This window comes from Pan troglodytes, chromosome 12 (genome assembly GCF_028858775.2).
Source record: "Pan troglodytes isolate AG18354 chromosome 12, NHGRI_mPanTro3-v2.0_pri, whole genome shotgun sequence".
Lineage (NCBI taxonomy): Eukaryota > Metazoa > Chordata > Mammalia > Primates > Hominidae > Pan > Pan troglodytes.
Genome location: NC_072410.2, coordinates 35,893,269 through 36,036,189, shown reverse-complemented (window position 1 = coordinate 36,036,189; position 142,921 = coordinate 35,893,269). Strand labels below are relative to the sequence as shown.

General features: G+C 43.9%; 3 protein-coding genes across 12 annotated transcripts in view; 1 reads left to right on the top strand and 2 right to left on the bottom strand.

Annotated features, from left to right (window-relative positions):
- The window catches only part of RMND5A (required for meiotic nuclear division 5 homolog A), a 57,881-nt gene extending 452 nt beyond the window's left edge, over positions 1-57,429 (top strand). The window contains exons 1-9 of the mRNA XM_016948908.4: positions 1-147; positions 20,266-20,408; positions 31,232-31,366; positions 32,794-32,894; positions 44,420-44,586; positions 45,253-45,418; positions 49,415-49,517; positions 50,947-51,101; positions 52,737-57,429. The exon at positions 1-147 is cut by the window's left edge and continues 452 nt beyond it. Of these exons, the coding sequence (XP_016804397.1) occupies positions 6-147; positions 20,266-20,408; positions 31,232-31,366; positions 32,794-32,894; positions 44,420-44,586; positions 45,253-45,418; positions 49,415-49,517; positions 50,947-51,101; positions 52,737-52,800 (1,176 nt within the window). The 5' untranslated portion in view covers positions 1-5 and the 3' untranslated portion in view covers positions 52,801-57,429. The remainder of the gene's footprint in view (positions 148-20,265; positions 20,409-31,231; positions 31,367-32,793; positions 32,895-44,419; positions 44,587-45,252; positions 45,419-49,414; positions 49,518-50,946; positions 51,102-52,736) is intronic.
- Positions 57,430-64,007: 6,578 nt separating this feature from the next.
- Positions 64,008-86,975, bottom strand: CD8A (CD8 subunit alpha). Of its 5 annotated transcripts, XM_054677990.2 has the most exons (8): positions 86,834-86,975; positions 80,887-81,033; positions 70,160-70,478; positions 69,704-70,057; positions 69,011-69,121; positions 68,694-68,804; positions 67,897-67,927; positions 64,008-65,351 (listed from the first exon to the last, which is right to left on the bottom strand). In XM_054677990.2, the coding sequence occupies exons 3-8, from the start codon at positions 70,329-70,331 to the stop codon at positions 65,300-65,302; spliced, it is 831 nt and encodes a 276-aa protein (XP_054533965.1). In that variant the 5' UTR covers positions 70,332-70,478; positions 80,887-81,033; positions 86,834-86,975; the 3' UTR covers positions 64,008-65,299. The 5 variants fall into 5 exon arrangements, with proteins under 5 accessions (XP_054533965.1, XP_054533967.1, XP_063645057.1 ...); XM_054677992.2 differs by lacking the exon at positions 68,694-68,804; XM_063788987.1 differs by lacking the exons at positions 80,887-81,033; positions 86,834-86,975 and adding an exon at positions 70,893-72,145.
- Positions 86,976-94,723: 7,748 nt separating this feature from the next.
- On the bottom strand, positions 94,724-141,243 carry CD8B (CD8 subunit beta). Of its 6 annotated transcripts, none has more exons than XM_009442805.4 (6): positions 141,115-141,243; positions 137,346-137,705; positions 132,308-132,397; positions 126,022-126,111; positions 124,260-124,296; positions 94,726-95,093 (listed from the first exon to the last, which is right to left on the bottom strand). In XM_009442805.4, exons 1-6 carry the CDS (start codon positions 141,155-141,157, stop codon positions 94,961-94,963), a joined length of 753 nt encoding a protein of 250 aa, XP_009441080.2. In that variant the 5' UTR covers positions 141,158-141,243; the 3' UTR covers positions 94,726-94,960. The 6 variants fall into 6 exon arrangements, with proteins under 6 accessions (XP_009441083.1, XP_009441080.2, XP_003949884.2 ...); XM_003949835.5 differs by lacking the exon at positions 94,726-95,093 and adding an exon at positions 120,920-121,715 and having other exon boundaries at positions 141,115-141,241; XM_001139428.7 differs by lacking the exon at positions 94,726-95,093 and adding an exon at positions 120,920-121,657 and having other exon boundaries at positions 141,115-141,238.
- Between the last annotated feature and the right edge of the window lie 1,678 nt (positions 141,244-142,921).

The following is a 142,921-nucleotide window of genomic DNA, read 5'->3' as shown; positions in this document are numbered from 1 at the left end:
CCGGCATGGATCAGTGCGTGACGGTGGAGCGCGAGCTGGAGAAGGTGCTGCACAAGTTCTCGGGCTACGGGCAGCTGTGCGAGCGCGGCCTGGAGGAGCTCATCGACTACACCGGCGGCCTCAAGCACGAGATCCTGCAGAGCCACGGTAGGGCGGCCCGCGTGGGCGCGCGGGGCAGGGCCCACTGCCCGAGCCCCGGTCCCGGCCCTGCGGCGGGAATCCCTCACCCACCCTCGCGCCTCTGGCCCGGCCCTTGCCTCCCCTGAGGCGCGGAGGCCCCCAGACCCCTGAGACTTTTTCTCCTCTTCGTCCGATTTTACCTCGAACCTGCCGCGACCTCGCTGCCAATTCAGAAGGAGCGCGAACCACCCGGAAACCCAGCCGGGAGCCGCGGGCTCCAGTCCGGATAAACGTGGGTGAGGGGGCCGCCCACCGCACCTGCAAACTGCCGACCCCCGAGTGGGCGCCCCTCGTCCCCCGCCCCCAGCCGGCCCCGGGAGTCTCACGTGGTGCCCGCGGCGCTGTTCTGCGGGCGGTGAGTGAATCGCCTGGGACCCCAGGCTCTGAGTGATGAGGGCAGTGCAGGAAGCTCCCTTTCCCCTCTGTGCCGCCCCGAATCCTTGGCCAGGGGACTTCGTTTCTTCGTTTTATTTTGGAAAGTCGAGCGTTATTCTTAGCTGTGGGTTAACAACAGCCGCTCCTGCAACTTCATGATTTGGCTGCTGTGTGGACGCAGCTCTTAACTCCGTAGCGGCTCTGACATGGTTCCTTGGAAACCAGCTCAATTCAACCCTTCTGTTCTCCTAGTGTACCTTCTGATGACACCGAGGAGGAACGGGCGACATTTGCCCAAGTAAATTGTGCACATGTTGCTAGTTACTTGCTTTGCCTGGTTAAGTTCTTTCAAAAAAAATAAATTTTCCTATAGAAGGTGTTTCACCTAGATTTTTTTTTTTTATTGCCCGAAGCCCTGAGGACAGGTACTTTTAAAGGTTTGGTTTTCTTACACTTTAAAAGTCACAGCGATGATTCCTTTTGATCAAGAAGTAAAGGACTTATTTAATGGGTCTTTAATAAGAGGCTGAGGAGGTTTTTCAGCTTGTGGGCTGAACAGAAATTTATGTGAAGGACGGTTTGGTAGCTGGGGGAAGATGCAGATTATTTGTGGCAGGTGAGATGAGGGCAGTGGCGTTAGCTGAGTGTCTCTCTCCTTCTCCTTCATTTTTTCACACTTTCCCAGACTGCATTTCAGTTGAGGATGGGTGCTGGTCCATGGGAAAGGAGTCTTACAGCAGCTTCTCATTCTGGACACTGCAGTCATTTTTGAACTCTAGGAAGGAAGCAAACCTGGAGTCATAGTGGATGAGATATTAATATGGAAAAACCGTATTCTCATAGGAGTTGCAATACTAGTATGGAAAAACGAGCAGACCTTGGTGGCTGCCTGTGAAGGGAAATTTGACTGACGTGGCGATGATGATATAGTTGGTAGATACAGGGAAGTGAAGGTGGAATGGGACAGGAATCCTGGGAAGACTTTGAATTTGGTTTTGGACATGTGAAGTAAAGTTGAAGGGCTTAATGAAGATAGAATCGAGGGCTCTCATATTTACTGGTGGCTGGAGATGCATAGGTCTAAGATTGTTTTCTGATGTCATTTCTAGGAGGACAGTGGAGGGGATCACTTAGATTGCACAGAAGAAAGACTAGAGTCTAACCACAGTCTTGAATTTTCCTTGGCGAGTGGAGAGCCAAGGCTAGATAGAGCCAGCAGAAATCGAAAAGGGCGAGGACTTAGAAAAGGAGAGATTGGTCAGCTTTTATTTGGCTATTGGGAGTCAGTAACCCTCTGTGCTTGCAGTTTCATAGAATTGCTAAGACAAGCCAGATTACTGGGGGTTAAGAAGAAAAATTCGATGTGAACCGAGGTGTGGGCAATCCAGTACAGCGGTGGGAGATATTCCCTCTGTGCTCCCGGCCCTGCCAAGGAACCAGTGGAGGAAGAGAATGAAGGGCCTAGACTTGGAGAGGTGGAAGGAACATTTCGTTTTTAGGGACCAGGTCATAGGCAGAGTTTGAGAGGAAAATGATGGAACAGAAAGTACCTTTCTTCCATGAGAGAGGATGTAAGTTGAAGGGGGATGTGATTGTGAGCTTTGTTTTAGAAAATTTAGGGCCAGGCTCAGATGGATAAAATGATGGTGAGAAATTGCTGAGGCAGGAATTTGTTTTTGACTCTTCACTGGGTACTAGGGAACTTTTCTCAGAATTTATGGTTTGAGGGGTATTGGCCACACAGTATGCTATGCTGTTAAAAACAGTCTTGAGTTGGTGAGTTTGTGTGTTCCTTTTTCAGCCTCCTAATTTTTTCCCTCTTGTCTACCAAATTGCTAGTCTTATATTGGTATCTCTTTGATTTCCTTTAATTCTTCAATAATAGGATTAAGTGACTAAAGGTAGTTATAAAACATGAAAGAAAATAAATACCACAAGTGCCAGGTCTAGTTTCCCAAATAAAATCTTTCTTCTTTTGGTGTTTTTTTGTGTAAAGATAAACATCATGCTTTGGCATCTGGGCTATGGTATTTTTGAAAACAGATGATTTCTAAATTAAAGTTCTCGGCAGGTGATGTGGTAGATATTACATTGAAACTTAAATATGCCCTTCTCAAAGGTATTTTACTGAAAACTGAGTTTGGAACTCTATTTTCAAGTTTAAAGGGAAGATTTTTGGGCTTCTGAATATACCTGTCTGGGCAAATGATTCTGATAACCTGAGAGGCTCTAATTGGGACCCCTCTGTCAGGACTTTGGACCTCATTCTCTGAGATTACTTGTGGTAATACTTGCAAGAATCTGGTATGAATAAAACAGAATTTTTGAGGACTATATAGAACACATCATTGCATCATACTGGTGAATGACTGTTGCAGAAGCATCCTTTAGCCAACCTAAAGGGATTGGTTCAGTTTCTGAGGATGAATGTTTTATGTTAAAATTTTTTTTTCATCTCTAAAGTTGTGAGCACACAGCTATATACTAAATGAGCTGTTAGGATAGTTTGTGATGGAAACTGATCATACATAAATAAGAGTTTAGTTAGTAAGCCCATTGACAACCCTTTTCTAGTCTCAGCACCCTTAGTTCCAGATTGTAAATACTGCCTGATTGCTGGCTGGGAGATAGTCCTGCAGTGAGCCCTAAAATTTCTCAGGTGGTCTAAATCACCTTTAAGTAGCTTGAAATTCTTTTACATAAAATTTCTCTCGTTAATCTTTTTTAAAATGCAAGTTTCTTAATGCAGATACACTTGGGGAAATGAGGATAGTATGGGCTGGTCTCTCATACCTGGTGAATTGGTTTGTGCTCTGCCATTTAATCCACCTCTGGCCAAATCCATCAGCCTGAGAACAGGAATATCTTTTTTTTTTTTTCTTTTGAATGGGGTTGGACTGGTATCAGGCCTGCAGCAGAGAACAGTAATGGAATATAAGGCTCTGAGAGGGAAGTGCAGGCTTCGACTTGGTGCCATAGACAGTTAGGGAATATTGGTGGTTCAGGGACAACATAGGTGTAATAGAAATATGAAGAGGCAATAAGAACCAGGGAGAATACTGAAGAGCTCTGCCGAGGCCAAGACATTCCTCTCCCTGGAGACTGACTCTAGACTTCTCTTCATGCCTTTGGAATTAGAAACCTTAGGGTGGTAGATAGGAGGGTGGGGAGTGATCCAGAGCCTGCAGTGAGGTGTCCAAGATAAGGGGAATAGAGATCACAGCTTCTGTCATTTAGTTGTGCCAGCCTTTCAGTGAGAGTTTCCCTGTGAGCACGAAGTTTGGTCTAAGTTCATTGTGGTTAATGTAGGCTGGTGGTCATTCCCATTGTGCCTCGATCTAATTTGTATAGTGCACTGGTGCTTCTAAAACTTCACTCATACACATGTGCACTCTTATTTTTCAGATGGATTCACGACTTTACTTAAGTAGATTTATCTTAGGCAGTGATATTTGTGTAGTTCTACATGTGGTATGTAGGTATTAGGTATAATAAACTACATGTTAAAATAAATTCATAACAATTAAAATATTAGTTTACATACTAGCTAAAATTACCATTCGCGTCAGTGGTATGGGAGCGGTGCTTTGGATAACCCTGGCTTAACAGGGTTAACTACTGTATGGTTAACTTTTAGTGATTTGATTTGTGAGTATATGCCTTTTAGCATTTTTTTCCTATTGGCAAATTTATATTGTTTCCCATTAGCACCTCTGTGGTGGAAGGGAAAAACAGAAAAGAACTATTTATCATGTTTTGCTGGTATTCTGCACTCATACTTTGTGAAAGAAAATTAGGCAGAAACAGTTGGTAATGGTTTCAGGACACATTTAAAAGTATACTTGGGAAAATTGCAGTTTTTGTAAGAGTAAAGGACATGCAGTATTCTTTTCTGATTATTTTTAGACTAACGGAGTTCTAATGTGGTTTCTGAAAGTGACTTTCAAGGAATTTTCTAAATTTAAAATTTATTTATTAATTTTTAGTAGGTCATACATTCAAATGGTATCCATTCAAACAATGAAAAAGATAACCCAGTGAATAGTACATTCAAATGGTATAAACTCAAATGATAAAAAAGGACACCCATTGAAAAATCTTTCTACTCTTGTTCCTGGACCACCTGGTTGCCCACTTCACAGACATAAATGCCAGTCTCCAGAAAAAAAATTTTTTTGTTGTTTTTTGAGACAGCCTCCCTCTGTCACCCAGGCTGGAGTGCAGTGGTGCGATCTTAGCTCACTGCAACCTCCGCCTCCTGGCTTCAGGCAATTCTCCTGCCTCAGCCTCCTGAGTAGCTGGGATTACAGGCACCACCTGCCACCACGCCTGGCTAATTTTTGTATTTTTAGTAGAGACGGGGTTTCAACATGTGGGTCAGGCTGGTCTTGAACACCTGACCTCAAGCAGTCCACGCGCCTCGGCCTCCCAAACTGCAGGGATTACAGGCGTGAGCCACTGCGCCCGACCTCCAGAAAAAATTTTAAAAGAATCCAGTGAAATGATGATTTGTCACTTTTCCTTTTTTCTTTAACGCATCGGATATGTATTTCCATTTACTATGATTAAGGCTTAGTGTTATCTCACTTTGCAAGTTGGTAAAGATGTCTTCATCTGTGGGAGTGATCAACATATACTGTATTAGCACCTAAAACTCCTTTGGTGTGTGTGTATGTTGTGACTTCTAGTAGTAAAACTCATGTAAACCATAACTCCTACCCTTATCTCTTTGGTGAATCAAAGAAACTGTTGAAACTTTGGTTACCAGTTGGAGAACTGCTTTCTTTTTAAAAATGTGAAGGTAACAAATGAGAAGGTAAGTAGGCAAGTAAAACATGAAAAACAAAAAAAGAAACTTGTGGAGGTCACATTTTTAACTCATTGCTGTGGTATGATATTGCATCAGTACACAGAAACCAGAGGTTGAGGGTCGCATGTTAGGTATAATCTTCCAATCTAGAATTTGGGTTGTGTATATTAAACACATGTGTTGAAAAGTATGCTTATTTGTATATATGAATGATCTGTGCTTTTTCAGAGCCGACCAGTGTTGAATATATTGTTTTGAATGAAAGTAAATGTATTATATCGGGGCTTGGTAGACTAGTAGCTTGTTTACCTTTTTAGCCTTATTCTTTGGTGTGCATGGAGTAGGCCACATAGCCAGGTTGCCCATTTGTTATCCAGACTTTTGCTAAATACTAACAAGACACTCTTGAGAGAATAGTGACTTTGTTTTGAATACAATTTGATATCTGTTTTTAACATCTAGTCTGGAAAATAGTATATCAGTAGGTCATAAATAAAAGTTTGGGTGGACATTGTTCAAACATTCTAAGAGAAGAACAGACTGGTTCTCAAGTTATTTAGGCCATTTTAGGTGGTAAGAATAAAAAGTCAGTATATTGGTGTTTCCAGTTGGGTTTAGAAGTAGATTTAACTTTGTTAGCCATTTTTTTTCCAGACGTACTCTGGAGATAATTAATTCTTTTTTATTTGGCACCGTATTCATTTAGACTGGCAGGTGACATAATAGTTTTCATTAAAATGGAATTTGTTGATGTATAAATAGGCTGAGGTTAGGGCTAGGCTGGCTCCAGGGGCACCAGGGATGTCATCAGGACTGATCTTGTTCTCTTCTGTCAACTGTTGGCTTCATTTTCAGGGTAGTTTTCTTCACATGGGGTAGAGATGACCAATGGAGCTCAAAAGACAGGAACATGGCCATTTTGTTGGAGATACTCCAGGGAGTACCTTTATTATTCCGTTATGGATCCTTTCCCTGAATCAGTAACTGGGACCAGGGAGTGAGGTCTTCTGGCCACCTTGAGCTGTGCTCACCCCCTCAGGAGGTATATGGCCTTATAATACACTGTTCATCAGGTAAAGAGACAGTTCTAGAAAGGAACACTTAAACCCAGACAGAGTAATATATGTCTATTACAGTGCAACAGCTACATGTTATATCAGTAACATTCTCTGAGATGTTTTCCTGACTAGCCTCGCCTTCTCAGCTTTTGCCTGGCCTCCTAACTATAATGCTCATATAATTCAAGTAGTGAGTTGTTAGTATGACTTAATCTATAGACTAGAGAATACAACTTGGTTCATGTTCCTCTTGAACTTTTTTGAAATTACTTTAATGCTTGACATAGTAAAGTAATTTTCCTAAAGTTATTTTATTTCTAAAGTAGTTTCTAACTCTGGATAATAACATTGGTAAGGAGAAACTTGCCAACACTTCTGTGATACTGTCATACTAGAGCTAATAGAGAAGTTTCTGTTGTTTTCATGTCTTAGTCTCTTAGTCTTTAGGATGATGAAAATGGTGTTTTAGCAAACTGTTCACTTGGAATATTAAAACTAACTTATTTTTATTTAGGGCCCTGCTTCTTCATCTGTAAGGCTTCCAAAGTCTTTAAAAATGATCCAAAAATGCAGTTTAGGGAGAAAATTGTGGAGGGCCCTGGCTCTGAGCTATGTGTACTTGGAGACCCGTGGTACTTCCAGGAGATGATGCTCTCTAACTGGCCGTTTCCTTGAAAGCTCTAAGAGTAGCAGACACTTCTGGCCATTCTGTTTAGATTAGATGTTAACTCAACCCTTCAAAGAACAAAGACTAGACTGTCTGGCAGGACTCGAGGATTTTGAGAAATGCAGTATGCTTTCACCTTATATGGGTGTGGTGATTGTGTGGCTGAGCTCAAAATGGTTGTTTGGGAATGTCGCTTGGAGAGGCCATAGGCTTATATTACCAAGTCTTTCTCCACTTAAGATGGAGGCCTGGATGGTGATTTCGTCTGTTATGGGGGCACAATGTAGTGTCAGGCTGTGTGTTATTTATGATGAGTTTGTTGTATCTGCAGAATTCATATAGGTTTAATTCATCTTATTGATACATGAAGACATTTGGGAGGAGATGAGGAGAGAATCTTTTAAAAGAAACATTATTCATGGCCCTGGTCCTCCAGGAACTTGGAGGCTAATTGAGAAGATGAATCTGTATTTGTGGAATAGTACCTAAAATTTTGACCCTGGGCCCAGGAGGTCTGGGTTTGAATCCTTGCACTGCCAATTTACTGGTTCTACAATCTTTTTTTTTTTTGGAGACAGAGTCTCACTCTGTCACCTAGGCTGGAGTGCAGTGGTGTGTGATCTCAGCTCACTGCAACCTCTGCCTCCAGGGTTCAAGCGATTCTTGTGCTCCCAAGTAGCTGGGATTACAGGTGTGCACAATGCATGGCTAATTTTTGTATTTTTAGTAGTGACGGAGTTTCACTATGTTGGCTAGGCTGATCTTGAACTCCTGGGCTCAAGTAATCCACCCATCTCAGCCTCCCAAAGTGCTGGGATTACAGGCATGAGCCACCACGCCCAGCCTGATCCTACAATCTTGCTTAGCCAGTTTTTCCTTCAGTAAACTGACATCACAGAGTTATGAGAGTGAAATAAATAATAGACGTGAACTGGCTTTGAAATTTGTAAAACAGGGTAGACGTGTTATTTATAAAGTCTGTGCCTTAAGTAGTGTTAAGCTTTTTTTTTTTTTGAGGCTGAGTCTCGCTCTGTCACCCAGGCTGGAGTGCAGTGGCATGATCTTGGCTCACTGCAACCTCTGCCTCCCAAGTTCAAGCGATTCCCCTGCCTCAGCCCCCCGAGTAGCTGCGATTACAGGCGCATGCCACTAGGCCTGACTATTTTTTTTTTTTTTTGTATTTTAGTAGAGACGAGATTTTACCATGTTGGCCAGGATGGTCTCGATCTCTTGACCTCGTGATCTGCCCGCCTTGGCCTCCCAAAGTGCTGGGATTATAGGCGTGAGCCACCACGCCGGGCCCAAGCACTGTTTAATTGAGACATTTTGGGTAATATTTAGGTGTCTTTATTACTGGTTTATGTTAAATACCATTCTGTGTCCAGTGGTCTGCTTAACATTGTAAAGAATGCTTAAAAGGTATAAGAAAGAGTCTTTAAGGAACTTAGAAGTTAGTTGGAGAGACCAGACTCATATTTGAAAGGGGAAAAAAACAAGACCATGGCACACAGTGTATAACAGTGCTGCTGGTTAGTACAGACACCAGTGAAGAGAGAGAGCCCTTAGAAAGAACTGCATGGGAGTAGATGGGCATTATTTCAACTGAACTTTAGATCACCTCATCAGTAGTTATTAATCACCATTTATAGGTAGAACTAAGCAAAATCTTCTAGGAGTTACAAAGAACAAGCATTTTCATCCTCTAAGAACTTTGTTTCCAGTTAGGGAGATGAGACTGGCATTTTTTAACAAACACACAAACAAAAGCAGTGCCCTGTAATGCACGGTTATGTATCTAGGCTAGATGCTACATGAGTGGTGTGGACAAAAAGGGGTAGGATTTGAGACAAGGAGAGACTCCTTTTACCTATGGGAAGTTTTAGTAGCAGAGATTGAATATGGATAGCAGAAAGAGCAGATGGAGTGCCTGGAGGGGAGGATGGCAAGAACAAAGGTGTAGAGGAGTGAGAGGTGAAGGACCAGATTGCAGGGGAAAGGCGATAAGAGCATTAAAATTAAATTGGAATCAGGTTTTGTAAAGTCATGGATACCAGGGAAAGTAGTAGACTGGGAAGATACTGAATTACTTTGGGGTGGGGTGGGGACATTTTGAATAGGGAGGGGACAGGGACACGATCAGAGACCAGTTGTCAGCAGTATTTAGGTTGGTTTGGAGTTGGGAGTGAGGTTTGACTAGAGGCAAGAAGGTTAGCTAAGGCTAAGTGTCAACCTAGATTTGATGAAATAGGGACCTGTCTTTGGGTACTGGTGGTAGAAATTTAAAGGGACACATGAAAGGGATTTCTGAGGGAAGGAATGACCAGGAGTTGGTGCACAGATGGAGTCTGGCAGAGTAGGAGAAAAGGGCAGGAAAAACCAAGGGTTAATCCAAGGTTTTAAACATGAATGATGGGTAGATCATTATGGAACCAGGTAGAAAATAGGAAGTTTAGGAGAGGGGAAGGTGGAAATCTGAGTTTGATTTTTTTTTTGTTTTTGTTTTTGTTTTTTGGGGGGGTGGGGGAGGGGGGGTCTCATTCTGTTGCCCAGACTGGATTGCAGTGTCTCGGCTTACCACAATCTCTGCCTCCTGGGTTCAAGTGTTTCTTCTGCCTCAGCCTCCTGAATAGCTGGGATTACAGGCATGTGCCACTACCGCCTGGCTAATTTTTGTAGTTTTAGTAGAGATGGGGTTTCACCATGTTGGCCAGGCTGGTCTTGAACTCCTGAACTCAAATGATCCACCCGCCTCGGCCTCCCAGAGTGCTGGGATTATAGGCGTGAGCCACTGCACCTGGCCTGAGTTTGATTTTTAAATATGAAATCCAGATTCCAATGCTACGGGAAACCTAATGTGGTTCCACCATTCATTTCAGAGATAAATGAGATGCCTAGAGATTAAGTCTTTATATTTGGAATTTGAAGGGAGTGAATAGGTTCTCTAAAATGTGACTGTCACAGACATATGTTTAAAATCTTGTGCCTGTATCTTTTTTCTTCTCTCTGCAATTCTTGCCTCATATACTTTGAAGCCTTTCCTGTCTTCTCTATGATAGTCATTGATACTGTTCTTTGCTCCAGGAGCACTATTAGTCTGTACCATGTAATTTCACTCTAAATATTAACTTTATTTCTTTTTTTCCCCCTCATGTTTGGTTTGCAGCACACTGTGCCTCTAATTTGATGCACAGTCTTTAATAATCTCTCTGGATCAGAACACGTGTCTGTCAGTCTACTGTTCTCTGAAAGGTCAGGAGTTGAACACCAAATGCCATACTTTCTTTTACTTTGCAGATTTACCAGCTACTAATATACTGGAAAAATTTTGTTTTCAGTGTTTACCTCCTCCAGAAAAAAATGAATGTGTTCTATTTGTGCCTTTTCTCTTTCCTCTAAGCAGCCGCTGTGTCCTAGGTGCTGAAGTAGCTCACAAGAATCCCAAATTTCAATGGGCCGCAGTTTATTTTACTACAGACAAAATGAAATAGTCCCTTATTTTTAAAAAATTCCAACATTACCTTTTCAAGTTTCAAGTTTTTCTATTCTAGTACTTCGCAAGGATATCCATGGTCACCTTGTCAGTGACTTCTAGAGTCAGTCTTAGATCTTTTTATCCTTTATCTACTTTATTCCCATTCTAAATTTCTTAAATCTGTGTAGAAATTGATAACATGGGAAAAGTATCTTGAACATTGCTGACACAGGCCTTCAGCACTCAATAAATGTTAATTGACTCTAAATGTCATAGTTCTCCCTTTTACATTTTTTTCTGTTTTTTCTTGGTTTCATTTTGTATTTTAAGGCATCAAGGCTTTTATAAGAGTGGTATATCATAGATTTCCCCCCCCCACCAGCCTTCTTAGTGATGCCTAATACTCTTTTAGCTTTCTGATTTTAGTGTTTTTATTTAAATAGCTAATCTAGAATGAATTCTGGAGTATATCTCTATGAGGTCTGAGTTTTCATTTAGGTACAGTTAGGTTTGTTTCCTAAATGGATTTCTTTGTATTTATCTGCATCAAAACTTGTGTTCCATTTTGCTTTCCACTTAATTCTAAATTTAAGATCTCTGTCCATCTTATGAAAGTGGAGTTAACTTTTCATAACTCAGAAGAGCTCAAATGCAATGCATGTAATATTTATAAACTTGGATATTTTAAATTTTTCCTGCCTACAGGATATTCATTAAAATGTCAAGCCAGGTCTTAGTGATTTCTGCGGAATCTTATTTCTGTGGAAATATTCCAGTCTTAGGTGGTGATACTTTCAACCTTCTTGAAAATCATCACCATAACAATACTTTTTTATATTGTGCCTCCCTATTTTTTTATAGAGTGCTCTCAAGTATGGTGGGTCTCATCTCTCATGTGTTTGACTCGTGGGCAGCATGTATTTCATGGTGTAATTGACACCTTTAAACTGCCTTTTATAGACCAAATTAGAACTTTTTATTATCTCCTGATGGCAGACATTTCAGGCTGCAACATGGTGTGCTGCCTACCAACCAGCTGTTTAGTTTTAGCAATGCTATCTTTAACAGTGTGTTTGTGCAGTTGAACCCCCTCCCCCCATATCATAAAAATAAGTGGCAGACGGAAAATTAAAAGTGCAAATACTGAGTAGGGATGAGAAATGTACTTGTCAATATTAATGATATATTTGTCTAGATTGTATTAAGGTGAGCCAAAATAGTGGGTAAATCTTGTCACGGAGCTGGACATGAGACGTGCTTTTTTTTGAGCCTTGTGATCAGTAGGGAAGAAAGTAAAACAAATGTATGTACAGAATGCTAAAAGTGTATTGAAGGTATTAGTAGGGATTTTATAGTTTTTAGCTTTGTGCAAACCAGTCACCCTTTTAATGTGTACGTTTGTTATACCTTCCTATATTCTGACTTAGAATATACTTTTATAGGGTCACATTATATATTAGAGATGTTTCATTGCATCTTTGACAAATGTGGAAATAGTTTTGTGAAAAAGAAACGGTCTTAAAAGTGACTTGAGTCAGAGCACAAGCCCATTAATTCCTGGGGTTGGTGGGAGAGGTCATTATTTGGAAGAGAGAAGGAACTTATAACTGATGCCAGGGGACTCTTTTGTGAATGTGTCTTATTTGAAAATATGCGTGCATATGTGTGTTTGTATGTTTGTGTTGGTCTTGGGTACTGTGACCTTGTTGAACTCTCATCTATTCTTGGATTGTGTTTGTGTGTAGATTCTTTGGGATTTTCTACTTAGGCAATAATGTTATTGACAGACAGGAACAGTATTATTTCCTAACTTACTTGGTATTTGCAGAACTTAGGCTGCAGTGTTACTGTGTAGCAGATGCTAAACATTCTGTGAGAGAGTGAGGGGTCAGTGAACTGCTGAGTGAAACTGCTGGCAATTTCAGAGGGTGTTGGTAGTACCAGACAGTCTTCAATGCTGGGTTTGAAATTGAGATTATGTAATACATAATTAATTATTTTCATATTTATTCTTTTAGTAACTAGTTACTGAACGTGTAGTATTTGCCAGTTACTATACTAAATGTTGGGGATTGGTCATATTTCCTACTAAAGTTAATTTTGTGGGAGTAAGGGACAAATAACTATTTACAACAAAGTGTGAAACTCTGATAGGGAAGTATAGGATGCTATGGAAACAAACATTTTTCTTATTTATTATTTCTGTGAAACTAGTGGGCATACATCCTAAAATGGCAAAGCAGTGAGGCTCAAGGGCAGAACTTGAAAATTTTGAGTGTCGTGCTTAAAATCTGTTTATATGATAAAAGGTGCTGTTCTATTTTATTGAAAATTTTAACTTAATAAAGCAACACACGTAGATGGTCTACATATGTTCGTTCTTTGCTTATATTGAACATGCTAATTCTTACACTTGTTTAATCATAAAACTGACTTTAAAAAGTACTTGTGACCCTCCAGTGATGAGTGAGCATTGCGTCAGAGTTGTTTCTTTCAGGCTCATGTATTGGGCCTGGGTTCCCTGGGTTTACTACATTGGAAGACACAGTTAGTGCAGGACTTTCTTCTGGGTGACAAGTGACCACCGCAGTGGCCAACCTGGATGTAGTTATGGTGGAGATGGCTGTCATAGTAATTCCCCAGCTTTTCTTCTAGGAACTGAATCCAGTTTTCACATAAAGGTTCTCCTAGAAGCAGGTTGTGTTTTCATACAGAGAAATCAAAAGAACATTAGAACTCTCCCAGTAGGACTTATAGAAGTTTGGTTGACTGTCAGTCTGGTCATTATAGCAATTTTCAAACCTGTTTTAAACCTTTGGCTGCTTTCCACTGAATCCATTTGAAAATGCATTAGTGAACTCTTTCTCTCTTAACAGGGCTTTCCCAGGGTTCTCTTTCAGATTATTCCATTCTGCTTTTCTTGAGTTTCCAAATACCTTACAGAAATTATTTTTCCTTGGAGCATTCTGAGAACTCTCAGTATTAATTAATGGGCCATAAACTGCTTGTATCTGTCATTCATAAAATTGAAAACCAAAAATTAGAGGAATTTGTAGATGGTAAAGGAAGAAAAGGAGGTAACAAATAGCACCAAACTCCAGATATGTAAGTTACTACGATTTGAAAATATCAGTGGATTTCAAGGTTGGTGCGTGGAAGTTCAGTGGTAAATTCTAGGTGACCTCTTTCCTCCAGCTTGGCTTCATCCTTTTTTATTTTTTTTATTATTGTTTTCGAGACTGAGTCTCGCTCTGTCACCGAGGCTGCAGTGCAGTGGCGCAATCTCGGCTTACTGCAGCCTCTGCCTCCAGGGTTCAAGCTATTCTCTTGCCTCAGCCTCCTTAGTAGCTGGGATTGCAGGCGCTCACCACCACGCCCAGCTAATTTTTGTATTTTTAGTAGAGACGGGATTTCACCATATTGGCCAGGCTGGTCTCAGACTCCTGACCTCAAGTGATCCGCCTGCCTCGGCCTTCCTTAGTGCTGGAATTACAGGCGTGAGCCATCGTACCTGGCACCCTTTTTATTTTTTGTATTTTTCCTACCTTGTTGTCTGCTGGTTGTAGAAATAAATGTGTCTGGATGGATAGGAGGTATGACTTCTTTTTAAAAACATTTTCTTTATTTCTGAAAGAAATCCAGTACTCATTAACAGTCACTCTCCATTCCCACCCTGTCTCCTCCCACTCCAAATACCATTAATCTATGTCTGTCTCTATAGATTTGTCTATTCTGTACCTTTCATGCAAATGAAATGACACAATATGTGGCCTTTTGTGTCTGGCTGATTGAATACTTAATGTAATATTTTCAAGGTTCATCTATGTCATAGTATGTATCAGTACCTCATTTCCTTTAATGACTGGATAATCCATTGTTTATCCATTCATTCTTTGGAGGTTTGGTTTGTTACCAGTTTTTGTCTTATGAATAATGCTACTGTGAACATTCTGATTCAGGTTTTTGTGTGGACATGTTGTTCTTTTGGGTATATAACTAGGATATAACTAGGAGTGGAATTTCTGGGTCATATGGTAACTGTTTAACGTTCTGAGGAACTGCCAAATTGTTTTCTATGGTGTCTGCACCATTTTATATTCCACTAGCAATGGATAAGGCTTTGAATTTCTCCACATCCTTTCCAACAGTTATTATTGTGTTTTCCTGATAGCCAATCTTGTGGGCATGAAGTAGTATCTCATTGTAGTTTTGATTTTCATCTCATAATGACCAATAATATTGAGCATCTTTTTGTGTGCCTGTTGGCTATTTGTATATCTTCTTTTGAAAAATGTCTATTCAAATCCTTGACCTTTTTTTTTGAGTTAGGATCTTGTTTTTCATCCAGGCTGGAATGCAGTGGTGCAATCATAGCTCACTGCAGCCTCAGCCTCCTGGGCTCAAGGGATCCACTTGCCTCGGCCTCCCTAGTTGCTAGGACTACTGGCATGAGCCACTGTGCCCAGCCACATTTTTGTATTTTTTTTGTAGAGACAGAGTCTCGCCTTGTTGTCCAGGCTAGTCTCAAACTCCTGGGCTCAAGTGGTTCACCTGCCTTGGCCTCCCAGAGTGCTGGGATTAAAGGCGTGAACTGTGCCTTGTGCTTTGCCCATTTTTAAATTGCATTGTTTGTCTTGTTATTGTTGAGCTTTAAGAGTTCTTTATATTATTCTGGATACTAAACCCTTATCAGAATGTGATTTGCAAATATTTGCTCCCCTTCTATGAATTGTCTTTTCACTTTATTGATAGTGTTTGCAACACAAGTTTTTAATTTTGATGAAGTCCATTTTAATTATTTTTTCTTTGGTTGCTTGTGCTTGTGGTGTCATAGCTGAAAAACCATTGCCTAATTCAAGGTCAGAAATGCATCTGTTTTCTTTTAAGAATTTGATAGTTTCAGCTCTTACATTTAGGTCTTTATTCCATTTGAGTTAATTTTTATTTTTGATTTTATTTTTTTGAGACAGGGTCTCACTCTGTTGCCCAGGCTGGAGTGTAGTGACATGCTTACGGTTCACTGCAGCCTCTACCTTCTGGGCTCAAGCAGTCCTCCCACCTCAGCCTCCCTAGAAGCTTGGACTATGGGCGTGCACCACCACCCCCTGAATAATTTTTGTATTCTTTGTAGGGTGGAGTTCTGCCATGTTGCCCAAGTTAGTCTCAAACTCCTGGGCTCAAGCAATGCACCCACCTCGGGCTCCCAAAGTGCTTGTATTACAGGCTTGAGCCACTGCATTTGGCTCATTTGAATTAGTTTTTATATATTATGTGATTCTTTTGCATGTGGATATCTTGCTGTCTCAGCACCATTTGTTGAATATGGCTCTAACAAAAGCAAAAACAAAAACTATTTTTTCCTCACTTTATTTACCATCAATTCAGATACTTACATGTCTTGCACATTTGCAGGCACTATTAATATAAAACTGGAGTATACAATTTATAATAAGGACTTGGTCTTCCCTTGGGGGCTTATGTTTAGTAGAGACTGATGACGGTATATATACATGAAATTGTTAAAATGGGTTATAATTAAGTGCTGGGGGAGTAGAGGAGAGATCAGAAGTTACCAGGAATTCAGAAGAGGGAGTAAGTCTGTGGTCAGATGGGTTCATAGAGAAGATGAGGCTGTTGAGGTTAGGTGTGCTTTAGGTACAGAAAGATCAGAAATGGCCAGAACAGAGCTGCTGAAGCAATTAGATGCTTTTGGTCCAAGAAATCTATGGAACACCTTTTAAACAGATTTTGAAATTTTCTTGAAGTACCAAGTCTTGTCTTAGCCTAAATTATGTTATTAGAAGTTGGAAGCCTAATTGTGTTATTGGAAGTTGGAAACACTTGATAGAAACTTTGTGCAACTGTATTTAGAGATAAGGAAAGCTTTTTTCTTATCTTTTCATTTATCTCAGTAGTTATCATTGAACCAGACTTAATATAGTCCCTCTTCACAGTTCCCTGTAACCTTTTAGGATTTCTTTTCATAGAATTTTAGAGAAACTATTCTTGTCATCGTCACTGATTACTTCCACATTGTAAATCCAGTGGCCAATTCTCAGTCCACATCTTACTTGACCTAGTAGCACATCAACACAGCTGGTTACTGCTCCTTCCTTGACACATTTTCTTCTCTTGGTTTCCCCAACATTATACTTTTCTTGAGTTTCCTCCTCCATCACAGTTAGTGCTTCAGTAGTCTTTGTTAGCCTCCTTTTCCAGTTCTATTTCTTCCCAGCCTCATAAACTTGGAGTTCTCAAGACTCAGTTCTTTTATCACTTCTCTGTGTCTGTACTGACTCCCCTGGTGATTTCATATAGTCCCATGCATTAAGTATCATATATATATGTATATATATATATATATGTCAGTGACTCATAAATTTGTATCTCCAGCACTAACACTGCTGTTGAACTCCAGGTTTGTATATCTCACCAACTCCTCCACTTATGCACTGCGGTGCCTACTCAATGTCTCAAACTTAACAAGCCCCAAACTGAACTTTCTCTCTCTCCTCACCCCTCATACCTGCTTAGCCTTTATTCTTTTTTGGCAGGATGGGGAGTTGAGGTCTCGCTCTGTCACTCAGGCTGGAGTGCAGTGCTGTAGCTCCCTGCAGCCGAGACGTCCCAGGCTGAAGTGATCCTCACACCTCAGCTTCCCAAGTAGCTGGGACCACAGTCGTGTGCCACCGTGCCCAGCTAATTTTTGTATGTTTTGTAGAGACAGGGTCTGACTCTGTTGCCCAAGGTTGGTTTCAAACTCCTGTGCTCAAGTGATCCTCCTGCCTTGGCCTCCTGAAGTGCTGAGATTGTTTTTGTTTTAACTGAAGACAACTCCATCTTTCTAGTTGACCCAGGCTAGAAATCTTGGAGACATCTGTGAGTCCTTTTCTTCACTCATGTCCAGTCATGAAATCCTGGACTGAGCCAGTGTCATTTCTCATCTGGATTGCTGCCACAGCCTCTTATTTTCCTGCTCAGTTCTGGTACTCCTGTTGCCAGTTAGACTGACCATATTGAAATGTTTTATCGGCCAGGCATGGTGGCTCACGCCTGTAATCCGAGTACTTTGGGAGGCCGAGGCAGGAGGATTGCTTCAGCACAGAAGTTTGAGACCAGCCTGGGCAACATAATGAAGCCCTGTCTCTGCAAAAAATACAAAAATTATCCGGTGTGGCGGTGGGCGCCTGTCATCCAAGCTACTTGGGAGGCTGAGGTAGGAGGATTGCTTAAGCACGGGAAGCAGAGGTTGCAGTGAGCCCAGATTGTGCCACTGCACTCCAGTGTGGGCAACAGAGCGAGACCCTGTCTCAAAAAAAAAAAAAAAAAAGTTTTTTGTGGGTTTTTTTTTTTAATTAGTTTACATGCCTTCTCTGCTCAAAACCTTGCAGTGGTCCCTTTCAGTCAAAGTAAAAGCATAAGTCTTTACAATGCCAAAGAGATCCTACCAAACCAGGACCATTATCTCTTGGACCTCTTCTTCCATTTTCCTTGGCCAGAAATCCACTTTTGACACGCTGACCTCTTTGTTGTTTGAATAGTCTAGGTGTATTTTTGCAGTAGGGCTTTTCTCCCCTCAGCCTGGCATGCTTTCCCCAAAGTAGCCAGCCACATGGTAATTCCTTCACTTTTTTCAAGTCTTGGCTCCAGTGTCATCTACTCAGTGAAGCCTACCATGCCAGCACTGTTTTGAAGTTGCGGTTGCTCCACCCACACACACTCCCCATCTCTCTTACCCTGCTTTTCTTCCCCAGGTAGCATGTATCATCTTTTGTCGTAGTATATAATTTGCTTGTTTTGTGTGTTACGTCTCTTGCCAGAAGTTAAGTTGTTGGGAAGGGATTTTTGGTTATTTTGTTTCACTGCTGTACCTGTCATATATAGTGAGTGCTCAATAAATATTGGTTAAATGAGCGGGCATCCTAGGGCTGTTGTACTCTTGGGCTCCTTGTTTAAATTCTCAGGTTCCGTCCCGGACCTATTGAATGAGAAACTCTGGGGATGGGGTCCAGCTACTTTGTTTTAACTTAAGTGATTCTGATGTAAATTAAAATTCAAGAACCTCTTCTATATAATAATGTTGGTTAGGATTTCAGAAACCAGGCCTGTTGCTTACAGGTGGGAATACGTAGATAGAGAGGGAAATGACAAATACCATAACTGGGTTTGTTTTATCTGTCTCTTTTTCTCCCTTCTCCTCCTTTTTTTCCTGCTATAGGAACAAAATTTGGAGGGAGGTAGCTCAGGGAAAGGATGTAAACTGTAGTAACTTTTGGTTGATCTCATGTGTGTCAGGGGTCTTCAAAACCACCTTTAGGTTCCAGTGATTCATTAAAAGGAGTCACACAGTTCAGCATATAATCATACTCTTAGCTAAAATTTATTACAGCAAAAGGGTGTAAAGCAAAATCACCAAAGGGAAAAGACTCATGGGGCAGAAGTCCAAAGTCCAAAGTTAGGCAGTCCAGAGTTAGGAGTGGGTGCCCTGGTGACCAGCCCCCAATAAAAACCCTGGGCACTGAGCTTCTAATGAGCTTCCCTGGTAGGCAACACTTAACACTTCTCACAAACCATGGCTGCAGGAATTAAACATATTCCATGTGACTTCACTGGGAGAGGACTATTGGAAGCTTTCTCCAAGCCAGGAGAAAGCCAGGTACTCACTGCCTAGCATGTATCAAAATTCTAGATTCCCAGAAGGAAAGCAGATGTTCACCATAAATCACACTGTACAACAGTTTAGGCACAATGAGCCATCCTTTTCAGCTAGGGCAGGGGTCTCCAAACCCCCGGGTATGGACCAGTACCCCTCTGTGGCCTGTTAGGAACCAGGCCGTGCACAGCAGGAGGCAAGCGGCGGTGAACGAGCATTGCCGCCTGAGCTCCACCCACTGTCAGATCAGCGGCAGCATTAGATTCTCATAGGGGCATGAACCCTTTTGTGAACTGCACATTCGAGGGATCTGGCTCACGTGCTCCTTATGAGAATCTAACTAACGCCTGATCTGAGGTGGAACAGTTTCATCCTGAAACCATTCCCCCCAGCCCTCGTCCGTGGAAGAAATGTCGTCCATGAAACTGGTCCCTAGTGCCAAAAAGGTTGGGGAACACTGAGTTAGGGAGTGATGGGAACACTCCCAAACTCCCGGGTTTCTATATGCCAGCCAAGAGGTGACTTTGTAAGCAGGACTTTCTAAGGGTAGTAGTCTATGACCTGCTGTGTTAACTCCTTTCTGCACATCGTGGTACCCAGGGAAGTTTGTTTTCTTCTACCTCTTTATATGGAATATGAAGCATTTGCACTAAATCATCTCTCTTGAGGAAATTTAGTAACAACCAGAACGTTTTGAGAATGACTTGAAGAGTGTAACTGGGTTTAATAAGTGAGTTTATTCACTTAGACATATTTTCTCAAAAATAATACTGCCTTGACAGTATTATTCACAGCCTGTGCTGGTTTTTGTAATGATAAAAATGATTCCTTTCACAGTAAAATTTTCTTATTTCCAAAAATAAAAAAATTATATCTTTCTGAGTATCCATTTGAAAAATCACATCTATGAATGTGACCATCAGCTTCAAAGCAGATACTGGTTTTTCTTCACTTTTCTTCCATCTTTCATGGTCCAAAAGGCCCATTAGAAACTTGCCATCTTTGGGTTTGCTTCAGTGAGTAACCAATCCTTCCTTTGTTTTTTTATAGGCCAAGATGCTGAATTATCAGGGACACTTTCACTTGTTTTGACACAGTGCTGTAAAAGAATAAAGGATACTGTTCAAAAATTGGCCTCAGACCACAAAGACATCCACAGCAGTGTTTCTCGGGTTGGAAAAGCCATTGATAAGGTATAGTATTGAAAGAAGTGTTTTGTATTTTTTAGCATCATTCTTTTTCTTCTGTCAGTGCTTTGATAATACTAGCTTTCACAAATTACTTTATGCTATTCCTGTCATGTTTGCTTTTGATGACTTTTACAGGTCTAGTTTTACTATGTTATTCTTCCTAAAGTTCCTTGTTGCTATTATTTAAAAAATAAAAGCAAAATTAAAACCCTCTGCTTTTATAGCTTTGTTGTTTATCCATTTGCATATATGACTAGAGCTCCTAGGGTCATGATAAATAAAGTTCCAAAGAAATTTTAACCCAGTATGTGGGAGTTTGTTTACCAGAAGTAACTTCTCCTAATTCCTGAATAATTCCCTAGCTGTGACTCTGTCTCTGTTATGGGATGATTAGAATAACAGCCTTGTATCAGTCTCCCCTGCATCATCCTAACTGTTTTCTTCCTATGGGCGTCCCAGCTACCTTTCAATTTTGCCTTCTGTGTGAATGAGTGAGTGGGTTGGTTGCTAGGCAGTGAGGCTGGTCACTTTTATTTGATGTTTTTTTTCTTGTGACATTTTTTGAGTAAGCCATCTTTGACCTGGTGGTTGACTTATAAGCAGTTACCATTTTTAGTACCAGCTGATTTTATTCATGGAGTTCATAGTCCTATTGGCGCCTAAGAGAAGTAGTTCAAGGTTACTGTGTGATACCTCTGACTACTTCAGACATTGGGGAGATTGTGACTGGTTGGGGCATTTCTCTTCACACATCGTAAATTTCTGGGAGGGTAGGAAGAACTTTCGAGGAGTGCCCTTTGTAGCAAAGGCATCTTCTAAACAGTCTTATGAGTTAACTTAGTCTGTACTCACAAGAGTGATAGTTGTAACAGAGGTAATAGAAGCTCATTGAATCTGGAGAGTGGTTCGTGTAACTCATGGGTAGACCCAACTGTTAGAAATTATCCTGTGAAAAGGCTAGGCTTGATGCTGCTTGAGTCAGAACTATATGCTTATAAGGCAATACTGTTCACTGGTAGGTGCGGTATGACAAGACTGTGAGTGGCATGGGCTCAGAGGACTTGTTTTGGTAGTTGTGGCTTACAGAAGTGTTAGTGGCCTTTCAGAGAGTTCTCACTACTCCCATAGTGGTGTGAGGGGTTTGACTTGGCCAGAGAGTTGGAGGGTGGTTTTGGCAGCAGCAGGGTTCCAGCCACGTTGTTATGTCAGTGATGGCAGTCACCAGCAAAGTCTGGGAAGGCAGACTTTGGGGAGATTGTGACTGGGGAGATTGTGGGGAGGTTGAGACTTTGGGGAGATTGTGAAATGGCTTTGAGGTTGTGAAGCCTGTTTGGTAACTCCAAGAGAGTGAACACAGTTTTAGAAGTGGGTTTGGCATCAACCCTCTCTGGTACTATGATATTTGAAGTCTTCAGTTGGTTCCTGGAGTGGTTGTTGGTGTGTATGAGCTTAAGAACTGTGGGAGTGGTGGTGGGACACTTTATTTTCTTCCAGCAGCTGTATCCTTCTAGAATGTGATGGGGCACTTTAGAGATGGTCTTCATTTGTGGGTGAAGAACCCTCAGTTCCTCTAGAGGTACAGTAACTACTGGTGGTGTCTAAGAAGATTCACATTTTGATGTTGACAGTGACCAAGGCATCCTGGTGATTCTAAATGGCTCAAAGTTCAGACAGAACCCCAGGAAGTTCTTGGGGACATCTGCGTGACCACCAGGCTGCCTGCAGTTATAACAGAAGGTCAGCATTTGGACAGTAGAACCAAAGGTGGTATGACAGTGAGAAGAGCTAAAGCTTCCAAGGCAGCCAATCAGAGATTCTTGGAATAAGGGGGGATGGGCTCAGCAACTATAATTCTAGTGTGTGGGCTACTGACCAGGATCCGGAGCAGTTGGGCAAATAATTCACCAATTATGCTTTCTGCAGCTGGTAGGGTGACCATATATGCCATGTATGTCCCTGTTTCCTAGTTTATGTTTGTTGTCCTGTCATGATGATCAGAACCTTCTTTTGCTCTTGTCCTGCTTGCTACTGGTGCCTGGCTGAGCATCTCTTACTCCAGACCTAGCAGGTCTTTATAGATATTCATAAGGGTTGTCAGATATTTTGACTAATCTTTAAGGCAAAACATTATCTGGATGTACTTGGTGCCAAAATTGGAAGTATCTTTTTGGAAGTGGATATCAAGGGAACACATTTATAATGAATAATCTACATTCTGGCTTATTTGGGCAGGGGGATGTGTTCATGGTAAAGGTTCCTAATCACATATTTTAATTTACTCATTGCTTTTTTGAGGACTTTTTTTTTTTTCATGCCCTTGGAAGTTATAAGGACTTTTTCAAGTAATTCTTATACAGTTTCTTTCAAAAAAATTGGGGTGTTTTTGGTTTTTGTTTCTGTTTTTGTTTTGAGAAGGACTCTCACTCTTTTGCCCAAGCTGGAGTGCAGTGGCACCATCTCAGCTCACTGCAAACTCTGCCTCCCAGGTTCAAGCGATTCTCCTGCCTCAGCCTCCTGAGTAGTGCCCAGCCCAAAAAATTGTTTCATGTTCCTGTGAAAGTAGTTTTGGTTCTAGGTGACCTGGATTCTGGATTCTTCTCATTCGTCATATGAAACTATATTATTTAGTCTGCTGGGCGTGGTGGCTCACACTTGTAATCCCAGCACTTTGGGAGGCTGAGGCAGGCGGATCACCTGAGGTCAGGAGTTCGAGACTAGCTTGGCCAACATGGCAAACTCCCATCTCTACTAAAAATACAAAAAAAAATTAGGCACATTCCTCTAATCCCAGTTACTTGGGAGGCTGAGGGAGGAGAATCGCTTGAACCTGGGAGGCGGAGGTTGCAGTGAGTCGAGATTGCACCACTGCACTTCAGTCTGGGCAACAGAGCGAGACTCCATCTCAAAAAAAAAAAAAAATACGTACATACATGCTATATTATTTAGCTGACACTGAATAGTGTTTGTGGTACTGTAGTCTGCCACCACAGAGGAAAGCCTGGATCTTTTAGCTCAGTTCCCTAATATCTTTCAGTACACACTCTCTCCCCGTATTTTTGGCATCTACTTGGCCTCAGCTGAAGAGGAAGCTGTTTCCTCAATAGAAGTACCTAGACGTTGTGAATGGGCTTCTCACATACATCAGGAATTCCGTGTAGGCTGTTTCACATAAGACTCCATTGACTTGTTAAGTCCTCCAGGAGCTCTTTTAATTTGAACCCGGTAGTTGTGTAAGCTCTGGGCAGCCTGTTGTAAAGGCTGGGTGGACCTGATTGGTGGTGACCAAACAGGATAAAGCTGAATCCAGTGTGGCATAAGGCTTTTAAAGGACCACGCCAAACAGACCTGAGTAATAAACTGGAATGTCCATCAGCCTGTGAGTACCACTTTATGGACACATGCTCCCACCCTCACAGGATGAGGACAAAGAAGCCAGTGGCTCTTGTATGAGCCGGCTGGTTTTGAGTGAGAAACATTAGTAAATTTTAGTCATGCTCAGTGGTATTTTTCCTTTTATATTTTAATACTTATGTTTTAAAGTTCCCTACCTATCATGTCTCTGAAAATATAAGCAGAATAGAAGTTTCTGGTGGTGGTAGCCAAGATATTGTTTGGCTTTTAATTATTATGAACAGAGTCTCGCTCTGTTGCCTAGGCTGGAGTGCAGTGACACCATCACAGCTCACTACAGCCTTGACCTCCCTGGGCTCAAGTGGTCCTCCCACCTCAGCATCCAAGTCCCAGACAAGTAGCTGGGCCTACATGCGCTTGCTACCATGCCCAGTTAATTTTTTTCATTTTTGCGTAGAGATGTGGTCTTGCAGTGTTGCCCAGGATAGTCTTGAACTCCTGGCCTCCCATTGTTGGGATTATTGGTGTGAGCCACTGTGCCTGGCCCATTATTTATTTAAAATAAATAATATTTGTTCTGTGACAATTTTTTTTTTTTTTAGTAAAAATAATGTATTTGGGCTGTTCTTGATTTCCTCTCCCATTTTTAGATAATCTAGAATTCAGTCCAGTTTAGGGTATTTTATTCAGTCAATTGACTTTTAAAGTTTACTTCCTAAGAAAAGTCAATAAAAATGATTATTGCTTTAGACTTCTAGGTATGTGTGCATATGTGTTAAATAGTACTAAAGATTTTGATATCTCAAATCTGATGTGGTATAATTAAAAGCTGACCACATACTACATGTCCTTTATAAGATTGCTGTTTTGTATATGTAAAATAACTGGAAAAATTCTGAGGCTACATGAAAGAAGTTTGCATGGAATAGACACTGCTTATTATAAAGTAAAGGTAGTTGCTATCTTAAATTTGACTTGGAAGAATGGGTAAGATTTAGAGCAGCAGAACAGTGAGATGAGATTTTTCCTTGAGGCTCGGAAAGGGCAAAACAGCAACTGAGAATATGCCTGACTCATGTTTAAGATACTTCAAGATTGACTTGATTAGAGTGACTGCTCCTGTTGGGAATAGGGAAAGGTAAATGATGGAAGGCCTGAGAGTGTGGATTTGATCAGATGATGAAAGCAGTTGAGGATTTACTTGACCTCATTAAGTAGGATGAAAACAGACTAAATAGTAGTCATAGGTAGGAGGATAATAGCTATCACATATTGAGTGTTGACCATGTTCCAGATAGTGAGCTAAGTGCTTTACATACATTTATATCTATCCCATGATGCAGGGACATTATTCCCATTTTAGATATGAGAAGACTGAGACTCAATACCCAGGTATATAATTTGGAAGTAGTGGATCAAGGTTTGGAAAAAGCTTTTACTCAAGAATCTGTTCTTAAACACTGTGCTGTACTAGGAAATCACTGAGGCCATTGCAGAGCTGGTAATGTTGAAGGGGAACAATAATAGTTAAAAAAAATTGTAAACCTCATTATCTAAACAGATCTTTTGCCACTGGGTGGAGTATCTACATTGGTGAGGCAAAATGCTGACTGTATTAAGGAGTGAATGGAGTAATGGTATAAAAAAATGACATATAGAATATTTTAAGATAGTTCTGGGTGAGCAGTCCAGAACTGCCTTTTATATTGGTGTGTGATAAACAAGGTCTGTGTGTTGGGTAGAGAGGGACAAAAGGACTTAATATCCATTAAACTGTGCTAGCTAATCCAGTCTGCAATTGCATTTAAGTGCTTTTAAATTAATGAATATTAATATCTCTGCATGCTTTTGTGTATTTGTTTTTGTTTATATTTTCTAATAAGGATTCTTTTAAATACAGAAGCAGAAGGTTTGGTGGCAACCTGGCCCTCAGATTCAGGTTTGGTTAGGTTTGGCCTGGCTCTCACATTCAGCTACTGTGTATTAAAGGTTTACTGATGGATGGATACTCATAGAGGTTTTCATGTACATTATTTACCTTAATCTTCACCAAACACTTGTAAAGTCGAGATTATTGTCTCTAGATACAGATGTGAAAACTTAGAATTGTAAGTAACCTGCCTGAAGTCACAGAGTTGGGATTAAAACCCAGATTTTAAGACTTGGAGGAACCTTTCTCAACTGGAGTTCCTTGAGAGAATTCATCTCTAGTGCCCTGAGGGCACCCACTCTACATATGAATTTCTCCCCTTTCCATAGAATGGTAAGAGATACATATCATCCTTGGAAGAATTAATAAAATAGCCACAGAAAGGCAGATAACTAATAGTGGAGGGATAGGGATGCAAATGTGACAGAAAGGCCTGGCAGAGTGGTTTGGCATGTTACTCCCTCACTTTTTTAAATAAAGCAATAACATAACAGTGTGAATCTACCTTTCTCTTAATGTTGATAACCAAAGAAGAGGTATAAATACCGTAAGGAGAATATGGAATGTCTACATCAAAAAATGCATCTACAAAATGCTGATTATGACACACTACCAAGTTTATTTTCCAGCCCTTGGTTTGTAAAGCACTGCTATCTGGTATATGCCTAAATATGGATTATTTCGTCGTAGGACAGGTGCCTCATTATCAGCTTTACTAGGTATTGTAACATTTTCCCCTGAAGGGTTTATACCAATTTACAGCCCTACCAAACACCTATAACACTTCCTGCTTCCTCATTTCTCACCTATACCTGGTATTATCAGACTTTAAATGTTTAAAGATTAATCAGATGGGTGTGAAGTAGTATCTAGTTGTACTAATTTTGCCTTTCTTTGACCGTCTTGAAGGTGGGGCATCTTCTCATGTTTAACATTAGGAATTTCCCATTTGTGCATTTCATGTTCTGTCCATTTTTTCTGTTAAGTTATCTTTCTTATTGAGAGGTGTGTGTTTGTTTCAAACTCTTCTGAATACTAATCTTGTGTGGTTTGTATGCGAAGTAGCTATCGTCTGTTAGTCTGAGGAGAACCAGAATCCAGGTCTTCTTACTCTTTTAAGTATCCTTTGCTGTCTGCCTCTCACTGCTAAACCAGATTAACTGGATGCTTAAAAGGGAAATTAATTCCTGGTAGGTGCAACAATAGCACATTTTGTTGGTTCATACACTAATTTTTCTTCAAAGTAGGTGGAGAAGTTTCAAAATACATGTTAATACTATTAGGGAATTGGTACTTAGGAATTAAATACTGAGTTTTATATATATTGTGACCACTGTATGCTCAGTCATTATAATTTTATAAAATATATTTGAGAAACGGATGGGTTTTTGATGGTAAACAGTGAAAGCCATTTCCGACTGATTTGTGTGTTCATGATACGGCATGATACGGCCTGTTTAGATCGCACACTTTCATAATGATGTTGTATCAAAGTTATTTACTCCTCTTCTGCCTCAGCTTCTAGATTTAGTGTGTCCTGGATTTCTCCTTCCAAGTCAGAACATCCTCTCCGGATGGACACACCCTTGGATGTGTGCTTTTTTGCTTTTGGTTCTTGTTTGGATCCTTTCTTCCCAATTAAGAACAGGATGCCAAAGCTTTTCTTTGCTTAAAAAATATGAAAAGAAAAAGTATAGTAAGACAGAAGATGTTAATTATAGATGGTATTTCTCTTCATTAGCCACCTCTTGGCTGGTTTGCAGTGCTGTGGATTTTCTGGACAGCCATGCAAATGAGCTTGGTTACCTAGCAACAGAAGCTGGAACTAATGCTAGCTCTGATGCAACAGTGAGTAAGAACCTGCAGTTATAACAAAAGGAGTTTGACAGTGTATTGCATTTCCTCAACCTCTATATATTTTATAATCTCTTAGCTTTAATTTTTAATGCATGTGACCAGAAAATAAGCTATGGAAGTTTACTTATCTACCTCAGTAGTTTATACTGGAAAATCAGAATGGTAGAAGGGAGCTCAGAAGTGTCCAGAAAACAATCGAATGCATTGCTCATTCATGCTTCTTTTCCAAGAGCAGCAAATAAGTTACGAGCTTGAATGTAGTTAGATTTTGAGTGTAAGGGTGTTTGACTTTTCTTACCTATGTAGTAGTGACCATAGTAAGCCTTAAGAAAATAGAGATACACATAGGGCATTGTTGTAAAACTTTGTAGCAAACCCAAAGAAAATTGTTTAAATATTAGACTCTTTTTGTAATTTTCTAGTTGATGAATATTTACTTTTAATATGTATATTAAAGAAAGAATTCAAGGGATTATTTTGTTTGATCTGAGCAAGTACTGTCAGATGGAAGCTTATTAAAATTCTGACCTAATATATGTATTACCAGATAAAATTGTTTCAACATGATCTGTGCTTTGAGCTGACCAGCGTGTCTTCCAGCGTTGTTTTATTTTTCCCTAAGGAATAGGTACTAATAAATTTGTTGTTTGGGGGAAAATCATTAAATGAATAAGTAGAAACCTGAAGGTTGTGTTTGGATTTAATGCAGTTGATAAGTTAGTGAGAGAACTTTCTTAATTCATCTCTCTATTCTTTGCTTATAGTGTGCATTTAGACATTTAGAGAGTTATGGGCAGGTTCCTGAGTTTGTAATAAACTCATCTTCAGATCTTTAGAAACCCATCCCTTTATGCATTTGAATGGCCCTTTGGGAAGTGGAATTTGGGAGAGAATAGCATTGATCAGCCTCTGAGCTCTACTCCAGAAGAGACAGACTGCAGTACCATCTCCGGTGTTGTAGTTGTCATAGACAGCATAAAGATAAAATAATTTACTTAAAAATACTGATGAACTGTTATAAAATTAGCTCTCAACAGGCAGAATCTGATAAATAGAAATTAAACATGATAATCTTATACAAGCAGTTGTGGTTCTTCAGTGCTAGTTAACAGTTTTTTCATTATATGCATGGATGCTCTTGCTTTAGCATCTAGGTACTTTGCATTCTTTCTTTTTCTTTCTTTTTTTTTTTGAGATGGAGTCTTGCTCTGTCTCTCAGGCTGGAGTGCAATGGCGTGATCTCGGCTCACTGCAACCTCCGCCTCCCTGGGTTCAAGCGATTCTCCTTCCTCAGCCTCCCAAGTAGATGGGATCACAGGCACCCACCACCACGCCCAGCTAATTTTGTATTTTTAGTAGAGACGAGGTTTCACCATGTTGGCCAGGTTAGTCTTGAACTCCTGACTTCAGGTGATCCTCCCACCTCGGCCTCCCAAAGTGCTGGGATTACAGGAATGAGCCATCATGCCCACCCCGTTATTTCTATTCTTTAGGTTAAATACTTGGCTAAGAAAAATGTCTGTGAAAAGAAAATGAATAAAAATTAAGACTGACAATACTCTTGGTTTTTTGTGTTTGTTTTGTCTTGAGTGATTCCAAACCTTAATGTATGTATTAATCAGTTTTAGGCTACTGTTTTCACATCTAGAGATAGGGTAGATAGCTCTTTATAGGGAGAAAAATGTGCTTAATTTTGGAGAAAAGCACTCCTGCATTGTGATTGTAAATAGTGGGTTGTTTGCAGTTGCTGTTGCTGGTTACTTACTGCCTGTTCTTGTACATCACGTAAAATAATCCCATATTGGTTGGACTGTATATTTAAGCAGTGGTTGACTAGGATTGCAATTTTAGTGAAATCTAAATGGCCTTGTCTAGTTAAGTTTATATATTTTTAAAAAGAAATGCAAAATATTTATTAGGGAGCAATGCCTATGAAAGATAAAGGGTGCTGAAGTGGAATTAGGCTGGGAAAGCTTTCACACTGTGATGTACGTTTGCTCTTCTTTCACTCTTGATGTTTCATGTTCTTTCTGGTGTCATTTTCTTCTGTCTGAAGACTTTAGCAATGCTTTTAGAGCAAGTCTGATGGCAGTAAATTCAGTTTCCCTCCGTCTGAGAATGTCTTTATTTCATCTTCATTCCTGAAGGATATTTTCACTGGATATAGAATTCTAGGATGACAGTTATTTTCTTTCAGTACTTGACAAATGTCATGCCACTTCTTTCTGGCCTCCATAGTTTCTGTTGAGAAATCTGTAGTCATTTGAATCCTGGTTCCCCTGTAAGTAACATGTCACTTTTCTCTGGCTGCCTGCAAGATTTTTTGCTTTATCTTTAGTTTTAACAGTTTGAATGTGAGATGTTTGGGTCAGATTTCTTTGAATTTGTCCATGTTGGAGTTCACTGACCTTCTAGAATCTGAGATTTATGTCTTTTGCTAAACTTGGGAAATACTCTTCAACTATTTTTTTCTGTACCATACTGTTTCTCTTCTCCTAGTATTCCGATGACACACACGTTAGATCTTTTGTAATTTTCCCACAGGTCCCTGAGGCTCTGTTTTTTTTTTTTTTTTTTTTTAACTGGTGTTCAGATTGGATGAATTCTGTTGATTTTCACTGACTTTTTGCACTGCCACTTTCCTTCTGCTGTTGAAAAATTCATCCAATGAATTTTTTATTTTGGTTACTGTATCAGCTTTTTCCTTGCTAAGTCTCTCCCTTTGTTTCAAGATTGTTTGTATTTTTATAATAACTGCTCTAAAGTTTTGGATGGTTCCAGCATCTCTGTCATGTTGGCATTGGTGTCTGTTGATCATGTTTTTCCATGTGAGTTGAGATTTTCTTGGTTGTTTGTATGCCAAGTAATTTTGCAGTATCTTGAACATTTTGAATATGTATTATAGTACTCTGGGTCTTGTTTAAGTTCTGTGGAGAATGTTGGTATTTTTGTTTTAGCAGGCAATCAACCTTGTTGGATTCAGGCCACAAGTTCTAACCAGTCTTTTCTGGGTTGTAGTTTCAGTGTTAGTTTTGTTTCTAAAGCCATTACAGTTATTTAGATTTGTCCTGTGTGTGTACCACCTGGTAGCCAATATGGGACCTAGGAATTAGGTCTATTCCCTAGTTCAGTTTTCAAAATCTGTAGTATGCTCTTTAGAGTCAGGGCCATGCATGTATAGCTCAAAGGCAAACCCAGAGGTGTAGATAAACCACTCTCTTAACTACTTGGCCATGCCCCCACAACCACTTTCAGCCTCAATACTGCAGTTGTTGGGATGTGCCATGGATTATTATGTTGATAGGCATATGTGTTTTCTCCTTTTTTCCCCTCCCATTATAGACAGTGCTGCAGTGGGCATGCTTTTACAGGTCATCATTGCATTCCTCTAAAAAATATTGCTGCATATAATGCCTAGAAATCAGTTCATTCGCTTGATTTTATTTTATTCATGGATACCATTATTAAATCTACTTTAAAAAAACATTATCTAAAAATATACCTATTTACTCTTCTAGCATGACAAGTTTTAGAAAGGAGCAGTGGAAAAATTCCTTCCTATGGGACGCTGTAAATTGCAGTTGGGTACTTATTGGGGTATCTCAGACTGAAACAAAGACCATTTTTTTCCTGTTAAGTGGGGTGAAAATAATCTATTTATGATTCCCTTTCTCTTTCTTTTCCCCAGAATTTTGATTCTGACATCAGCAGTGTGGGAATAGATGGCTGCTGGCAGGCAGACAGCCAAAGGCTTCTCAATGAGGTGATGGTGGAGCACTTCTTTCGACAAGGAATGCTGGATGTGGCTGAGGAGCTCTGTCAGGTAACAGTGTGCCAACTGGGAGGATATGAAAAAGAAACAAGGGAACTCCTTGGAGTTTACAGTATTTGCAGGGTGGGGTTTTGAGTCTTCCTCTAGCTATAGATAGATTTTTAATATTTAAATTATCAGAGATGACCTCATTTTACTAGGAGTATTTTGGGGAATATTTTAAGTGGCAAAAATTATAGTTCTAGAACTTGTTATCGAGATCATTTTTTTCTTGTTCCTGTCCCAGAAGGTTAGTCCCAGTTCATGAATCAAAGGGCGCAAAAGCGATATTCTTTCTTCATTTCCATTTTTGATATAGAAGGTTAGTATAGCAGACAAGAGGAAAGGGACGAAAACATTGATGTTTGTTCTTCTGTTCTAGCCCAGCTTAAACGATTTTATCAAATGAATTTCCAACTAAAATTTTTTACTTCGCATTAGCAGCATTTGTCTTTTATTTCTATCACACATGAGTTAGAACTCTACAACAGTTTACCAATACCATGTAGTCATAATAGTAGCAGCTGCCATATATTGAGTGCTTACCTTAAGCCAAGCCCTGCCTTTATTCCTTGCTGCAATCCCATGAAGTAAAAATTATTGTTTCCATTCTACAGATGAAAAATCTAAGGTCTGGAGAAGTAAGTTGCCCGAGGCCTTAACAGGTTCTTTGTGAAAGAACTGGGATTCAGTCCCTGATTCGTATGTCTTCACACTTCGTTCTAAGCCACCATGTGCTGTTGCATTTTTGTTTAGAAACATGAAGGACCGAAAGAATTAGTTTAAAATCAGTCTGTAAACCAAACCTCTAATCTAAGTCTTTTCTATTTTAAACAATTCAGATAAATGATAACTCGGTTTTTCTCTGTACCTTACAGGGATTTTGTGTATGTGTCCATGTAATTTCCTGCAGTAAACTGTCATTGAGGATTGTTTGCTTTTAAGTAACAAAAGACCCACAATTACAGTGGCTTAAGCAAAAGTGAAATTTTTTTCTTGCACAGAAATCGGTAGTAAGACGTCCACAGCATGTTTGGTAGCTCTGCATTGTGAAACTCTTAGGGACTTAGCACCTTGTACCTCTGTTATTCCCAGGGTGTCTCCTGTTTTCAGAGTCCAGGATAGCAGCCAAAGCTCCAGCCATACCTTTGTATCCCAGAAAGGGGCAGAGTGCATATTTATGTTTCATTGGTCAGAACTTAACGTCTTACAAAGCCATACCCAGCTTTATTCCATTTGCTTATGTACCCTGCTGAAATTTGGGGATTCTACTATGGAAAAGAGGGGAAGAATGTACTAGGGGGCAGTCATCAGTCTCTACTATAGGGAATTATCATTAATGGCTTGCCCCATATTTTACAATCTAGAATATACTTTTACCACTAGCTCCTTACCCTGATGACTGCTAACAAAAGTTCTTTCTTTCTTTCTTTTTCCAGGAATCTGGTCTTTCTGTAGACCCAAGTCAGAAGGAACCATTTGTGGAGTTAAATAGAATATTAGAGGCATTAAAGGTCAGAGTTCTGAGACCTGCTCTGGAGTGAGTATTGAGTTTGCTTTCTTTTGAGTACTTTGAGAACTCTCTGTAAGAAAACTCAATCAGAAAACACATTAGAGATTTTTAGATATATTTCTCTTACCTGTGGTAGACTTCAGAGAAATCAAAGGAGAATTATTTTATTTATTTTGGCTAAGTGAAATATGGGGGGTGTGCAATATGAGAAAATGGTTGGAGCTTATTTCACTTATCAGTTGGTCTGAATTCCCATGAGAGAAAAGGGTTTTCTGTTTCCAGGCTACACCACCACTTTGTGTGGGCTGACATTACAACAAGCACTATTGTTCAGCCAGTGCAAGTTTGATATTTAAGCTTCCTTCATGTGCTGGGTTTTGCTGGGTTTTCTGCTAGCATTCTAAGAAATTATTGGTTATTGGAACTAGGTGGTGTGGATGAAGAGAACAAATATTTTTATAAAGCTACTCTATTCTTAATTACTGTGGATTTTGGTAATTGACCATGAACCTCTCATTGATAAGAATTGTCTGAAATTACTCAGTAAGCTATAATAAATATTATTCTAGAGCAGGGTCAGCAAGCTTTTCCATAAAGGACCAAGTAGGAAATATTTTAGGCTTTTCAGTTCACATAAGGTCTCTGTCGCATATTCTCCATTTTATTTTACAACCCTTTAAAAATCCATTCTTGGCCATCTGCTATACAAAACAGGCAGCAAGCTGTATGTGGCCTGTGCCATAGTTTGCTGGCCCCAGTCCTAAAATTTTTTACTGTGAGGATTACCAGGTTATTTGTAATAAATAGCTCGTAAAATAAAGGGAAGAAACTGGATTATAGAAGCAGTGATTTGTTGTGAGCTTATAGCTTTGGAATCCTGGTATTTTAAAACCAGAAAAATTAACCATCAGTGTTACAGGGTTAGTTGGGAAGTTGACTTTTATAAAATGTACACTTTTTCCCTTAAAATTTAGTTCCACTAACCCATTTAATTCTTCATAGCTTAGTTTTTTCTTTCTGATCATTTCTCAGTTCTTTTTCCTTTTTGAGACAGGGTCTCACTGTCACCCAGGCTAGAGTGCAGTGGCATAATCATGGCTCACTACAGCCCCAACCCCCCAACCTCCCGCCTTAGCCTCCCGCGTAGTTGGGACTACAGGACTGTGCCGTTATGCCCAGCTAATTAAAAAAAATTTTTTTTTGTAGAGACAGGATCTCACTATGTTACCCAGGCTGGTTTCGAACTCCTGAGCTCAAGTGATTCTCCCACCTCGGCTTCCCAAAGTGCTGGAATTACAGACTTGAGCCTCTGTACTTGGCCATTTCTCAGTTCTCAGAAAATTTTGTGTAGTTCTAAAACCAGCCCAGATGACTAGATAGAAATTCCTGTATAAATTTATATAAAATTCTTGTATAAATTATAATAGATCTCACTTAAGAACTGTACCTCTGTGTAAGATGCATATTACCTTTGTAGAATTTGTTTAAGCAAATTTCAGATTGTGACACATTTGGGAGATAAATTCAACCAAATACCTCTAACACCTCTTAAACAAAATATGGCAACAACTACTTTTTTTTTTTTTTTTCCCCCAAAGAGACAGAGTCTTGCTCTGTGGCCCAGGCTGGAGTGCAGTGGGATGATCATAGCTCACTGCACCCTCTCAAACTCCTGGGCTTAAGTAATCTTCCTGCCCCGGCCTCCTGAGTAGCTAAGACTACAGGTGCACACCACCACACCTGGCTAATTTTTAAATATTTTATAGAGACAGGATTTCTCTGTGTCGCTCAGGCTGGTCTCAAACTTCTGGCCTCAAGTGATCCTCCTGGAGCGTCAGCTGCCCGAAGTACTGGGATTATAGGCATGGGCAATGTGCCCGAGAAAGCCTACATACATATATGAACATGTAATGGGTTTCCCAGTTGTTTTATAGTGATTAGCAAATAATATTTGGGTTGTTATTCAAGGTAATATTCACTTATCTATGCGTTTCTTAGGTTTTTTCATTAAACTTTGTTCATATGTGCTAGTCATGTACGTACTATGACTATATCTGTAGTCACTGGCACATAGTATTTGCTACCTTAGCCTTCAGAGTACTCCAGACTTTTCTCCTAAGAGCCTTTTTAACTTTGTGCGTATATAAGATATGTTTCTTATTGATAAGTATGTTATGTATATTGATTATTTCTGTAAATTTTGTCTATTATTTGTTGCCTTAAAACAATTCCTCTCAGGCAGAGAGAGGACTTGTTCCATAAGTAAAAATTTTCTCATTTCATGTTTCTGGGAGTAGTGTTTAATATCAGCATGAGGGAATGTAGTGGTAATCATAGTTAACTCTGCTTGAGTGGTTATTGTATGCCTAGCATCGTTCTAAGCATTTTACATGTCTTAACCTATTCAACCCTCATATTAACCTATGAGGTAAGTCATCTTACCCAGAAGCAATTAGGGCCTAGAAGATCCTCTGTGAAAAAAAGTCAAAAGATTATGAGAAATGCTTTACATAGTAGTCCCCCAGTATTCTCATTTGAGGTTCATTTTAACTTATTAAATGTATCATCAAGCCAGGTGCAGTGGCTCACACCTGTAAGCCCAGCACTTTGGGAAGCTGAGGTGGGCAGATCGCTTGAGCCCAGGAGTTCGAGACCAGCCTGGGCAACATAGCAAAACCCTATCTCTACAAAAAAATAGAAAAATTAGCTGGGCATGGTGGTGTACGCCTGTAGTCTGAACTACTCAGGAGGCTGAAATGGGAGGATCACTTGAGCCCAGGAGGCGGAGTCTGCAGTGAACCAAGACCACACCACCACTCCAGAGCTGAATCCTGTCTCAAAAAAATAAGAAAATAAATAGAAGTAAAAACGTACCATCAGTAATCCTACGGTAAAGAAACTCATTTAACTTGGTATATAGCCCAGTGTTTTCTCTGTGTATTTGACCAATCTTGTTTTCCCTCCAGATAACACATTTAAAACCCATAAAATTGGAGTTATACAAAACATAAGATTTAATAGAAATTGTCATTACAACAACTCAGATTTTTCCAATTCTTGCCTATTGTGGGTGCAGAGCAGATACTGACTAAGCATCTTTCATGAGCTAGGTACAGAAAATTCCCTTTACTCAACTTACAGCAAAAGTTGAATGATATGGGACACCAATTTGGGGAATTCTAGTTAAGGTACAAGGCGGGAGATATCTGCCAGTTATGCAGCATCCCATTTGTTCCTGCTGGGAAGGATATCATGGAGCTCACAAGGGAAAAGAGGAAGGAGAGGATGCAGCAATTCCTCCAGACTGCCTACGCGGTGAGAAGGCAGAAGCCAGCCAAAAATTTGAGGTGGCTAGGCCGGGCACGGTAGCTCATGCCTGTAATCCCAACACTTTGGGAGGCCGAGGCGGGCGAATCATCTGAGGTCAGGAGTTCAAGACGAGTCTGACCAACATGGGGAAACCCCATCTCTAGTAAAAATACAAAATTAGCCAGGTATGGTGGCGCATGCCTGTAATCCCAGCTACTCAGGAAGGCTGAGGCAGGAGAATCGCTTGAACCCGGGAGGTGGAGGTTGCGGTGAGCCAAGATCGCGCCACTGCACTCCAGCCTGGGCAACAAGAGTGAAACTCAGTCTCAAAAAAAAAAAAAAAAAAAAGTGGAGGTGGCTAAAGGCCATTGAGGGCCTAGGAGAATGGTGATATTGTGGAGAGAAGTGGCAGAACAACATCTGATTACATAGATCTAATCAGGACCTTGCCTGCTCCTGTGTTCCGTGCCCTTGTACCTCTGAGTTTGTACAGATTTTCCCCCTCATCCAGATTTCTTTTATGCTCACCCAGATTGTTTTATTTGCTTTTTGAATTTCTCTTGGCACCTAGAGTAGTGCTGACCTCATAGTAGGCCCTCAATGAATAACAGTAATCTGCAGGAGGATTTAGAGCAAACTTGTCATCCTCTTCCATGGTGGCAGATAGAAAGCCAAAAATAGTGTTAACGAGAGAATAGTAACTTAATACAACGAGGTGGGGGAAATATTAGAAAAAATAGGAACTGTCCTTGTAGCTATGCCATTATTAACATACATATTGACAGAAAGCACTATCTTTAGGGGAAGCTACTTGGTTGCCTTCCTAAACGTGTCTCAAAGAATAATACTACCTTGCTGGATTTGCCACAGTCTAGTATCTTTCAGCCTTGCAGACTTGGAAACTTGTTTTTGGTGTCCTTATTTTGTTTTGTTTTCACTAAGAACAGGCCTTTAAAAATGGTAAAAACCTGAATTGCTAAGCTGCGTATATAGTTTGGATTATTAGGGGCTGTGAAACAAGCTTGTGGTAGGCAGGTCCATGTGGAAGGCACATGAGCTTGCAAAGCCTGGAGTTGGAACAAGAGGAGATTGTTCTAGAAAATGTTCAAAGTTCTCAGGCTAAAATGTCCTGATGCCATTATGTCCGCCATGGAGGTTGTGTTGCAGAGCCGTTGGGCAGTTCAGACTTCATTCACTGACTCCTTTTCTCAAAATTGTCCTTGGCTTGCCTTGGTCGAGTTTTGAGTCAGCATTAAGTATCTCAATAGGTAATAAATAAGAGTACAAAATCAAAAGGCACAACAAGATAAAAATACAGTGAAAAGTAAATTTCCCCACCTTTGCCTTCTAATCACAGTTACTCTCCAAACAGGCAGCCACCATTAACTGTATTATGTATACGTACATTTTTATGCACAAGTGGTTGCATACTATACACAGTGTTCTGCTTTTTACTTGAAAAATTTTGAAGTATTTGCCTATATCAGAGCATATAGAACTATTTTTTTTTTTTTGGTGGCTGCTTAGTGTTCTCTTTTAGGGATTATACCTTAATTTTATTTAGCCAGTTCCTATGGATGGACGTTTGTAGTTTCCGATATTTTGCTTTATAAGTGATGCAGCATTGAATATCTGTTGCACATTATTTTGAGCATGCCTGCTAGATATGTTGTCCAATATGGTGACCACTCCTATGTGTAGCTCTTACTAATCTCTGCATTACTGAGAACCTCATGTAAAAGGGTGTGTGTGTGTGTGTCTTAAATAGAGTCAGATATGCAATACCATAGTTTGTGTGGTTTCTTAAATAGCATGTGAAAAGGACGGAGACTCACACCAACTCTGAGATGAGTTTAATGGTAGTAGTTCCAGCAGTGGACTCAGCCCATAGCTGAAAAATTACCATTTGAAAATATCTAAGAAATGAAACACTGATTGTTCTTTTCAGTCTCTAAAGCAAAGTTATAGAGTTCCTCACTTTTTTGACTGAACTTTTTGTCAGGTTTGCCATTCTCTGAATTTTTTTAAGCATTTGATTCATGTTACTAAGGACATTTCACCAGGTCCACACCTGTGGAGTAAAAATAAATGTCATTCATTCCCCTGAACTTCAGCTTTTACCCCCAAGAGGACAGCCTTAAAGGAAATTAGAAAAAGAGGTTTTTGTAAGCCTTTAAATGCTGTGAAAGGTTATAGTGGAATGTGCTGTGGGATTGGCAAGAGGCTTTTTTTCCCTAGTATTACTAGAAATAGACACCCACCCAGGCTGGCAAAATTGTAAGATTAGAGAGATAAGCCCACTAATGCTGTCTGTTAGGTTCCTGAGGGAGAACCGCTAACTATGAAGGTGAAATCTTGTATTTATTTTTGGAATGATGTAGAAATTCTAAATATGGTGGTAACTGTGTGCCAAGTCTTTTCACAGGCCTGACAATTAAGATAATTAATGCTAATGTTTCTGCTGGGTAATTGTATAGATGTGGATTGCTTCTAACTTAGTCTTCTCATAAGTAATATTGTTTTGGGGTTTGTTGGTGGAAAGGCCCCAAAAGGCTCTTCATCAGAAGAATGTAGTGGCTACACAGAGATCAGTGTAACACTGTTGATCTTACTGTCATTTTTGGGGTTCAGTGTTTCTCTAAATGGAGTAATTCCAAAGGTGACAGTGTTCTCGTGGTCCACGCTGGAAATTTGGGATCAGAATTTTTTAAAAAAAATTATAGAGTTAATAATTTCACTGCATTTTTAGTTTACTTGCCCCCCCCGCCCCCCACCATCTCTACTAAAAATACAAAATTTGCCAGGCGCGGTGGTGAGCACCTGTAACCCCAGCTACTCGGGAGGCTGAGGCAGAAGAATCACTTGAACCCGGGAGGCAGAGGTTGCAGTGAGCCGAGATCACGCCACTGTACTCCAGCCTGGGCAACAGAATGAGACTCTGTCTCAAAAACAAAAACAAAAACGTGGGGAGGAAGGAAGGGGGAGGGGCAGGGGCAGGAATCATTTTAGTGAGAAATAGAAAACTAATTTCGTTTTCTTTGTAATTCTTTAAGATTTATGAGAATGGGCCACAGACACCCTGACTTGCTCAGGTTCTCAAACTTTATGTCTTTCCTCATTATATCAGTCTGGAACTTCTTTGTCTTTATAAAGTAACCTCTTACCACTGAGATCTCTGTGTCCTTTCTCTCCTGTTTGTATTTTTTTTTTTTTTTTTTTTTTTTGAGATGGAGTTTCACTCTTGTTGCCCAGGCTGGAGTGCAATGGCGCAATCTTGGCTCACCACAACCTCTGCCTCCCGGGTTCAAGCGATTCTCCTGCCTCAGCCTCCTGAGTAGCTGGGATTACAGGCATGCGCCACCACACCCAACTAATTTTGTATTTTCAGTAGAGATGGGGTTTCTCCATGTTCATCAGGCTGGCCTCAAACTCCCAGCATCAGGTGATCCACCCACCTCGGCCTCCCAGAGTGCTGGGATTACAGGCCTGAGCCACTGCACCCAGCCCTTGTATTCTTTACTGAACCTATGGGCAGTCTTTGCAGGTTTCTAACATACATAAGTTCGTTTTTACCACAGTTTAGTTAAATAACACCTGGCTGCCAACAACACAGTTCAGATTTCAGTCACCATGATGTATTAAGTGTGAGCAATTGTATAAATACAGACTTCTCTGCCAGCTCTTCAGTCTACACATCTGGACGTAACAGGAGCATCATGGTCATGACCAGTTTTGTCACTTCGCTCTTGATCACTGCACATCTACTGTCAGTTACTCTCAGGCAACAGCTGTGTGGGTTGTGTCACCTCCTTAACTCCCAGGGATCAACCCACGTGACATTTTACAAAAATGGATAATTGGAAGACGGACTTGGCAACAAGAAAAATCTCTAGAAGTGAAATTGAATGTGATTAGAAAGATTTGAAAAGGACAACAGCAAGATGAAGCTAGGGCAAGACCTAAGCCTACAGGAAGCTAATGGTACAAAGCATATTGGAAAAGTCCTGTCACTGTAAAGACCAGGGTAAAGTCACTTCAGCATCTTTTCACTTATATTGCACTAGAATAGAAAGATGCTTGTGGTTTAGATGGAACATTTACTTCTACTTTGGATTGAGAGAGAGAAGTGTGTGTGTGTGTGTGTGTGTGTGAATGAATCAGTTTGGCTACTATTCGGGCCAAATTGATAATAGTTGCCTTATTGAAAGAAGATGGTAATTACAAGGATATTGAAGAACTTCACAGCCAGTAAAAGATGCTTTTATCATGTTCAGAAGTTGTGAATTGACTAATGTTAAGCTATCTGAGGAAGCTGCTATTGTGAGTAAGGATGCTGCTGTGAAATTTGTACTCAGATTTCAAGGATTCATTAAGGCAGATGTTAACAGTGATCATCACAGAAGGCAACTCTTGATACCAGAGCTTAGCAAGAGGCATAGAATAGTGAAGAATAGTGAATAGAGTTAAAAATAGATTGACTTTCTTATTAGGAGGCAGCTGCGGAGAGTGACTTTGAATAAAACCTATGCTTATTTGGCCAGTTAACTGTGGCCAGGGAATTGAGGTCAAGAAAATACAAATGTGGGTTTCTGGGTACAATCCTGGAGGTATAAGAGAGAGGTCCTATCATGTCAGGTGAGGATTTCACCTTAATTAATTGCTTACATGTGCTTCAATGTTTGGGAGAGTTAAAAGTGTGGGGTATCTCATCCTTGGTTTAGAAAATGACATTTTGCCAGGGAGGGAGAAGCTTGGAAGTCCCTTGCCTTGTACAATTTAGTCTTAATATAGTATTAAGAAGTTAAATGAGGACAGTATTGTTTCAGAAAAGGATGCAAAGAAATACAACTTTTAAGAAATTTGAAAACTTGTATTCTATGAATTTGGGTTTTGTGTTGTCCTCTCGTCCTCCCAGTTCCTTTTTGTAAAGGTATCTACTTACTTTTCTAAATATTTCTTGGCAAGGAGGGGGGAGGAATTAAGCAATGCTAGTTTTTTTCTTATTTCATAGCCTTGTTTATAGCAAAATTTGAAACTGTGCAAACATAAATTTAGTACATTAAAAATTATATTTGTCTAAATAAATGCCTCTCCAGGTTAAGTGGCGTACAGGTGTTTATAGCTTATAAAGCTTAAATTGATAATTCATAACTTTCAGGAAAAGTAATTTATAATTACTCTATAGGCCTGTTCATTTAAAAAAAGGAAGTTAAGAAATTTTACTTTTACATTAGCTTAAAAAGTTACTGCCTTTTAAAGTATAAAATTAATACATGTTCATTACAGAAAACCTGGAAAATATAGGACAGCATAGACTGTTATAGAAATCACTGTAATATGGACTGCTGGTCAGCTGGTATTGATTGGTGTGTCTTCCTGGTGGTTTCAGACCCCTGGTGCTGATCTAAGAGTTGGTGCCTTGTTCCGATTAGTCATGGCCCATGGTATAGCAGTTGATAAATAATGCTTGAAATCCCAGAGTCATTACTGCTAAACATTCTGGTGTCTAAAAATTACTTTTAAAAATGTATCACACTTTTGGCTGGGCATGGTGGCTCACGCCTGTAATCCCAGCACTTTGGGAGGCCAAGGTGGGTGGATCACCTGAGGCCAGGAGTTCAAGACCAGCCTGGCCAACATGGTGAGACCCTGTCTCTACTAAAAATGCAAAAATGAGCTGGATGCAGTGGTGCATGCTTGTAGTCCCACCTACTTGGGAGGCCGAGGCAGGAGAATGGCTTGAACCTGGGAGGCGAAGGTTGCAGTGAGCTGAGATCTTGCCACTGCACTCCAGCCTGGGCAACAGAGTGAAACTCTGTCTCAAAAAAAAAAAATTTATATATATATATGATATATATATATATGATATATATCAATCATATATATCTATATATATATCACATATATATGATATATATCAATCATATATATATCTATATATATATATCACATATATATATCACACTTTCAAGCTGAGCACAATTGCTCACACCTGTAATCCCAGCACTTTGGGAGGCCAAGGCGGGAGGATGGCTTGAGCCCAGAAGTTCGAGACCAGCCTGGGCAACATGGTGAAACCTTGTCTCTACAAAAAAATACAAAACAGCTGGGTGCGGTGGTGTGCACCTGTGGTGCCAGCTACTTGGGAAGCTGAGGCGGGAGAATCGCTTGAGCCTGGGAGGCGGAGGTTGCAGTGGTGAGCTGAGACTGCACCACTGCACTGCAGCCTGGGCGATGAAAGTGAAACCCTTTCTCAAAAATAAAAATAAAAAATAGAAAATCACACTTTCCTCCCATTTAACACTATATCATGAACATATTCCTATGAAAATGAGTTTTTTTTTGTGAATTGTCTTTATGAATTTTTCGTTTTTTTCTATTGACTTTTTTAAAATTAAAATTTGTAGTTACTCTATTAGCTCCAGTCTTTGACTTTATAAGCCTTTACACATACATCTCATATCAGAAAGAGAAAAAAGAAAAATCTTACTGCCTTTCCTTACTTGCTAGTAGGAAAACATACTCATGCTTATATGATTGAAGGGGTGTATAAACTTTTGGAAAGTGATCTAATTTAAATGCACTACTCAGAACTGGAAATCCGTAAGGTGCCTGGCAGACTAGAGACTGCAAAAAACACAGTGCTGTTGGTACTGTTGATTGATGTGGGGCATTCACGAAAGACCACTGCCAGAAGTATTTTGCTGGTTGGCCAGGCACGGAAGCTCACACCTGTAACCACAGCACTTTGGGAAGCTGAAGCGGGAGGATCACTTGAGCCCAGGAGTTCAAAATCAGCCTGGGCAACATAGTGTTACAAAAACAATTTTTAAAAAAATTAGCCAGGAATGGCAGCATACACCTGTGGTCCTAGCTACTTCAGAGACTGAGGTAGGAGGATCACTTGAGCCCGAGAGGCTGAGACTGCAGTGAGCCATAATTACACTACTGCACTGAAGCCTGGGTGGCAGAGTGAGACCCCGTCTCCAAAAAAAAAAAAAAAAAAGTACATTATTGTCAGCAGGTTTACCTGACTTGATGTTACCACTTGACTGCATCATTTTAGTGCCAGGCAAGGAACCAAGGCTTACAAATTTAGGTAAATATTTCCAAGATCCAGATGATTAATATTTTTAAAAATCACTTTGACTTTGAAGTCAAAGAAGCCTCATGATTTGACTGTAAGGTGTGAATACATCAGCAAGTTAATTAGAATGTTTATATGCTTGTGCAGCCCTTTCTGGGAAGGTTAGGACCCAGTAAAAGTGCAGCTCTGTGAAGTCCAATCTCAATCAGCAAATTCATTATAAATAATTTGAAAGGTTTTACTCTTGTGGTTTATGGAGTTACTGAGATTTTATATTCTTACCCAGTTCAGATTCTAGTCGTCTTTGGTGAGTTAGGTTAGGTGGCGAGTATTTGTCTAACTGATGGTCAAATTAAATAATATAATGCTAACAGCTTCTATATATTAATATATTTAGAGAAATAAAGTACTGTTTCCTTATTGCCTTATTGCAAAATTTGATTTTAACAGCTGACTATATACTTTCCTGCCTTTGCCCTCACCTGACTTGGTAGTTCCAGTTCAAGACTGATTATTCCAACTGTTCTATAGAAGCCTGAGGGGCTGTATTTTGGCTCATTTAAAATTGAATCTTGTTTTTTCGCTTATTAGAACTATGTTTGTACAAATCATTTTGCACAGTAAGATTTACTGTATGATACTTGTCTAGCTTTCTCTTCCTGATCAGATTGAAAGCACCTTGAGGGGAAATAATGGTATTTACTGTTTTTAATCACAAAGTGAACAAAATCTTGCAACTATTGAAAGTTTAAAAGTATAGTTCCCTTTCAGGATCTTTGATTCATGCTTGTATATATTAGGCCAGTTTTGTAGGAAAAGAGCAGTGGATCTAGGCAATTTAATTGTGAATCTCATGGCTGACACCGCTTCAAAGTGTGGTCCTATGCAAGTTCAGATGCATCATGTGACGCATCAGAGTCATTCTAGTGATTGTCTATCTTAATGCTTTTTCTTTCACTGGCTGAAGGGCCTCTGCAGGTGTAGTTATGGGTGGTTACTTTCCTGACAAAGGTCTGGGCCCTAGGGATTGATGTTACCATAGACTTCCACAAGATGGCAGACCAAGCCCCTTTTTTGTTTTACTGGGTTTCAAATAGTTTTTAAGACACCTTGCTTATGCTTTTGATTCTTAAAGTCTTTTTTGCCTTTTCTTTAGGTGGGCAGTGTCAAACCGGGAAATGCTTATAGCTCAAAACAGCTCCTTGGAATTTAAGCTACACAGACTGTATTTTATTAGCTTGTTAATGGGTGGAACCACAAATCAGCGAGAGGCATTACAATATGCTAAAAATTTTCAGCCATTTGCCCTAAATCATCAAAAAGGTGAGTCTAGAGTCAGATGTTATTAATGTTTGAAACAGGGCAATAGCCACCACTGTAACTTAACAGTTCTTAACTAGAGCTAATACCTGTTTGCCAGTAAACAGTTGTAGTTGATAATCACTTACAGGAAAAGTTCTGACTGGCTCTAGAACAAAAACAAAAATATTAAAGCCTCTTAGAAGTCAGAGATGTTGCAGATTTTGGAATTCCACATTAAACTTAGAGGAGATGTGAGAAAGAGCAAGGTGTGCACTTGTTCTTTTCCACCCCCACCTGGCTGTATGCTGCTGCTCTTGCCACAGCAAAGTGTCAGAGAGCCAAGGTGGCAACTGTCAAGCCCACGAAACTGTGTAGGAAACATTAACTCTGCAGTCAGAGATAATGTGATGACACCATTGTTACTTCTCTAGGTAATGGTAATTATACTATGCTGTAGAGAAGAATTGAAATTATATGTTCAGTATTTTCACTGCATTCCTTTTCTTCCCTTTTCTCTCCATGCTGTTTAATTTAGGATGAAGGAAGAAACCAAGCTTAAGGACCAGAATTTTAAAAGACCTGTTAATACATTATTTTAGGCTGTATCAGTATGGGTGGGGGTATTCTTGCTTTTCGCAGCTTATTACTGCAAGCAAACTAATGCTTTCTTGCTGGTGCTTTTTTTAGACATTCAGGTTTTGATGGGAAGCCTTGTGTACCTGAGACAAGGGATTGAGAACTCGCCATATGTTCACCTACTTGATGCAAACCAGTGGGCTGATATCTGTGACATCTTTACACGGGATGCTTGTGCCCTCCTGGGGCTCTCCGTGGAGTCCCCTCTCAGTGTCAGGTATGGAAATTAGCCCTGTCTGTTATTGAAGTATGCACTGCATTATCACCTTCCCTTAACTTGTTTGGTTCTTGATGTTTAAAGCCAAAATAACTTTTGTCTTTCCAAAGAAGAGTGCAATTGGTATTTCAAAAGATATCACAATCGGCAGTGATGCTGTTTTAGAGAAGCAGTTTTGAAAGTGTGGTGTATGAACCTCACAGGATCCTGAGAGCCTTTTCCACTGTATTGACATTAGTACAGATGGTCCAGAAACAGAGGTGGACTAAACTGCTAGAGCCTTAGCACAAGTTGGGGCGGTGGTACAAACTCCACAAATACTTGCCGGATTCCTCACCACCACACACTTGCAGTTTAAGAAATGCTAGTTTTACTTAACCACGCCTGTAATCCCAGCATTTTAGGAGGCCTAGGAGGGTGGATCACGAGATCAGGAGTTTGAGACCAGCCTGGCCAACATAGTGAAATCCCGTCTCTACTAAAAACACAAAAAATTAGCTGGACGTGGTGGCGGGTGCCTTTAATCCCAGCTAGTCGGGAAGCCGAGGCAGAAGAATCGCTTGAACCCAGGAGGCGGAGGTTGCTGTGAGCCGAGATTGCACCATTGCACTCCAGCCCGTGCAACAGTGCGAGACTGTCTCAAAAAAAAAAAAAAAAAAAAAAGAAAAAAAGAATATTCTTGGCCTGGTGTGGTGGCTCACATCTGTAATTCCAGCACTTTGGGAGGCTGAGGTGGGGGGAATCTCTTGAGGCCAGGAATTCAAGACCCACCTGGGTAACACAGCTAGACTCCATTTCTACAAAAAACTTTTTAAAAAAAAGATGTTCTTGGTGAAACATTAAAATTACTAGTTTTATTAAATCTTGACCTTTCAGTACACATCATCTTAATAATTTGTATGACAAAATGGGAAATCCACATAAAGCACTTCAGTTTCATGTCAAAGTATGGTAATTGTCTTGAGAAAAAGTATGTTGTTTTGAAGTATGAGCTAGCTAGTCACTTTTTTTCATGGAATACTTTTTTTGTTTGTTACTTGTTTTTTTCTTGCTTTTTTGAGATGGAGTCTCCCTCTGTCCCCTGGCTGGAGTGTAGTGGCGCAATCTCAGCTCACTGCAGCCTCCACCTCTTGGGTTCAAGCGATTCTCCTGCCTCAGCCTCTGGAGTAGCTGGGATTACAGGCGCCTGCCACCACGCCCAGCTAATTTTTGTATTTTTAGTAGAGACAAGGTTTCATCATGTTGGCCTTGCTGGTCTCGAATTCCTGACCTCAGGCGATCCACTGCCTCGGCCTCCCAAGGGGCTGGGTTTATAGGCGTGAGCCACTGCACCAGCCTTGGAATAGTTTTTACTTGGAAGAATCATTAACATAGTTACTCACACTCAGGTTTTTGGCAGTCTTTTTTTTTTTTTTTGTCTTTTTTCTTAAATTTTTAAGACAGTCTTGCTATGTTGTTCAGGTTGGACTCAAACTCCTGGGCTCAAGTGATTCTCCTGCCTCAGGCTCCTGAGTAGCTGGGAGTACAGTTGTGTGCCACATCACCCAGCCATTTTTTTAAGTGAATGAAGCAAGCCTGTCACATTTGAAAGGTCTTAATGTACTTAAGACTTTTTTTACAAAAGCGTGCATGAGTAAAAGAGTCATTCAAAGTACAAGACAGACAAATAGATTTTAATGTAGCAGGGTACAAAAAGTTTAATGGTAAAGTTTCAGATTCTGCTCTGCAGTGAACCTTTAGAAAACTACTACCTGTTTTGGCCAAAACTATGAAAAGTCAGTTTTCGTGTGGTATTAAGGAGGAGTATCCACAATGATCCAAAGTGATCAAAGTAGTACTACACATATGTGTGAAACAAGGTTTTTTTTCATTTACCTCAACCAGAAGAACGTATCACAATAGATTTAATGCAGAGTAAACTATAAGAATCCAGCTGTCTTTCTGTTAAGGTAGGCATTCAGGAGAGTTGTGAGAGTTTGGAACAGTGCCACTCTTCTCACACATATATTTTTGTTTTGGAAACTGTAGTTATTTTTTTGTAAGAATGTTTGCAATAATGGCATGGTATTTTATTTTTACATGAACTAATCGGCACCTTTTACGTTTCTCATTTTAATTTCTAATGTATTAAAGATATAATCCACAAAAAGAAAAGCTCTTTGAGATCCTTAATACTTAAGCATATAAAGGGGTCCTGAAACCAAAACATTTTAAGAAACTGTTGTAAGAAAATAACTCTTTTTTAGCTCTTCTATTCATTTAATTCCACAAATGTTTTGCATACCTGCTATGTGCCAGGCACTGTGGGCACTGTGTTGGATATGAAGATGAATAAGGTGCATTCCACAGGGTGCTCCATCCTAGTGTAGGAGTGGACAGATGCAATTAGCTATAATGTGAGGTGCTGATGCCATCAAGTTCTCTGAGGAAGACTCTAAAGTGGGAATGTACATGCAGAAAGTTTACTGACATCAGCGCCTGTGGGAGAATGAAAACAGCAGGATTGGGCAGAGAGGAAAGTTGGACTGTATTAGAGTGGCAACAAGGTGTCTCCCATCCGTGAGGAGCTCTGGAGCTGCTGTGGGCCCGTGGAGTTGTCCCAAATTGGGCCTATAGGGCTGGGCTTTTGTACCCTCACATGGAGCAGTTGCTGGATGTGACTCTGGTCAGATGACTCTCTTCAACTGAGGACAGTCCTGAAGAGACGGACACAGCTGAGAGTTGGCTGCCAACACTTCCAGATATGAGAAATGAGTGCTTCCACCCTGGACAGGGGTGATCTGGGGATAAGAGGAACTATGCAAAAAAAAATGTTTCAGGAGCAAGCATGTCATTTGACTGATAAGCTGAGCCCATTAAATCCAGTTGTTTTGTGCAATATAAAACCTTTTTTAGCACTAATGTAAGATTATTATGAAATTCTTTATATTTTACTTTTTGAAACAGGGTCTTATTCTGTTGCCCAGGTTGGAGTGCAGTGGCACGATCGTGGCTCACTGCAGCCTCAACCTCCTGGCATCCTCCCACCTCAGCCTGCTCAGTAGCTGGGACTCCAGGCACATGCTACCATACCTGGCTAATGGCTAATTTTTATATCTTTTGTAGAGACGGGGGTCTCACTGTGTTTCCCAGGCTGGTCTCAAACTCCCAAACTTAAGTAATCCTCCCACCTTGGCCTCCCAAAGTGCTGCAATTACAGGAGTGAGCCACCACCATCTGCTGTTATTAAATTCTCTAAAAACCTTATTCTCAATTCTGTACTTCTTTCCTGTGGATTGAAAATGGTGTGTAAATCAGCACCATCTGCAGACCACATTTTGAGTATCATTGTTCTAATTAGCGTATACCTTGGAGCACATTTTGTAAGAAAAATAAGTCTGGTGGTATATGGTCTGTAAGGAAGGGAATAGGAAAGGAAGTTATGTCTTGTGTATTGCTGAATGAAGAATTCTGTGCAAGAACATCTCTTTTTCCTTCAAACTCAGATGCTAAAACTACTGTATTTGGAAGAGTAGTAGTTCTTAATTCCTGCTCTTCATTTGAATTAATTGGTTCTCCAAAGCTGCTTTCTTTTTTAAAATGCGTGTTTTAAAACTTTATTTTTCTGTTTTCTGAGGAAGTAAGCTAAAGTTAAATTACCCTAGCAGATGAGTTTTTTTTTTTAACGTTTGCATTCTTTAACTGCATTTACCCCCATATTGGTGAGGTTTATTTAGAAAATTTAGAGTTTTATTTTTTGTTTTGTTTTTTAACTGGGATTGGTTTTCAGTAACTTCAGGAAATATACCAGTGGGCCTGGGGAAGAAGGGGAGGGAAAACAAGTTATTTTTCTTCTAGTGGAAATGGCTGGATTTACTTTTAGCAGAACAGAAAGCTCTCACCCTGTCCAGTGGCCAGGGTCTGCAGCACATAAGAGTCTGGAGAAACTGATGTCTCCTTGGACCAAGCGGCCTGACCCCTGGCCTGGCACTGACGTTTCCTCTTCTGCTCTCCCAGTTTCTCAGCAGGTTGTGTGGCGCTGCCAGCTTTAATTAACATCAAAGCCGTGATTGAACAGAGGCAGTGTACTGGAGTTTGGAACCAGAAAGATGAATTACCTGTGAGTTCCATTTTCTATTGGCTATTTACTTTTACTGCCATTAGAAGAATATGGCATCTTTAAATGTTCATCTTACCTTTTAACCAGGAAACATTGTAGCCATTTGACAGGAGTTCTTTTATGGATATATAAAAGATTAAACAATACAAATGAAGAGCCTAGTACATTTTGGGGACCCTGGAGGAGGAGTATTATAATTTTGACTTGAAGTGCCTTTGAAAGCTGGTGAAGGGAAACATCAGAAGTGGGGAGGGCTGTACATACAGTAGCAGGCAGTGTGTTCCGCAGTGCAGTTCACAAACCACTCCTGTGATTGTTTTTCTAATATAAACGCAAATTTAATTGGTTTTACTTTTGTCTTAACTATTGCTGTCGATAAGATCATGAGTTTGTGCTGGTTACATTTGCCAATAGAATAAGTATAGAGCTCTTAAAGGTCGTAACACCTGCAGTCATCAGTGGGTCTCTAGTACTGTATTTCTACTGCTCTCATGGAAAGGACCATGGTTTTAAACATCAGCACGGTCACTTGCCAACTCGAGAGCTTCTCTAAGCAGTAGTGTATTCATCTCTAAGACAAGGACCAGCTTTCTCTTTATGGGGCTGCTGAAGGCTAGAGATAACATAAGCATGCTTAGAATAAGACGGGATACATGGTAGGCACTCAAATTGTGGCTGCCATGGTGCAGTTATGATGTGAAGTGGCGAAGGTCATTGTATGTATGTTTCCACCAGGTCTCTGACAGGCACTGAGGCTCTGGCCTGGAATTGTCGTTCCTGTCATGATTGTGTCACAGACCCTGAAAAGCTAACATACGCATTTGTTTTTTTGCCCGTTTTATACCACTCCTGTACACAGGTTTATTTGCAGTTACCTTGTTCTTCAGCAGGTAACCCTGTCAGTTGGTTGCCCCAGCTTCTCCTCAAAGATCTTTTCTGATTAAAGGCACAGGTGCAGTCCTGGTCCTGAGTGTGGTCAGGACACAAGTAGCACTCCTGCTCTACTGCCGCTAACTTGAACAAGTGAAAAGAACTTGAGCCTTCACTTGTTTTGTGGAGGCAGGTGCCTGGCATCTGGCAGTTTCCCATTTATGTTGTAAGCATCTCTGACATGCACTAAGAGCAGACTGAAATCTGAATTCACCTAAAGACTGTGTGTCAAGCCAGTAAAGCCATTAGAGGTGGTGATCAGGTCATTGTTTGTCAGACTTGTTTTTACACTTTGTCAGCTTTCTTGAAAATCATCTTGAAGGCTAATTTAACACTTTGAATCACTAAGACTGTCCATCTGAGTTAGAAGAGTGCTATAGAAAGTTACATTCAGGTGAATAGATCTGATCAATGTTCTTTGCTGCACAGTGTATATTACCATGTGGATGGTTTTGTGAAATATGACTTCAGCTTTTTTACTTTTTTTTTTTTTTAACAGATTGAAGTGGACCTTGGTAAAAAGTGCTGGTATCACTCTATATTTGCCTGCCCCATTCTTCGTCAGCAAACAACAGATAACAATCCACCCATGAAATTGGTCTGTGGTCATATTATATCAAGAGATGCCCTGAATAAAATGTTTAATGGTAGCAAGTAAGTGTCTGACTTTTAAAAAATGTTAGCAAATAAATTTTGTTTTGGAACTTGGTAGGAGGATAAGAAGTGATGAGGATTAAAAAAATGTAGCTAGATTTAGAACTAAACAAATTTCTTAACTATTCATTTGGCAAAGTTGGCGGTATCTGATTTGAGTATTTTTAATGTGTCTATGGATTTGGTGATTAGATTTATAAGCATGTCTTTAACTTAACTTTTGGGGTAGGTGATAGATTTTCCCCTTTTTTATACAAATGGTCGCATACTAAAAAATGTTCTATACTTTGCTGTTTTCACTTAGTGATGTATTTTGGAGATCTTTTTCTGTGCTGCAGAAACAGCCCTCATTATTTTTTTGTTAAAGCTGCAGTATATTCTACTGTATAGAAATATGATTGGGTAGCCAGTTCCCTATTGACGAACATTTGTTTCTCTAAACAGTGCTAAGTGAAGGCCAGGTGTGGTGGCTTATGCCTATAATCCCAGCACTGTGGGAGGCCGAGGCAGGCGGATCACGAGGTCAGGAGATTGAGACCATCCTGGCTAACACGGTGAAATCCCGTCTCTACTAAAAATACAAAAACAAAAAATTAGCCGGGTGTGGTGGCAGACACCTGTAGTCCCAGTTACTCAGGAGGCTGAGGCAGGAGAAGGGCATGAACCCGAGAGGCGGAGCTTGCAGGGAGCCGAGATTGTGCCACTGCACTCCAGCCTGGGCGACAGAGCAAGACTCCATCTCAAAAAACAAAAACAAAAAAACAAAACAAAACAAAAAAACATAGTGCTAAGTGAATTATCTATACCTGATACATAAATTCCTAGAACTGAAATTGCTGGTTCAAAGGATATATGCATTTGTAATTTATTTTAGTTAGTGAGCTCAGCTTTTTTTTTTTTGCGATTGAGTCTCACTCCATCATTCAGGCTGGAGTGCAGTGGTGCTGTCTCAGCTCACTGCAACCTCTGCCTCCTGGGTTCAAGCAATTTTCATGCCTCAGCTTCCTGAGTAGCTGGAATTACAGACACACACCACCACGCTTGGCTGATTTTTGTATTTTTAGTAGAGACAGGGTTTCGCCATGTTGCTCAGGCTGTTCTCAAACTCCTGAGCTCAAGCATCCACCCACCTCAGCCTCCCAGGTGTGAGCCACCTTGCCCGGCCAAAATTGTTGATCTTAGTTCAGGCTGTACTGGTTTCATGTGTCACTGTGAGGCATGTGGGCCGTTCTTGGTGTGGGCTTGTAGCTGCCATCAGATTTGCTGCCCTTGAATGGATTGTGTGACCAGTACATTTGAAATTCATTTAAAGACTGATGCAACCTAAACCTTTGGGAAAGAGAAATTGAATTTATTTTCGAAACCCCAAAAACAATTTCCAGAAAAGTTACCTTTGTTTTGTTTAAGAAACAATTTAGGATCTGGCATGGGTGGTATGTATTTGTGACCCTTCAAATCTTGGCAGTTATATTAAGGGAAAGCATAGTTCATCCTCAAAGCAAAATACAAACAGACTTGTTTTTGTGTGTTCTTATATGTGTGTATAATTGTTAAAGATACTCTATAACTAGATAAAAATTGAATACACAGTACTGAGCCTGCTCCTTCACTCAGTGTTTTCTTCTTTGTCTTTAGATTAAAATGTCCCTACTGTCCAATGGAACAAAGTCCAGGAGATGCCAAACAGATATTTTTCTGAAGAGATAACTTTAGCTTGCAATTTGTAAGTGAAACTGAATCGTGGGTGCATTTCAGAAGAGAACGTTCCATATAATGCAGCTAACCAAGGACTCCTGTGTTTCTATAAGCTAATGCTCCAGAAACTTTGCCAACCTGTTAGTGTACACACACTGAGGGGAGTGCTCCCAGTGAATATTATCATAGGGCTTTATTATATTCTTGGTCTTCATTTCTGATCAAGTAAATACACCAGCAGTTGTCATTCAATGCAGGTTTTTGTACTTAATTATATGGTGATTTTTTTACTTTTTAAGAGCAGAAACGGAAATTGACCTCCCCGCCATGTGTTTAATATTTCTCCTGCTTTTACTTTTGTCATTTTCTTGATAATTGTAAGCCTTGAGAGTGTTTGTGAAAAAGTTTTATTTCCTGTTATGTATACATAATTAAATTAAAATTCTTCAGAAAAAGTATGATAAATTGAATTGTGGTTATGAAACTAATTTGCATTTTTATTTGCTTAAGAAAGAAAGCTGTGATAGATTCCAGATATGCTTTTTGATGTTTTCCTCTGCTCCAGCTCCAAGAAGTCAGCACACCTGCATTTTAGCTCTGCATGCAGCCCCAGCAGGCTGCGTGTTTAAGAATTTCATTGTTTAACCGGCTGGTGTGAGAAGTCTTCCGTTAGCATAGAGTGGAAGGAGTACTATTGTTTGGTTGGGTTTTTTTTTTTGTTTGTTTGTTTGTTTTTTGTTTTTTGCTTTTATTGCCAAGAGGTGCTTGTTTTAAAAGTATGTTTAATAAAATGAAATTCTAAAGTTAGAAGTGTTCTTAAGTTGATATTTACTCTCTTGGTCTTGGTAGCCCTATTATATCATTGCAGACACAGTGTTGTGCATGTGTGTATTGTATATGTGCACCAGCATCAAACATTGTGTATCTGGAAGGAAAGCAGCATGTTCCAGTTCTAAAATGCAGTTACCAGACCCATCACTTTAAATCCTTAAAGTTAGAAGCTAGCAAATTTTCTGTAGTGCAGAACGTTTATTGCTGTTTTTGTGTTTGAATAGTATAATGATGCCTCTCTTCTGCAAAGTGTATCATCTCATTGACTGTGAATCTGTATATTATTCTAATGGATACAGATAATGATCTTTTCTCTTGTGAGGTATCTTCATTTATGCACTGTCCAAAAATAGCCATGTGTAAGAGTCTTTCTGTATGACGAACTACATGGAAAAGACTTCTGTGGACATAATTCTGACCGAAACCCATGAAGTTACTTCAGTATAAGAAGAACGTTACACGGAAATCACCAAATATTTTGCAACTTTATTTCTTCTGACATGGAGTGAACATCAATAGGAATACTTTCAAAGAAAATGAAAACACAGAAGCAAAGAGAAATGTGGCACTTCACATTTTAAACTACAGATGGACTTGGTTTGAGGGAGGGGGAATCACAGATTTGGTGCTAAGTTAATTAGAAACTGGCAGCGTTTTACAGTAGTACACCAGCCTGGATGTTTTTTCTAAAATGTTTACCTGGGAGAGCTGGGGTTTGTTTGTGAGGAGAAAGAGTACTGTGGAAAACCTCTGCTTGAGTACCATGTGGCCAGGCCTATGTGGATGGCTACTCCGTGCTGTGCGGCTTCACCAGCGGTTGGGATTGGCCCGGCTTGGAGTGCTTGTGTGGTCCAACCTCAGTCTGGCCCCACAGCGACTTTTGCCCCATGATTCTGCTTCACTGTTGGAATCCTCTTTGAAGTTCCCCCTCTCTTTGCTAAAGCAGTGAAGGAAGAGAACAGAGACAAACTCTTTGGACTGTGAAAGAGAAGGTAGAGAATTCCAGGCAACAGTCTGACCAAGGGTGTAAACCAGTTTATTATATATATATTTTTCCTTTGAATTAAAACCTAGAGTGTTGTATTTTTCTTTCTTTTTTTTTTTTTTTTTTTTTTACCCTTTTTCTCCTTAGGCCAAGTTTAGCTTATTCTCATCTTTCCACCCAAACACCTACACAACGTTTAGGCTTCCTGTGAGGTTTGAATGAGACAGATGTACTCTGAAGGCTGGTGGTAAATGTGTTTGATGACCAGACACTTCATACAGTCGGCTTGGGCCACTTTAAAGGACAAAAGCCAGAGCTCAGCTTTATCCCTCTCCCAGTGCTGGGAGCCAAAAAACTGTTGACGGTTTTTTGTGCAGCTCAAGAAAACTGAAAAGAACATGCTTTAACTGAAGCATTGGACTCTGCAGCTTTCTGTGTAAGGCCCGTGTACTCCCACTGGGCAGGGTGAGGACCAAAAATCTGAAACTCTTATGAATCTGACATATTATATGGAAATTATATCTTGTGACCGTCTTTAAGTGCATGGACTTAAAATTCATGAGAGACTAAATGTGAGGGAGAGGTGGATTTAAAGAGGCCGGACCTTAACCAAAGATGCTGAGATACAGCATTCTGTCCCCCCTACCCTAGAAACTCCATAGATGCTGTCACAACCCTATCATCGCTGATGCTTTCTGCATGTCAGCAGTCCAGGAGGATGCTTTTTGTCTCTCTTTGCCTCCACTTTACAAAAGATAATATGATAGAGGCAACGTTTATAACAGTCACATTTAATTATAATGTACATCAAAGACAGAATTTCAGAATGGTTTCTTAAATTTCCTTGGGAACCGTTTCCACATATCAGTTATAGACAAAGGCCATGGGACTATGCTAAACCAATAAAACCTTATTAGCAAATCTTTAGATTCTGACTTAGCCAGAGCATCTGAGTGTTCAAGTACAGTTTTACAGTGGCTAAGGTTGTCTCTTGATCTTTTTTCTCCGCTGTGTGATCACAGATGCTATTTCTGTTTTATTGGTGATTATACGAGACTTCTAATACATAAATGAACGGGTATTGGTGCCTCTTTATTTTAAAAATTTTGAAGAAAAGAGCCACCTCATATTCATAGGGTGTGTATTTTTTGAGTGTGTGAGCATTTAATTGAAAATAAAGTTATGAAGTAAATCTTAACTTTTCTATAGCAGCTAATGTATACAGAGACACTAAAACCCACACCACATTTTGTGGGAAATGAGGATCCTCTTTTGTCCTCTCCAGGTAGTCTCGGAGGTTATGCAGCTTAAGTTCAGTCTTCTTTATGCTGCGATTGATTTCCACCTCAGTGGCTTAGCCTTTGGGACAGTGGATACTGCAACAGCCAAGAACTCTTGGTTATCCGCACAAGCTGCTGGTAGACTACATTAGCCCTCTGGTTTTCCAGCTCAACCTCTGATAAAGTGGACTGAGAGCCACGCTGCTCAGTCTGTTTAGTCAGCCGACTCAGGTTATTTTCAGGGAAGGCATGGAGGCATAGTTTGGTTAGTTTCATCACTAGGATGTATAAGGTGACGACACAAACCAAATACCTTTCTTTCATCACTTAACTATACGTACTTTATCTCTGGTAACACTAGAATGCTGTGGTCTTGAGGGAATGTTAGCAAGGAACACATAGAAGATTTGGTGTTTCATAAGCCTGTCTAGGTGTGGCAGGTTTTGTGTGGTACACTGATGTTTACCATAAGCAGGTACAAGCTTCATGAACCGTTCTTAATGAACTATAATTGAATAGATACCAAAAATAGAATGAGAAATGTATTTTAATAGCAGATGAGGCAGTTTTAGGATGAATTTTCCACTGTTGATTTTACTTCAAGACATAGCAAGAGAAAGAAAATTTTGTTTTCAAGACATTTCCGCTGCAGTTTCAAGCTGTAGTGGGCATATGCTTCATTTACTTCCAAAGAGGCAAAAGCAGCTGGAATTGGCTTACAGCACATGCTTTGTTTCATGTTATGGGTGAGGACCTACATACACTCTTACTTTAGCAGTCACTTAACCTTCTCCAGCAAGGCAGTTGTGGGGTTCACTAGGATTTAGTGCCTGATCTTTTTTTTGGGAAGGGGCGGGAATGAATGTGTTGGGGCTGGGAGGGAAGCAGAAGAAAATGGGAGTGTGAGTGACTGTGCATGTGTCTGAAGTTCACCATTGCCCCCACCTGCACCTAGCAAGGAACAGGTGTTTGATGTATTTTGCTCATGACTGCAGTATGCATGTATTTTTTTCCTTCTCTGTGTTTTCTAAACTTACACTAAAGGATTCATCAAATCATCTTGTTCAGATGGCTCAGGATTGTATTTATTTTGCTTACCCCGTGCTCTTGGGTTCTATAGTATTTCTATAATTATGTAACGAGAATAGTGTTGCACTGTAATCTATCATATAGAGCTATATGTATGGAAAATTTTGATCAATTTTTTAAGAAATGTATCCTGTTTGCAAAGGCACAATAAAGTTGCATCTTATAGACTATAGGCAATAAAGCTAACAATAAACCTTATTTAACACAAACCACATCCATATCCTCTGTTCATTTGATTTTGGAAAAAGTCTAGCATATCCAGTAGTTTCAGGGAATTCATTTTAACTTTAAGAATTCTGATATATTTAATTTATAAATTTCGGACTGATATAATAGAGTTTTGGAAAACTATAAGAAATGCTTTGTTAATGTGTGTATTCCTATGTAAAACACATGGCTTCTCCTGTGTATATTTTTAAAAATTAAAGAAATGCACATTTAAAAAGTGTTTTGTGGAACCACTCTGTATAAATGTGCCAGGTGACAAAGGTATGAGGGAGGGAGTAGGGAGGTGCTGACTGTGAGAAGAGAAAATTGCTATCTGTATTTGCTAAGGGTCTGCATGTCAAGAATTTAAGAAAATATCTGTCCCCATCTTATTGTGTTTCTGTGCCACCAACAGTGAGAAGAGAAGGTGACTGAGCAGTGTCCCGAGTTGTTTTTTGTTGTTGTTTTGAGACAGACTCTCACTCTGTTGCCTGGGCTGGAGTGCAGTAGCCCAATCTCGGCTCACTGCAACCTCCACCTTCTGGGTCCAAGCGATTCTCGTGCCTCAGCCTCCCGGGTAGCTGGGATTACAGGCATGTGCCACCATGCCCAGCTAATTTTTTTTTATTTTTAGTAGACAGTGTTTCACCATGTTGGCCAGGCTGGTCTCGAACTCCTGACCCTCAGGTGATCTGCCCACCTCAGCCTCCCAAAGTGCTGGGATTACAGGCGTGAGCCACTGCACCTGGCTGAGTCCCGAGTTTCTGAGTAGGGGATTGTTTTAATGTTTCCAGGCTGCTGCCCCCTCTCGCCCCTCCTGTGCACAGCGGGGACCCTGCCCTGTGTACTGACCAGAGTGGCAGTGAGTGTGATTGGTAAAGTGGAGCCCGGAAACAGCTCGATGTCCAGGCTGCTGGAGGGGGTAGAACTTGTGCTGTCAGCATTATCAGGGAAGACCAGAAACTGAATTGCCTTGTCCTCTATGGCAGGCCAAGGTTGTAGAGACCAAGCACTTATTTGTACTCCTTTTGTATATTTTTTAAGAGAAAGACTTGGTGTTACCTGAGATTTTAGAATGTTTCTTACCTATGGAAACCCTTGTGGTCCCATCCAGTCAGGTTGGAGCTAGTGGCCCAGGTAGTATAGAAGAGGCCTGGCAGGCCAGGCCAAGGTTTCACCACCTTTCCCTCCAGCATTTGGGCTCCTCAGGACTCAAAGTGTGGTCCATGGACCAGCAGCATCAGCATCACCTGGGAGCCTGTGAGAAATGCAGAATCTCAGGCCTCAGCTCAACCCTGCTGATCCAAAGTCTGCATGGTCATGAGAAAACAGGCTTCCCTTACAAGGAGTGTCCTGGATGCTTCCTATTTCAGGAAGTATCCCCCCTCTTAAATGTGGCAGGTCAAGATCACACGTACTGAACAGAATTTACCCTTGAAGACTAAGCGTAAATCTGTTAGTCATCAAGAAAATTTAAATTTAGTGTGCTTTGAACTCTAGTTATTTTTAAAATCAGTGTATTTCTTTAAGCATCTAGGTAATTGAGGGAGTACTGTATTTGCAGTATGGTAAAAAGCATTTTCCACCCCCTCCACCAAAATGGGGAAGGTGAGCGTCAAAGATGAAAAATAATTTTCATAATGACAAAATAAGGACTAAAAATGCATCTTTAAACAAAACAGCTTGATGCTTCTTACCCCCCAGCAGAGAAACTTGATAATAAACAATATCCCAGCAGAAAATAGGCTTTCTTAACTTTTCTTTTTCCTTCAGCACCCAGTAAGAAGCTTAATAGCATAACCCTGTGTACACAAAATTTAGAATTCTGAAACATTTTACAAAACAATATTTCGTGCTACAAATGTGTGATTTTATTTTTAATGCTCACCAAGACTGATTTGATTTTGTGACCTGCTAATGAGCCAGTTTTTAAAACCTTGCATGACGGGACAATGATGCAGTGGTCCACTTATCTACCAAACTTCTTTGAAATCTGTCAATATATCTATGATAGAAAGTACTTTAAAAAAAAAAACACTTTCCTTGTAGCAGTAGGGTGTTTCATACCCTTGTGTGAGCCTCCTATGCTAGCAAATGTGGCGATACATTCAATGTTAGAAGGCTTGTATAATCCAGAGCTACTAATTACTGAGCTCTCCTGTGTGCCAGGCAATGTTGCATTTACTTAGCTATACTTCCTTTCAGCTTAGAAAAGTACAAAGTGCTTCATGCTAAACATTGGCATGTAAAGTAGAATCCTTTAATAAAAAGACGTGTATTTTAACATGTTGTGGTATGACATCTTAGCAGTCACTCATCTAACAGATTTTTTAAATTCTACTCTGCTGGGCACTGAGATGAAACAGCCTACAAACTGCTGGAAAGTACAGAAAAGTAGAGCCAAGTTCCTGTAATGAGGTTAATAACAAGAGGGTGTTGGAAGAGAAAGGAGAGCTGTAATCGTGTGTTTTTAAGGCCCACTCTAGCTACAATGGGATGAAGGGTGGTTGGGGAGGGGATAAGGCTAGAGCCAGGGAGGACAGTAGGTAGTTAAGGTCAATGTGAGTATTTATTGAGTATTGGTCTCGGGTACTCTTGGAGGTCTCGGATAGACTGGCGAATGAGGCAGACTTGTTCTCTAAGTGAGAATCAAGGTCATGAAGGAAATACAGGAAGGCAATGTGCTCATCACACAGTGCTCTGAACCTCCCATTATTTAGAGAAGCAGTATGATATTCTTGTCTCAAGTGATAGTGGGCTTCCATGCTCTAGCGTTTTAACTGTATTCCCACTTCTTTCTATTATCTATGTTTTCTAGAAGGATGAATTTCTAACTTCACCAGTCTCTTTATATTGCTCTCCTACACTGTGTGGGTTATGTAAAATTCTCCCAAATTCCACTTGGGGCTGGCCTTTTTACTCTATTTAAAGACATTTAGTGGCTGGGCATGGTGGCTTGTCTGTAATCCCAGCACTTTGGGAGGCTGAGGTGGGGGGGATCACTTGAGGTCAGGAGTTCGAGACCAGCCTGGCCAACATGGCGAAACACTGTCTACTAAAAAATACAAAACTTACCTGGGCACGGTGGTGTGCAGCTGTAGTCCCAGCTACTTGGGAGACTGAGGCAGGGGAATTGCATGAACCCGGGAGGTGGAGGTTTCAGTGAGCTGAAATTGGGCTACTGCACTCCAGCCTGGGCAACAGAGCGAGACTCTGTCTCTAAATAAATAAATAAATAATGTATAAGACATTTAGCCACCGCTCAAGTGTTGGATCCATTCAAACGAAGGATTCTGGTGTGTCATTTCCTCTCTGAAGTAAAAATGTCCTCAGCATTCTTAGAAGACATGTCCTCAGCATTCAAGACCAAGCTCTCCCCTTCAGAATAGATTAGAAGCGCATTTTAGGTTTTCTTTCATTCTTAAGCACAAGACTATGCTGCCTTTAGTTATTTCAGATTAGTGAGCTAATCTGCCCTAAAGACGAATTTCACAAGGAATTATTAAGTTGTCTTGAAAACTTTCAAGGGTAGCTCAGGAAATATGGGGCTGAGGGCCTCTGTCCTTCCTAGGGTGTGCCGTTAGGACTAGGCTTAGTGGCAGGTGTGGAGTAGGTAGCATGGGGTTTGTATGGTGGCTTCATGACCATCAGGGTCTGAGACTCCTTTCTGCTCCGTGGCCTTAACATACGACCTCAAATTTACCCTTGTCTAATCCTAGTTGTGTTCCAGGCAGGAAGGAAGAGGAAGTGGGTGGGGAAAGAGCGAACTTCCCCATTGAGATAGCCCCTCTAGGAGTCCTTCCTGGAAGCCCCACCTGGCAACTTATTCACTGTGTATGGCTGCAGGTTGTCCGGGAAACATGGTCTTTTAGGTGGACACAATACCACCTTTTCGGATTCTAATTGTGTGGTCTTGGGCAAGTGATAGAAACTTCCTACACTTTTGCTTCCTCATCTGCAAAGTAGAATGATAGTAGTTCCTATATCATAGTTTTGATGAGACCTAAATGAGGTACTGACCTATGGTGAATGTTGAATAAACTGGTGGTTTTATTAAGTCAATAAAACATAAATGACATTTGCAGACCACGGTCAGCTAAGGGGGAACAGAAAAGGGGGAAATAGTAACTGGCACTCAGAAATGAGACGTGTCTGAAGGGATGGAGGGGCCTTCAGTAGATGCCGAGATGGCAAAATGGTATAGCACACTTTTTTCCTTTTCTGCCTTTCCTCAGCTGCCCAGAGGATGACAGAGCTCCCTTGTGGAATGAATGGCCATAGCCATCAACAGCAGAAGTGGGGTGGTGGCACTCGGGATTCAAGGCTGAGGGGAATTTCAAATGACACAGTGCTGTCAGGGGCTGAGTCTATCTGGGATGGAGCTTTCCTGAGATGTTGCCCTGCCGTGCACTGGGTGCTGAGATCCTGGGGTATATGTAATAACATATATACTGGTCAGAAAGGGCTACTGTTTACCTGGGGGAAGGATAGAAATGAGAAGAATCAGACTCAAGTAGCTACATTCAGAGTATAATCAATACGACACTGGTTTGGAAAATTCAGTACAAGTTCATTTTTTCAGCTTATATTTATTATTTGCTTACCATGTTCCATGAGCTATTTTAGGCAACTGAGAAAACATGTATAAACTCATGTACTTTGAGGTAGGGACTATTATTAGTTCCATTTTATAAGTGGGGAAACTGAGGGATCAAGACATTAAGTCGCTTGCCAGAGAACACGTAGTTAACAAGTAGCAGAGCCAGGAGGCTGGTTTATTTTGTTTTTGTTTGAGACAGTCGTGCTCCATCGCGCAGGATGAAGTACAGTGGCACGGTCTTGGCTCACTGAAGCCTCAAACGTCTGGGCTCAAGAGATCCTCCTGAGTAGCTGGGACTACAGGTGTGTGCCACCATACCTGGCTAATTTTTTTGTATTTGTTGTAGAAATGGGGTTTCACCATGTTTCCCAGGCTGGTCTCGAACTCTTGGACTCAGTCGATCTGCCTGTCATGGCCTCCCGAAGTGCTGGGATTACAGACCTGAGCTGCTGTGCCTGGCGTCAGGAGGCTGGTTTAGAGCCTCTGCGTTTAACCACTATGCTACTGAGGCCTCCTTTAGTTCCCTTTGGTGGAGAAATGCTGCTCAACCCTGCTTTTAGGAGCAGCTTAAGTGGTGCTGCCTCTTAAGCACCTCTCAAGGTATTGATAAAATTGCGTACAGAGAAGTATTTGCACACAGACCCAGGGCAGGAATGGGGGCAGTTTCCAGCTGATAGAAAAGGGAGATTTCTTCCTAACCCACTTGGATAAAGATTCACGGGGAATTTTCAAAGGTAGAATGGGCTCTCTTAAAACCAGCTGAAAGCTGGAGAAGGAAAATGACAAATTTCTCTCTGGCTTTTCTCTTCCACAAATAGGATATGTTTTTATTAAATGAATGAATGTTAAATGAACCACACTGAGGCTGGATTCCAGCAGCTGATACCAAGTTTACAGCATAATAGAGGAGTCATTTCTATCCTTTGTGTTTTTCAGGGTCAAAAAAAACCTGTTATGGGCATCTTCCACATAGTAAGAGGGTTTGTAGAACCAATGTCTCAGGCTAGCAAGTGGCAAATAAACATTGTTGGACCCGAGGCTGGCAGGTCTGAACTGTTGGGTGCTCCTTCTGCACGTGTAGAATGAACAAGTTGGAGGTCTGTGGTTGTCAGTGATTGCTAAGCCTGAATTCACAGCCCAAATGAGCATGCTTTAGGCCTGCATGGCTTGCAGATTTGTTTTCTATTTTCTTCCTGGTCCAGAGGGCCAACTCTAATGAATGGATGTTCCTATATTGATATTTTTAATTTCCAAATTATTGTTTACCATTTTACTTGTGGCAAGTGAAATCCTGGTTGTTTTGAGGATATTAAAAAAATCAGTAAGTATTTGGCCCTCTCTGGAGCCTCCCAAGGGTGGCCTCTCCACCGCCCACCACCACCAACTTTGAGCTCAAGGTTGAAGAGGAAATGCTGCTTTTGGCAGAAATGCCCTTTTCCTGTTTTTGCCCTGGCACAGATTCTTTGACATTCCTTGGTGCTCCAGGGTCAACTTCACAAGTTTCTCCCATGAGAAGGGGAGCGACCTGTTGTGAGATGCTCATCCTTCCCAGGGAATTCAGAGATAGCCCCGAGCCCAGGCCCTGCTTCCACAGGAGGCCTCAAAACCTGGCACCTGCCTTGACTGGGTGTGCTGGGCACCTCCTGGCCCTGTCAGCTGGGCTTAGGGAGGAGCGACATGGGAAATTTGTCTCATGGGTAATTTATCAGCTTTCTCTTCTGCTTTCACACATAGGCTACTTCATTTAGAGAACAGAAAGCCACTCTTGCTTTCCGTTCTCTAAAAGTATCTTGGTTTTAAAACTAACAACAGACTTCTGGAGGGCTGATTACATGGGTGTGTTTGCTTTATGATGTCATCGAGCTGTACATTTACGACTTAAGCAATTTTCAGTACGAATATTTTACCTCAACAACAAGATGACTTAGTGATTTATCATGAAAGGAGCATCATCTCCTCTGTTACCAAGAAAGAACAAAAGGAAGAAGGGTAATGCAGGATGAAGCTAATCTGTTTTGATTGATGTGAAAATGGCAGGCTCAGGTGAAGGTGGGGACTGATTCAATAATTTTACTTTTAGGTCTTTATCCTAAAGAAACAAAGATATATGCAACATTTTAAGAGTGTTATAGTAGGAAAAGGTTGGAAACAACTAAATATCTGGTAGTAGTTAAATAAATGATGGCACAACCAAAATCGGATGCTGTTTACCCATTAAAGAGGATGCTACAAATGTTTATTCATTAAAGCCACTCATAACAGCATAGTACAACCCTATTTAAAAAAGAAAGACATATTTTACATGTATGTGTAGAAAATAATCAGGAAGAATGTACACCATATTAACAGGAGATTATTCCTCAGGTGAAGAAATATGAGTGGTTCTTATTTCCTTATCTACTTAAGTTTTTTCTCTCCAATGCGCAGGCATTGCTTGTACCATACCTTAAGCAAGGAAGTGCATGTTTGGGACAGCAGTTTGGGCTCTCAGCCTCCTTAAGAGAGTCAGGTCTGCCTCATTCCTGTATCTGCTAGTTGAGCAGAGGCCAGGGCTGTGCGAGGGGCTCTCCAACAATTGTCTTTACAAAGTATAAAAAGTCATCAGTGATCCCAGGAACATGTTTGTATCTCAAATTCAGAGATTCAAGAGGGCCTTAGTTTAACCTCACTGATGATCAAATTCTATTTGTAAAGGGGTAGCCTGTCCTCTTTCATGGGCCCCTCTGCAATGCAAGGGCTGGGAGAGCAATTCCGCCTCCACGTAGGGGTTTCACAGAGATTTTCTTTAGAGATAGAGGGATTCATTTTCCAGGGTTAAGCTCACCCCTTCATTTTATTTTAGGTCTATACAATTTTAGGCTTGATTATAAAAAAAAAAAGTCTGATATTGTTTACATTATAGAACTCTGCCAAAGGCAGTTCTCTTCTTTAATTCATTACCTCCTCGAGGCTCTGGGCACAGTATCCCAGGTATCAAGAAGTACTTGTTGCCTTGCAGTTGGAGACTCAAGCACCTCACCCTGAGACAGGGGCCTCGGAAAGAAAGACCTGAATGGTGTGGAGGAAAGAGCCCTGAGCTGGGAGACAAGGTCCCTCCAGCTACTGCTCCAACCCTGACTTGCTGTGTGCCTTTGATCAAGCTGTCTCTGGGCTTTAGCCTCCCCCTTTGTAAAATGGGCGGGGAAGAGGTTGAGATGGCATGGGTGCCTCCAGCTCTCTCAGCATGATTCTGAGAACTCTGCGGGTAGCTCTGGCCTGCCCCTTTCCACACCCTACCCCGATGTGCGCACAACAGTATTGTGACCCTTGTGGTGTACTGTAGATTTTACCTAGTTTTGTTTCCCGTCAAACACATAAAGAAAAAGTAATCTTTCCCGCCCCGCCCCCACTAAAATAATAATCATGAGAATGAATACATAGGGAGGAAGACTGGAAAAAATGAAAGGGAAGGACTTGCTCCCTCAAAAGGAAGGATCTCAGTTTGAAGTAATGTAGTGGCTGTTGCACAGGGTTAGACGTATCTCTCCGAAAGGCTGGGCTTGTCTCCCGATTTGACCACAGGCCTGAAAGAGAGGAAAGCGACCATCATTGTAGCCAGAACCCCGCCAGTGCAGCATCCATCCAGCCACGTCCAGCCTCCCAATCCCCCAGCCTTGGAAAGGTCTGAGAACCTGTTCCTGGGGCACCAGCATGGGACTGGGTGAATGACGTCAGCACAGCACCCGTGCTAAATGCCTTACTTGCACCATCTCATGTAATCCTCACAGCAGCCTTAAGGGTGGGCACTGAGATTGAGAAGTTAAACTTGCCCAAGGTCACACATCTAGGAGGTGGCTGAGCCAGGATCTAAACGGAGTTAGTCTAGCTTCCTGGAGCCCCTGTCAAGGTCTCCACAGAGGTGTGAGAGTGAGACTGATAACCAAAGTCATTAGCTGACCTGATTCTCAGCCCCGGAGGATGACAGGGAGAGAGGAGGATGTGAGCAAATCACCACAATCAGCCAAATGATGTTACGCTAAAAACATGTGTTAATTCAGCACCAGGCTAGCACCTTGTAAACATGCTAATTCATCATGAGCGTCATGTCTGCACTCTCAGCCCTCTAAAACCTCTCTGTTGAAGCTGAGCGGCCCACCATCATCACTGAGTATATTAACTCGGGTGTTGGAATTTCCCAGGTGTGTTTAATCTGTATAGCTTTGTATTTTAAGGCAGAACTTTATTCTCAGTTATTCATCTCAAAATGAGAGTTTTCAGAAAAGATCGAGAAAAGGGATGGTCCTTCTGCAAAAGTTCCAAAGTGCACCCTGAATAATAAAAATGCTAAAAACTGGCCGGGTGCGGTAGCTCACGCCTATAATCCCAGCACTTTGGGAGGCCAAGGCGGGCGGATCACGAGGTCAGGAGATCCAGACCATCCTGGCTAACACGGTGAAACCCCGTCTCTACTAAAAATACAAAAAATTAGCCGGGTGTTGTGGCGGGTGCCTGTAGTCCCAGCTACTTGGGAGGCTGAGGCAGGAGAATGGCGTGAACCCGGGAGGCGGAGCTTGCAGTGAGCCGAGATCGCACCACTGCACTCACGCCTGGGCGACAGAGCGAGACTCCGTCTCAAAAAAAAAAAAAAAAAAAGAAAAGAAAAGAAAAGCTAAAAACTCCCCCCCCCCCTTTTTTTTTTGTGAGATGGAATCTTGCTCTGTTACCCAGGCTGGAGTGCAGTGGTACGATCTCAGCTCACTGCAACCTCCGCCTTCCACGTTCAAGCGATTCTCCTGCCTCAGCCTCCTGAGTAGCCCGGATTATAGGCATGCACCACAATACCTGGCTCATTTTTAAAGTCTTTATCCCCTTGGTATATCACCTGTAACATATGCATTGGAAATCCATTGCATTTCCATTGCTAAAAACAACAATGTGTAAAGTCCTGAACTTGGATTCCCTCAGAAAAATGTAAAGGAGTATAAAATGCAAACTCCAGGTATAAAATGTAAAATATTTCATCTACTGAAAAGAACTGGTGTACACAGTTGGTTATCCTTAACACTTCAGCCTGCAGCCATGGGGAAGGTGTCTGAGCTTTGGATGGAAGTTGCAGCTCCCGGGCAGTATGACCTTGGACAAATCACTAAATGTTCTAAGCCTCAGTTTCCTTATCTGTAAAATGCAGGTAATCATGACTACTTTAAAAGTTGTCATAAAACTTAAAATTAAAAAAAAATCTATAAAGCAAGTAACGTGCATTGTAGGCTTTCATCAAATGGTTATTACTATTGATAATCTGAGTTTAATGTGCCTTTGCCACTTTACTAACCCCTGAGCCGTGAGACGGGACAAGGTTGCTGTGAGGATTAAGAGAGATGGGGAGTATTACCCCTATCACAGTGCCTGACTAGAGCAGGCACTTGTTAGATGCTACCACAGGGATGCCTCAGCCAACGGGTGGAGAGAGGTTTTTAACAGAGAGAGAGAGAGAGAGAGAGAGTGTGTGTGTGTGTGTGTGTGTGTGTGTGATCATGGGCTGAAACTGGATGAGGCAGTCACTTGAGCTGCCAGATAGCCAATTGTCCCTGCATCTCGTTCCCCTTTTTTCTACTCCAGTCCTTGGCAGCAAACCAAGGTCCTACATGACACAGAGAAGTTAGCAACCAAAGCCATTATTATTTTGGTTCAGCTGATAAAAGATTGGCTCTCCCTCAAAAAACTAGACCAGCCAAGTAGGAAAAAAAATTGTTTTCTTAAGAAAACAACAAAACCCAGATGGAATAATCAGAATAAAGAGGAGGTCAGGTCCTACGAGGAGCTAGGATAAATTGGGGGAATCCCTTAGGTTTTTTTTTTTTTGAAGTGCCAGGCCAAATAAGATGAAGATTTACTGGAGTCACACTGCTGTTGGCACCCGCCTAACCCGGGCCTCCTTTTTCTCAAAGACACAGGCCAGATGCCAGCCTCGGCCTCTCTTTGCTCAGGAACTGGCTGACTCCCTGCCCCAGGACTTCACGGCCATGACCTCTCTCTGGGAAAAGTCCCCACTATTTGCTGCTGGGGAAACCAGGACCCCACCCCAGGGCTGGCCAAGGTGAGCAGGCTGAGAGTTCAAAAGAGACTCACCGGGGACATTTGCAAACACGTCTTCGGTTCCCTGGATAAGGAAAAAGAAGGGAAAAAGTGAGTGCCCCTATCCATCAATAGTCCCCAAAGACAGTGTATTTTTTGTTGTTGCTGTTGTTGTTGCTGCTGTTTTTTGGTTTTACAAAAAATCATTTCAGAACGATCATGGGCTGAAATTGGATGAGGCAAATAGGGAATTGCCTCTACGAATTCTCCTTCCTTTCCCCTATTTCTTTGAGGATTATAACTCTTGAGAGCCGGGTAAGGGCTTCTTATCCATCCTCCGTCTCAAGCATCAATTAAAAAAAAATTGCAACTACAGACGCGGGCGAAAGCGGGGAGCCTGCAGACCTGATCCGGCACCTCCCTTGCATGGGACCCAAAGCAGGGTGGGCGGTTCGCCGGAAGAGGGCCAAGGACGAACCTCAAACCGGTGGTAGTTTTGACTAACCCTCCTGGGCACTTGACCCAGGGCCACAGCGGCCCCCTCCCGGCGGGCGTTTGTCATGTGTCCAGACATGTGCGCGCGCGCTGCGGGCTTTGTCGACGGAACACACCCGCTGCAGCGGCTCTGGGAACGGGGCTTTGTCTCCCAAAACCTCTCCGAGAGCGCAAGGAGCGGGAAGGGCTTTCTCGCATTCTATCTCCCAGAAAGAAGTGCCTGTACCTGCGGGGCAGCTCGGGAGTCCCAGAAAACTCAACCCCAAGCTCCCCCCTCGCAAGGTCCGCCTGGAGCTAGCAGAGCCAAGGGCAGGAGGGGGGCCGACTCCTTCCCGCCGCGATTCCTCGGGACTTACTGTGGTTGCAGTAAAGGGTGATAACCAGTGACAGGAGAAGGACCCCACAGGTCCCGGCCAAGGGCGCCCAGATGTAGATATCACAGGCGAAGTTCAGCCCCCTCGTGTGCACTGACGACACCAAAGACGCCGACATTTAGGAGTGGGCCCGGGACCTCCCAACCGCCCCACCGTCCCGGGAACGTCTCTCCGCCTCAGATCTCGGTTTCCCACCACTTGGACAGCCCTTGACTCTACCTACAGTATCAGGGCTGTCCCTGGCATGGGCTCTCCCCGCGGTGCGTGCCGCCCCCGCCCCGGGCCCCCGCACGACTCGCCTGCGCCCCCCGCCGCTGGCCGGCACGCCTCTGGGCGCAGGGACAGGGGCTGCGACGCGATGGTGGGCGCCGGTGTTGGTGGTCGCGGCGCTGGCGTCGTGGTGGGCTTCGCTGCAAGAGCAACAGAGCGTGGTTGGGGGCCAGGTTGGGGTTATGGAGGCGCCCCCGCCCAAGCCCCGGCCTCGCGCACCTTTCCCCACGGGGACGCCTCCCCCCGGTTTTCCTGGGAGAAGGGATGGCAGAGGAGACAGGATGGGGACCCCGGGATGCGCGCGGACCCCTGTGCTCGGGCCTTGGCTCAGCCCAGCGCACGCGGCGCCCAGAGCCGGAGCGCAGGAGCCGGCTCCCCTGCACTTGGCCTCTCTCCCGGGCTGAACCAGCAACCCTGGAGCGCGGGTTGATTGCTGTCCGCATTTTACCCACGAGCAAACGGAGGCGCAGAGAATTTAAGTCATTTGCCCAGAATCAAACAAGAATCCGAACTCGAGCCCAGATCGGCCGGACGTAAAAAGCCATCCCCAGTCCCTACTCAGCCTCGCGTTAGCCTCAGTTTGCTGTGTCTGTGAAATGGGAACAGTATCTAAGTCGCTTCCAGGTGCGCTAAGAGGCTTGAAAGCAGGGCCCACGTGCGGAAAACAGGTTGAGGTGAACCCCAAGCCCCACGCGGAGAGGTGCCGCACCCGGCGCCCGGACCTGGCAGGAAGACCGGCACGAAGTGGCTGAAGTACATGATGGAGTTGCTCAGGGCCGAGCAGAAATAGTAGCCCTCGTTCTCTCGGCGGAAGTCGCTCAGGGTGAGGACGAAGGTGTCCCCCAACCTCTTGCCCGAGAACCGCTGGGTGTCCAGCCCCTCGGCCGCCTTGGGCTTGTTTTGGGAGAGGTATAGGAGGAAGGTGGGACTGGCGGCGGCGCCGCGCGGCTGGAAGAGCCACGAGCAGCCCGACGTCGGGTTGGACAGCAGCACCTGGCACTTCAGCTCCACCGTCTCGCCCAGGTTCCAGGTCCGATCCAGCGGCGACACCCGGAACTGGCTCGGCCTGGCGGCGTCTGCAGGCGGCAAGCAGCGAGGCTGAGCCCCCAGTCCCGCGCCCCCCGCCCCCCGACCCCCGCCCGCCCCATCCCCTGCCATCCCGGGCGTCTCAAACTCACGGAGCAGCAAGGCCAGCGGCAGGAGCAAGGCGGTCACGGGTAAGGCCATGACGCGCTCCCCAGGACGCTGCTTGGCTCGAAGCTCGGGCGCGAGGGGAGGCGCGCGGGAGCCGGTGGGGCGCCGAGGGGGGGAAGTTGCGCCCTTCGGCCGGCCCGGAGCCTGATTTCGCATTTGGAGGATGTGATGTCACCCGAAGCCCCCGCCGAGGAGAGTCACCCTCCTTTTCGCGGTTGTCGCCTTCCAGCCCGGCGAGGAGGCTGGGGCCCGTGAATAGGGCCGTCGAGGCAGCCTGGCCAGGCAACTGGGGGCAGCTGAAAACTGAGGGTTTGGGGATGAGGAAAAGGGCTTGGAAATAGTCCTCGGAAATGGTTGTCTTGTGAGAGTGACAGAGTGGGTGAAGGGAGACCAAAGATTTCAAGAAGTGAGGGCGAGAGTAGGCAGGAAAGGAGGGGAGTGTCCCTTCCTTTGCCTTCACTAAAGGCGTCTCTTGTACTGTCACCTTGGGGCTTTTTATTGGCAAAATGGGCACTGAGGGCTGAAAAGGAAGAGGAGCTAGCGACCTGCCCGCTTCTCAGGAACTCGCTAGAGCAGCCCCAGTTTTCACCGAGGAAGGACCCTCTCCCTTCCCCCAGGAGATTTCCACGAGGGCGGCAGCAGCCGAAGCTTTGGCTGTCGGTGTCAGTGCGCTGCTGACCTCATTCTTCCGGCCTTTCATCCAGCGGCTAAACTCACCACACAGCCTCATCTCTTCTTGGAGCCATTGCAACAGCCTTCACACCAGTCTCTCTCCTGATCAGTCCTCCAGCCACGTTGTTATAAAAATTATTATTCTCACAAAGGGGATCTGACAGCGTCACTGCCGCAGCCTCCCATGGCCTGCATTGCTGGATGGAAATTCAACCCCCAGCTTGGTTGACCAGCCCTTGGGTGCTGGCTCCTCCCAGCCTCCGCACAGCCCCCTGCCCTGCCTTTCCCATACACCTGCAGCTGCAACTGCAGCTGCAGCTTCACAGGCTTGAAGTCACTCAACCCCTGCGCTCTGTGCTTTCACGCCCTTGCACTTGCGGTCCCTCCGCCTGGAATGCTGGTCTGTTTAAGCCCCGGAGGCAGCTCCTGTGCTGTCTCATTTGGACCTCATTTCTTTCACCCCCAGCTCTGGGTGCTCTGCAGGGAGGTGTGGGTGACGTGGGTGAATGCTTGGGTAGAGGCGGTTTTCTCTTTTCTGTCCCTAACACGTGTGTCCCCTTCCTTTTTGTTTCTTTAAAAAATAAAATAAAATAAAAAAGACTGGAGTCTCGCTGTTTTGCTCAGGCTGGCCTTGGGACTCCTGAGCTCCAGTGATCCTCCCGCCCCAGCCCCCTGAGTAGCTGGGACTACAGGCTCATCTTTCCTTTTTGCCTGTTGCTGTCCTGAAACCTTCCAGCTCCAGTGGCATGCCCTCTTCCCATTTCTTCAGGGTTTCTGAGTCTTTCCACTTTGAATCCCATAGTGGCTGCACCTCACATTGCTACTGCTTGATCCTAGAGACAAGACACCTGGCATTCTGTGTTCCACGTGTCTGCCCCACCCATTAGTTCTGCTGGGCGAGGACCATGCGGAGACTTCATGATGTGTCCTCCATCCCCAGAAACACAGCATGGGCTGAGCTGTGCTTGTTGAACTGCATTCTCCTTGTCCTTGTGAAGTACAAACTTAAGTGTTGGATGGGTTCTTTGTCGTTGTTGCTATTTTTTTTTTGAGATGGGGTCTGGCTGTGTTGCCCAGGCTGGAGTGCAGTGGCACCACCTCAGCTCACTGCAGCCTCTACCTCCCAGGCTCAAGTGATCCTTCCACCTCAGCCTCCCAAGTAGCTGGGACCACAGGAGTACACCACCATGCCCGGCTAATTTTTTGTATTTTTGGTAGAGATGGGGTTTCACCATGTTGCCCAGGCTGGTCTCCAATGCCCGAGGTCAGGCGCTCTGCCCCGCCTTGGCCTCCAAAGTGTTGAGATTGCAGGTGTGAGCCACCGTATCAGGGCCTGGATGGGCTTTTTTTTTTTTTTTTAAATTATTTTGATTTCAGTACCTCCTTCCAGCTCCCTCAAAGCATCCAAGATGCTTATTCTAGCATGGAACATGTAACATTTTATATTCAGAAATTTTTAAAAATGTCTTTTAAGTGACAACAGTGCAATATATTCTTGTACGAAAACAAACACAAAGTTCCCTGTCTCAACTCTCCTCACTGTCACCTGCTCCCCACAGAAAACCACTGTTACAGTTGAATGTGTCCCTCAGATATTATCTGTACATAAACAGATGTTTATACATCATCTTAGACACATGGGATTGTATGAGATAAATATTTTTTTGCAACCTATCTTGTTTCACAGTAGAAGGAGAGCATTCAGCAGATGAAGATCCACCCCATTCTTATAAATGGGTGCATTATATATGGGTGTTCCATAATTTAATTCTGCTGTTAGTGGACATTTAGGCGATTTCTCATTATTGCAACACTAGCAAGGCTGTGGTAGATATAATGTATCTGTATCACTGAGGGCTTGCACCAGTACCTGCAGCTTTTTCAAATGGGAGATGAGGGAGTTGGGGAAGAAAACACCTTTACAATGATGGTTATAACTGGCCTATCGATGTATGCATGTGTGTGTGTGTGCATGGTATGAGGGTCCCTCGCTGTGTAGACACAGTGCTGTCCCTCAACTCACATGAATGAGGGAGATAAGGAAGCAATCAAGTCCAGACAGGCCACCAACACATCAATTCTTGCTGTAGATGGTAGTTTGCCATTTTGCTCAGCACCACCAGCACTGTATCAGGAGTGTCAAATGGCCCTGCTGGCCAAAGGCTACAATCAACAGGGTGGTAAGGAAGATGGCTAGACACGAAACTGCACTTGCCCAGTGGTGGAAGCATTGAGGGGGCCAGAGTCAACCTCCACCTATTTGGATCTTGGGAATCAGGACCCTGAGTGTGATGATGGCCAGATTTGGGGGTGTACTGCTTTAAAATAGACTAGTTCCATCTTAGTCTCACGGAAATCAGCTTGGGGGCCTTCTAGCCCTGCAGCTCAGAAAAGTGTCAGCCAGTGGGGTGGCAGCCCCTTTGTACAGAGCACCATGGGGGTTGGGGTGGGGAGGACAAGGCAACATGTCAAACCCATCAAGGAGGCTTTGTGACCCCAGTGATATTTTTTGCAGAACGTGGTGGATTTTCGATGTAACCACAATGACATCCGCCTTGCAGTGGCAGAACAGATGCAATTGCACAAGTTCTGGAGAAACATTCTGTAGACCAGGTGTGCAGAGGGCTGGGTTGGGCCTGTCCATCACTTCCAGGTAAGTTCCCAAACCCCACACTGTAGCACTGACTTGGGATGGCATGAAGAAATGTGAATGACTGCACTCCTTTAAGCAAGCCCCTTATTTAAAAAAATATCCAGAAGTAGATAGAGTAAGATAGTAACCAGTTTCTATGCTGATTTAAACTGGTCCATGGAAATGGAAAACTTTAATGTAGATTAAAGACATATTCAAAATGCAAAACTGGGCAGAGCAGTGATAGGAAATCCATCAGGGTTCTGTGCCACTGCTCCTAAGACATGAACTGCAGGGACAACTCGGAATCATGGCTGGGAAATTGCCTGCTGTGTCCCCATCACCAATTCAGGTCTATGGAGATGTTACTGTTCTTGGAAGGAGTTAGCTTGTTCAGAGCTAGAAACTCTAGAGTTATCAGGGCTTTGTTTTATCTTAATTAGAAATACCAATCAATTTGGCCTCACTTCTGTCACCTTTCTTTTCCTCCACCCTGAGTTCCCCAAGTTCATCTAGCTGCTGTCCTTCTTTCCTGGACTTTTGCAATGGCCTCTTAACTGGCCAACCCCATTTCTGCTCTGGTCCCTTCTAGCAAAAATCTCATCATGCCAACCCCCTGCTTCAAACTGAAAGGACTTCCTGGTGTCCCTAGTAGAATGTCGGGGATCCCTAATGTTGCCTGTGAGGCCCTGCACACTTGGTTTCATAGTCTCTGTCCTCTTGTCCGTCACCTTCTTCACTCCTCCTAGGTTCCGCATCTCTCATTTCTCAAGGGGACCCTAGTCCTTTCCACTTCAGAGCCATTAAACATGCTATTCCCTCAGCCAAGAATGTTCTCACCTCTGCTGTCTGCTTACCAAACTCCTCTCCCTTAAGACCCAGCTCAAGCATCTCCTTCCTGTGGGGTTTAGCTCCTTCCCCCTCCCACTCCCAGACAGTACAGACCACATCCTTCTCTTCTCTGTGTCACCCGGACCTTGGGTATCTGCAGACTGGAGCACAATGGTTTGTTTGCCTGTCCAGCTTGACAACCAAACCCTTGGTCCCTTGAGGAAGGAGCCTTGTCCCTCTCATGTTTACACCAGGGTGCCAAACAGAGGGCTTGGCACACACTTGAGTGGCACACACTCAAGAAATTCTTGCTCAGTAAAAGCTAAAGGAAGGTAGAAGTAGGGTACAGCAGACCAGAGGAGGCTTAGATAGTTCATTCCAAGTAAGAGTGGTCAGGAAAGGCTTCACATATAGTTGGGTTTGAAGATAAAGGAAGAATTAGGAGAGAGGTTGTTTAGAATGAGGCATTTGATATGTCTGATCAAGATCAGCTGATACCATGCTTTAACATATAGCAATGGTATAGTTAAAAACAAAGGAAGAGGAGGAAGGGGAGAAGGCAGATGTACTCAAAAGCAAGATAAACATCTTCAAGGATGTAGTTGCAGGACAATGGCTGGAATCAGGGGCTGGCTTGCTGGGATCTGTTCTTAGCAAACCATTCTTGGGCTTGGGTCTTGAGGGTCTGTTCTTAGTGTAGAGGCACCAAGAGTTTGACTCCTTCAGCTAACAGAGTTTCACAGTGCTTTGCCTATAGAGGAAGGCTGGAGCCAGGCTCTCTGCTTGAAACAGGGATTTGGATCTGATTTTCTCTTGATTGAAAGAGAGCCCACAGCCACCCATGTAAGGCCTAGTTCTGACTGTGGGCCCTGGAAAGTCAGAGGCTACTTTAAAAAACTCAGGAAAAGAGAGAGTAAAGAGAGGAAGAGATTTTCAAAAATTTCTATTCAAGATAACCCTGCACACACACTCGAAATTCAAAGTATACATAAAAAAGACTCAACAAGTGGAATGTGAATTCACTTCCAAAAAGATGCAAATTATTGAACAATTTGAAAAATGTTTAAAACAAAGAGAACAACAAATGTAGAAAATGCAGAAATTAAAGAAGAACAGTTGAAGATGATAAATACTGAGCATACTGGAAATGAACACTCTACATATTAAACAACGATATACTCTAGGTTGGACATAGTTGAAGGGATAATTAATGAATTGGAAGCTAGCATTGAGAAATTCACAGAGAATGCAACACAGGGAGATGAAGACAGAAGCAGTTTGAAAAAGCTGTTGAGATGTATATTAGCATGGTGAAGTGTTTAATAGGATTTCAGAAAGGGGAGAACAAAGGGAATGTGGAGAAGAAATATGGGAAGAAAGCATGGCTGAAAATTTTTCACAATTAAAGACAAACATTCTCAGATCAAAAATACTCTTAGTGCCAAGTATAAAAACATATACATCTTTGCACATATCAAGGTGAATTATAAACATCAAGAGTAAAGAGAAGAGGGCATCCCAGGAAGCTAGGATGTTTGAAATGTAATTGGGAGAATCCTTGTTGCAGTTTGGATTGGGCAGAGAGGGTAAGAAGCTGAACTGTAATGGGGAAAAATATACACATTTTGGTTACACCTTGCATTGACTCTCTGTCATCCCCTCCCTTGGTGCTGACACATGCTTACTGTAAAACCGATCCAATGATCCTATAGACTTGATGTTTGTGGTTTCTTTGAATAAACATATAAATTGATCCTTGCCTTCTTAAAACCTGAGAAAGTTACATTTGTCTTATCTGAGTTCCTTTCTAGGGAAACCAACTATCAGGCCTCCCAGATGGTAGCAACGAGCTGAAACTCACCAGATCACTTATTATGAACAATAAGACGTCAGACTCTTCACCTGGTATGATGGCCTAACTAACCTCCTGTTTCCTGTTGTCCAACTCCTTTTCCTTACTCCTCCCAACTTCCTGTTTTCCCACACATGATTACATGTCTTCCCTGCTATATAAACGCCTTAATTTTAGTCAGGTCAGAGGGATGGATTGGAGACTGATCTCCTATCTCCTTGGCTGCAGCACCTGACTAAATTCTTCTTCCTTGGCAATACTTGTTGTCTCAGTGATTGGCTTTCTGTGAGGTGAGCAGAAGGACCTAGATGGATCCCCCGGTGTTTCGGTAACAAAATTGTTTTGGATCTTTAATCTCAGTAACACTGAAACAGAAGCGTTCTGAATGCAACTGGAGAGCCAGGATTTGAGTTCAGAAGAGGGGCCAGGGCTGGGGATGTAGCCTTGGGAAGGAGGTGATAAGTTGTGAGAGTGGGTGTCATTGCAAAGGGAGGTGGTGTGGAAAGAACATACAGAAGAGTATATGGAACCTTCAGGGAAGGCTCGTATTGAAGAGCAGGAAATAAAACATTGGCAAGGAATCCAGGTAGTGCAGGAAATTCAGAATGGGGCTTGAGAAGGTGGAAGAACTTCACAGGGGAGGTTTGGGCTATAAGAGAAGCACAGAGAGGACATCAAAGCCTGTGGCAGGTAGAGATTGTAAGCTCATGTCTGCCCCTGACCCACATGAGGATGTCCCACATGTTTGCCATTGGTGGATGATAAGATGAGGAGGACTCATAGGAGAAAGGCCAACAAGAGAGGGTAGGGGCAGCATGGGGACTTGTGGAGGGCAATGTCAGATGAAGTGATGTTGACTTCCGAACTTCATTCATTATTCACTCATTTAAATATTTCTGCTATTCACTTTTTAAAAAAAAAGTTTTGAAAACATTTTAACATAGAACAATATGTCAAATAATATAAAATGCCCACTCTTTATAAGTGTTAGCATTTTGTCACATTTCCTTCACATGAACATTACAGATAAAATTGTACCCTCCCAAGTACCACCCCACTCGCCTTCTCACGAAAAGCTAAATTTGGAGTTTTGTTCATTAATTATGACAGAAAGATGGTAAGTTTTTAAAATTTTTAATCTGTTAACCTTTCCTATGGAGCTGAGAGAGAAGGATGCCGAATGTCCAATGAGTGTGGATTTGTCTATTTCTCCTTTTAATTCAGTTCATATTTTGTCTCCTATATTTTGAAGCTTTGTTATTAGGTGCATACACATTTAGAATTGTATCTTCTGGATGAATTCACTCTTTTATCATTATGAAATGTTTGTCTTTACCTCTGCCTCTGGTAATACTTTGTTTTGAAGTCTACCTTTTATTCATAAGGAACAGAGCTTTCTTTCTTTTTTTTTTTTTTTTGAGATGGAGTTTCCCTCTTGTTGCTCAGGTTGGAGTGCAATGGCACGATGTTGGCTCACCGCAACCTCCACCTCCCAGGTTCAAGCTATTCTCCTGCCTCAGCCTCCCGAGTAGCTGGGATTACAGGCATGCACCACCATGTCCGGCTAATTTTGTATTTTTAGTAGAGACAGGGTTTCTCCATGTTGGTCAGGCTGGTCTCGAACTCCCAACCTCAGGTGATCCACCTGCCTCGGCCTCCCAAAGTGCTGGGATTACAGGCATGAGCCACTGTGCCCGGCCAGAAACACAACTTTCTTATGCTTCCCGTTTGCATAATGTATCTTTTCCTTTTTCTTTTTCTTTTTTGAGGCAGAGTCTAGCTCTGTTGCCCAGGCTGCAGTGCAGTGGTGCGATCTCATCTCACTGCAACCTTTGCCTCCAGGGTTCAAGCAATTCTCCTGCCTCAGCCTCCTGAGTAGCTAGGACTACAGGTGCACGGCACCATGCCCAGCTAATTTTTATATTTTTAGTAGAGATGGGGTTTCACTATGTTGGCCAGGCTGGTTTTGAACTCCTGACCTCAGGCAATCTGCCCACCTGGCCTTCCAAAGTGCTGGGATTACAGGCATGAACCACTGCGCCCAGCCTGCATGATGTATCTTTTTCTATCCATTTACTTTCAACTTCCCCTTCTCTGTTTTGAAATGTTTACTAGATATGTATACATGTATATGTGTATATATATCTATAAATGCTATATAATTTTATTTTCTGAGAGTTTCAAAATACAGAAGTGTCATCATATTGTGTGTCTTTGAGCTATGTTGATACATATAGATTTATTTTAAATGCCGTGTGGTGTATTATCCTGTGAATGTGCCACAGTTTCATGTTCAGTGGTTCCTGAACCAGAGTGTTCATCTCTCTGGAAGTATATGGAGGCTGTCCTTGGGGATACACATAATTTTAAGGAAATTGTTTTCCAGATTCTCAACTCCATTGGTTCTCTTTTCATAAAATGGACCTGCCCAAGAACAAGTCCCTGTGTTTAGGCTTTGTGCTCGTTCTCCTTTCTGGTCTATTCTTTCATGATTCTTTTATTTCCCACTTTAAAACTGAAAGGCAAACTTCCCGCCCTCCTGTTCCTTACTATGCTCCAGAGGTGGGCACGTAATCCTCTGGGCCACCAATAAAAAGACAAATCCAAACATTTTTCATGTAATTTCCATCCGTTAGAAATTGCCAAAGAATGCATTTCTCCTGAGCAGAGTCCCCAGTATCCAGGTAGAGTCATCTGGGGGCCGGGCACGGTGGCTCACGCTTGTAATCCCAGCACTTTGGAAGGCCGAGGTGGGTGGATCACGAAGTCAGGAGATCGAGACCAACCTGGCTAACATGGTGAAACCCCATCTCTACCAAAAATACAAAAAATTAGCCGGGCACGGTGGCGGGCGCCTGTAGTCCCAGCGACTCGGGAGGCTGCGGCAGGAGAATGGCTTGAACCTGGGAGGTGGAGCTTCCAGTGAGCCGAGATCGCGCCACTGCACTCCAGCCTGGGCGACAGAGCAAGGCTCTGTCTCAAAAAAAAAAAAGAAAAGAGTCATCTGGGAGGGATGCAGGAGGCAGAGTGCCTCACAGCAGGCTTTGGGGCCTCATCCCTCTACTCAGCTCTCTATCATCGAGCTAGAATTCAGAGGTGAGACAGTCATTATGAGGATGCATATTAACATGTTCATTATGATTACAAAAGGAATCAGAATTCTTTTTTTTTTTTTAACAAAAATTAAGTCTGAGTTGTTAATTAGTTTGACATTGAAGACCAGCTTTGCCAATGAGGTTAATGGCAGTATTTTAACTTTCCTTGAATCTAGTGAGCTAAATCTTTAGCTCCAAGGTTTTGATGAGAATCAAGTTTAGCGCTAAAGAAACAGTTTAGAAAAAGAAAGAAAAGAAAACACTTTTAACAAGTTTAAAATCTATGATAAGATAAAAGCATTTTGGCCAGGTGCGGTGGCTCATGCCTGTAATCCCAGCACTCTGGGAGGCCGCAGTGGGTGGATCACAAGGTCAGGAGTTTGAGACTAGCCTGGCCAACATGGTGAAACCCCGTCTCTACTAAAAATACAAAGAAAATTTAGCCGGGCATGGTGGCAAGCGCCTGTAATCCCAGCTACTCAGGAGGCCGAGGCAGGAGAATTGCTTGAACCCAGGAGGTGGAGGTTGCAGTGAGCCGAGATCGCACCACTGCACTCCAGCCTGGGCAACAGAAAAAAAAAAAAAAAAGAAAAAAAAGAAAAAAGCATTATATCACAATATTGTTTGTATTGGAATTTGTCTTGAAATTAAATTAAAAATATTTCTAATACCCCAACACTTTCCAAGTTAATCAATTTCAGCAATCGTTTTTAAGTGAAAGAAGAATGGTGTCATTGATGGCTACTTGGTAGGCTTTGGTAAAATCTAGTTTAGGGCTTCCAAAACCCAAGAAAGTGAATAAATCTAAAAATGGTAACAAACCCATGTGCAGGTCACTGGTTCCCAAGTGTTTGCTTTCAACAAAATTGGAAGAAGGCCTTCTAGATTTGGCAACTATCACGGGTTGAATTGTGTCCCCCCAAGTATATTTGTTGAAGTCTTATACTCTAGCATCTCAGAATGTGACCTTATTTGGAGACAAGGTCCTTACAGAGGTAATCAAGTTCAAATGAGGCCAATAGGATGGGTCCTAATCCAATATAACTGATGTCCTTGTGGAAAGGGGCAATCAGGACACACACACAGAGAACATCATCTGAAAACAAGGCACAGATGGGGTGATGTTTCTACAAGTCAAGGAATGCCAAAGATTGCCAGCAGCTGACTAGAAGCTAGGTGAGAAGCATGGAACAAATTCCTTCTGTAGCCCTCAGAAGGAACACACCCAGCTGACACCTTGATCCTGAACTTCTAGCTTCTAGAACTGTGAGGCAATAAATTTCTTTTGTTGAAGCCACCTAGTTTGTGGTACTTTGTTAAAACAGCCCTGGCAAACTAATACAGCAACTAATAGATCATTAAAATTAATTTTTGATGATAGATAACATTGTCTCCCTCCCTCCCTGCCTCCCTTCCTTCCTTCCTTCCCTCCTTCCCGCTCTCTTTCTCTCTCTCTTTTTCCCTTTCTCCCTTTCTCTCTCTCTCTCTTTCTCCCTTGGAGAAAGGGTCTTGTACTTTCGCCCAGGCTGGAGTGCAGTGGAGTCACTGCAGCCTCAACCTCCTGGGCTCAAACAGTCCTCCCACCTCAGCCTCCCAAGTAGCTGGGACTATGGGTACACACCATCATACCTGGCTAAATTTTTGTAGAGATGGGGGTTCACCATGTTGCCCAGGCTGGTCTTGAACTCCTGGACTCAAGGAATCCATCCATCCACCTTGGCCTCCAAAATGCTGGGATTACAGACGTGAGCCACTGCACCTGGTTCATGCTTTTGTCTTTTTTTAAAAAAAAGGAAAAAGTTGAAAGATTTAGTGATTCTGCTGTAACAAAGCCAACTATTTATTTATGGAGACAAAATTTCTCAGTACTTACATTATATGACAAACAAAAACAAAACAAAATTAATACTGAACTCTGTCTCATTCTAGCAATCAATAAATAAAATAAATCCTGTTATTTTATGAGTTCATTAATTAATTGGACCACAAAATTCATTTGTGGGGGGTCCATTTCATTAAGAGCTGAATTTTCCCCCAAAATTATGTTTTAAAAAGCTTTTTTTGAGATAATTGTAGATTGACATGCACATACAAGAAAGGGTACAGAGAATTCCATACCCTTCACCCAGTTTCCCCTAACAAACGTTACTTTTATATTTATTTATTTATTTTTAGAGACAGAGTATTCTTCTGTTGCCCAGGCTGGAGTGCAGTGGTGTGATCTGGGCCCACTGCAACCTCCGCCTCCTGGATTCAAGTGAGTCTCTTGCTTCAGCCTCCCTAGTAGCTGGGATTACAGGCACCCGCCATCATGTCCGGCTAATTTTTGTATTTTTAGTAGAGACAGGATTTCACCATGTTAGCCAGGCTGGTCTCAAACTCCTGAACTCTAGTAATCTGCCTGCCTCGGCCTCCCAAAGTGCTGGGATTACAGGTGTGAGCCACCATGCCCGGCCAAAGGTTACTTTTAATGTTCATTAATTTTGAAGACTTGCAGTTTATTTATTCTATAAAGGACAATTGTGCACTATTAATAGTCGCAATGATGACATAATCTAAGACTTTTAATATTTAGAAACTTACGGTTGCAGGAAATTAAAAATTCATCTCATATGCTTTTTTGGCAGAGAAGTATGAAATATTGATCAATATAAGGTCCTTAAGCATATGCACCTATTAAACTTTTATGGAGGAAGTAGAATAGAATTCATAAGTCCATTTGTTTTTACTCTTTATTTTTTTGAGACAGAGTCTCACTCTGCCGCCCAGGCTGGACTGCAGTGGCACAATCTCCACTCACTGCAACCTCTGCCTCCTTGGTTCAAGTGATTCTCGTGTCTCAGCCACCTGAGTAGCTGGGATTGCTACTCATGTGTGCACCACCACACCCGACTAATTTTTGTATTTTTAGTAGAGATGGGATTTCACCCCTTTGGCCAGGTTGGTCTTGAACTCTTGGCCTCAAGTGATCTGCCTGCCTTGGCTTCCCAAAATGCTGGGATTACAGGTGTGAACCATCGCGCCTGGCCTAGAATTCATAAGTTTAAGGAGAAAAAGGAGTGATGAAAAATTTCCAAAAGTTAAGAACTTTTTCTTGTATTTTAAAAATGAGTGACGGTTGAAACAAAATTGATATATTATTTATGTGCTATTAGAAATAATTAAAAAGAATAAGGTTTTCTTTTTTAAAAATCAACATTTACTTTGGAAATTATGTCCTTTATAGTGATGAAAAATGTTTGTTGTCAAGTTAAAAGTGAGTAAAGAAGTACATTCATTTTATAACAGCATTTTTCACAGTAGCTAAAATGTGGTAGCAACCCAAGTGTTTATTACTGGATGAATAGATAAACAAAATGTGGACTCAGGCATCTCTCTTCTGGGCTCATACCCAAAGGAAATGAAATCACCACCACACCAAGGTATCTGTACTCCTGTGTTTATTGTAGCATTATTCATAATAACCAAGATATGGAGACAACCTAGACAACCATCAATGGACGAATGGTTTAAGAAATTGTGGTACGGATATATACAAGGGAATTCAGCCTTAAAAAAGGAGGAGATAGCATTTGCCATAACCTAGACGGGCCTGGAGGACATTATGCTAAATGAAAGAAGCCAGACACAGAAAAAAAATATTGCACGATCTTACCTGTATGTGGAATCTTTTACTTATTTATTTTCTTAGATGGAGTCTCACTCTGTTGCCCACGCTGGAGTGCAGTGGCGCAATTTTGGCTCACCACAACCTCTGCCTCCTGGGTTCAAGTAATTCTCCTGCCTCAGCCTCCTGAGTAGCTGGGACTACTGGCACCTGCCACCACACCTGGCTAATTGTATTTTTAGTAGAGATGGGGTTTTGCCATGTTGGCCAGGCTGGTCTCAAATTCCTGACCTCAGATGATCCACCTGCCTTGGCCTCCCAAAGTGCTGGGATTACAGGTGTGAGCTACCATGCCTGGCCTGTAGAATCTTTTAAAAAGGTCAAATATATAGAGAATAAAACAGTGGTTATCAAGATTGGAGTAGGAGAGAGGAAATGGGCAGATGTAGGCCTAAGGATACGAAGTAGCAAACATATAGGATGAACAAGTCAAATAAAGTACAATATGAAGACTACAGTTAATAATAGCGTATTATTCCAGGATTTTTGCTAGATGAGCATAGTTGCTTTTGCTACAGGAGGAAATAAATGGGTAACTAAGTGAGATGATGCATAAGTCAATTTGTTTCACTATAGTATCCATTCTACTAAATATGTGTGTCTTATACCATGATGTTGTATATACCTTATATATACACAATAAAATTTATTTAAACAAACAAAATGTGGTATATACATAGAGTGGAATATTATTCAGCCTTAAAAAGGAAGTTCTGACACATGCCACAATATGGATGAATCTTGAGGATATTATGCTAAGTGAATTAAGCCAGTCACAAAAAACCAAATACTGTATGATTCTATGTATTTGAGGTATTTAAAGTAGTCAAAATAATAGAGACAGAAAGTAGAATGGTGGTTGGGACAGGCTGGGGAGAGGGAGGAGTGGGAGTTATGTTTAACGGTTATAGAGTTTTAGTTTTTCTAGATGAAAAGAGTTAGAGAGAAGGATGGTGGTGAAGGTTGCACAACAATGTGCATGAACTTAATACCACTGAACTGTACACTTAAATGTTAAAATGGTAAGATTGTTATGTGTATTTTGCCACAGTAAATTAGTATTATTATTTTTTTTAGAGACAGAGTCTAGCTCTGTCAACCAGGTTGAGTGCATTGGTGTGATAACAGCTCACTGCAGCCTCCAACTCTTGAGCCCCCAACTCCTGGCTTCAAGCAGTCCTCCTGCCTCAGCCTCCCAAAGTGCTGAGATTACAGGTGTGAGCCATTCACTGTTCCTTGCTAAATCTTTTTTTTTTTTTTTTTTTTTTTTTTGAGACAGAGTCTCGCTCTGTCACCCAGGCTGGAGTGCAGTGGTGCGATCTCAGCTCACTGCAAGCTCCACCTCCTGGGCTTAAATGATTTTCCTACTTCAGCTTCCTGAGTAGCTGGGATTACAGGCACACGCCACCATGCCTGGCTAATTTTTGTATTTGTAGTAGAGACAGAGTTTTGCCATGTTGGCCAGACTGGTCTCGAACTCCTGACCTCAAGTGATCCACCTGCCTAAGCCTTCCTAAGTGTTGGGATTACAGGCATGAGCCACCACACCTGGCCTAAATTTTTTTTTTTAATGAGTGAAGGAGTCCATAGTCTTTCATACTTTGGGGTGATACAAGAAAAGGAAAAAGGTTTAATGACAACTGCCACTTTCATTTATTCATTCCTTTGTTGATGTACTTTTGGGCTGGGTTTTGCTGTTATAAGCTAAACTACAATGGACATCCTTGTACACATTCCCTAGAGTCCAAGTACAAGATTTTCTCTAGGGTGTTTTCCTGGAAAAGGAATGACTTGAGGAGTATGGCAACCTTGTGAGAAACGACTGATTCGAAAGATGTGCCCCATAGCTTTTGATACATTTTTCTCCAAAGTCATGGTTCCAGTCCACACTCACACCAGCTGTGGAGGAGTTTTCATTTACCCACGAGCTTTGTTATTTCTGGTTTTGTCAGTCTTTTTAATTCTGCCAATCTGATAGGGTGTGATGGTATCTCGTTGTTTAAAACCTGACTTCTCTTGTTAAGGTTGAGACCGAGCATCTGGCCCCATGTTTGCTGGCTATTCAGCTTTCCTCTTCTGCAGACTGCCCGTTTGTCCATTGCTTTGTTTCAGTAACTTCCATATACCAAGAACTCTCTGCCTTCCATAACTCACATCACTTAAAATACGAATTTTGTTGATGCTTAGAGAACCTGATTTCCTTCCAACCAATTGTGCTCTCCTAATTCCAACAACCAAATGAAGCTTCAACTCTTCTTTTTGTTCAGAGCCCTCCTGAGTCCTGTCCTACTCACAGTAAAGGCTGTGGCAAAATAAATAAATAAGTAAATAAAAGGGAAAAATACACTGCATCCAAAAAAGGCTCGTTTCTTTCTTTTTCTTTCTCTCTCTCTCTCTCTTTCTTTCTCTTTCTTTTTTTTTCTCTTGTTGTGACAATTGTCACAACAAAATGTGTATGTGACAATTTATTATCTTAAAACAGTTTACCCAAAATAGAAACCTTGCAAAGCCAGTGGAAATTTTTCTTTTTGCATAAGTTGGTTAATTCTTTTGAGTGCTGGCCTGGGATCCATGAAATAACCTCAACTCGACCATAAAGCTTTTCACTCCCACGTTATGCAAACGGTGATGACCCTGTTGGTGGCAAGCCCCCCGTGTGACTTTCCGAGGGGATCTGAGTGGTGCAAGGTGGAGGACGCAGTGATGGAAACATTGCGAGAGGGAAGGCGTCTGTTTCCACCCACTTACCCTCAGAGCATGAGGGCTGGGCGAAGGCTCTGACTCCTGTAGGGGGTGACCCATTTCTAGGACTATAGAAGGAGAGGTGTGGACCTGGAAAAAGGAAGGAAAGACCACGGCAAGGAAAGTCAAGAAGTGGGAGAAGTCAAGGGCTCTCTCTTCCCTTCCTCCTTGTCCTTGGCCTGCAGCAACTCCTCTTTCTCTTTTTGTAGGGACAGACTGAAGAGGATTTCTTAGTATGGTTTGTACCTTCCCAGTAGAGCAGGAAAAAGAGGAACGAGCTGCTCCCTCCACACCTCAGACGCTGAGGTCAACTGCCCTTTGGGCGGGGCACGTTGGCTCACACATCTAATCCCAGCACTTTGGGAGGCCGTGAGGGGAGCATCACTTGAGACCAGGAGTTGGAGACCGGCCTGGGCCACATAGTGAGGCCCCATCCTCCGGCTTGCACCACTCAAATTCCCTCGTAAAGTCACACGGGGAGCTTGCCCCCAGCAAGGTCGTCAGTTTGCAAAACATGGGAGTGAAAAGCTTTATGGTGGAGTGTAGGTTATTTCATGGATCCCAGGCCAGCACCCAAAAGAATTAACCATCTTGTGCAAAAAGAAAATTTTCCACTATTTTTTTAAAGTTTCTATTTTGGGTAAATCGTTTCAAGATAACAAATTGGAGAGAGGCCTAGAGAGAAATGAGCCTTTTTAAGATGCAGTTTATTTTGCCCCATGATGTTTTTGTTTTTGTTTTTGCCAGAGCCTTTACTGTGAGTAGGACAGGACTCAGGAGGCCTCTGAACAAAAAGAAGCGTTGAAGCTTCATTTGGTTGTTGGAATTGGGAGAGCACAATTGGTTGGAAGGAAATCAGGTTCTCTCAAAAAATAAAATAAAATAAAATAAAAAGCCAGCGTGCTGGCGCGGGTCCATGGTCCAAGCTACTTGGGAGGCTGAGGTGGGGGGATCGCTTGAGCCCGGAAGTCGAGGCTGTAGTGAGCCGTGATTGCACCACTGCACTCCAGCCTGGGCGATAGAACAAGACCCTGTCTCTTAAAACAAACAAGAAACAAAACAAAACAAACAACAACAAAAAAATTCATTTGGGAATTTTTCTGCGCGTGCCCAGAAGCAGAGCCATGCTATAGGATCTCCCCTGTGCCCCAACAGTCAGCTTCTTACTTGGAGGGTAGAGAACGGTGCTTCCCCACGCTGCTGTGCAATGGAGAGGAGCTATGTGAAGCTGGCGTATGGGTGGGGTTTGCAGGCTTCGCCCGGCTTCATCGCCGGCTACTGACCCGGCACCAATTCCTGTTCTGCAGGTCTCACCGCAGAGGGGCACGCCAGCCATGAGGACAGATGAGGGAACACGTGATGCCACGATGGGGGTGCCAGGATGAGGTGGGTGCGGTCGCGGACAGGCGCACGAGGAGCCCAGCGGGGCGTCACCCGGAGCAGGCGCGGAGGAGGGCTGGGGAGGGCCACCAAGGCGACGAGAGCCGGTGTGCCTGAATCAGCCTAAAGGAGACGGAGGAGGAGTGTGGTGGGCGCAGGGGCAGGGAGCTGGGGGAAGGGCAGGGGGCTAGCCCAGGCTGAAGGCAGGCAGGAGCAGGGCCGCGATGTCAGACAAGAAACGGCAGCAGTGTGTTTGGGAACCTAGCACCAACCGCACCGGTGGAGACAGGGTCGGCTGTAGAGGAGGTGGGGCCGGGTCCCAGCTAAGTAAGGCGGCGGATCTTGCAGCCCTTCCATCCTCAGCCGCTCATTCTGCGCAAATCTCGGGGCCAGCCTTGGTGGAGCCGTAAAGCGTCCACCAGAGCCTGGATCCCTCCGCCACCTTTCCCATGAATTCACCTTTCTGTACACAGCAAGCGCCTGAGCGGAGACGGCCGACACGTTTCCCACTGTTACCCCAGGAAACCGCGGCTCCTGAGGAGGTCAGGGCCTGGGCAGGGGGCAGAGCTCAGCGCGCCGTACTGAGGCAGAAACGGGGTCCAGAGAGGGTGGGGTGGGGGTACAGGGAAGGGTCGCCCGAAGGTCCCTGGCGCAAGGAGGACAGAGGAGGGATCTAGAATTCGTAGGGGAGAAGAGAACTCAGAAAAGATCCGGCCCAGCGCATTTATTTTACAGAGGAAGAAAAACTGAGGCCCAGGGAGGTTAAGTACTGCAGGTAACTAGGCACTAGCAGCAGGGGCACTAGCAGCAGGGGCACTAGCAGCAGGGACACTCCCTATCTCGCCTGTCACCCGCGTCCAGCAAAATCTGATGCCCTGTCGGCCCAGCAGGGGGCGGTGCTGCTTTAGTTTTGGCCTGGTCGGGGTTGAGGGGAGGAGGGAGCGACTTCGAATTCAGTCTGCACCTGACTGACCTCGAGCAAAAACGAAGCGGGTGCACGTTACCGTCTTCCATCTGGGGGCCCAGCAGCCTCCATCTTCGCCCTAGCCCCTACAGCCTCGTCCCTGGCTGGGGCTCCAGCTCCCCAATTTCTCACCCTCACCACCAGGAGCTACTTATCTTATCACAGGCTCACTTAGATTACCACTAGGAGATTACCACTCGGGTGGGGTGGAGGTGCGGCGGGATTCACATTTTGCAAGGGATCAAAAAAGCGGCTAATTATGGCATTTCTAGCCCAAGGCATTGGCCAGAGATTTTGCGGGTAGGCCCCTTAACCTCCCAGCATCTCGCAGTATCTACCGATTAGTGCTGAGCCTCCTGTGCAATGCATCCGTCTATAGATATGGCCAGAATGGGTCGGGCTTGGTGCGCGGTGGCTCACTGCTGTAATTCCAACACTTTGGGAGGCCGAGGCGGTCGGATCAACTGAGGTCAGGAGTTCGAGACCAGCCTGGCCAACATGGCGAAATCCTGTTTCTACTTAAAAAAAAAAAACAAAAAACAAAAAACAAAAAACTAGCCGGGCGTGATGGCGCAAGCCTGTAGTCCTAGCTACTGGGGAGGCTGAGGCAGAAGAATCGTTTGAACCCTGGAGGCGAAAGTTGCAGCGAGCGGAGATCGAGTCACTGCACTCCAGGCTGGGGGACAGAGCGAGACTCCCATCTCAAAATAAAAAAAAATAATAATTTTTTAAAAAGAAAGAAATGGCCAGAATGTCAAAGCTTTAATGGTGGGTAGAAGTCCCCAGACTTGAGAGTCTCGTTCTCCCAACTCTCCTTCCCCGTCAGAAAGTGCGAAGGGACTGGACTGGAGATCCTGAGCGGTCCTGGGTGCCGGGGCCCCGACCGGGGCTGAGCTGGTCCCCTGGTCGGGACGGCTGGGCAGAGGTGCCGAGGGGCCGCGGGCGGCCCTTCGCTGGCTCATTCGCATCCGCAGCCCCTCAAGAAGGCCCTGGGCCCGCAGGGAGGAAGAGGTGAGCACCCGGCAGGAAGGAGATGGGCTTGGGGGCTCGGGGCGTGACCTGGGGCAGGTGGAGCGTCCGGCCTCTGATGTCCCGCGCAGGACACTGAGGTCGCGGTGCAGAGAAGGGTTGGCGTGAGGATCTGACAGCCTTGCCCGCGCTGGAGACGGGGAAAGGCTCGCAGAACTAAGGTGCGGGGCGGGGGTGCGGGTGCCAAGGTCCCTCTGAGGTTCGTTTGGCTTATTCACCGATTTCATTCCGCTCTTGGTTTTAGTTTACCTGGAAGGTCCTCTCCTGCGCTGGCTCTGGGGGTGCTTGGAACCAGAGCCCCTTAGTCGAAGCGTGTCCTGCTGCCAGCTACCACCAAGTCCTTAGGCCGAGCCCGTTTCTCTCCTGGTGATGTGAATCCTCGTTTGTTGTTGTTGTTGTTGTTTACTGAAGTCCCGGGTTGATTAGACACAGCAATGGAAGCTGGGGGTGGCCTGGGCCGTGCTTTGAATTTGTGACTTTAGCAAGTCCCTAAATTCCTCTCTGCCTCACTTTTGCTGTCTTTTTTAGGTTAAAAATATTTTGGAGAATAGAAAACAGAACAAAACAAAAATAATGGCTTATAGTGCCAATGTGGAATTATAGTCACTCCTAACATTTTGGTATATTGTTTTGCATTTGCTTTGTTTTTATTCTATGCTTATATATTTTTAATTTTTTTCCATCACTGTCATCATATTTCCTATTCAGGTCTCCAGCCTGCTTTAAAAATTTTTTAATCATAAAGTTCCATAAAAATTTTATTTCAGCCAATTTCTTTTATAACACGTTCTTCATGAATCTTATCTGATATCTGCATAATATTCCACTCATACTTTGCACAATTAATTAGACATTAAGGTCGTGTGTACTTTTAAAATTATGATACAGTAATTTCTAAATAGTGTATAATTTCAATTTTTGTTTCTTAGTTATCATAACAGTTCTTAAAAGGTGATAACAAATTTTTAAGTGGATATATTTTTTTCCCCCTTCCTTGGTTTATAATTTTTATTGCTCTGTGGTCTGAGAATGTGGCTGTATTTATGCTTTTTGAAATTGAAGTTTTTGATTGATGGTTGATTTCGTAAATAAGTTTAGGCACAGTTTTGTATAAATGATGGGGCACAAAATTCTTTATATTAGATCAAGCTTTGTAAAATGTATTATCCATATCTGCTATGTCTTTTTAAATTTTTATCTACTTGATCTAATTTCTGAAAGAGCTGTAAGTTTTTCAAATGTGTTTGTGGATTTACTATTTCTTCTTTATATTTATTTATTTATTTATTTATTTATTTATTTTGAGACGGAGTCTCGCTCTGTCACCCAGGCTGGAGTGCAGTGGCATGGTCTCGGCTCACTGCAAGCTCCGCCTCCCGGGTTCACGCCATTCTCCTGCCTCAGCCTCCCGAGTAGCTGTGGTTACTGGCGCCCACCACCACGCCCGGCTAATTTTTTGTATTTTTTAGTAGAGACGGGGTTTCACCGTGTTAGCCAGGATGGTCTGCATCTCCTGACCTCTTGATCCGCCCACCCCGGCCTCCCAAGTGCTGGGATTACAGGCGTGAGCCACCGCGCCCGGCCTCTTGTTTATATTTCTAACAGTTTGTGCATTATATATTTTAAAGTGATGTTATGGAGTATAAAAACCACATGGCTGTTAAAGTAATAAACAAAGAAACATTTTGGCTTATATATCTTTTTGTGCATTTGAATTATTTTCTTGGTTTGAATTTTTAGAAGGAAATGGCTCTTAAAGGCAAGTTGGCCTTTTAAAGATTTGACAGATGTATACTGTTGGCTGCATCAGAGTTCTTCTTTCACTAACCCCTGGTCAGCCCCAGGAATTAAAAAAAAATTACACACACACACACACACACACACACATACACACAGACACACGCATATAGTAAGTCTTCACTGTCATCCATAGGTTCTTGGAAACTGCAACTTTAAGCCAAACAACATATAATAAAACCAGTTTTTCAATCAACATTGTAACAAAACAACATTGAATGAAAAAATACTTTTTGAGGATCTGCTGTATGTTATTTTGCTTAAAATCACAGTTTCCAAGAACCTATACATGATGTTAAGTGAGGACTTAGTATGTGTGGAGTGTGTGCGTGTGTGTGTGTGTGTGTGTGTACATGCATCAGTGTTATTTTGGGAGAAGCAAGAAGTGGGATAATTTTTACAATCTCCTTTGATTTTTATTGCGGTTGACGGTTTTTCTGTAGATCTGTAATCACTTGAATTTTCTTTTTTGTGTGTGGATTGTCTGTTCTTGTCCTTTTGTGCTTCTGTTTTCTAACTTTTAACTGAAGGAGGTTAATGTCTTTCAGCTCTTAACACTGTAGGAATTACATTGCTATTTCTTCTACCACAAAACACCTTATTGAAAAAGAAAAACTCCGGCACACCAAACAGATGCCTCAAATTCACCCTGACTGCCCCTGCTCCCCCTGGATCTTAGCAGAAATTTCAGTGTGGCAAACAAAGCAGATAGAGTTCCTATGGGGCCTAAAGCTTATGCAATTTGGGAAACTTCTTTAACCATTTTTTTTTGAGTAGTGAGATTTTAGCATATTTTGGCTAAAATATGGGGAAAAATAATGCCCAGTGAGATTACATGATTTTCCTGGGATTGATAGATTCATGTCTCAATTTCCATCAGAGAAAGGGAGTGGGGTGGTGAGGAAGGGAAAGTAGTATGGAGAGTTAGGACCCTTTGCCTTCTTTCAGGGTAAGAAAGAAAAGGAATGAGCTTGCCATACACAAGCAGCCCCATTCATTTGTAATATTCCTTCGGTATCCTTTTATTATCTGTGAGATCCATAGTGATGATCTCTCTTTTGTTTCTGATATGAGTAATTTTTGCCTTCTCTCTTTTTTTCTTGGTTACATTGACTAGAGGTTTACCAATTTTATTGATCTTTTCAAAGAAACAGCTTTTGTTTTATTTTCTCTATTGTTTCCTGTTTTCAGTTTCATTGATTTCTCTAATTTTTATTATTTTTATTCTTCTGCTTGCTTTAGGCTTGTATTGCTCTTCCTTCTCTTGTTTCCTAAGGTGGAATTTTAGATGGTCAATTTTAGATCTCTTTTCAAAATATGTGTATTTAATGCTATAAGTTTCCCTCGAAGTACTGCATTGCTGCATCCCATGAATTTTGAGAAGTTGCATTTTCATTTAGTTCAAAATATTTTAAAATATCTCTTGAGATGTCTTCTTTGACCCATGTGTTATTTAGAAGCATGTTGTTTAATCTTCAAATATTTGGAGACTTTTCAGCTCTCTTTTTGTTATTAATTTCTAGTTTAATTCTGTTGTGGTCTGACAGCATACTTTATATGATTTCTGTTCATTTCAGTTTGTTAAAGTGTGTTTTATGGGAAATAATGCAATCTCTTTTGGTAAATGTTCCATGTGAACTTGGAAGAATATGTATTTTGTTGTTGGATAGAGTATTCTATAAATGTCAATTAGATCAAACTGGTTGAGAGTGCTGTTGAGGTCAATTAAATCATTACTGACTTTCTACCTGCTAGATTTATCAATTATTGAGAGAGAAGTATTGAAATATCCAACTATAATAGTGACTTTGTGTATTTTTCCTTGCATACCTATCATTTTTTCTCTCAGGTATTTTGATGCTTTGCTAATACATGTATGCATGTTAAGGATTGTTTTGTCTTCTTGGAGAATTGACCCTTTTAATATTATGTAATGTCCTTCTTTATCCCTGATGATTTTCCTTGCTATAAAGTCTGCTTTGTCTGAAATTAGCTACTCCAGCTTTCTTTTGATAGTGTTAACAAGATATATCTTTCTCTATTCCTTATAACCCATCTGAGTCTTACATTTAAGGTGGGTTTCTTGTGGACAGCATATGGTTAGGCCTTGCTTTTTTACTACTCTGACAATCTCTGTCTTTTACTTGGATATATTTAGACCATTCACATTGAAAGTGGTTATTGATATAGTTGGATTAGTATCTACTATGTTCGTAACTGTTTTCTGTTTGTTACAGTTGTTTTTTTGTCTCTTCTTTCCCCTGTCCCGTCCATTGTAATGACTGTTTATCAACGTTTTCCCAAAGATTGCCTGAGCTCTCAACCAGTATCATGTCTACCTCTGTGTGCAGCAAAATATACTTCCTCATACCTGTGCATAATAAGGCAGGTGTGAAGGTGTTCATGCAGCACTGCCTTTAAAGTGGGAAAACCCAGTCTTCATCAATGGGGCAATAGGAATTTAAATTGTGGTTCACCGACCTACAGGAATACCAGGAGGCAGTCAAACGTAAGCCAATACATCTATATGTCCTGGAATATAGCAAATTCTGACATATATTGTCAAGTAAAAAAAGCTAGTTGCAGACCAATATATATATTATAACTCTTTTAGGTAAAAATCGTGTGTGTGTGTGTGTGTGTGTGTGTGTGAATGTCTAAATTCACAGAAAAACGTGTGTCTAAATGCAGAGAAAAATCTCTAGGTTTATATAAACTGTGTGTTTTTACAAACTGATGGCAGATTTGGGAAAGCAAAGAAATATTAATTATATTTTTTCTGACAAAACTTATATTCATGTATTTGTAAGCTTTAAACACACACACACACACACACACACACACACACACGCACAACTTATTTAAGACCAGACTGGCCAACATGGTGAAACCCTGTCTCTACAAAGATACAAAATTTAGCCAGGCATGATGCCAGGCACCTGTAATCCCAGCTACTGGGGAGGCTGAGGTGGAAGAATTGCTTGAACCCGGGAAGGTGGAGTTTGCAGTGAGCCAAGATCACACCACCGCACTCCAGCCTGCGCAACAGAGCGAGACTCTGTCTCAAAAAAAAAAAAAGAAAGAAAGAAAGGGCTGGGCATGGTGCTCATGCCTATAATCCCAACATTTTGGGAGGCTGAGGCAGGCAGTTTGCTTGAGCCCAGGAGCTCAAGGCCAGCCTGGGCAACATAAGGAGACACCGTGTCTACAATAAATACAAAAATTTGCCAGGTGTGGTGGTGTGCACCTGTAGTCTCAGCTACCCAGGAGGCTGAGGTGGAAGAATCGCCTGAGCCTGGGAGGTCAACGCTAGAGTGAGCCGTGATTGCACCACTGCACTCCAGCCTGGGTGACAGAGTGAGACCTTGTCTCAAAAATAAAAAATAAATTAAAAGTAGGCCGGGCCTGGGTGGTTCATGCCTGTAATTCCAGCACTTTGGGAGGCCGAGGTGGTTGAATCACCTGAGGTCAAGAGTTCGAGACCAACCTGGCCAAACATGGTGAAACCCCGTCTCTACTAAAAATACAAAAATTAACCATGTGTGGTGGCATGTGCCTGTAGTCCCAGCAGGCAGAGGCAGGAGAATCACTTGAACCCAGGAGGCAGAGATTGTAGTGAGCCGAGATCGAGTCCCTGCACTCCAGCCTGGGTGACAGCGAGACTCCGTCTCAAAAATATATAAATAAATAAATAAAAATAAATTTTTAAAAATCAAAGAAGCTTAAAAATGCTTTCCTTCACAAGGAAAGAACATCTGCCTGACATAAGTAACCCTCTCTAACCTCAGCATTTGGCGGCTGTTCTGAAATGGGTGGTCCATACTCATGGTGATCTGGTGATAGAGATGCAGGAAGCAAAGATATTCCCCAGTACTTGCCAAGCTCAATGGTTCCCTTTTCCCGGTCTTTAGGATTTGGGGCAAATTTATTCAAGATGGATACATTTGGTTCCACAAGGGGGACACTTTGGGGTTCACAAGGATGGGGGCCACAGCTCACCAGGGCAGAACTTGAGCCCCCTATGACTGGGGGGGTTGATGGTGGCAGAGAAGTCTCTGCTGGGTGTGTGGGAGGATCCCTCTGAACGAGGGAGGAATCTGGTAAAAGTAGTAAAGATCCACTCATCAGGACCTGTGCTTCTTGCCTATGATTTTCAGGATCCATGGGTTAAGCAGCTTCTGTGAGGTTGTAGTATTGCTGTAGTATCCATGCAGGCATCGGGGGACAAAGATTCCTGATATACCTTCCCCTTGAGGCCTTGCAAAAAGAAAAACAAGAGAGTCTCAATACATGCACCAAGTCAAGGTGTTGGTTACTTATTAAGTAATGACTGATTTTTTTCTGTGACTCAGTCGAGTCAGATGTTGTGTCAAATTCAACACAGAAAGAGCCAGGCATATAGCACTTGATAGGCCTAGGGTTACCACAGGATCCAACCACATTTGATTCAGGATCTCAAAGCCAGAAAACTCGGTTTCTGTTTCTTGTGATTTCTTCTCAGAAAGAGGAAACCACACACAGAGAATTACCTGCTCAGTTATTCCTCAAAGTTAATATCATTTGGGAAAGCGGGTGAGGGTTTTATCCTTCCCTCTTGGGCATCACTGTCAATTTTATTGCCATGGTTAATCAAGGTGAATTTCAATAGTGTCTGACCTGCAAATTAGTTTTCTGCCATTTGGAATCAAGGATGTATGGGTCGACAGCTGCAGGAGACTTCAGAGACGTCCCCATGCTTAAAAAATTTCTCTCAGGAGAGTAGTAAGGTAGGGTGGCTCTTGTCATCACAGGTTGGAAGACAAGACGGTCACAAATGTTAGAGAATTTATTCTGATGGAAACTTCTCCTCCGGGGTACTTTATAATGGACATGAAGACTCAACTTCAGGAAGATGTAAGTTTTCCCCAGTTCATCTACAGATCCAGTGCATTCAAAATGCCAACCAGATTTTGCTCACAAGCTGATTATCAAATTCATATGGAAGTATAAAGGGCCAAAAATAGCTGAATAATTTTGCTGAAGGGTAAGGGGGGGGACCCATTATTCCACATATCATGATTTATAAACTCTAGTAATTTAAACACAAATAGAACAATGAAAGAGAGTAGGGGGCCTAGAAAATACAGATGTGAACATGTTGGAGATGGCTGGGCACTCCCGTGGGTAAAGGATTCGATCATTAGTGCTGTGACATTGGCTTCCCATGTGGGAAAAACGTAAAACTTGAACTCTATCTCAAACCATTCACAAATGTATACTCCAGATAGAATAAATATGAAAAGCAAAGTTTCAAAACTTTTTTAAAAAATGTGTTTTTAAGACAGAGACATGATAAGGCACAGAATTTCTTGGTCAAAATATAAAAGGACAAGCCATAAAAGTGTGATGTTACCATTCGAACATTTGTTTAAAGTATGCAGGGCAAAAACCAATACAAAGTTAAAGGACAAGTCTCAAATTCGTAGAAGATATTTGCAGTGCATAAAAGCAACAGAAGATCTTTATCCATAACATATCAGACTCTCACAAAGTAATAAGTTAAAGACAGCAGAATTAAAAATGGGCAAAGTACGTGACCAAGCCAATATCCAAATAAAAAGATGCCAAACATTACTTGAATCAGTGAGATGCAAATGAAAACAACCAATATCATTTTATATTCAAATTAGCAAAATGAACAAGACCAATAACATCAAGCATGAGGGAGGATATGACCAAATAACTGTGATGCAATGTTGATGGGGATGTAAATTGTTACAACTGCAGTGGAGATAATTTGGGATATCTAGTAAAAATATCTATTAAAAATGAAGATGCTCTGGCCCCAGAACTTCCACTTCCAGATTCATTGCTCAGAGAAGTTTTGATGTATAAGAGTGTTCACAGAAGCACAAACAACAGAAATTGGAAAATTGTAATAATAATTATAAACTAATATCTAATAGGGGAATGAATAAAATTGTAATACATTAATAAAATATGACACAATAAATGAACTAGATCCACAGGCATCAACACAGGTAAATCTCAAAAATATGTTGAATGAAATAAGCAAATTTTAAAAGTGCATGTACACTCTGACATTATTTATAAAAAATAAAAGCACATGCCATATATTATTCATTATTATGTCATTGTTTATAGATACTTACATAATAAGAGAATCACAAGTATAAAAAAAGCCTGGAGGCAGAACCCACAAATTTCAAGATAGGGTATGCAGTATGGAGGATGGAATAGGGGTGAAGAAGGGGTCTCAACACAAACATTTTATTGCTTGAAATAAAAGACTGAAGCAAATTTGGCAAAAGTTAAATTTGCTAAATCTGACAGATTTATTTAGCAAATCTGCTAATTTGCTAAATAAACTTGAAGCTAGTATGTTACCTTCAGTAGTTTTCTTTATATTTGGCATAATTCATAATTCATGGGAGAAGGTAATTACATATTAAAAATATATATTCACTGGCTGGGTGCAGTGGCTTATGCCTGTAATCCCAGCACTTTGGGAGGCCAAGATGGGTAGATCACCTGAGTTCAGGAGTTCGAGACCAGCCTGGCCAACATGGTGAAACCCTGTTTCTACTAAAAATATAAAAATTAGCCGGGCGTGGTGGCGGGCACCTGTGGTCCCAGCTGCTCAGGAGGCTGAGGCAGGAGAATTGCTTGAACTGGGAGATGGAGGTTGCTGTGAGCCGAGACTGTACCACTGCACTTCAGTGTGGGTGACAGAGCGAGACTCCATCTCAAAATAAATAAATAAATAAAAATAAATAAAGTATATATTCATAATTAACAGAGTAACTGTATGTAATGAGTACCTGCTGTGTTCCAGGCACTGTTTAAAGTACAGGCATACCTCATCTTATTGCACTTTATTTTTTTATTGTGCTGCACGGATGTTGTATTTTTAGCAAATTGAAAGTTTGTGGCAACCCTGCCTGGAGCAAATCTATCAATGCTGTTTTTCAATAGCATGTGTTGACTTTGTGCCTCTGGATCACCTTTTAATAATTCTTGCAATACCTCAAACTTTTTCATTATTATTGTGTCTGTTCTGGTGACCGTAATCAGTTATTTTTGATGTTACTATTTTAATTGTTTTAGGGCACCATGAACCATGCCCATTTATGACAGTGAACTTGATCCATAAATGTTGGGTGTGTTCTGACTGCTCCATGACCAGCCATTCTGTATCTCCTTCTCCTTAGGCCCCCCATGCCCTGAGCCACAAAAATATAAAAATCAGGCCAATTAATAACCCTACAATGGCTTCTAAGTGTTCAAGGGAAAGGAAGAATTGCGCATCTCTCACTTTAAATCAAAAGCTAGAAATGATTAAGTTTAGTGAGGAAGGGATGTTGAAAGTGGAGATAGGCTGAAAGCTAGGTCTCTTGTGTCAAATAATTAGCCAAGTTGAGAAGGTAGAGAAAAAGTTCCTGAAGGAAATTAAAAGTACTAATCCAGTGAGCACATGAATGATAAGAAAACGAAATAGCCTTATTGCTGATATGGAGAGAGTTTTAGTGGTCTGGGTAAATCGGAACAGCCACAAAATTCCCTTAAGCAAAAGCCTAATCCAGAGCAAAGTCCCAACTCTCTTAAATTTTATGAAAGCTGAAGTGGTGAGGAAGCTGCAGAAGAAAAGTTTGAAGCTGGGAGAGGTTGGTTGATTCAAGTGGTTTAAGGGAAGATACCATCTCCTTAACATCAAAATGCAACGTGAAGAAGCAGGTGCTAATATAGAAACTAATAGGTGCTGCAGCACAGCAGGTTATCCAAAAGATCTTTCTAAGATTATTGACAAAGGTGGCTACACTAAACAACAGATTTTCAATGTAGACAAAACAGCCTTATATTGGAAGAAGATGCTACTAGGTCTTTCATAGCTAGAGAGAAGTCAATGCCTGGCTTCAAAGGACAGCCTGCCTCTCTTGTTAGGGGCTAATGCAGCTGGTGACTTTAAGTTGAAGCCAATGCTCATTTACCATTCTAAAAACCCTAAGTCCCTTAAGAATTATGCTAAGTCTACTCTACTTATACTCTGTAAATGGAATAGCAAAGCCTGGATGACAGCACATCTGTTTAGAGCATGGTTTACTGAATATTTAAAGCCCACTGTTGAGACTCACTCAGGAAAAAAGATTCCTTTCAAAATATTACTGCTCATTGAAAATGTGCCTGGTCACCCAAGAGATCTGATGGAGATGTACAAGGAGATTAATATTGTTTTTCATGACTGGTAAAACAACATTGATTTTACATGGACCAAGGAGTAATTTTGACTTTCAATTCTTATTAAGAAATACATTTTGTAAGGCTAGAGCTGCCACAGATGATGATTCCTCTGATAGATCTGGGCGAAACCTTCTGGAAAGGATTCACCATTCTAGATGCAACAAAGAACATTTGTGATTCATGGGAGCAGGTATAAATACCAACATTAGGAGGAGTGTGGAAGCAGGTGATTCCAATTCTCCTGGATGAGTTGGAGGAGTTCAAGACTTCAGTGGAGGAAGTAACTGCAAGTATGGTAGAAATAGCAAGAGAACTAGAAACAGAAGTGGAGTCTGAAGACGTGGCTGAATTGTTGCAATCCCGTGATCAAACTTAACACATGAGGAGTTTATTCTCTCTGATGAGCAAAGAAAGTGGTTTCTTGAAATGGAATCTACTCCTGGTGAAGATGGTGTGAACATTGTTGAAATGACAACAGAAGATAGAGAATGTTACATAAACTTAGTTGAGAAAGAGGCGTCAGTATTTGAGAGGAGTGACTCCAATTTTGAATGCTGTTCTACTGTAGGTAAAATGCTATCAAACAGCATTGCATGCTACAGATAAATCTTTTGTGAAAGGAAGAGTCAATCAATGTGGCAAGATTTGTTGTTGTCCTATTTTACGAAATTGGCACAGCCACGCCAGCCTTTGGCAACCACCATTCTGATCAGTCAGCAGCCATTGACATCAAGGCAAGATGCCCTCCATCAGCAAAAAAATTATGACTCACTGAAAGCTCAGGTGATTTTAGCATGTATTTGGTAATAAATTATTTTTTGATTAAGACATGTACTTTTTTTTTCAGACATAATGTCTTTGTACACTTAGTAGACTACCTTATAGGGTAAACATAACTTTTATGTACACTGGGAAACCAAAAAATGAATGTAACTGGCTTTATTGTGATATTTGCTTTATTGTGGTGGTCTGGAACTGAACCTGAGATATCTCTGAGGTTTGTCTATGCTGGAATTTCCAAGGTTAGTGAAACATCCTTTCTGCAGCCTGAGTGGTGAGATTTAGGCTAGTCTCAAAAATATAAAAAATAACTAGAATATAATGTAATAACAGTGATCATTAAGATAACAATGCTAGCAGCTACCATTGACTGAGTAGTATGTGCCATGCACTCTGCAAGCACTATTTTATTAATGCTCATGTGTGAGGTAGATATTATCATTATTCTTGTTTTATATTCAAGGTTCAGAGAGGTTAATTCACTTGCTCAGAGTCACACAGGTAGCCCAGATCTGCTGTGTGCCAGCCCTAATTACTGAGCCATCCTGTCTGTCCCACCTTTTCTGACCCAACTCCCCACTTCTGAACCACAGGCGGTGTAGCTGGCTTTGAATATACGTGCTCTTTTTATATAGGTACTCTTGAAAGGATCAACTTTACTTTTTTTTTTTTCAAATAATCCAATAACTTTGACTTTTTATTAGGTTACACTGGCCTTCTCCCAAGTTTTTCATCAAACTCATGAAGCCTGCTGCTCCTTCAATTCTCAAGGCGTTGGAGTGAGGCCGCCTGGGGTGAATCCTAGCTTTCGGATTTATCAAATGTGTGATTTCTAAGATGCCATTGAGCCCTGCTAAAGGAGTTGCTAATATCCACCTCATTCTGCGGTTAAGAAAGCAACAGGAAAAAGAACGCACAACTCCCAGCACAGTGCTGGCGCCTGTGAGGCACTCAGCAGACGGGAGCTTTGTTCTTCGTTGTATTGTGGCGGGGAAGCAACATGGGGCCTTGTCCTGCGGGCACACTTGAGTTAAGATCACACTGGGGCTCCTTCAGGCCCTGGGCCGAGTTGGGGCACAGGCCGAGTTCGGGTGTTGCTGTAGCCTCAGAACCACCCAGAGTTGACTGAAGACACTCGGGGGCCTCCATAACTGAGAGCAGGCAGAGGCATTGTTTTTAACCCATTGTGGACCCCCAAATGGAACATTTTCCTTCCCTAGGTGAACGCCTTCAGAACCCTCCGAAAATCACAGTTTCACTTTTAGCAAAGAGCCCCGCTGCAGCAGGGGAAAGCCCCCACAAACCCAGTCCTCTCCAAAGGGAATGTTCCGAGCCCCCTGCTTCCTCCACCCTTCTCTTTCCCCTGGTTAATTCCTTCGCTCCAGCTCGTTCTGCCTTCTTTCTTTCTTTGCCTTTTCGAGGCCCGCTCTTCTCTGATTTTGAAGGGCTGGCGCAGGCTTGGGCACTTCTTTCAGGTTCTGTATTGTATGTCTGCCCTGTGGCTTCTCCTTCTGCAACTCCGAGCAACTCTGTGCTTGGATTGCAGCTCCCAATAGTCCTGCCCTGACTTGCCCCAGTCATAGGGCAGAGATGAACCAGGGACTGTACCCAGGGTTTTGAGTTCCTGCCATATTTATAGCATCAACTCTCCTTTAGCTCTTGGGAAAAAGAGTTTTAAAGTGCTGCAATCTTCTAACACAAAATTATATCAGTGCTGAAAATGTGTTTTCCACTTATACCCCAGCAGGAAAAAAAAAAAGATGATATCTGTTTCAGGTAAGAGTCATGATGACCTCAGAAAGCAATATCAGAAGCTATCAAAATGTTTATACCTGTATATTCAGTAGTCCATTCTGGAACATTTCTCCAGTGGATGTAATCTTAGTCTTGGCACAATAGAGTATGAACAGAGATGTTAAATGTTAAAAGCAATGGAAATGTTCAGAAATAAAGCAATATTTAAGTAAACAATGATAATGCATTCAATATAATTTTAGGCATTAACATGATGATGTTTTAGAATCACGAAACCTATGGAAAGGCTGACAAGGAAAACGCAGACAGCATGCTTGATATAAACATACATTCAGCATGATTATAACTATGTAAAATGTAAAAAATGTTTTTAAAACATTAGAAGAAAATACACCAAGATGCGTTTCCCTTGCTGTTGTTTCTAGTGGCTAATTTTTACAATGTGTATTCCTGCAGTTATATCACCTTTACAAATGGAAAGCTTAAAAATAACTCACTTCCCTTCCCAGAGAGCAATGCTCAGTGCAAAGCCACACTCCACTCCAGGGATGGCCTTCAGCACTGGACTTTTTGGGAGCCAGAATCAAGCAGTATGTGTCACTTCTTGTCTCATGTTGTTGGTGCCACTTACTCATATGTTGTCTCATCATTCTGCAGTTGTTTAATGTGTTTATATCTTTCTCTACAACCATTTTTTAAAAGCTATTTTTAAAATTGTGGCAAAACGTATGCATAACATAAATTTACCATTTTAGTCATTTCTAAGTATACACTCCACTGGCATTAAGTATATTTATATTTTTGTGCAATCATTACCACCATGCATCCACAGAACTTTTTCATCTTCCTAAACTAAAACTCTGTACCCACTAAGCACCAACTCCCCATTCCCCCTCCCACAGTTCCAGGTAACCGCTATGATATTTTCAGTTTCTCTGACGAATTCAGAGACACCACTCTTGGTACCTCCTACAAGTAGAATCATACTGTATTTACCTTTTTGCACAATCATTTTTTAAAACTTAAAAAAAAATTTTAAATTAATTTTTTTGAGACAGTCTCACTCTGTCACCCAGGCTGGTTGGTGTTTGCAGTGGCACGATCATGGCTCACTGTAGCCTTGACCTCCTGGGCTCAAGTGATCTTCACATCTCAGACTCCCGAGTATTTGGGACTACAGGCACCCACCACGGTGCCCGGCTAATTTTTTAATTTTTTGTAGAGATGAGGTCTTACTATGTTGCCCAGGCTGGTCTCAAACTCCTAGGCCCAAGGGATCCTCCTACTTCAGCCTTTCAAAGTGCTGAGATTACAAAGCGAGCCACCAGGCTCGGCCTGCACAATCATTATAAAAAGCTCTCTGAGGATAAGGACCAAGGCCCTGATTTGTTTTCATTGTAAACATAATGTTCATTTGCTCATTGATTTGATATTGACTGTGCACCCACACATGTATGCCGGGCACTGTTCGAGGCAGGGTTTAAGCAACGCTCAAGAAGCACATGTGGTCTCTCAAGGGGACGGTGTAGTGGACAGAGATAACAAAGAAAAACACAGAGAAGAAAGAATGACGGAGAGTGAGAAGTGCTGTAAGTGCAGTGACAGAGACCGCCCCGGGGCCTCCTGGACAGGCTGCATGTTTGTAGGATGATGGGGAGTGGTCCTGGAGAAGACTGAGGAGGAGCCCTAGGGGGTCCAGGCAGAGAGAGGAGGGGCACAGAGCTGGAGGACGGAAGGGCCTTTGTACAGCATGTGTGTGTGTGTGTGTGTGTGTGTGTGTGTGTATGCTGGGGGACACGCAGGGAGATGGCAGGCCTCAGCACTGGGGAGAGCTGGAGTGCATTCTAGATGCAGCAGGGAGCTGGAGCAGGGACCCTCTTCTCCCTGCCTGGCCTGAGAGCAGGGAAGGAGGCCCTGGGCTGTAGCTGATTGCAGTCAACACTGAGGAACAAGTGCCAATGCTTCATGGAGGGCACAACCTCTGCCACACTTTTACCTATGTGACCTTCTGGGCCAGGTACTGTGAGGTGCTCCATTTCTCAGATAGCAAGGCTGAGGCTCAGATCAATGCTGCTTTGCTCACAGCTGGAAGTGGCCAAATCAGCCTGAAACCCCCACTTTGTTCTGCATCTTTGTGCAGGGCTGGGTGGCTGTGTGTGCAGTGTCTGTTGTGCTGGACATACAACAGGAAAGCAATTGTTACCTCTAATTTTTAGGAGGCCAAAGGACAAGAAGCCACGTGCTCCAGGCCAAAGAGCAGCTAAGGGAATGAAGAGTAAATCTGTGACTGAATGAGCAGATGAAAAGAGAAAAAGCCTCCCCCTGCACAAACCTGCAACCCATTCCCTTCCTGGGGTCCTGTGGGGAGGGGGCTTTTCATCAGTGCCCTGGGTCAGGGAAGAGAGAGGGAGGCCTTGTGGTGGAGGGAAGGGGAGGAGAGCTCACCATCAGAGGTGGAAAGAAGGTTCTAGTACCTCCAGAGCACACTCAGGGATGCTTTCTTGTGCTTCTGTCCCAAGGCCTTGTCTCGACCTTGCTTACTATAAACACAGTGCTACATCCTGCTTTTCCTTTACTTCATTGCATAAACCTTCCCTGAATCGCTTCCAGAATCTTTAGAACCACCGTTTTTAAGGTTTGAATACTTGTATACCAAGTAAATGACCACAGCTTATTGAAACTCCTCTTTATAGTCAACCACTTAGGTTGTTCTATTGTTATTTCTAGAACACATAACTAATGCCAATAAATAATGATGATGGCACAGATTAGTATTTCCTGAGGATGGATCTCTTGCGTGGGTTCCAAAGCTCTAAGCAATTTATATGGGCCCTGGAGTTTCCTCCACAGCTCCTAAGGCATCTCTGGCACATGAGGAGGCTGGGAAAAGAGCAGGGGTGATGGGTGCATCTGCCTTGGTAAGTGAACTTGTTGGTTCTGTCCCACGCAGCTTGGGTGTCGGTGTGGGGGGTGTGCTGCTGGGGTTGGAGAGGGGCCGCCCTACATAACGTCCCCACATAAAAGGGGCAGGTGTGCAGGTGGTCCCGGGGATGGTGGCAGCTCTGTCTGACTCCCCCCTACTGGGGGGCTATGGGGGCTGTGGGAGTGGAGGGTGAGGATCACCCTCCTCCAGGATCCCCCAACCCCTCCTTGGCCATTCCCTTTGACTTCCTTGGGAAAGAGTCCAGGCTTCAGAGGATTCTTTGCCCATTTCAATCTGACCCCATTTGAATCCCCAACGGTCGCAGTAAACCCCAGGCACACAAAGACAGAGGCTTGTGGCTGGCTTGCGGTTGCTGTGATCACGCTGGAATCAGACAACGGCTGCCCTGGCAGGCAGCACCCAGGCACCTCTCAGGTGGGAAAAGACTGAACCAGGTGAATGTCCCAGAGCTCCAGCCAGCTCAGGCTCCTATGGGTGATAACTGCACTAGACACCTCTCCGAAGAAGCCAACAGAAACTGCATGCAGCGGCAACATGAGCAAAGATAAGTGTTGGGACCCGTTCTTCGCTGCCACCTCCAAGTCTGAACAGCAGGCTCTAAGGGGGGCATGGGAGCCCCTCAGAAAGGGCCACTGCCCGTGCCTCACCTCCTGCCCGCCACTCCACTCTTTATTGCCCTACCTGACTGTAACAGGCTGCATGCTCAACATGGTGTCAGCTGCCCCAAAGAGCACCAGGAGGAGACAGGGGCGCCATTCGGACATGAACAGGAGCTCCTACCTGAATGTGCAGACCTCCGCCACCGGAGCTCTCGGGGGGAGAACATCCATGACAGCCTCCCTGAGCCTTGAAACATTTGCAGACCAAGCAGGCTCAGGTGCCCGTGTTTGCAGGCGGTTTTTTAGAACGTATCATTTGTCTTATATTGATGTACCCTTCAAAGCCCGGGAGGAAGTGTGGTCTTGTGGGGAGCTCTGTGCAGGCAACATGAGAGTCTGTATTGTCTTCCTAGCTCTGCCCCGGTTTTCAGAGGAGTCCATCTGGGCCACAGGGGTGAGGAGCTGTCACCCCTGCCTTTTGTTTAGCCGGTGACACCTCCCCAGTTGTGTGGCGGGTGATGCAGCAATAATGCCCACGAGCTCCTCTCAACAATCAAAACAAAACAGAGAGCCACTCTAAAACAGTGGCTTTCTTGCAAATGGAATATGCTGAGAATCTGTGACATGTGCAGGTCGGTAAGTGAGAAGGAAACAGGAACCACCAATCGATTCTGACAATGTAGAAAGCAGTGGAGGTTTGGGGCCAGGAGAACAAAAGACCTATGGGAGAGGTGGTGACCCAGGAAGGGTGGCCATGGACTTGGGTGCATCACCTGAGCCCCATCACTTGGAAAGAACCCTAACGACCATCTTAATCCTGCCTGCATAGATACCTTACTGTGCCGCTGCTGGGTGTGAAGCGTGGCTACTAAAAATGTTCACTTCATTTTTAAGAAGTAGAACAGGTTCAAGGTTATTCCTGTAGACGACAGTGTCGCTCTCGCCCAAGTACACTGTGGGAGGCTTCCTTAGCAGGATCGAAAGGGGTGGAATTACAGTGGGCACTGGAATTGGCTGTGGTTCACACATGTAGACATGACTGTGAATTTCTTGTTTTTTTTTTTTTTTTGAGACGGGGTCTCACTCTGTCACCCAGGCTGGAGTGCAGTGGCACGATCTCGGCTCACTGCAACCTCTGCCTCTCGGGTTCAAGCGATTCTCCTGCTTCAGTCTCCTGAGTAGCTGGAATTATAGGCACCTGCCACCACACCCAGCAATTTTTGTATTTTTAGTAGAGAGAGGGTTTCACCATGTTGGCCAGGCTGGTCTCCAACTCCTGACCTCAGGTGATCCACTCGCCTCGGCCTCCCAGAGTGTGAGGATTACAGGCATGAGCCACCGTGCCTGGCTGCCTGTGGATTTTGTGGCAGCAAAGAGTTCATCTTGGTTCATCAGCTAAGACTGTGGTCAAGTGTAAGCCACTGAGTAGACTTGTTTTTGAGTGATTCTTGGAAGCTTGCAAGGACTTCTTTTGAGTTAAAAAAAAAAAAAAAACCTTCTGGTAGAGTTAAACATGAATTGGCTTGCCCTGAGAGTTCGGGTTTTATGTCACGAGAGGTAGTTAAATGTGGGCTGGGGGCCTGGTGTGGTGGCTAATGCCTGTAATCCCAACAGATTGGTAGACTGAGGTGGGTGGATTGCTTGAGCCCAGATTGAGACCAGCCTGGCCAACATGGTGAAACCCCATCTCCACAAAAGTTCAAAAAATTAGCCAGGCATGGTGGCATGTGCCTGTGGTCCCAGCTACTCGGGAGCTAAGTGGGAGGATCACTGGAGCCCAGGAGGCAGAGATTGCAGTGAGCCGAGAGGGCACCACTGCACTCCAGCCTGGGTCACAGAGCAAGACCCTATCTCAAAAAAAAAAAAAAAAAATGTGGGGTAGACAAATATGGGGCAGGGTTGCTGTAAAGGGTGTTCACGTTTTATTTTGGAAGCTGAATAAGGTAGACTTTAAATTGTTTTTGCAACATAGAGATCTACAGCTCTGGACTAATGGATCAGATTTTGCTAGTTGCAAAGATTTTTGAATTTTAATTGCAGTTTGCTGCTGTTTCACCCACAACAAAAGTAGAGGAAGAACTCATAGCTTATATGCAGTGATCATGAACTCTGGGGCTTTATAGATGAGACTAGGAAAACTTGTGCAGGACCTGAAGTTGAACTGCCTTGGCTCTTGTTCCCGTGTGCTGGGGGATGGGGCAAGGACATCTCACCAGGTATCAGTGGGTGGTCTACACTATTTGAGTAAAGTCCTATCCTTATAGTGTTGCTTTCCTGCCTGGTGACTTGACTGAGTTTAGGCTTAGTGACCTGCTTATAAAATGGCAAGAGTATGTACTTGCATAAGCAGTTAATTGACGTAATGCAGGTAAATGGAACAGTACCAAAAGCTTAATAACAAATGCTTAATAAATGAAGATGGTGGCTGGCAAGTGGGGGTGAATGTCAATAAACAACATGTAAAAATATGGATCATCTGGTCACTTTAAACTTTTAGTGAGATCAAATGTGGGCAAAACTTCTCTACAAATAACTAGAATTTGTGTGTGTGTGTGTGTGTGTGTGTGTGTGTGTCTGGACCCACAGAGAAGTTTTTAATGTAGATATATAAAGTAGATAATCTCATTTATATTTTGGAAAATTTTAATTTTTAAAAATTTTTGTTATTTGATGATGATGATTTGTTTCCCCTTCAGAGGAGGTTTTCCAGCTCTAGGAGATGCTGTTGACAATCTCACTTCTGAAGTTAAGGGGCCCTTTGAGTGGCTCTGGCCACTGAGAAGTGAAACCCTGGGAGCAGCTAGAGATGGCCAGCCTATGATATTCACAGCCAATGTGTTAAGTGTGAAGTTCTGTGCAAGTAGGTTTTAAATAGGTACAGCCTAAAATACATAATTTTCTTATTATCAAAATCATGTGCCTTTTTAAGGAAAAATCTAAGAAACACAGAAAAGCAAAGAGAAGAGGAAAATAAAGTATTCATATGGGCCTACCTCCAAAGATGCAACCAGCAACCTCTACTTTATTATCTTCTGGATTCCTTTACTCTCTTAAAAATGGGGTCCTACTCTAGTTGCTCTAATAACTCTTCATCACTTTTTAAAAACAGTAATTTGTTTCTTGTCATTATATCTTCTCCATATATACATACACACTCTTTTTTTTTTTTCAAAATGGAGATTGCATTGTTGTTTTGCCTGGCTGTCAGTGTAATACACAGATGGAAGTACTGCACATGCATAAACAAGACGATAAAGATCACTTGTAATCTGCCCCGCACCAACCCCTGTCACATTTGGAGTTACCATTTTGGCATATGCTCTTTACTTTTTTTTTTTTTTTTTTTTTTTTTTTTGAGACGGAGTCTTGCTCTGTTGCCCAGGCTGGAGTGCAGTGGCGTGATCTTAGGTCACTGCAAGCTCCGCCTCCTGGGTTTAAGCGATTTCCCCCGCCTCAGCCTCAGCCTCCTGAGTAGCTGGGACTACAGGTGCATGCCACCATGCCCGGCTAATTTTTTGTATTTTAGTAGAGACAGGGTTTCACCACATTGGCAAGGATGGTCTTCATCTCCTGACCTCGTGATCTGCCTGCCTCGGCCTCTCAAAGTGCTGGAATTACAGGCGTGAGCCACCGCGCCTGGCTGGCATATGATCTTTCTGAATATTTTGTTTACTGTGGATTCCTAATTAGGGAAAAAGGAGTCAGGCTGGGGGGAGTCAGGCGGGTGGGAGCAAGGGAAAATAAAAAGAGAAAGCAGATAAGCAACAAGTCTGCCTTTCTTTATGGTCCAGGACACACAGCCCTCCTGAGCAAGTAACTCTCACCAGACACGTGCAAGTTAGCTCACTGCAACCTTGGCGTTATTAATACTACACAAAGCCCTCTTCAACAGATGGCATAAACGCTACCCTGTAAAATCGCCAGCAAGCCTTTGTCTCCTTGCAGTCAGTTTCTCTCTGCTGCCTGCCTATTGTCCCTCTGGCAATGTATTTTCTAATAAATCTTCTGCCTTCTTTTACCTGCAACTGTTTCGGTAAATCTTTTACCTCCACACCACCGGCTGTCATTCCCCCATGACATTTAACACATGTTTCTTACACACAGATAATTTCTCTCCTCTTCTGCCGAGGGCTGGGTTCATAGAATATCTAACGTTTGATAATCTGCTTTTTAAATTTAATAATGCATTGTGAACATCTTTCCACTTATTAAACATTCTTGCACAGCATTATTTTAATGTCATTTATTACCTTGCATGGATGTATTCTCATCTATTTCACTGGTAGATATGTAGTTTTTAGCATGTTTTTCTTTTTTTTGAGAAAGGTCTCGCTCTGTCACCTAGGCTGGAGTGCAGTGGTACGATCCTGGCACACTGCAGCCTCAGCCTCCTGGGCTCAAGTGATCCTCCCACCTCAGCCTCCTAAAGTGCTGGGATTACAGGCATGAGCCACAGGGCCCAGCCAGTTTTTAGCATGTTTTCAATATGCTTACAATACTCTGATGCATGTCTTTGCCACTAATAATTCTTGTGGGGCCAGGCATGGTGGCTCACACCTGTAATCACAGCACTTTGGCGAGTCAGTTGAGGCCAGCAGTTGGAGACCAGCCTAGCCAACATGGCGAAACCCTATCTCTACTAAAAATACAAAATTTAGCCAGGTGTGGTAGCATATGCCTGTAATCCCAGCTACTCGGGAGGCTGAGGCATGAGAATTGCTTGAACCTGGCAGGCGGAAGTTGCAGTGAGCCAAGATTGTGCCACTGCACTCCAGCCTAGGGTACAGAGTGAGACTCTGTCTCCAAAAAAAAAAAATTATTATTATTATTGTGCATAACCAATAATATCATGAATATTTTCATGATATATTCATAGAAGTGAAATTGCTGGTTCAAAAAAAAAATACACAAATTTGAGGCTCTAGATATGTATTGCCAAATTGCCCCTCAGAATGGTGGGACCAGCCTGGACTCCCAGCAGTGGATTATGAATGGGCCCGTTTATCAGCACTCTTATCTATCTGAAATGCTATATTATGGTACAATCTGGTAAAATCCATTGAAAAAATGCATTCCTTTTGTTTATTATTTTAATAATTCCAATTTATATTAGAAACCAGTTTGCATTTAATTTTATTAGATTTTGTTATTAATTAAATTACTAAATTTCTGGTTTCTGTCCTTTTAAGAAACGTTATTTATTTAAATCATTTAGAATTTCTTTTGGTGTCAGATATGAAGGGCTAAAACTCCATTTTTTCCAAATATTTAACCAATTGTCTCGGCACTCTTTATTATAATCTATTATTTTTGTTTGTTTGTTTTTGAGACGGAGTCTTGCTCTGTTGTCCAGGCTGGAGTGCAGTGGTGCGATCTTGGCTCACTGCAACCTCCACCTCTTGGGTTCAAGAGATTCTCCTGCCTCAGACTTCCAAGTCGCTGGGATTACAGGCACCTGCCATCATGCCCGGCTAATTTTTGTGTTTTTGTAGAAACGGGTTTCACCATATTGGCCAGGCTGGTCTTGAACTCCTGACCTCAGGTTATCTGCCTGCCTCGACCTCCCGAAGTGCTAGGATTACAGGCATGAGCCACCATGCCCGGCTTCTATAATCTATTCTTTCCCCATGTATGTGACTGCTACATTTGTCATGTAATCCACATGTTCAAATGGAGTCTATTTATGCATCACTTCAATGATTGAAATCAGCAATTTAAAATTGATCAGTAAATATCTAGCAGCTGATAATCCCATGAGGAGAGAGAAACTTCTTTTGCCTTTGAGAAAGAAAATGTTTTCCTTCTGATTCTAAAAGAATAGGTGAGTTGCTTTCCTCTATCTCTGCAATTTTTCCCTCTGCTGGGACCCACAGATGGGGAAAATGAGACATCTGATGAGGCAGCAGAAACCCAGAAGCCAGAACACCGCTAACCAGTAATGAAGCTGTGGGATCACTGAAGCTCCCCTGCCCCAGGGAGACACGGGTGGTCAAAGTAGAAACTGAAGATCAGCCTCCGAGACTCCCAGACTGAGGAGTCAGCCTAATTTTCTGATAAGAAATTAAAGACTAGGGGCTGGGGGAGTGAGAGAAGTATTATTCTCAAACTTTTAGGAAAAAAACCAAAATGAAACAAAACAGCGAAAAGAATGATCAGGAAGTCAGTAACTTCATTGTGCCTGTGCTTACAATGCCATCTTTTTAACTGTAGGAATTGGCCATTGTAATAACAAATGCCACTGCTGTAAGGAAGGTATAAGTGAGTGGGAAAGGGTCTTAATTGTGCTGTCTCATCTGACGAGCTTGAGTGTTCACACCACGCAGCCACAGCCAGAGCAGCACACTCTATCTGGGTTGGTGAATTGTAATTTTAGGCAAATATCAGAGGAGAAAATAAATTACCTTGAGTGATTATAAAACTAAAAATAGTAAGAGAAGGATAGGTGCAGTGGCTCACGCCTGTAATCCCAGCACTTTGGGAGGCTGAGGAGGGTGGATCACCTGAGGTTAGGAGTTCAAGACCAGCCTGGCCAACATGGTGAAACCTCGTCTCTACTAAAAATACAAAATTAGCCAGGCATGGTGGTATGTGCCTGTAATCCCAGCTACTCAGGAGGCTGAGGCGGGAGAATCGCATGAACCCGGGAGGCAGAGGCTTCAGTGAGCCAAGATCATGCCACTGCACTCCAGCCTGGGTGACAGAGTGAGACTCGATCTCAAAAAATTAAAAAAAAAAAAAAAAGAGATATCATATCAAATAAGAGGAAGGGCACGGTCACATGAGGTTTTTATGCAGCACCAAATAACCTGCTCGAGTGGGGAATAAATGCCGACACTTCAGGTTGTGAGCCACTATGATACCCACTTTTCCTGCCCCCACCCTCCCTTCTGTTGTTGGTTTGCCCCCCAATTTACTGCTCCCTGTGTGGGTTGAGCTTTGTAAGCTGCCCCAAATCCTTTTTGGGAATTAGGCAATGCAAGGATAAATAAAAACATTGATTCTTAGGAGCTTTTCAATGTATTATAAAATTGAATTTTAACAGACAGGTTAATAAAAATAAAAAGAGGAATACTTTTGTTTTGATCTCTTGTTATTTAAATGAAATTTATCCCTTTTCCAGGGGAAAGTTTTTGTTTTGACACTCATGGTCAGCACTGGCCTCCTCTCCTCTCCTCTCCTCCCCTCCCCTCTCCTCCCCTCTCCTCCCCTCCCCTCTCCTCCCCTCCCCTCCCCTCTTCTCTCCTCTCCTCTTCTCTCTCTCCCTCTTTCCCCTCCACCCTTCCTCTTGCTGCAGCCTCCTCACAGGGTCATAGGCACAGGAACACAGCTACAGACATGAAGATGCTTTCCTGTGTTACAAAAAAGGATAGTTTAAATAATTCCCTGCATCCTGCTTTTCCTCCTTAATAGTACACTCTGGCAGTGTTGCCAAGTTAATCTATCTTTTTTTTTTTTTGAGATGGAGTCTCACTCTGTTGCCCAGGCTGGAGTGCAGTGGTGTGATCTTGGCTCACTGCAACCTCTGCCTCCTAGGTTCAAGTGATTCTCTGCCTCAGCCTCCTGAGTAGCTGGGATTACATGCCCGGCTAATTTTTGTATTTTTAGTAGAGACAGAATTTTGCCATGTTGGCCAGGCTGGTCTCAAGCTCCTGACCTCAGGTGATGGCCCACCTTGGCCTCCCGAAGTACTGAAATTACAGGTGTGAGGCACCGCACCCGGCCCTCTCCTCTTCTCTCCCCTCCTCTCCTCTCCTCTCCTCCCCTCCCCTCCCCTCTCCTCCCCACCCCTGCCCTCTCCTCCCCTCCCCTCCCCTCTCCTCCCCTCCCCTCTGCTCTCCTCCCCTCCCCTCTCTCTCCCTCCCTTTCTCTCTCACCCTTTCCCCTCCGCCCATTTCTCCCTCTTTTTCCCTCCCTCCCTCCCTCCCTCCCTCCCTTCCTTCCTTCCTTCCTTCTTTCCTTTTCTTGGGGGGCAGTGGGGACAGAGCCTTGCTCTGTTGCCCTGGCTGGAGTGCAGTGGCTTGCTGTAACCTCAAACTTCTGGACTAAAGTGACCCTCTTGCCTCAGCCTTCCAAGTAGCCGGGACTATAGGCATCCACCACCATGCCTGGCTAATTTTTGTATTTTTAATAGAGATGGGGTTTCACCATCTTGGCCAGGCTGGTCTCAAACTCCTGACCTCGTGATCCGCCCACCTCAGCCTCCCAAAGTGCTGGGGTTACAGGGGTGAGCCACCGTGCCCGGCCAAATCATTCTTTTTAAGTCATTCTTTTGATGGCTACACGATATTTTTGGGTATAGATAGACAGCAACTTATTAAATGATTCCCTATTGATTATCTTGGGGTCGTTTCCCATTTTTATTTTGCCCAAACAATATGGATAGAATCATCTTTGTATATTTATTCTGATGCAATGATGCTTCTACTTTCCCGGGGACCTATTCCCAGGAGTGCTGAGTGACAGTCCCTAATTCATATTAAACACTACTAGATGGTGCCCACCTGTTTTCCACAAAGCTGTAGCGCTCGCTTATTCCAGCATCAGCAACACCTGTGTGCCCTTGGCCACAAGCTTTCCAGCAGTGAGCAGCATCACTGTTTTACATTTTTACTCACTCAGTGACATTTGTATGCAAATGACAGATTATTATTTTTCTAGAAAATGTATGTTTAACCATGCCAGGGTCATAACTCATGCTATAAAAAAGATTTTGGTGTAGAGGTCATGGCAGAAGAAATGAGAACGTGTGAATCAGCTTTCTTCTCTTACACACACACACACACACACACACACAAAAGTCTTAACTGAGCTTGGATATTAAAAGCAGTGCGGGGGAGAGGGTGGGGAGGTTTGGAGTTACCATCAGGAGCATCTGACCAGGCTCAAACGTGGGATAGCTGTCCATTGAACAGCCCTGTATGTCACAATGACTAGGAAAAATTTATAAGACAGACGTTCCAGGCCGGGCACAGTGGCTCACGCCTGAAATCTCAGCACTTTGGGAGGCCAAGGCAGGAGGATCATGAGGTCAGGAGTTCGAGACCAGCCTGACCAACATGGTGAAACCCCGTCTCTACTAAAAAATACAAAAATTAGCTGGGCATGATGGCGCGCACCTGGAATCCCAGCTACTTGGGAGGCTGAGGCAGGAGAATCACTTGAACCCGGGAGGCGGAGGTTGCAGTGAGCCAAGATCGTGCCACTGCACTCCAGCCTGGGCAACAGAGCAAAACTCTGTCTCAAAAAAAAAAAAAAAAAAAAAAAAAAAAAGACATGAGTTCCCCTGCACCCGCCCCACAAAATCGCCTGCCACACACAGAAGCACACACAGGCGCACTCTGAAATTACACAGATAAAAGGCCGACAGTATTACTCCCTCTCCCACTGATAAGCTCCTTTCTGTGCTGGGTGGGGGGGTGGACTTTCTGATGGAGGAAGATGGAACTGCCAGAGTGAGCACTGGCTCTGGTCTGAGCCACTGTGAGCCTTTCTTCTCTCCTCCTTCATCCCCTACACCACAAGATAGACCACCCAACATGGCTTTCTGAGTTTCTAGGGAGCTGGGCTTTGAGCAGGGCCCAAAAAAGGACTTCAACCAAAGCCTGCTTGTCTTGTGGAAGCCACCCTACCTCCCTGTTTCCAAACCAGAAGCATCAGTGTGGCTGCAGGGTAGGTACTCGGATAGAGGCAGGGACGACCCAAACTCCATCTTCTGCCCTGGCCCAGCTAGAGCCTTCGTGATCCGAAGGCAGGCCCACCTTTTGTGCTGATCACGTTTACTGTTGCTCTCCCCTCCCCATGTCCCCCAAACTTGGCTGAGGCTGAGGTAAGGGTGGAGGGGTGGGAGTCATGGCCTCCCTTTTGCCTGGTCTGGTCTTGCCCAGACAGCAGGCCTAGCCCAGCAGGCAGCTTCAGGCTTGCAGGATGCTGAAGGGGTGCTGGGGAGGGGTGTGTGGGGAAGAGGAGCCTCCACCGCTCCACCAACACCACCTCACATCTTCCCCTCGTAACTTTGCCCTCACCCAACCGCAGAGACCTCCACAAAATCTGTAAGAGGCTGTGAACAACACTCCCAGCCAAACACAACTTTTTTGAGAAGGCAATCCATGCCCTCTGCTTGTGTTGGCATCACCTGGGTCTTTCTCTGGTCTGTCCGGGGCTGGCATGAGGCTGCAGCCAGTGAGGCACTGAGGCCACTCACTCTTGGAGCCACGCAAGTGCCAGCCTTGAGCCTGTGTCCCCCCGGTCATGAGAATGAAAGCCCGTGGGGTTAGGGACATCTTCTGAGCCAAATCTTTAGTGTCTGAAACACATGCCTGATTGAGATCTGAGTTGTTGAACTTGGTTCTCTAAGGGGATTGTCCATTGTACTTGTCAGAGTAAACATCCAGAGTGGTCCTCACAGCCTTGAGGAGCACAGAAAGGTGGGTGGGTGGATGGGTGGGGGAGCCAGCAGGGGAGGTGCTGGGAGGGGCAGTGGAGAGGGAGGGCTGTGCTCCCAGCTTGTGGGGGCCTAAGGACTTTCTATCTGAGCCTTTTGCTTTGTTCATTCATTCATTTCAATTCTGGCCTCAGGCTTTGGAGTGATTTGTACAGGTGGCAGGAAAGAGCCAGAGGACCCCCACAGGCCTCGGCCCTGGGCTACTAGGGAGGGAACTGAGGCCTAGAGGCTGTAAGCAAGACTGCGAGCCCTGGGGGCCCAACTATGTCTATCCTGGCCATGCCGCACCCCTAGTCCCAGCACAGGGCTGGCTGGGCACACAGAAGTTTCCCCAAATAGATATATTTGAACCAGCATCAAGAAACTTAAGGGATTGGGCATGGTGGCTCATGCCTGTAATCCCAACACTTTGGGAGGCTAAGGTGGGAGGATCGCTTGAGCTCAGGAGTTTGAGACCAGCCTGGGCAACATAGCGAGACCTCATCTCTACCAAAAATAAAAAAAAAATTAGCTGGGCGTGCTGGTGCGCACCTGTAGTCCCAGCTACTTGCTTGAGTCAGGGAGGTCAAGGCTGCAGTGAGCCATGATGGCGCCACTGCACACTAGCCTGGGCAACAGAGCACTGTACACACACACACACACACCCAAGGAAGAGGAGAATTGAGTGCAGAGTTGTGGGTATTAGTTCGGTCATAAATGGGGACAGGAGTGGAAATGGTCTACAATTAAAAATGCATGAAAAGGCCAGGTGCTGTGGCTCATTCCTGTAATCCCAGCACTTTGGGAGGCCGAGGTGGATGGATTGCTTGAGCCCAGGAGTTCAAGACCAGCCTGGGTGACATGGGGAAACCCCATCTCTACCAGAAATATAAAAAATTAGCCAGGTGTGGTAGTGCATGCCCATAGTCCCAGAAACTCAGGAGGCTGAGGTGCAAGGATCGCTTGAGCCCGGGAGACAGAGCCTGCAGTGAGCCATAAGTGCGCCACTACACTCCACCCTGGGTGACAGAGCAACACCCTGTCTCAAACAACAACAAAATTATGTAGAAGAATGGACATGGTTTCCTTTCAAATTTAGAAGTCTAAGCAAAGCTCTTAAAAGGGTACTCGCTTGTGAAAGGCAGTAAACTAATGGGAAAAGCAGGATCCAGGAGAGCCAACAGTACTGTGGAGGATGTAAGTGTCTTTTTCAGCGCCTCTGCTTTCAGCTTTACAGGAATCACACGTGTCGTGCATATTTCTGTGAATCTCAAACCGACGCAGGGCTGGGGAATATGGTTTCCTTCTGTTTGAGTTATGTAACTGGGAGGACTCCAGGAACCAGTGACTCACAGTTCCCCGGGAGTGTCAGTGACGCATCGAAGGAGGTTTCCCAAGAAGCGACAGAGGAAATATCTTTTGGAAGGCCTCTGAAGACAGGGCTCTTTCTGTCTTTCCCTTTGACTGGGTGGTAGATTCGGATCAGCTTTGCAGCCCACGCGGGGTCGGGGATCACTTTCTGAAAACAAGTTGCCCACTTCCTACAGGTAGAGACACAAGCTGCGGGGCGGGGGTGGGGATGAGTAAGGATGAAAGGGAGGGGGTGGTGTAGGACCCCGCTTCTTCTTTTGAACAGGCCCGGGTGGGCTTCACACCTGCAGGCTACTTCCCACTGAAAGGAAGGGGGCGGGGGGAGGGGGGAACACCAGTGCTGCTCCCAGACCCATTAAGGTCCACAGAAAAACACAGAAAAGGAAGTACTATAGATGTTCTCCTTCAGGGCAGAGAACCCAGGCTCCCCTAAGGTTGCTGGAGTGCAGACCACCCCTGCCACGAGCCCAGCCCCATGTGGACTTCCAGACAAGTAAATGCAATTGCAAATGTAGCTCGCCCAAAGTCTACAGCTGGTAAAGACCCAGGCTGTGCTGTCTGGCCATCTCGGACCTGCCTCACCGTGATTTCCATGGTTCAGATTTTTTTAATTTATGAATAAATCTTTCGTTTGTGGATATTTTTATTGATTCCAATTTCTTATTATAACAATGGCCAGAGGTTCTTTTTTTCCAAACTTTTAATTGCTTTTTCCCCAACTACAAAAGTAATACATGATGTAAAAATTCACACAAGGAACTGTACAAAGCAGAAGTGGAAATTCCCCAGAGTAACTGCAATTAACAGCTGAAAGTAAATCCTTACAGACCTTTTCCTGTACATATACAAACAAATATACCCGGAGGCCTTGATTTATTATTAGAGAAAAAAGATCAAATCTGCAGAACAATATTAGAAGATGTAATTTTCTATATTCTCTATTTTATGTATTATATTCTCAAGATTTCAATTTTATGTTTTAAAAAATATGGGAAGGAAAAAAAAACAAACTTTTTTTAGAAAAAATTTATTTTTGAGACAAGGTCTCTCTGTGTTGCCCAGGCTGGAGTGCAGTGGCGTGATCACAGCTCACTGCAGTCTCAAACTCCTGGGCTCAGGAGATCCTCCCACCTCATCCTCCCTAATAGCTGGGACTACAGGCAAGCACCACCATGCCCAGAAAAAAATTTAAAAATTTTTTGTAGAGTCGAGGTCTTGCTATATTGCCTAGGCTGCTCTCAAACTCCTGAGCTCAAGTGATCATTCTGTGTGGGCCTCCCAAAGTACTGGGATTACAGGCGTGAGCTGTAATCCCATGTGCTTGCTGAAGAAACTTCCAAATACCAATTTTACACATTTCTACAATGTTCTGTACTTGGATTTTAAAAAGTCTCTTTCTTGAAGTATAATTTACATCTATATCCATAGCTCTAAAGTCAACATATCTGAGTGTACAGCTTGATGACTTTTACTAATGAAACACTCATATAAGTGATTCCCAGATTGAGAAGCAGAAATGCTCACCTTCAAACCTCATGCTCCCTCCTAATGACCACCACTGGACCAAGGGTAACTGTATCCTAACTTCTAACAACGTATATTTGTTTTGCTTGTTTTCTTCTGTGCTTGAATTTTAACAGTGACTACGTATTGCACCATATATTGTATTAAGAATAATCTATACAGATGTTTTAAAAATATATGCATTTGTCATAACCATCATTTGATATCAGCACATATGGATCTAGCTCATTCCTTAGCAGCCGCCTAAACCCCCTTATTAGACTGTGTCTGAATTTATCTGACCAGTCCCTTTTGATGGACATTTGGATTATTTCCCATTTTTAGCTAGTAAGCAGCACTAGAAGGAACAATCTGATGCGTATTTCTTTGTGCATGCCACTTTTTGATGTATTTCTTTCAGATAAATGCCAACAAGTGGAATTGCTAGTCAAAAGATAGCTGGATGGAGTTTGGGGGGCATATTTCATCATAATGGCCCTATAGAGTGTAGTAGCAGCTCAGTTCCTTCTTCAAACAAAGGTCAGGTGCTGGGTGCAGACCTTCTCACTGCAGCCCCCACCATTGGCAGCCCAGCCTGCTCCAGCTCCCTGGGCGGCCGGAGCTGAGCCCGCCTCGGCAGGTGCCTGCTGCACAGAAAACTGACGGAGGAGCGCAAACCACCCCTGCCCCCAGCCCAACCCCATGAGAACTTGTGAACAAGTACATGCAATTGCAAAGACAGCAGCAGGGAGACGGTCAAATTTCAAAGCCTGCAGTGGGACAAGGGGCCTTGTGGCCTGTTCTTACTTCCGCTGTGCACTGGGTGTGAGCCTTCAAGGAGGGCAGACCATGTGCACTGCAGGCCTTAATCTCTTATTTGTTTGTGATGGGCCGGGTGAGGGGCCCACCTGAAACACGAACCCTAGAGGAGTCTGGTCCAGCTGACCCCAATTCTTTCACCCCTCCCCTCAGCCTTGGAAGGCAGCCTGTCCCTTGTCCTCAGAGCTGATGGGCAGAGCTTTTGTTTCTTTTGAACACCTCTTGCTGAGGCAGGAGTCTAGGGTCTGGGGGCAGGGAATCTAAGGCCAATTCGTGCTGAATCAAGGAGAAACATCTATGTCCGGGGGCAGGGAATCTGAGGCCAATTTGTGCTGACTTCTCAAAGCTGGAGCAAACGGAAAACACCTGGGTCTGGGGGCAGGGCATCTAAGGCCAATTAACATACACCAAAAGGAAAAACCCCATCTCCCCACACTGAGTAACCAAGGATCAAAGGCTACTCTCCCTACAACCCTCCCCCTTCCACTGCATCTCAGATGGAAAGGGAGACTGCCCTGGATTGACCACAGACCAAGCACGGGCCGTCCCTTCATCCGCATAGGGCGTCAATTCACCTCAGCCTTTCATTAGCCTTGGACCAAATCCTTCACCCAGATAAGGGGTAGCCAACAGGTACCTCAAAAGGGGTACTTAAAACCCAGAAAACTTTGCAATTGGGCCCATGGGCTATCTGCTTAGGGTCCACTCCTACCATGTGGAGTGCTTTCTCACTTCAATAAATTCTTCCTTTTGCTGCTTTTATTCCTTTATTACTTTGTATGTTTTGTTCAGTTCTTTGTTCAAAATGCCAAGGACCTGGACAACTTACACTCAAGGCCCTCCTTCCGGTAACACTGCATCTGTGCCTTTCTAACTCCACCCACCACACCTCATTCTGCTGCGGCCGCACCCCAGATGCCAGGAGAAGGTCACACTGCCCCTTCCCCAGAGTCGTCTTTCCTTTCCTGTTTTTTTTTGTAACATTTCTTACATTCTGTGGTTGTCACAGGTAACTGAACATAACCTGATTTGTCAATGTCCTTCTTTGAGCTGGCCAGGAAAAGCAGGTGAGGCTGGATTCTCCCTGGACCTGGACGTGGTGCTTCTGTTAATGCAGCCTCAGGTTGCAGTGTTTTATGGTGCAATAGCTCCTAGGCTGCTAAAGCTCAGGTAGGGGCGGCTAAGATGGGTCTCAGGCACTTTTTCAAACCCAGGCACGAGGTCCTGCTCTTCACTCTCCACTCCTGCTCAGCACTTTCTCCTTGCTTTTTCCTTCTCCAACTGCCAAGGCTAAGAATCAATAAGAAAATGAAGAGACATGTGACAGAACCCCTCATGCCTCCTACCTTCTGTTTGGTGCCTGACTTGAAGCCAGGGATCCCTGCGGTTCAACCCGCAGTAGAAATGAACACGTGCTAGTTCAGCTTGGGAGTGGGCTGGGAGATGGGCCTGAGGCACCTGCAGCCTGGCTCTGGGTGCCCTGGGTGCTTCCTAGCCTCTCTAGGACTCTCCACACCTACAACGTCGGGCAAATGAGGATCTCAGGTGCAAAAGGAGGATGTACAAATTTTCTCCTTCTGGTTTCTGTTCCACTCACTGAGCATTGATGTCTTTGCCGTAGACGGGCTTTCGCACGTTTATGTCACAGGAGCCGTTTGTTATCTTTAACCTGGGACTTTATTTGTACAACTAAGACATTTGTATAAAACAAACAGAAAATGAAAGAAGCATTAAGCCATGGGAGAGTAGAAATGGGAGCTGAGAAACTTAAGAGTAGAAATGGGAGCTGAGAAGACGAAGTGAACTCCTATCCTCAAACCCGCAAGTTCCCGGCCCCAAAGGAAGCCCTCAGAGACTGACATGGCTTCTGGGAACTGGACAGCCCCTCTCAGCAAGCCTCATTCCCAACCTGCACCTGGCCTCTCTGCGAGGAAGGTCAGCCCCAGCCTGGGAAGACCAAGAGGGAGCCAGCCCAGCATCACCCCATGAAAGACCCAGGACCCAATGTTACTGCCCTACCAGGGCAAAGCAACCTGCAAAGATGGTGGCTAAACGGCCACCACTAAAGGTCCCAGCTCAGGGAAAGCACAGGAGCCGGAAGCGGTGGCATGGGCAGCATTTCTTACTCAGTCCTCCAGCACACTCTGTGAAGTGCCCTGGGGGCAATGAAACCTTCTCCCTAGTATTCCCGATGACCCACGAACAAGTTGCTCCCATGCACGTCACACACAGAAAGGCCTTGCAGCAGTGAAAAGCAGGCAGCTTCAGCAGCCATTGAACTCTCCAGGGTTGAATGTGTCCCTTCTCTCATTTTTCCACATCGTGCTCGTTACTGACCGATGTCTTTTTGTAGCAGGACACCAAAACCGTATTCTCTGCTCATTTGTAAAATCTGAAAACAACAGCAAGTTGTGAAACCACTTATTTTCAGGCAAACGATATTGAATTTCCTGTAACAGAGACAAATGGCAAATGAGAATGCAGAGTTCTACTCCAAGTAGCCTGGGGCCGAGAGTTTTTTGTTAGTATGTTTCTAGGGCCCATCTTAGTCATTAAAAAGATTGTTAAGGCTAAAAAACAAAACAAAACAAAACTGCAGCTCAAAGAACGGTAGCTTTGAATTGGGTTACTTCCTGTAGTACCTCTAAGATAATCTAAGAGAATCACAAATTTATATCAAGGGGCCAGAAGAAATTAGCCTGCGGATGGGATGATTTTCTAAGGACAGTTAGAGGCTGGGGAACAACTACCTCAAATCGCAACTCAGATCTGTGAGCACCACAGGCTATTTCCTCCATGCCTGGATCATGAGAGCAAAACCAGAGGTGGTTTTCAAGCTTTTTTGAAGCCACAAACCCTTTTGTTCAAATGACATGTTACAGGTAAGTGTAAACCCAGACAATAGAAGAGAGTACGTCTGTTCAAAATGAAGAGAGTGAGGAGGTCTCAGGGTCCCCCCACGACCACCCAGAGCCCCTTCCCTGCCTCAAGCTGATCCTGGGCTTGCAAAAGCATGAGGTCCTGCATCCAGCCTCCTCAAAACTGGCATCAGATCACTGGGGAGCAAGTTAAAATGAAGGGGTGGGGACAGACCCAGACCACAGTTAGTACCAGAGAGGGACTTACTTTCCATGAAAGGTCATCATGGGAGACATTTTGAAAGGAACTTTCTTTTTTTTTTTGAGACAGAGTTTCACTCTTGTTGCCCAGGCTGCAGCGGAATGGTGTGATCTCTGCTCATTGCAACCTCTGCCTCCGGGGTTCAAGCGATTCTCTTACCTCAGCCTCTCGAGCAGCTGGGATTACATAGGCGCCTGCCACCACGTCCAGTTAATTTTTTGTATTTTTAGTAGAGATGGGGTTTCACCATGTTGGCCAGGCTGGTCTCAAACTCCTGACCTCAGGCGATCTACCTGCCTTGGGCCTCCCAAAGTGCTGGGATTACAGGCTTGAGCCACTGCACCCGGCCTTGAATGGAACTTTCTAGAGGTCTGGCCTGAGACAGCTACACTCAAGTTATTATCTCTTGGGTAGGGGGCAGCTTCTAAATCCAACACACAAGGTGAAAATTGTACACAATTAAAATATCATTGAAAATTGCCCATAAAATCCAGCAGGCATGTTTAAGCCACTCTCGATATAAATATAATGTGTACAACAATGCAGAGCATATAGTAATATGAATTTATATGGCTATTTACAATTTTAGAGTATTCAAAAATACATTTTGTTTGTCCATTGCTGCACTTGCAGAGTGGAATTTACTGAAGTGACCTGAGCTTGTGCTCTGACTCCGGGGTCCTGGGGCCACATGCTTTAAGGATAATACCCCAGTGAGTCCTCACACTGACTGTGAGATTGGCACTGTTAGCTCATTTAACAGACGAGAAATCCGAGACTTGGAGACGTGAAGTGACTTGCTGGCTGTCACATGGTGATTGGCAGACGGGATTCAAACCCAGCCCTGTCTCCACCTAAAGCTGGAGCTTTTGAGCAAGAGAACCTGTTGCCCTCTTCAATTTAGAGTTGTGTACTTTTGCTCCCCCAAACATTTCTGTATAGAGGGGGTTGTTCTAAGGATCAAATGTAATTAACTGGATAGGCAGATGTGAAACAGTCTCTGTTTTGAGGAACAAAAATCAAATGCAGGAATGCTGCCCTGGCCCAGGATGGCTTCCAACAGCCTCATGAAAGACCCAGGACCTAATGTCACTGCCCTACCAGGGCAAAGCAACTTGCAAAGGTGGTGACTAAATGGCCACCACTAAAGGTCCCAGCCCAGCCCAGGGTAAGTACAGGCGCTTTCTCAGCTTAGTGGGCCCCAAGAGTGCTATGTGACTCTGTCAACTCCTGGTACCCAGATGGGGTCGAGGGCGGCAGGTGGGACAAAGGCAGCTCCTAGGGAAGGAAAGCAATGGCTGGTGGAAGAGGCTGGTCTTCAAATCCGATTCCAGTAGTCTCTCCACTGATCTGTCAAATAAGGGTGATAACCCCTTATCTCACACAGTACCAAGGGGATGAAATAATAGGTGGGATGAAATAACGGATGGGATGAGTTTGGGATACTCTGCGGTATTCTGTGCATGCAAAGCCTGATTGCTCTCCTCAGGAGAGCTAAGAATGTTCTTGAAATACATTTAACTTATTGGTCAGGTTTTTGTTTGTTTAGGTTATCTCTTAGGTTCCTGAACTCTATCACCCCATCTATTTATACAGTCTGTAATTTTTTTTTTTAGATGGGGTCTCACTCTGTTGCCCAGGCTGGAATGCAGTGGTACCATCATAGCTCACTGCAGCCTTGAACTCCTGGGCTCAAGTGATCCTTCTGCTTCAGCCTCCTGAGTAGCTGTGACTACAGGTGTGCACTACCATGCCCGGCCGAGTCTATGATCTTTGGAAGATGAGGTCTGACTTTGGCTCCTCGCTGCAGTTAGAGGCTGCAAGCTGCAGCAGGGGCTGAGGAACCCAAGGCCACACCCAGGTTATACACTTACTGTTTCATGAAACGAAGCTGGGCTCTCCTCCGCCGGCCTGGAAGAGGAAAGCAAGGGCGCCAGTCAGTGTGGGCTGTGGGTCACTGCGCTGAGCCCCAGAGGCCAAGGAGGATTGTCACAGGGGCAGCTGACACCTCAGCCCACCTCCCTGGTCCCAGACCCTGGCCCAAACACTTTACACGTTTTAATCCCCTTAATGCTCACTGAAAACCTGAGTTGGATACTACTTTTAAGATCTCCATTTTATATGTGGGAAACTGAGACACAGAGTGAGTGAATTACTGGATAACATGCCCAAAGTCATGCAGCTAGTAAGTGGGAAAGCCAGAATTCAAACTCAATTAATCAGCTGCAGAGTCTGTGTCCTTAAACACACCTGCTTGCCCTTCACAGCAGGTCAGACATGAAAGGTCCCAGAGACAGGCAGTCTCAGGCTAGGGCAATTGCATTCAGAGGGTGAGCGAGATTTCCCACTGGGAGTTAGGAAGAAAATAAAAGCATGTCTATTGACATTTGTATTTCAGCCTTTATTACTTTTGATTTTCATTTATTTTTTTAGGAATGGGGTCTTATTATGTTGTCTAGGCTAGACTTGAACTCCTGGGCTCAAGTGATCCTTCCTCCTCAGCCTCTCGAGTACGGGCACTTGCCACTACACCCAACTTACTTTTCATTTTGAAGCACATTTAATAACATACATAAAATATTAAATAAGTAAATACAGCCAACTGCTGCATTTACTTTATAATACTCAATTAGCTGTATTCGCTTATTTAATATTTTATGCATGTTATTAAATGTGTTTCAAAATATTTTACCAATGAGGTCCTTCCTTGATCAAGAGAGTTTGCAAACCACTGAAATTTATGGGTTTCTTAGAATGGGGTACATGGGCCACTCTGTGGGGAACAATTGTAGGCAAAAGTATGCTCCTGGGTGCATTTCTGTGGGGAGAGGTCCGTTATTTTCATCGTATGTTCAAAGGGGTCTGTGACCTACAAAAGTTAAGAGCCACTGATCTAGTTCATGCCCTTGCTGTCCCACCTGCCCATTTCATAGATGTGCAGAGAGGGGAAGGGGCTTGCTCGAGGTGGCACAGGTGAGCAGAAGAACCGGGGTAGAGTCTGGGCTCTGGGCTCTAGGGCAGCCATGCAGGCCTCCCCTCCGGCTCCCCGTCTTTCTTGTGAACCCAGTGCTGTGCAGAGCTTGGGGTGGGGGCCATAGAAGGAGACAGTCCCGTCTCTGGGGTGGCTGGGAGCAGCAGTCATTTCTGTTTCCCACAGCCTCATCAATATCGGTGTCGTGGAGAGGATTTCTAACTTCTAGGAACACAACACAAACCCCATAGGCAAACTTTTCTGGACACTGGGCTTTGGTCTCAACTGTTCACGTGCGTTCCCACTCACTGACATGTGCCGGGTGCCAGGCATTTGGGGTAGGAATTTACAAACAGCAACTCTGGGAGGTAGCTAATGTCCTACCCCCATCTGAGGCAGCCGAGGCTCAGAGAGACCGGGGCACTGGATCAGGAAACAGCCACGTTGCACTCAAACCCAGGTTTGCCTGACTCCAGGGACAGGGTGGTCTTTGGTTTTGGCTGCGTAGCCCCAGGCCAAGAACTACCTCCGGAAATACCGTAGGTTCTCTGAGGCAAATTCCCACCAGGCTGCCATCTGCTCTGCTCCCCTAGAGAAGAAAGTATCCCAGGGACACTTCAAACAGCAAACAGGGACACCCAACAACCCAAGAGGAGACAACTCACAGCACAGGTGGATGGCCACTCCCAGGGAAACCAGCAGAACCAGGACGCCAGCCACCAGCAGGCCAAGGGTGATGGGGCTACAAAGTGGGCCTGGAAAACACACATGTGACATGTGTTCAACACGGAACATTTTTCTGCATGAGACACGCAGAAAAATACAAGGAGCGAAAAATTCAACTGGAAGCCCCACCTCCCAGAGAATACCACCATTTGTATTTCGATGTAATGTATTTTTCCTCAAGTCTTTTTTTTTTTTTTTTTTTTTTTTTGAGACAGAGTCTTGCTCTGTCACCCAGGCCGGAGTGCAGTGGTGCATTCTCAGCTCACTGCAACTTCCGCCTCCTGGGTTCAAGGGATTCTCGTTCTTAGCCTCCCGAGTAGCTGGGACTACAGGCATGTGCCACCATGCCTGGCTAATTTTTGTATCTTTAGTAGAGAGAGGGTTTTATCATGTTGGCCAGGCTGGTCTCAAACTCCTGGCCTCAAGCAATCCGCCCACCTTGGCCTCCCAAAGTGCTGGGATTACAGGCCTGAGCCACCATGTCCGGCCATCGTCTAGTCTTTGTAAGCACTTTAAACATTATTGAAATCATTTTATATATAAATTTTCATGTCCCACATCCAAATTTTTAAGAAGTAGACAATTTTCATGCCTGGTAATGAGTCTTTTACTATTTATTTTTAAAACTTTTAATTTCACAAGAAATAGCTGAATATATTTTCATTGTAAGACATTTAAATATAGGATTAGAGTGCTCCCTGACATCTTTGCTCCTTCACAGAATTAATCACCATTGATAATTTAGTAACTTTCTCTTTCCATGCCTATGTAATTTTTATAGATACATATAGGGTTTGTTCGTTTGTTTGTTTGTTTGTTTTGACACAGAGTCTCACTCTGTCGCCCAGGCTGGAGTGCAGTGGCACAATCTTGGCTCACTGCAACCTCCACCTTCTGGGTTCAAGCGATTCTCCTGCCTCAGCCTCCCAAGTAGCTGGGATTACAGGCGTCCGCCGTCATGCCTGGCTAATTTTTGTATTTTTAGTAGAGACGGGGTTTCACCACGTTGGCCAGGATGGTCTCAATCTCCTGGCCTCAAGTGATCCACCCGCCTCAGCCTCCCAAAGTGCTGGGATTACAGGTGTGAGCTACCGCAACTGGCCTTAAATACATATAGTTTTAAAAAATATATAGAGTGGATTATACTGTACAAATTGTTCTTTTGTACCTTTATTTTTTCAACGTGCCTTTTTTCCTTCACTTAGTCAATGTGTTCTTTCTTCCAGCAGAGTAACATCTGACAGCATGGATGTACCATGAGTTACTTGTCATCAGTGGGCCTTTTGATTGTTTCCTGTGTTTTACTTTTACAAATAACTCTGCAGAAAACAACCTGTATATTTCCTTACAAAGGTGCCTTCCTGAGGTAAATACTGAGAACGGGAACTACTAAACCACAGACTTTGCCCATTTTAAATTGTGACAGATGCTGTCAAATGCCTCCCTAAAAGGCGGCACTGACTTCCGTCCCCACCCGCCAATAGTGCACCTTGCTGACCCTTGATATCATCAAAATGTTTTAGTTTTTGCCAGTCAAGTGGGGGAAAATGTTATTTCACTTAAATTCCCTAATTTCTTATAAGCTTTGGCCTATTTTCATATATTGGGAACTTGTATGATTTTTCTTCTACGAGTTGACTATCTGTTCCTTTGTCCATTTTGTGTGCTATTTAAACAGCAGACTTTACACTATCAATGTCCCAAATCCTCCTCTGACACCCTTCAGGCCCCTGTGGCTGGTCCCTTGAGTAGCGGAGGGGCAGAGCAGGGCCCATGGGTGAAAGGGCAAGGCTGCAGATTTGGGCTTGAGGTTCGGAAAATTGGAAAGCATTGTGGATGTCAAGGAAGAGAGAGGATTTTTACTGAATACATATGTGCTAAGTACATACTAAATGCAAACTCCCATTTTGTGAGGAAGAAAGGTATTGGTATTTTTAAATTATTTATTTATTTATTTATTTATTTATTTATTTTTGAGATGGAGTTTCGCTGTTGTTGCCCAGGCTGGAGTGCAATGGCGAGATCTGGGCTCACCGCAACCTCTGCCTCCTGGGTTCAAGCGATTCTCCTTTCTCAGCCTCCTTAGTAGCTGGGATTACAGGCATCTGTCACCACACCTGGCTGATTTTTGTGTTTTTAGTAGAGATGGGTTTTCACCATGTTGGCCAGGCTGGTCTCGAGCTCCTGACCTTATGTGATCCACCTGCCTTGGCCTCCCAAAGTGCTGGGATTACAGGTGTGAGCCACCGTGCCTGGCTTGCCATTATTTTTACCTCTCATTTCACAGTTCAAAAAACAAAAACAACAAGATTCAAAGAGGTTAAATTATATAACCAAGGTCACCCAGCTACTAAAAGGCAGGACCAGGGTGTGGACACAGATCCTCCGAGTTCCAAGCCCCTGTGGGTCCCACCTCAGCTGCATGAGGGCATGAGAGGTACAGGAGGGAAGGGAGCGGGCTGCTACATGGGTGGCAGCCCACTGTCACTAGAGGGGAACAAGCCAAGGCTGGATGGCTGGGGTGTGGAGAGGAGATTCATACACGGACAGGGAGGCTGGATGAGGGCCCCTCTGAGATGCTGAGGGCATCTGCTGGGCTCCCTCTCACCTCCTATTTGTTCTCCCAACCTGGATGAACCTCAAAACATGGTGCTAAGTGAAAGAAGCCAAGCATGAAAGACCCCATGGTGTGTGATTCCACTTCTGTGAGATGCCCTGGGGAGGCAAATCTGCAGAGGTAGACGGTAGATTAGTGGCTGCCAGGGGCTGGGAACAGAGATGAGCTGTGAACAAGCACAGGGAATCTTACTGGGGTGATGGAAACCTTCTAAAACTAGATTACGGTAACGGTCGCCCAACTTGGTAAATTTACCCCAAATCATTGAATTTGTATGCTTAAAATGGGTGAACTTTGTGGTATGCAAATTATATCTCAACTAAGGTTTTTTTTTTTTTTTTGAGACAGGGTCTTGCTCTGTCGCCCAGGCTGAAGTGCAATGGCGTGATCTCGGCTCACCACAACCTCCACCTCCTGGGTTCAAGCGATTCTCCTGCCTCAGCCTCCTAAGTCGTTGGGATTACAGGTGCCCACCACAATGCCCAGCTAATTTTTGTATTTTTAGTGGAAATGGGGTTTTGCCGTGTTGATCAGGCTGGTCTCGAACTCCTGACCTCAGGTTATCCACCAGCTTTGGCCTCCCAAAGTGCTGGGATTATAGGTGTGAGCCACCACGCCTAGCTCAACTAAGTTTTTAAAAACCGTAATGGAGGTGGGTGCAGGTCACAGGGATGTACAGGGCGGCAGGGCTCCTTCCTGAGGAGAGGTCATGGTTAAGACCACTGTGGAGGCCAGCAATGTAGCTACAGGTCTCCTCTGGAGCACTGTCTCCCATCCAAAATTTGACTCTCTGGGAAAAGCTGCTGCTGCAAATAACGTGCTTGGGTAAGGGGTCATTTGCCAGAGCCACACCAACGACACCCCCAGCCCAGCCTTCCTCATCTTACCGGGGCCTCAGGGTCTCCTGAGCTCTGGATCTGCACTCTGCTCCTGAGTCCATGGTTTAGAAATGGTCCCCCAGCACCTAAGGGTGTTGTCTTAGGAACAGCCCTAAGCCTCAAGGGGCAGTGCCTTCTCAGTGACCCCATGGGTTTCATTCATGATAACAGGCTTTGAGGTCTGTGTGGACGCCCCACAAGCTCTGAGTGCCTGGTGTATAATAGCATCTCATTTAGTCCTGCATCCCCATTTTACAGACAAGGAAACTGAGGTTCATAGAGGCTGAATCACCTATTCAGTGTCTCATAGTACAGGCAGTGGTAGACAGAGATTCAGACCTAGGCCTGACTGACTTGCCACTAGGCTACACTGACCCAGGGCCACTCTCCTCAGTGTAACCTCCACCTACTTTCCCCACACCCATCCCCAGCCTTACTCCACTAGGTCACCTTCACACACATCCGGGTTATTCTTAATAACCTATTAATGTTTGGTTTGCATTTTGCCCTGGGAATTTACTGAGGGTTAGTACAAGAAATGATGCAAGAGGCCAGGCGTAGTGGCTCACGCCTGTAATCCCAGCACTTTGGAGGCCAAGGCAGGTGGATCACCTGAAGTCAGGAGCTCAAGACCAGTTTGGCCAACATGGTGAAACCCTGCCTCTACTAAAAATACAAAAATTAGCCAAGCGTGGTGGTGGGCACCTGTAATCCCAGCTACTCTGGAGGCTGAGGCAGGAGAATCACTTGAACCTGGGAGGAGGAGGTTGCAATGAGCTGAGATCACGCCACTGCACTCCAGCCTGGGCAACACAGTGAGACTCCATTTAAAAAGAAAAAAAAAGAAAGAAAAGAAATTATGCAAGAAATCTGAAGACCTTTGTTTTTGCCATCATTTATAAAAGTATGACTGAGTTTGCCGTCATTCAGCTGTCCTTACATGAAGATGAATGGGCAGATTGCTTCTAGAATTTAGTGCTAGGATGAAGGTTTCTTCTTTTGGTGGCAGGTTGTTTCTTTCTATCACTGGGGTTGGGGTGCCATACAACTTGGGGTCTTCCCTTTGTTTAAACTGATGTTGCCGGGTTCTCCACAGCCATAGCACACAACCAGTTCTTGCGCCCTCATCTTAGTGGCTCTATTGTATTTGCCTTTTATATCCTTTTTATTGTAGTCTGCCTGAAATCGTTTAGGTGAAGGGGTCAGGGCATGGGACTTTATAAAATAAGGTTACTCTTAAGCTCCTTAAGACTTTACTCTTCTGTACATTGGTTCTGATTTTCTTTTTACTGTGACCTCATGTGATGGCAGCTTCCCACCCTGGTCTCCCAGATCCTATTCAGTGCCGTCCTCAATAATTTCTGGTACTTAAAATATTTAAGACAAAGCAAACTGAGCAGTGTGAGGCAGTGCTCCTGGGGCTGCTTGTGGTTTGTTTTCTGGGTAGCAGCAGATGGCACTTTCTGTTTGTCACCAGTGACTTTTGCTGGGCTGAGGTCAGTATTTTTCCAGAAACACGTTTGGGCTGATGGGTTTAAGGAAAGCATGTGCATGGGCATGTGTGTCTGTGTGTGTGTGTATGTGCATACACTCCAGCTGAGGTGTCTGGTGTAGCATAGAGAAGCAAATGTGTTCATTTGCAAACAAACATGTATTCATGAACTAGCACATACTGTGTATTAGGTCCTCTGTTAGGTATTAAAACTGGAAACTTTTTTTTGAGACAGGGTCTGGCTCTATCACCCAGGCTGGAGTGCAGTGGCAGGATCTCAGCTCACTTCAATCTCCACCTCCCAGGCTCAAGGCATCCACCTCAGCCTCCTGAGTAGCTGGGACTACAGGCATGTGCCACCACGCCCATCTAATTTTTTTACATTTTTGTAGAGACAGAGTTTCACCATGTTGCCCAGGCTGGTCTCTAACTCCTGAGCTCAAGGCGATCCACCCATCTGGGCCTCCCAAAGTGCTGGGATTACAGGTGTGAGCCACCACGTCTGGCCAAAACTGGAAAAGTTTAAAGTGCTGGTCCTTTGAGTGGATTTTTTGTTTGTTAACAGCTTTATTGAGTTATAATTTACTCATAAAGTCCCCTTGTTTAAAGTGTACAATGTCATGGTTTTTAGTGTATTCATGGAGTTGTGCAACCATTATCATAATGTAATTTCAGAACATTTAAATTCCCCTAAAAAGAAACCTTATACCCATTAGGAATCACTCCCCATTTCTTTCCCAAGCCCCCAGCCTTAGGCAGCAACCAATCTACATTCTGTCTCTACAGAGGATCATATGCTGGATATTCCATAATCATGGAATCATATAGTATATGGATTTTTGTGACTGGCTCCTTTCATTTTATTCTTTATTATGGCCAAACAATATTCCACGATAATAAATAAGCCACATTTTGTTAATCAACTCATTAGCTGGTGGATGTTTGGGTAGTTTCTGCTTTTGGCTAGTATGAATAATGAAGCTGTGGACATTTGTGTGCAGGGGTGTGGGTGGAGATCTCCTCCATTAAGCTTTGTCCAGTAACAATTTACGAGTCTGTCTCCCACGAGACTGTGAGTTGCTGTCACACTCAGCATCCTTTCTGACCCTAGCTTGGGCTGGGGAGATAGGCTCTAGAGTTGACACTTGGAAAGTGCCTGGGGAAGGAAGGAGGGGAGGGAGGGAGGGCAAGGGGATGTCTGCCTTGTTTCTGAGGGTGCAGAGGGATAGGGAACTCACCCTTCTGGGTCTCTGGCCTGGGTAACCGGCACACTCTCTTCTTGGGGGTGGACTTCTTGGTGGGCTGGGCAGTGGTGGGAAGGAAATCAACTACAGAAAGAAAGCAAGACACATATCTTAGCCAAGTGAACACCACGTGGCTCAAAGACAAAACTTTGTCTTATGGCCGGGTGTGGTGGCTCATGCCTGGAATCCCAACACTTCCGGAGGCCAAGGCAGGAGATCATTTGAGCTTGGGAGGTTGAGACCAGCTTGGGCAACATGGTGAAACCCCCTCTCTACAAAAAATAAAAAGTTTAGCCAGGCGTGGTGGCATATGCCTACAGTCCCAGCTACCCAGGAGGCTGAGGTGAGAGGATCACCTGAGCTTGGGAAGTCAAGGCTGAAGTGAGCCATGATCATGCAACTGCACTCTGGCCTTGGCGACAGAGCAAGACCCTGTCTCAAGAGCAAATAAATGAACAAATGAACAAAATTTGTCTTACATCCAAGTACTGAAGTCCTTATGACTGTTCCCCAGGCTGCTACAGGGCTTGAAGTTCACAGAGCAATAGAATGTTTGATCTGCTTTCTGAATTCTCAGATGTTGGGAAAGGGGTGAGGGCCTAGGGATGGGGTTCAGCTTGGTGTCCTGGAGAGAGGAAGGCTCTGGAGCCACACAGACCTGAGCAGAGCCTACACCTCTGATTTATTTATTTTTATTTATTTATTTATTTATTTTTTGAGACAAAGTCTCGCTCTGTAGCCCAGGCTGGAGGGCAGTGGCATGATCTCGGCTCACTGCAACCTTTGCCTCCCGGGTTCAAGCAATTATCCTGCCTCAGCCTCCAGAGTAGCTGGGATTACAGGCGCGTACCACTGCATTCGTCGTGCCACTGCATTCGTCTAATTTTTTGTATTTTTAGTAGAGACGGGGTTTCACCATGTTGGCCAGGCTGGTCTTGAACTCCTGATCTCAGGTAATCCACTCACTTTGGCCTCCAAAAGTGCTAGTATTACAGGTGCAAGCCACCGCACCCGGCCGACCTACACCCCTGATTAACCACTGCGTGACTTGGGACAAGTCATAGCATTTTTCTGTGCCTCAATTTCCTTATCTGCTGAAATAATGATAACTGCCACCTCCTTCTTGGGATTATCTGAGAATGAAAGGGACAGTGTGTCCAAAAAAAGTTTCAGTAGATGTGGCTCCACCTGGCTGAAGACCTTGAGCCCCAGGGCTGGATCGCCCAGCCTTTGGCACGAGCCCCTCCGCCCAACTCGGCATTCCCTAAGCACATGGAGGAAGCTCATGGAAGGAGGGGGTGCCCTTTTCTGCATGTAGAGTACCACGCAGGTGTCATATTTGGGGATTGGTTTTCCTTCTCAGATGGCCCTAAAATATATATATAATATCAGAGCTAAGGGAAGTTCAGTCTCAAACTTTAATTTCAAAGGTGAACGCCAGAGACGAGGGGAGCTGGCCCCTGCAGCCCCAAGTGGTGAGTGCTGTGTTGGGACCCCAAGCCCCTGTCCTGACTCCTGGATGGGTCACCCCTCTCCTTCATTTTTACCCAGTGACCCCTGCTGAAGTGTTGGGAGGGGCAGTGGGCCGGCACCCAGAGCAAAGGAAGACAGCTGTGGCTCTGATGCCTACTGGGGATGAAGGGGGCACTGCTGGCCACAGAGTCCAACCCTTGCCTTTGTGGGTTAAGGAAACAGATCTCTCTGCACTGATTTTCTCCAAAATGGTAGGAGAGGGAGTAAGGAGACACCATGAACCTAAACTCTAGAGTCAGGGGGACAGAAAAAAAGAAAAGAAAAGAAAAGAAAAGAAATATTAAGGCTGGGCGCGGTGACTCACGCCTGTAATCCCAGCACTTTGGGAGGCCGAGGCAGGCGGATCACCTGAGGTCAGGAGTCCAAGACCAGCCTGGCCAACATGGCAAAACCCCGTCTCTACTAAAAATACAAAAATTAGTTGGGCGTGGTGGCACGTGCCTGTAATCCCAGCTACTCAGGAGGCTGAGGCAGCAGAGTCGTTTGAACCTGTGAGGCAGAGGTTGCAGTCAGCCAAGATCCTGCCACTAAACTCCAGCCTGGGTGACAGTGACTCCGTCTCAAAAAAAAAAAAAAGGTGTTGGGGGGTTGTAAGGGGGAACAGGCAGGGGAAGCCCACAGATCAGTCATTTTTGGGCTGGCATCTTCTAGATAAAAGTAGACATTTTAACCCCTCACCTCTCTGAGCCTCCTCTGGAAAGCGGAGAGAACACGATCTGTTTGTCTGCTTCAAGACATTGATGGGAAGAAGCAACTAGGATGAATGTGCACTAAGCTCCAACCATGTGTGGGGAGCAGTGCTGAGCCTTTCAGCATAAGTTTACTGGAGACAACAACTTTTGGGGCAGGCACTGTTGTCCCCATTTTATCCAGGAGGAAGCCTAGGCTCAGAGAGCTGAAATAATGTGTCCAAAGTTAGACAGTCACTGGCTGCAGAGCCAGTATCTGCACCAAAAGACCTTGATTCTAAAACCTGTGCTTCTCGTTCTGCCACACTATCTCACGTGCAAAGATTTTCTGACAAAAAGTTGAACACTTTAGGTCCACCCAAGGCCCTGGGTCATCATAGTGCCGAGGGCAACTATTGTAAGAGGAAACTCTCATCAGCAGGGTCGGAGAGCGTGCAACGAGCCTGGCCCTCTCCTGGGAGTGTTGCCTCCTTCAATCCTCATGGCCCTAGAAGTAGTTCTGTTTGACTTATTTTCTACCCGAGGAAGCAGGGACGTCTTTCAGATGGACAGTAGTGAGCCCAGAGGGGAGCCAACTCTTTGGGCCCTCAGTGCCTTGGCTGGGCACCACAGCCTGGGTCTAGTGGGAGACTCAGGTTGGGGGACTGTTCTGTTTTAAATTCTTCTTGCCTAGAGCCAGGTCCCCCTGGATTCCTCCTGAGCCCCCAGTTTAATCTCTCCCTCTCTGTTCTTAAAAGGAATAAAACTTCGAGCCCATGATATACTTAAGGGCCTGAAAAAGGCCCTGTCTTTCCCCAAACACTTTCTCAACCATCCCAGCTTTGTCCTCTAAAAGGCCTTTCTTGGGTGAGAAGGTGGGTTTTGGCTCCAAAGAAGGTCTGGTTGCAAGCCCTGGGGAGAAGCAGGTTTGGCTGCAAGCCAGCGCTGGAGAGAGGCATTGACATTCCTGTAGTGCTGGGAGGGGTTTGGGGGTTTGGAAACACGGAAGTCAGGAGTGAGTGCGGTTGGGATGGAGGCGGTGGGAAGCTCTGGAAACTAGCTGTGTTTATTCCACCCTCCTCTCAGACTCTGAAATCTCATGAGTGGAAAGGTGTGGGGCTTACAGAGACAAAAACAATAAGCTAAAGCCAAACCCCAAACCCCAAACCCCCAAAGTCCATTTTTCAATACGAAAATCAGAGGACCCCCACGTGAAGGAATGCCTCAGCTTCTTGCCTGCAATACACCCTCCCAGGCTAGCAAGAGGTGGCGGGGCATCACTTTGGTTTGTGTCTTCCTAATCGTGCTGCTGTCCCCAGCTGCCCCTGCACTTCCTCACGCTGAGTGGTCTAATTTCTGGGTCCCCTTGTGGCTTTTAGTGCCCTCAAGTGAGCAGGAAGCAGGGCAGTGGGAGCCCTGGAGGGGGTTGGCTCCAGCCTTGGGCCAAGCTGGAGGTGGGGCTAGAGCCAGAGCCAGGCTGTGAGAGTTACCACCCATAACTAAATGCCTTCGGTCCAATACGCCACAGGTGCTGCTGAGCACGTGAAATGTGGCCAGTCTGAATCGAGATGAGCCATATGTTTTATGTAAAATGCTCATCGAACACTTAGTATGAAAAATGAATGTAAACTATTTCAGCAATACTTTTTATATTGATTACATGTTGAGATGAAAATATAGTTAATAAATTGAGTTAAATATAACATTATTTAAATTAATTTTACTTGCTTCTTTTTGCTTTTTTAAACATGACTTAAAAAATTTAGAATTTCATCTGTGGCTTGAAATGTGCATCTGCTGGACTTGCTGACTTAAGTCAGAGGTCTGCAGCTTCTCTGGGATTAAGTGGGTCATGGAGGCCATCAGCACCCCCGTGTGACACAGAAGAGAACACTGAGGCCTAGGGGAGAAAGCATGGCAAGTTTGCAAGCAGAGCTGGGCCTGGCTCAGTCTCCTTACTAACTTCGACTCAGGTATGAATTCGAGCTGTAGGCCCTCACAGAGAACATAAGGGCACCTGTCCCTCCACTGCCCCTAGAAATGCCCTCACTGGGTATATCAGGGCAGTGAGGGCCTCCTTTCCCTGTGTGCACACTCTGGGGATTTCTAACACCACTATAAGGCCAAGGGGCTCAGCCCAATCCAGCCGTAGCTTCGAATGTCCCTGATGTGGCCTGAAGGACAGCACTGCCCTGTCCCCATAAGAAGAATAATGCCTGGACAGGCACGGTGGCTCATGCCTGTAATCCTAGTGCTTTGGGAGGCTAAGGCGGGTGGATCACTTGAGGTCAGGAGTTCGAGACCCACCTGGCCAACATGGTGAAATCTCGTCTCCACTAAAAATACAAAAAATTAGCCAGGTGTGGTGGCTCATGCCTGTAATCCCAGCTACTCGGGAAGCTGAGGCAGGAGAATCACTTGAACCTGGGAAGCAGAGGCTGCAGTGAGCCAAGATTGCACCACTGCACCCCAGCCTGGGCAACACAGTGAGGCTCTGTCTCAAAAAAAATAATAATAAATAAAAAAGAGAAGCACAATGCTCATCTCTGACTCTGACCCGTCTCTTCCAGTTTCACCTTATTCCCACCTAAAGTGGTTAGGTAATAGACCTACCTTCCAGGGTGGTTGGCAGCATTAAGCAAGCTAACTATGTAAACACTTGGAGGGGCTTGGCCTGGGTAAGTCTCCACATGTACTTTCTGTTACTATTAGCAGCAGTGCCATTAGTCACGGCTGCAGAGTGGGGCACACTGAAGCCTGGTGGTCCCAGTGCCTGGCACGTGCCTGGCACACAATCGGTGCTCACTGATAGCATTGAGCCTGCTTCTTACCCACACTCAGCTGAGTTCCCTTCCCGAAGGTCAGCTCGGGGCTCCCGACGATCATGCAGAAGTAGATGCCACTGTCTTCCGGCTTCACGCTTGTGAGATTGAGAATGAACCGGCTTGCATCCCGAAACACAGCTATCTTCTCCTGTTCCACCTCTTCACCGTGGATAGTCCCTTTTGCGGAATCCCAGAGGGCCAGGAACTCGTGGTGACTGTCACTGCTCGGGGCCTGGCGCTGTCTCAGCCAGTAGATGCGCATGTTACTGAGGGAGATTTTAGCCTCGCAGGACAGCATCACCATCTTGTTGGTTTGCACCTTTATGTATGCAGGGGTCTGCTGGAGGACTGAGCTGCCATGGAGAACTAGGAAAAGCCAAGAACAGAGACATCGCACATTTTCCTAGCCACAGCTGTGGGACCTCGCAGTCACACTGAGTCAAGTGTCAAAGGAAAAGTCATGGAAGAACTTGCCCAGTTACTGGGTCCAGGGAGTGTGTTGAGTGCAGCTGTTGGCTCCTGGACTCAGAGTTCACATACCCCACCTCCCAGGAGATCATCTGGAAGGCAGGTGTTTGCTAAGTTCAGCTTTACAAAGGTACAGGGGAGAAAGCTGCCATTTGTTTATTGTGTACTTATATGCCTGGCCCTTGCATAAAGGAACTCAATCAAGCCTCAAACTGGCTTTGGAATTTTTTAAAAGACATGGGGTCTTGTTATGTTGCCCAGGTTGGAGTGGAGTGGCTACTCACAGGCACTATCATAGTACACTTCAGCCTTGACCTCCTGGGCTCAATCTATCTTCCCACCTCAGCCTCCCAAGTAGCTGAGACTATAGGCATGTACCACCACAAAAGGATGGATCCAGGATTTTTAATCCTCATTACACAGATGAGGAAACTGAGGCATGAAGTTACTTGTTCAAAGTCCCACTTACAGTATGTAAGTGGCCTAGGAGTCAAACTCAAGGATTTGAAGTCTGAAGCCAAAGCTGGTTGCCTTTCACCTCCCCTGGCTGCCACTGGATGTACAGCCCTTCGGTAGGCTCCAAACTGCCGAAGGAGACCCAGGACAGGCTGGGAGAGGAGCCCAGAATCACAGCAGAGCATGTGGCTGGTCTGTCCGTTGCTGGACAGACCCTGGTAGGTACAATTACAGCCCATGACCCCCGAGCCCAGCAACTGATGGGTCACTGGATCCCTATTCCCCAGTGGAAGGACAGACACCACAGAAGCAGGGCTGGGAGTTCATCTTAGACTCTGACGAGAAGCACCCGGCAAGCAGGGGCTTATTCATGAGGAGCTAGAGCAGGACTCACAGACCCGGCCCTGAACCCAGCCTCTGGCCGTGCCAGCTGTGAGACCTCAGGCCAGTCACCAAGCCTCTGTCTTCTTATGAAAGGAGGACAGCTTGGGGCTGTTGTCCTGCCTGCCTCTGAGGGTTGGAAATAAATGCTGTCCAAAAAAGCACACTGCAAACTGTATGGCCATGTACACAGGTAAATACTGTCCCTGTGTCTCATATCACAGGGTTGTTACTGGAAGTAAATTAAATCTCAAGGAGAAGGATCAGAACAGGTTCTATACACACCAAGGCTGCACAGCTTCCAACAAACACAATCTGACCTGGTGAGCCCTTCATTTTGGCTGTGGAGCAAAGGGAGACATTGCAGGCCAGGGCAGAGGCGCAGGAGTTGGGAGGCACAGAGAGGACACAGACCTGGGTAGGCAGAGGAGGCCAGAGGGCATGTGTGTGTGCCCAAGAGGAGCCAGCTTACTGAGCACCTCATGTTTAAAATCCTGCCTGCACTTGCAGCTCAGGCTCCGTGGCCCCACAATGGCCTTCTCCAACACTGATGAAATGAACTTCGACTTTTTGACTTCGCTCCTGGACCACTCTTAGCTTTCGCTTGCATCAAGAATGAAATGATGGGGCCGGGTGTGGTGGCTCATGTTTGTAATCCCAGCACTTTGGGAGATCGAGGCAGGAGGATCACTTGGGCTCAGGATATCGAGACCAGCCTGGGCAACATAGCGAGACCCTGTCTCTACTAAGAATACAAAAATTATCCAGGCATGATGGCGTGTGCCTCTAATCCCAGCTACTAGGGAGGCTGAGGCAGGAGAATCGCTTGAAACCGGGAGGCGGAGATTGCAGTGAGCCAAGATTGCGCCACTGCACTCCAGCCTGGGCGACAGAGCAAGACTCCGTCTTGGAAAAGAAAAAATTATTAAAAAATAAAAATAAAAATAAAAACAAGAAGGAAATGATGCCTGGGGCGCAAGTGGCTGCTGGACTTCCTCTTGTTTCCCCAAACACCACACTGCCGTTCCAGCAGAGCAGAGGTTTTTCCTTGCTTTGGGTCACTCACTTCTTGGGGGAGTTAATAAGAATCAATAATGCCAGTTTATTGAGCTGTGCCTGGCATGGCACATACATTGTCTCATTTGATCCTCACCAAATCCTGTGGGGGAGATACTGTTTTGCACCTACTTTACCCATGAGGAAAGAGAGACTCAGGAAGGTTAAAGATGTGCTCAAGGTCACACAGTGATCCAGATTAAAACCCAGCTTGTGGGACCCCAGAACCTGACTTTGAACCACTGAATTGAAGAAACCTGCAATCCTCTCCCCGATGGTGGTTATGTGCTCACGAGCACACGGTGGGGCTGCAAGTACACAGGTGCCCGAAGCCCTTCGGGGAAAACCCAGAAGTGACTCCTGTAAGAGCAAGGCCTGGGCTGTGAGTGTGCATTTCCTCTCCTGGCTGAGACACACCCCGGCTCTTCCCAGGGCCCACTTGCTTTTTGTCCCCTAGGAACTGAATACTCCAGGCTGTGGCCAAGGCCCTGCTGTGTGCTGGACATGGAGCCAGGCCTCACTGCATGTTCCCCTCGGTAACCCAGGAATTCCATTCTCAGAGGGACCTGATGTTTCTAGATCCATCAGTAATGACTTTAGTGCTCTGAACGGCCTGGGCTCTTTCTATTTATGATGTTGCACTCACTGGGCCAGAACCCCCGGCGGGCAGGCCTTGTCACCCCCTGGCAAGATGACCAGCTTTGGGCTTTTTGGGCACGATTTGCTTTTTGGGCAAATCGACCAGTTTGGGCAGTTTTCCGTGTGTGTGGAGGCTTCTTCCAAAAGGCAGTCTGGCTGGGCTTATTCAGAAGGACAATCCAGATGCCCCACCCAACTCCAACAACCCAACCTCCAGGCTGCTTCCTAGGGAGCCAGGCTACCCATGACACCCAACACCAGCGACATCAGGGAGAACGGGAGCCAGAGGGATCACCCTGCCCTAGCCCTCCGAGAACTGAGAACGCCCGATGTTTGTCTGATTGTACTACAAACACTTCCCCGGAAGTAATAAAAATGTGTCCACAGGACCCATGGCCTGGCCAACCTTCCTCCGAGCACATCCTGCGGGGACCCTGGGCAGGGACCTGTTTCCTTCCCCTCGTGACCTCCAGCGACCCTCTCTTTCCTTCCCTCACTCGCTCCCCTTTTTCACTGCCTCCCCTTCTGCGTCCAGGCTTTTGAGGGGAGGTGGCCTCAGTCCAGGGGCTCTCCGGTCCCCCGGGGTAATGCGATATGGAGGTATTTTATTTCCACCCTTAGGGACCGTGCCTGCCAGGCTGCCTCCCGGGCGCCCCGCCACCGCGGGCTCGACGCTGCACCCTGCCAGGACCAGGGCCAGGACAGCCACTTATCACCTCCCCGCTCAGGCCCCGGGAGCGCAGACCCTTGGGCAGCCCGCGCGCCGCCGCCTTACCTGTCAGCTGCGCGGCCAGGAGGAGCCACAGCCGCGGCCGCATCGTGGCGCGCCCGGGACACCTGGCCCCGGGGGCTCGGCGGAGACAGTCGCGGCTGGGGTGGGTGAGGAGCTGGCCGGGCGGGGCGCCTGGGTCGGGGAGCTGGGGGGGGGGCAGTGGGGAGGGCGGGACCGGGCGCGGTGGCGGCGGGAGTCTGGTGTTGGGGACCGCGAGGTCTCCGCCCTCATCCTCCTAGCATTGCAAAGGTCTGGGCTGCGTTTCCAGAGCCCACCAGGACCCTCCGCTTTCCAGAAAGGAGGGGACACCGCCGGCCTCCCCCAGGCAGCTGCATGTGTGTCATCGCCCCCTGCCCCGGGAGGTGCTCAGGAAAGGGTTGTGACCCCGAGTGACAGTAGAGGCTCAGAGAGGTCAGGATGTGTAGTGCATGGTGGAGCTGGCCACTAACTCGGGCCGCTTCTTGTCTGTTTGAGTAGCAATTGAGGGGCTCCTGGGTGCCCCGGGCTGGGCTGGGCCTGGAGTCAGCAAGCCCCAAGTCTTGCCCTCCCTTGCCAGGGAGGAAGGAAAGGTAACCGGCTGTGACACTGAGGGAGGTGAGCTGGGAACTGGAGGTGCAGAGAAGGCCCCGACCCTGTTTGTAGGTTGTGGGGGTGCCGCAAGACCTAGATCTTAAGAATTTCGAAGGACTGTGACGATCACCGGCTGCGCCCTGCCGGCGAGTGCCCTGGGGCCGGCTCTATTTGTTGCGCGATCCAGCCCTGGTGGGGAGATTTGTGAGGGGAGACCTGGCTCAGGCTGTGTCTTCCTGTTCAAACGGGGGTTAGTAGAGAGGGGGTTGAGGAGGTCCAGGGAGAACTGGGCATGCAGCCTGCAGGGGAGAGGGACCCCTTGGAGGGCTGCGAGAGAGGCTCCTTGTAAATGTCAACAAAGACCCAGCCAGGCAGGTCCATGGGTTACCCTAAGAGCTTAGAGTTTATCGGAGAGGAAATGGCGTGTCCCCTGAGATCTAAAGCAGGCAGCCGGGCAAGGACACTGTCACATTCGGTCTCCACATCCAGTATTCTTTCCATCCCACTCTTGCCCCAGCCCCTCTGCCCATTGCTGGTGACAGCATTGCTCATGGCTGAGTTGGGTGCAGAGAGTTCAAAGGCACTGGGGGAAAAGAAGTCGCTCAGCCCAGCCAGAGGCCAGAGTCTCGCTGGATACTGCCTTCGCTCCCAGGAGCGACTGTTGAGGTCTGGATGGACACAGACCTGGGGAGACCACACACTAGTGTGAGCTTTTTAAAAAAACTGATGTGAATTTCACATAACACAAAATTAACCATTCAAAAGCATACAGTCCAGTGGTATTTAGTACATTCACAATGTTGTACAACCACCACATCTATCTAGTTCTGAAATATTTTTATTTCTCCAAAAGAAATCCCTGCACCCATTAAGCAGTCACTCCCTATTGTCACCTTTCTCCAAATCCTGGCAACAACTAATCTTCATTCTGTTCTTGGATTTACCTGTTCTAGATATTTCATGTAATGGACCCATACAATGTGTGGTCTTTAGCAAATGGCTTCTTTGACTCAGCGCAATGTTTTTCAGGTTCATCCCCATTGTAGCACCATTTCTTCTTATTGTTGAGTAATATTTTGTGTGTGTACCTGTATATACCACATTTTCTTTATTTGTTCATCTAATGATGGACATTTGAGTGGGCTACTATATCTACTTTTTGACTTTTGTGAGTAATGCTACTGTGAACATTCTTGTACAAATATATGTTTGGGTGCCTGTTTTCAATTCTTTCAGGTAT

Excerpts from the sequence above, each read along its gene's own strand:
- CD8A (XM_016948909.4), bottom strand. Across the intron at positions 70,058-70,159 it reads GCCGCTGGCCTTGCTGCTCC|ACGCCGCCAGGCCGAGCCAG; the intron begins GTGAGTTTGAGA and ends TGCCGCCTGCAG. Across the intron at positions 69,122-69,703 it reads CGTGCCGGTCTTCCTGCCAG|CGAAGCCCACCACGACGCCA; the intron begins GTCCGGGCGCCG and ends TTGCTCTTGCAG.
- CD8B (XM_009442805.4), bottom strand. The coding sequence starts at position 141,157 with ATGCGGCCGCGGCTGTGGCTCCTCCTGGCCGCGCAGCTGACAG. Across the intron at positions 137,706-141,114 it reads CCTGGCCGCGCAGCTGACAG|TTCTCCATGGCAGCTCAGTC; the intron begins GTAAGGCGGCGG and ends GGCTTTTCCTAG. Across the intron at positions 132,398-137,345 it reads GGGAACTCAGCTGAGTGTGG|TTGATTTCCTTCCCACCACT; the intron begins GTAAGAAGCAGG and ends TTCTTTCTGTAG.